The sequence below is a fragment of the Rousettus aegyptiacus genome, unplaced genomic scaffold (genome assembly GCF_014176215.1).
Source record: "Rousettus aegyptiacus isolate mRouAeg1 unplaced genomic scaffold, mRouAeg1.p scaffold_m13_p_2, whole genome shotgun sequence".
In the NCBI taxonomy this organism is placed as follows: Eukaryota; Metazoa; Chordata; class Mammalia; order Chiroptera; family Pteropodidae; genus Rousettus; species Rousettus aegyptiacus.
The window spans coordinates 58,436,314-58,580,492 of record NW_023416295.1 but is presented as its reverse complement, the minus strand read 5'-3'; the positions used below and the strand labels follow the sequence as shown (position 1 = coordinate 58,580,492).

The 144,179-nt window shown below is 35.1% G+C and overlaps 2 protein-coding genes across 2 annotated transcripts; one reads left to right on the top strand and one right to left on the bottom strand.

Annotated features, from left to right (window-relative positions):
- Nucleotides 1–50,606: 50,606 nt before the first annotated feature.
- GALNT5 (polypeptide N-acetylgalactosaminyltransferase 5) lies at nt 50,607–92,036 on the top strand. Its single transcript, XM_016150089.2, has 10 exons — nt 50,607–52,239; nt 67,071–67,237; nt 68,115–68,234; nt 74,600–74,735; nt 75,310–75,429; nt 77,599–77,716; nt 78,672–78,995; nt 83,672–83,752; nt 87,115–87,276; nt 89,565–92,036. Exons 1-10 carry the CDS (start codon nt 50,792–50,794, stop codon nt 89,703–89,705), a joined length of 2,817 nt encoding a protein of 938 aa, XP_016005575.2. The 5' UTR covers nt 50,607–50,791; the 3' UTR covers nt 89,706–92,036.
- Nucleotides 92,037–97,704: 5,668 nt separating this feature from the next.
- Nucleotides 97,705–103,531, bottom strand: ERMN (ermin). The gene is made up of 3 exons (XM_016150105.2): nt 103,105–103,531; nt 102,372–102,464; nt 97,705–99,478 (listed from the first exon to the last, which is right to left on the bottom strand). Exons 1-3 carry the CDS (start codon nt 103,343–103,345, stop codon nt 98,937–98,939), a joined length of 876 nt encoding a protein of 291 aa, XP_016005591.2. The 5' UTR covers nt 103,346–103,531; the 3' UTR covers nt 97,705–98,936.
- Between the last annotated feature and the right edge of the window lie 40,648 nt (nt 103,532–144,179).

Sequence of the window (144,179 nt, the reverse complement as noted above, 5' to 3'; positions counted from 1 at the left end):
AAGAATATAAACAGATATTTTATTTAAATTAAGAAATAAGATAAAAATGAAGATAAGAAAATATATCTTGGACTTCATTCATCAATGACTAAGTGACTATGTTGCTAATTTGGATAATCATTTTTGAAACACTAGAAAAATATATTCTCAATTTTTTGTGCTATTCACAGTTAGGAATGTGATATACTTTTAGATTTAATCTGCAATGTTAACATTCACCATCACTTTCTTAAAAGTAGAAATAAACAAAATAATAAATTAATCCCTGATTTATATGGGTGTCAATATGTGTAAAGTATTATTTATTATTTCTACCCTATACATATCATTGACATAAATAACCCAAAAGCATACATAATACTAAAATGTAACAAAATAATTAGGAAGTATTGAATTTTGAGTATATATTACCTTTGGTTTTAACATAATTTATTTAATTAAAAGTTTATATTATTCAATTTTCAATAGTGACAGTGTTTAGTAATCAGATTTCCAAATTCCCAAAAATTTAACAACTGCCTCTTGCAAGCCAATATGAGTAGGTTCCAACACACCTTTGATTAATCACATTTTATAGAAAAGGAAACTGAGTAATCCAAGTGGTTGATTTATCCTAAATTTTATTGAAAATGAAAGACGGGCCATAATTCAAACCGAACCCTCTTCAATTCCAGTTGGTACTCTTGTTCAGTTGCTGCACTACCTGCCTACACTGCCCATCCGTACAGTATTAGTGAGCTCTCACTTATATATTGCTTTAAAATATTTTCAACCATATTTATGTGTGAAGTTTTATTCTTCTCTTGTAATTTGAATTTTGTATCCTTTTTCTTCTGAAATCTCCCATAACATCTGATATATTTCTTAGCACAAGTAAATTCTCCATTTCCTTTTCTTACCTGACAAAAATAGATTACATTAAATTAAAGCTAGCTTGTGTCTAATTTCCAGCTGGCCTTTAAAAATTAACTTAAAATTAGCTTTAGGTCGAATACAGGAATAATGTGTGTGTGTGTGTGTGTGTGTGTGTGTGTGTGTGTGTGTGTGTTAATCCATTATAATTCTATAAATTTCTTTTAGACAGATGTATTAACTATTTTTCTAAACCAGCAGGAATTTTATGGACTGTAGAACAAAAGACATTTAGCAAAACAAAAGGTCTTATCATCACAAAACTCATCCCAGAAATAGGAGAGGTAGTAAATAAATGGTAAGAAAAATTTAAGATGAATGGAAAAACTGAGATTTTTTTCTCACTTACATCAGATGGAAAATATAAACTTTCTGAATAATAACAGTAAGTGTAAAATTTTGTCTTCACTTTTAACTTATTATGAAAAGTTGTATTCAGAAATATATTGTAAATTTAAATTTGAAAAATTAATGAGAAATATCTTTAAGGGAAATTAACCAAAAGTTATTCTTGCCAGTGTTAGATGTGTAGCAATAAGAACTAAATATTAGTATACCAATATAATCATCTGAATCATTTGAACCATTATTTGATTATTTCTAACACTTAAATTTAGAAATACTGAACAATATCTAAACACTAAAGTGGGTGGGATTAAAAGTGACCTTAAATATTACAAGATTAGGTACTATATGTAATATTAGGGGAGGAAAACTAAAAGTTTTCCCACCCACCATTTAAAAATATTCCAGGTCATCATCATTCTCTCAAGGCTGCCTAAATTTCCATATTACCTTTTCAGGAATTTCAAAAAGATGATACATTCAGACCACATTGTTACCATGCATTAACGTCTCAACAGAAATTACTTCATCTCATTAGCTAGTCACTTTGAAGAAACTACTCAGAAAATCAAGCTGTGAAGTAATTTGAGGAAAGAAAATGAAAATATATTAAGTTAGTTAGATATGTGGAAAATTGCCAGCATCTACAAAAGAATTTGAACACCCGAAAAGGTGTTCAAATAGAAACCGAGCAATACTGAAAATCATGCTAAAATGCTAAGATATATAAGTTTTGTAGAAATTTTGTTTTCCTGAGAAGAAAAAGATAATAAAAGGAAAGAAAAATTTATGTCTTTTATAGTTTGCATTTCATTCAACTTAAGCAAAATGCCGTTAGTTCATAACTCAATTGCTTTACGTTTTAACATTATTCATCTAGAGGCTATTTGTTTATTTTCCTTAAATATGGTTTAGTTAAACAAAACAATGCAATTGAGATTATAAAAAGATATTTAAAACATTCTACCTACTTTTTAAAGTACTAGAATAGGAATCAGTAATTAATTTTAGTTTCAGCTTTGCCATTAACTGTACTTTATCTCGATGGGTAAACTTCTTTGCCTCTCTGAGTTTGTCTTTTTATCAATGAAATGAAATTTTTAGACTAAATAAACTCTAAGATACTTTTCTATTTTTCTCACCTACTCTTCTGTTTTACTATAAGAAAATTCCAGAAATAATTGTATTTCATTTATAAATAATTCAACATACACCTCTGAAACACAAAGGCTCTTTTTTTATATATACCTAATCACAGTGCTATTGTCACAAAAGAAGTTGTGAATTTGCCTTACAAGAAATGATAAAAGAAAATCTTCAGAGAGAAGGAAAATGATATGGGTCAGAACCTCAGATCTACATACAGAAAAGAATAACACTGAAAAATGAATTAATGAAAGTAAAATAAGAGATTTAATTTGTGTTATTCTTAATTGATCTAACAGATAACAGTTTGTTCAAAACATTAGCAATGTATTTGAATATATTTATACACACATATGCTTATGTATAAGTGAAATAAATGATGAGAGCAATGATGCAAGCAATGTGAGGAAGGAATTAAGTATATTTTATAATTATGAGGTACTTGCACTACCTGTGAAGTGGTATAGTGTTATTTGAAAGTGGGTTCATTGTAATGTATATTGAAAACTCTAGGACAACCACTAAAAGACAAGTTAAAAGAGAAGTATGACTGATATGCTAAGAAAGGAAAAAAAGCAAATTATATAAAATGTACAATTAAAACCACAAAAGGGAAAAATAAGTAGGAGGCAAAAATGCAAAAAAAGAACAAGGGCAAAAAATAGATAATGGTAAAAAATATGGTAAATATTAATCCAAATATATAAATAATCACTTTAAATATTTATGGTCTAAATACACCAATTAAAAGACAGAGATCATCAGAGAGGACCAAAAATCAAGATTTCACTACATGCTGTCTATAAGAAACTCATATTAAAATAAAACAAATGTGGATTTTAAGTGAATCTTTAAATATTTAAAGATATATTATGGACAGAGAAAGATTTATTATGCTAACCTAATTAAAAGAAAGCAGGAATAGCTATATTAACTCCAGACATAGCAGAATTCAGAGCAAAGAAAGTTATCAGTAATAAAGAGGGATATTGCATAATGATAACGGAGTCAATACTCCAAGTATACATAATAATTCTTCATGTGTATGCACCTTATATTGCAACATCAAAATATATGAGGTAAAAACAAATAGAATTGCAAGGAGAAATTAATGAATTCACTATGTAGTTGAAGACATTAACAACCCTCTATCAGAAATGTACGGATGCAAATGCAGAAAATTAGTAAAGACATAATTGAACTCAACCACACCATTAATCAACTGAATATAATTTACATCTATAAACTGTTTCATTCAATAACGAATTACGGTAAGTCCTCACTTAATGTCATTGATAGCTTCTATGACTTTAAGACAGCCAAAGTATAACAAAATCAATTTACCATAGGCTAACTGATATAAACAATAGTTATGTATCTGTGGCATCTCATCAAAGTTATAAAGAAAAGATGCTGAACAAAGTCATGTTATCTGAGGCCCTGATGTACACATTCTTCTCAGGGTCACACAGAACATTCACCAAGATAGACCGTATTCTAGGCCATAAAACATACATTACACATCTTTAAAAACAGAAATCATGCAATGTTTATCCTCAGATCACAATATAATTAAACTAGAAATCAATAACAGAAAGCTATTAAATCACAAAATAGCCAGAAAATCCCCAAATACTTGGATATTAAATAACACACTTCTAAATAACAAATGAATTTTAAAAATGAAATTTTAAGAGAAATTATAAATACCAAAATAAATGAAAATAAAAATAGAACCTATCGAAAACTGTAGAATGCAGAGAAAGCAGTACTTATTAAGGGGAAAATCATAGCATTGAATGTATATATGAGAAAAGAAAAAAAGATCTAAAATCAATAATCTAAGCTTTCATGTTCAACAACTAGAGAAATAAGTGCAAACTAAATCTAAAGTAAACATAAGAAATAAATAATCCAAGTTAGAGAAGAATTTAATAAAATTTAAGACAGAAATCAATAAAGAAAAACCAACAAATCCAAAAACTACTTCTTTGAAAAGGTCAATAATATTGGTAAAACCCCAGCCAGCCAATCTAAGAAAAAAAAGAAAAGAAAGATGACACAAAATGCTAATTCTAGAAAAAAAAAGGGACATCAATACAGGTTTCATGTTTATTAAAAGGATAATATAGAAATACTGTAAGCAACTCTGTACTCACACATTTGTAACCTAGATGAAATAAACCAATTCCTTGAAAGACACACTTTACCAAAATTCACACAGAAAAAAGACAATTTTACAATCTATATCTATTAAAGAAATTGAATTAATAATTAATAACTTTACAAAACAGAAAGCACCAGGCCCAGATGGATTCTTTGGTGAATTCTACCAAACATTTAAGCAACAAAATATAACAATTTCTGCAATATAATCCAGGATATAGAAGTAGAGAAAATACTTTCTAACATTCAATGAGGCCAGCATTACCCCAATAACAAAATCAGACAGAGATATTACAAGAAAAAAAAAACTGCAAATCAATATTTCTCATAAACATTGATGCAAAAACCCTCGACAAAATATTAGGAAATCAAATTCAAAAATGTATAAAAGAAATTATACACCACAGGCAAATGAGATTTATCCTACATATTCATAGCTGGTTCAATAGTCAAAAATAAGTTAATGTAAGTCATCATATCAACAGGCTAAAGAAAAATCACATAATCAATCAATAGAGACAGCAAAAGTATTTGATAAATTCAACACCTATTCAGGATAAAAATTATCAACAAACTTAACTTGATAAAAAATATCTACAAAAACCTACAGTGAACAACATGTTTAATGATAAGAAACTTGAATCTTTCTTCTTAAAATCAGGAAAAGACAAGGACATCTCACCACTGCTTTTTAATATCGAGCTGGAAGTCCTAGCAAATGAAATAAGACAAGGAAAGTAAATAAAAGCTATACAAATTAGGAAGAAAGAAATCAAACTGTCTTTGTTCATAATCATCTATGTAAAAAATCTGAAAGAATCAATAAAAAAAACCCTGAAACTAATGAGCAATTAAAGCAAGATTGCAGAATATAGGCTAATGTATTCAATCACTTTTCTTTACACCAACAATGAACAATTAGAATTTGAAAAAATATATACCATTTATATCAGCATCCCCCAAAATACAACACTTAGGTATAAGTATTATTACGTATAAATCTAACAAAATACATAAAAGATCTATAGGAGAAAACTATAAAACTCTGATAAAAAGTATCAAAGAAGAAGTAAATTAACAGAGATAGTCCTTGTCCGTGAGTAGGAAGAGTCAATAATGTTAAAATAACGGTTCTTCCCAATTTGGTCTATAGATTTAATGCAGTCCCAATGAAAATACAATTGAAGAATTTTATGATATTAATGAACTAATTCTAAAGTCTATACACAGAGGGAGAAGACTTAGAACAACCAACTCAAAGGAGAGGAACAAAGTCAGAAGATTGGCAATATTTGGCTTCAAGACTTACTGTAAAGCTATAATAATCAAGATAGTACAGTATTGGTGAAAGAAAAGACAAATAGATCAATGAAACACAACAGAAAGCAAAAAAATAAACCCACATGAGTAGAGTCAACTGATTTTTGACAAAAGAGCAAAGGTAATACAACAAAGATAGTCTTTTCAACAAATTATTCTGCAACAAATGGACATCCACATGCAAAAAAAAAAAAAAAATGTAGACACATACCTTACATGCTTAACAAAACTTAACTCAAAATGAATTACAGACCTATATGCAAAATGTGAAACTATAAAACTCTTAGAAAATAACAGAATACAACCTAAATGACCTTGAGTTTGACAATGAGGTTTTAGATACAACACCAAAGGCATGATCCACGAAAGAAATAATTGATAGGCCAGACTTCATTAAAATTAAAAATTTCTGCTCTGTGAAAGACAATATCAAGAGAACGAGAAGATAAAAACAACAGAATGGTTGAAGATATTTGCAAAAGACACGTCTGATTAAAAAAAAAAAAACTTTATTCAAATTATACAAAGAACTCATAAACTCAATAAAAAAAATGAACAACCCAATTAAAAAAATGAGCAAGAGACCTGAACAGATACTTCACCAAAAATATCAAGCAAGCATATGAAAAGATTTTCAACATCATATGTCATTAAGGAAATGACAATTAAAATGCCAATTATACTGAGCGATCACTACATACCTATAATAATGGCCAAAATCCAAAACACTGACAACACCAAATGCTGACAAGGATATGGAGCAAGATGAACTCTCATTCATTGCTAGTGGGAATGCAAATGATACAGCCACTTTGGAAGACAGGTGGAGGTTTCTTTAAAACTAAACAAAGAGGAAGGAGGTAGGTGAGATAAAAGGGGTCAAATATGTGGTGACAGAATGAAATCTAACTATGGGCAGTGAACACACAATTCAATCTGTATGCCTTACTGTTGAATTGTACACCTGAAACACTGAATTTCATTAACCAATGCCACCATAATAAAATTTTTTAAAAATTTAAAAATAATTATTTTTTTAAATAATAAAAAGAAAACAAATTTGGAATGTAAGGAAACTTCCTTAACCTAATAGAAAGCATTTATGAAAATCCTAAATTAAATATCATATTTAATGATAAAATACTGAATGTTTTCTTCCTAACATCAAGAACAAGATAAGTATGTTCATCTTCATCATTTTTATTTAACACTGGAGGTTCTAGTCACTTACTAATGCAAGAAAAATAAATAAAAAGAATCTTAGTTGAAAAGAAAAAAAAACTAAACAAACATTTACCATATGATCCAGTAATTTCATTCCTTGGTATTTACCTAAAAAAGTTGAAAACTTATGTCCACACCATAACTTGCACATGGACATTTATAGTAGCTTTATTCATAATCATCAAGTTTTGGAAGCAGCCAGAATTTCCTTTAGCAAGTGAATGAATAAATAAACTGGAGTAACGCAGACAATGGATTAATCAGCGCTAAAAAAAAGAAAAGAAAAAGAAAAAGAAAAAAAAAAGAGCTATTAAGACATAAAAAGACATGAAGGAGCCATGAATACATATTAGTAAATGAAAGAAGCCATTTTGCAAAGGCTACATACTAAATGATTTCAATTATATGATATTCAAGAAAATGCAAAAAGATATAATATAGTCCATGTTCTTACTGTGCAACCAGGTACATAAAACTTTTTAAAACTCATAATTATCATTATTATTATATCTTTAGAAGAATTTATGTGTATGAAAAGCAGTTCATAGAAGGATGCAGTAGGATTAGAACACTTTTTAAGAGTCAAAACAACTGTGTTAAAAATGCTAGTGGCACTGCCTGGTCAAATAAATTTGAGACTGCATCTTAACCTCTCTTCACTTCACTTTTCCCATATCTAAATGGGTAACAATAATATCCTTATTATTATGAATAGTAAATATAATATATCTTAACTTTTTTTTTATTTAACAAAAAGATTATATTATCAAACAAGACTTTCATTTATGACACAAAATCATGAAACGATCTACTTCATTTCCCATGCCTCTGGAAGTACAGTTTTTAGAACAATCTAAAGAGGAAAATACTTATCTAATGCTCATGTATAGTCAAGATATTTAATAAGTTCTGAAAATCCTGATCAAGTTTAATACTTCTTAATTTGTAGGAAATAATTCTATTAATATATAGGCTAAATCTCATATACTTATGCTTTAAAGACAAGTAAATTATCAAACTGTAGCTAAGGGTTTTCCGAACTTGGCATTATTTAGGGGTCAATAATTATCTGTTGAGGCAGGCAATCCTGTGAATTGTAGGACGTTTAGCAGCATCCCTGGCCTCTACCTACTAGAGGCCAATAGCAAACCTCCCTATACAGTTGCAACACCAAAAGTATCCTCCTGACATTGCCAAATGTCCAAGAGTGAGGAGACTAGGCAAAGTTACTCCCAGCTGTAGAGAAATAGTGACCTTCAAAAATGTGAAAGATAAAATCACCTTGACCTATTTGTTCTAGAATAATTGTCATCATATATTTAACTTTTCCTGACAGAATTTGTTAACCAGAACTGTTTTTGTGGTCCTTTTCTGAACCTTTCCCATTTTTAATTATCCACAAATGCAAGAGATAAAAGGCTAGGTATTAAGTTATTTTGAACATTCACATTTAGTTTCCCCTTGTTCTACTGTTAGTGATTTGTTATAGTGGTAATAATACTAACTGTGTAGGATAATTATGTCCTAATCTGATTCTTTCTCCAAACATTGAATATAATCATTAAAAATTATAGTATGATGCAAAATCTTTCAAATATCACTTTAAAAAGAAAATTATAAAATTTTCATATCACATTTTGACAAGTTCTCAATGGATATTTTGAAGATCACAAAAATTGATCAGTTTCCCAAAAGACAACAACCAAAATGCAGTCTGCAAACAAGAACCTTCCAGGAAACCTCAAATAAATATACCTTCTTTTGGTCTAGTCTTACCTTTAAGAATCCATGAAGGCCTTTGACTATTGTCACCTCATATACCAAGAGTGACAAGCTTGGTCTGAATAAAACTTGTTTGGATTAAAGTTTCAGCAAGCTGTTCACCAGAATTTCTTAAAAATAAGACCTTCTGTTCACTTGTTAGAGACATAATCAACAAGGAGCCGAAATAAAATTGCTGTTATTTCATTAGGCTCTTTAAGTGAAGAAAAGAGAGATTGGGTAACTGATTTGACAAAGTATTCACCAATGTCTTAACACAGGACATATTTCAAAAAACAAAAACTTTTCTTCTCTAAAAGTCAATTTCTAATATCATGCTATGTGGTTATATATTTATATTAAAAATGTCCACCTATAGGTTGTTGTTCAGGGCTTTGTCATAACAAGAGAATGACACACACTTAAATTAGCATTGTCCATAATTCAGTTTATAAAACTATTAGTATTAACTCAATATAAATCAGTCATCATTGACTAAGTACAAGAAGGTATCAAAGAAATCTAAATCCATTCATTTCATAGACTTAAGAAAGTTGGGGAGAGGAAAAAAAAGCGATGGGGAGAAATGGATTTCGAATTCACTTAAACTCATTTTCCAGTTTCCATGCCACCCCATGACGATAAGTAAAAAAGACAAGAAAGAAATAAAAGGTATCTGAACTGGAAAGGAAGAAGCAAAACTCTGTTATCTGACGATTACATGATCTATATAGAGAGAACCCTAAAGATTCCACCAAAAATCTGTTAGAACTAATCAATGAATTCAGTAAAGTAACAGGTTACAAAATAAATATTCAGAAGTCAGTGGCATTTTTATACACCAATAATGAACTTTCAGAAAGAAAAATTAAGAAAACAATCCCATTTACAATTGCGTTGAAAACTATAAAATATCTGGGAATCAAATTAACCAAGAAGGCAGAAAACATGTTTTCAGAAAATTATAAGTCATTGAAAAAAGAAATTGAAGAAGATACAAAGAAATGGAAATATGTATCCTGTTCATGGGTAGGAAGAATAAACATTGTGAAAATGGCCATACTACCCAAAGCAATCTATAGATTCAATGCAATCCCTATCAAAATACTAATGGCATTTTTCAGAGAGCTAAAACAAATAATCCTAAAATTTATATGGAGTGATAAAAAAAACCCAAATAGCCATGGCAATCTTGAGAAAGAACAAATTTGGAGGTATCACACTACCTGATTTCAAACTATAAGGCGACAGTAATCAAAACAGCACGGTACTGGCATAAAAACATGGAACAGAATAGAAAGCCTAGAAATAAAACCATGCTTATGTGCTCACTTAATATACGACAAAGGAGGTAAGAATATACAATGGGGTAAAGACATCTCTTCAATAAATGGTATTGGGAAAATTGGACAGAAACATGCAAAAAAAAAAAAAAAAAGCTGGACCATCTTTTTATACCATATACAAGAATAGACTGAAAATGGATTAAAGATTTAAATGCAAGACTTGAAACCCTAAAACTTCTAGAAGAAAACATAGGCAGTAAACTCTCTGATATTACTGAAAGGAATTTCTTTTCAGATATATCTCCTCAGGCAAGGGAAACAAAAAGGAAAAATAAACAAATGGAACTACATCAAACTAAAAAGTTTTTGTACAGAAAAGGAAGCCATCAACAAAACAAAATAAACAACCAACTGGGAAAAAGTATTCACTAATGATACATCTGATAAGGGGTTAATATCCAAAAAAAGAACAGGTTTAATACTAAGTTCTAATACCATCTTTCTTTCTGATCTTTGTAGGAACTGTTTAAATACTTCTAAGCATGCCTTATTGAAAAGATAAGGCTTTACAAGCAAGAACATTCTTTAAGAGAATCATATTTGAGATATCATTGGTAATATTTCTGCTAATAAAAATAATTATTTCAAATAAATACTAATTTGAGCAGCTACTATATACTTTCCGTGTATAATCTTCACAATAAACATTACAGTGAGATTATTACCTCAGTTTATAGATAAGAAAAATGAAGGTCGTAAAGAGCAAGCAACTTTTTCAAAGTTCTATAGCCTGCATTATTGATTTGTTTTCTTTTTATGATTTATGTTTTGTGTTTATGTGTCCTAAGAAATCTCTGCCCAACTGGAGGTAATTTCATATGAATCTTACATTTAGGTCCATAATCCATTTCGAGCCCATTTTCTTACTATTGTTTGAGATAGGTGTTGAATTTCATTATTTTACATCTAGATCCCAATTGTTTCAATCTTATATGTTAAAAAGAATATTCATTCTCCAGTAAATTACTCTACCAACTTTATCAAAAACTAATTGATATTATATGTGTAGGACTATTTCTAATTTCAACTCTGTTCAAATGTTCAATGTGTCTGTCCTTAAATTGATACTACAGTTTTGTTTAGGATAATTGTATAGTAAGTTTTAAAATCAAGTAGTGTGAATCCTTCAAATTTTTGAATATTTTACATTGTTTTGGGTAATCCAGATCCCTTCGATTTCCCTTTATAAGTTTGGGCATCAGTTTATTAATTTTTACACAGACCGAAAAAAAAGCCTGCTGGGATTTGGATAAATTGATTAGGTGAAAAGTAACATTTTATTAATATTGAGTCTTCTGATTCACAAACACAGTGTTGCTCTTTAATTATTTACATCTTCCTTGATTTCTGTCAACCATGGTATATGGTTTCAGTATAATCTTGCATATACATTTTTAAAATTTTATTTTTAAGTATTTAATGAATTTTTATGCTGTTAAAAATAGTATTTTTTACTTCAATTTCCAGTTCGTGACTCAAATATGGAAATACAATTGATTTTTTTATTTTTTCCATATCATTAACATAATGTTATGATCATACGTTTTAGTCTTTTACCATAATAAAGTACATCAGTTACTGTTTAAAGGTTCAGCCAACCTTACATTCCTGGGATAAATCCAGGTTGGTAATTATGTACTTTATTTTCTATATTGCTAGATTAGATTTACTAACATTTTGTTAAGCATTTTTCTGTATATACCTATGAGAAATATTGGTCTATAGTTTCTTATCTTACAATGTCTTTGTAGAATTTTGGATCCAGGTAATAGTGATTTGATAAAATGAATTAGAAAGTCTATCTTCTCTTGTTTTTCTAAAGGAATTTGTAAAAGGTTAGTATCATTTCTTCCTTAGGTATTTAATAGCATTTATCAGTGAGATCAAGTGGGCTTGGAACGTTCTCTGTTGAAATATTTTAACAGTAAATACTACAAATTCACTATCTCTAACAGATATAGGAATATTCAGATTATATATTACTTCATGAGTGAGATTTGCTAGTTTTTATCTTTTAAGAAAACTTTCTCTTTTATCTAAGTTGTTAAATTTGTGATCATAAAATTATGCCTATTATTTTATCTTTAATGTCCATAGAGTCTGTAGTAATATAATCTTTTCATTCCTGATACTGGAAGTTTCAACCTTCTCTTCTTTTTGCTTAGTCAGTCTGTGTAAATGCTTATTAATTTTACTAATCTTTTCAAAGAACCAGCCTTTGGTTTCATTAATTTTCTCTATTAGATTTCTTTTTTCTATTATTGATTTTGCTCTTATATTTATTATTTCTTTCCTTATGTTTGTTTACATTTAATTTACTCCTGTTTTTATATAGTCATAAGCAGAAGTCGAAGTCATTGAATTTAACTTTTTTCTTTTTTTAAATTCAGCTTTATTGAGATATAATTGACATATGACATTGTATAAGTTTAAGGTGTACAATGTGATAAATTAACATGTATATATTACAAAATCCTTATCACAATAAGGTTTGTTAACACATTCTTTATCTCATATAATAAACATTTTGTTGTTATTATGGTGAGAACATTAAAGCCCTAATCTCCCAAAAACTTTAAAATATATAATACAGTATTATCTACTGTAGTCGCCATGATGTACATTACATCCCCTGAACTTATTTATCTTGTCACTGAAAGTTCGTATTCTTTGACCAACATCTCCCCATTACCCTTACCCCCTCTCACCTTGTAACCACTATTCTACTCTCTGCTTCCGTGAGCTTGGCTTTTTTAGATTCCACCTATAATGAGTTTACACAATATTTGTCATTCGCTGATTTATTTCACTTAGCACAATGCCCTCAAGGTCCAGCCATGCTGTCAGAAATGGAAGGATTTCCATCTTTTTTATAGTATATGTTTTTTCCATCACTTTACTTTAGATCTTTATATTTAGAGTGAGTTTATACAGACAATAGTTTTATTTTGCTCTTATTAACCCAATTTGACAATACCTAGCTTTTAACTGACATGTTTATACCATTTACATTTAGTATAATTACCAACATGGTTAAATTTAAATCTACCTTTTCACTGTTTTCTGAATGTGTTATATATTCTGTATTTTTTCTCTTTTTTCTGCTTTCCTTTTGTGTTAAAAGACTGTTTTTTAGATTCATCTTTATCACCACCATTGGCCTATTAGTTATAGTTTTTTGTTTTATATTTTAGTGTTTTCTCTAGGGTTTAAAATATACATAATTAACTTTTCACAACTTAATTTTCAAAAATATATCATTTGAATTTGTTGTAAGAACTGCACGTCATTTCCTTCCACTAATTTCTTCTGCTTTTGTTTTCATGTTTTACTCCTAACTTTGTTATAAATATCGCAATTCAGTGTTATAATTTTTGCTTTTGAAATTTAATTATTTTTCTCAATTTTATTGAGAAATAATCGACATACACCACCATATAAATTTAAGACATACTGTACAGATATTGTGAACAATTATCTTTTTGTTTTTAAAAAAGAAAAAAATATCAACTGGAGGGGTATGACAGGCTAAGTAAAAGCAGAGTTTGCCTCTTCCCAAGTCCGCATTGAAATTACAACCAAATTATAAAATAATCAATGTGGAGAATAACCTGAAATCCAGCTGATCACAACACCTACATCTGGTAATAGAAAGAAGGAGCCACATCGAAGCTGATAGGAGGGGCAAAGTCGCAAATTGGGCTGGACCTGCACCCATGAGTGATGGAGGATCTCCAGAAGGGAGAATGAGACTGCGGAGGCTCTCCTGAAGGAGAGAGGGTTCCTGGCCTCCCCAGCCCAGGGTCACAGTCCAGGAAAGAGGAGATTTCAATTACTCTCACTCATCTAGGTGAGAAGGAAAGAGACTGAAACCCTAGACGTCCCTTTGAAGGGCCCACACACAGGCTTTCTGACCTGCGGACACTCACCTGGGACACCAGAGGTGGGTCAGAGGTTTGTGCAGGATTCATACTGAGAAAGTCTGCGTTACCTGGTGCCAGAACGAGGACTGGAATGGGAGCCACCATTGTGCCTTAGTCCGCCATGCTATAGGGCAATCTACAGACCCCACCAGCTTGACTGTGCAGACCCCTCCCACAGGGCCATTAGGAAGCTACTGGCCTGTGGAGATCAGACCAACTCACCCAACCTGCAGATTGTCCTGGACTTTTGTTGTTGAATGGCTGCCACACCCTCTACCAGTGGAGGGCCTAGCATTTGCAGAGGTTGGCCAGCACTGTGAGTGTGCATTTCCAAGATAGGGTCAGGCAGATCACTGCTGCCAACATGAACTTGGGCATATCTTGGGGATCTGTGGGCCAGTCCCAGACGGCAGCTGGTCTTGCTGGGTTCTGGGACTTCTGTGGAAATGAATGAACGGTTACCAAAATTTCAGCAAGACTGAGGCTGTATTGATCTAACTGCCATTGTCCCCCTGAGAGCCCTCCCCACCCTCCCCACAAATTGCCCCAGGCAGCCCATTGACAATGAACTGCCTCCAACCAGCCCCATCCCTCCCCCCAGGGTCTCCGAATCCACACAAGCAACAAACTTTGACTAGCGCTGGGTGGGCACTGTGTGGAAATCAGAGGCAGGCAGACTTCTGCTGCCAACAAGAGTTGCAATATTGTGTCTGGAGAACACAGGGGTCTATGGGATCGCCCCAGACCACAGTTAGTCTCACTGTGATCTGTGACTATAGTGGGAATGCCCAGGCATAGAAGTTGCAGCAAAACTGAGGCTGTATAGGCCTCATGGCCCTTGTCTCCCTGAGATCCCATTTCACTCAAGCCACAAAGTGCCTGCAGCCCATTGAGAGGCAGCCTCCTGTGCCCTGCTTGGTTCTTGGGTTACGCAGTGAATGCATTTCAGAGAAAACAGTTGTGGGCAGCCTACTGCTGCCCGTACAAACTGTAATATCTCTTAAGGGGATCGCAGGGGTCTGTGGGGCTGCCCCAGACAGCAGCTTGTCTCCATGTGACCTGCAACTACTGCAGAAACGTGCAGACACAGAAATTGCAGAAAACCGAGACTACTGGCCTCACAGCCCTTGAATCTCTGAGCTCCCGCCCCAACCAATACACAAAGTGCCCTCCACACAGTAATAGGAAGCTGCCGCTCCCCTATTCAGGCCCAAGGTGGACAGCAGCTGACCTTGCTATGATTGGAAACTTGTTCGGGATGCCACAGAGACAGAGCTGGCATGTAAACTGACGCTGCAGTGGCAGGGGGAAATTTACTCAAAAGACCCAGGAAACTCCTGGGGTCCCTGTGCCATGCGACATACATATCACCCAGAGGCTCTTTCAGTTTCAGAGACTTATATGCAACTGACAGGCAGAGTCATACTTGGAGGAGCACTGGTCCCTCTGCTACACTGCCCTAGGTCATGGACGGGGGATAACCAGACTGCTGCCTATGGCATTGTCTCTTTCACTTATGTGTAGATCCAGCATAGGCAACAACAATCTGTGGCTCACTTTGTAGTTCCCACCACGTAGACCTGAGCAATTAAAAGCAGCAGCTGACCTTGACCTACTGGCAAGCCCCTCACAAGGGGCCACAGAACCAACATATCTGGAGGCTGGCACCAGACCACAACAGAGCAACTCCTGACTAGCCTCATTAGCAGTACACAGAAAGGGTGGTTGCAACAAGTACACAAGCCTGCTAGAACGAATCCCGCTCAGTGGGGTCAGCCCCCACACATCAACTCTTACTCCGTGGATGTAACCAATTCCCACAATTACTCAGCCTGAGCGTTAATCTCATCCACTGATGTACTAACAACAATAAAGGCTTGGTGACAACAGAAGATCTCAAAAAATTAAAAATGGATATACCAATTGACTCAGCAATTGCACTTCTGGGTATATATCCAAAGAAAAACAAAACAATGATTCATAAAGTTCTATGCAACCCAATATTCATGGCAGCACAATTTACAATAGCCAAGATATCAAAGCAACCTAAATGCCAGTCAACAGACTTTTGGATAAAGAAGTTATGGTTAAAATATACAATGGAATATTACTCAGCCATTAAAAAATTGAAATCCTACCATTTACAACAACATGGATGAGCCTAGAGGTTATAGGTTATTATGGTGAGTGAAAAAAGTCAGATAGAGAAAGATAAATACCATATGATTTTACTTATATGTGGAATCTAAGGAATGAAAAGAATAAACTAATCAAAAACAGACTCACAAATATAGCAGACAATTTGGTGATGGACAGAGAGGATGGGCATTGCGTGGCTGGGAGAATGGGGTGAAGGGTTAAAGAAGTACAAATTAGTAGTTGATAGATGGTCAAGGAGATGGGGAGCACAGCATAGGGAATGCAGTTAGCATTAATATATTGACTAGATGGAAAGCCAGAGGAGAGAAGTAATTGGGGGATCATTTTATAAACATATAAATGTCTAACCAATGTACTGTATACTTGAATTAATTTAAATAAATAAATAAATTTTAAAAAGAAATGTCTTATAGCTTCATATCATGCACAGTATTATATAACCTTATAAATCCTAATATTCAGCTGATAATATTTTCCTTCTTCCTGAAAAACTTCTTTTAACCTTTCTTATAATGCAGATTCACAATCAAAAGTTTTTCTCATCTTTTACTTGCTGAACAAGTCTTCTATTTACTTCCATTATTAAGAGTTACTTATGCTTGGTATAAAATTATGGATTAATAATTTTTTTCAGTACTTTAAAGATACTGATCCATTGTCTTCTGCATTGTTTAGTCTCTGATGAGAAGCCTGTTGTCATTCTTATCCTGTTATCTTTGGTCTTCTGTATGAAATGTTTCTTTTTCCTCTAGATGCTTTCAAAATTTTATCTTTGTATTTGGTTTTCAGAAGTTTGGCTATGATGTCCCTAAGTGTGTTTTTTCTTTAATTTATTATGTTTGAGATTCTCTACTTCTTTGATCTGCTGTTTGTTCTTTTTCATTCATTTTGGGAAAATTTGACCATTATCTCTTTGAAAATATATTGTGTGCTATAGTCTCTATCTTCTCATATAACTGTAATCATAAATGTCCAATTATTTTACATTACCCCATAACTATTGGATATTTTATTCTGTCCTTGTTTTATTTGCTTTTTTTTCTTTTATTTTGTTTCAGTTTGAATATTTCCATTGCTCTAACATAAAGTTTGCCAATTCTTTTTACTGCTATATCCAGACTACTGATAGCCCACCAAATCAAATTAGTACCTTTTTCCTTTCTTGCATTCTCATTAGATTATTTCATAATCCCCCTATGCCTACTGAAATTTCCCATATGTTCATCCATATCTTCGTCTTTTCAACTGTATCCTTTAGCATATTTAACATATGCTAATTTAACTCTAATGTTTCGTGGTCTGGGTCACATCTTAGTTTGATTCTGTTAACTGTGTAACTCTTGCAAATGAGTTATTTGTTGTTGTTGCTTTTTTGTGTATTGTATAATGTTTGATCTAATACCAACATTTTGTATAAAGTAAAAATATTGAAGTACATTTGCAACAGAAAATGGGCACTTTTTTTTTCTATCAGTCCATTAGTGTGGAGGTTGGGCCAATCTAAACAGTAGCTGAACTCAGTTGGATTTGATTGTTGCTCTAATTATCTTTAGTTCATCATAGACTTCAAATTTCTCCAATGGTGGATTGTTAGTACCTTGTGCTTAGTGTGAGTCCTGGAGTGCTGGAGGATTTTTATCAGTATTTCTGATTCATCCTCACCTTTCAGCAGACTCTGCATACTTGTGCCTCAGAGGGCACCTCTCCTCAGCATCTTTCCCTTCCTCCAGAGTACCTGCTTTAGCTTGTTATTAAGTGGAAGACTTACATGGATGCTGGGGATTTTTAGTATCTTGTTCTATCCTTAGTATTCCTCTTCTCATCATGGCAACCAAAATCATCCTTGTATCTTACACAAAACTGAATTCATGGCTCTGTGCTATAATAGAACTCTACCTGTTTTCAGTGCAAGATCCTGGGCTCAAGTAAGTTTCCTATTGCATTCCCTGGTGGCAGACAACTTTTTCCCCTACCCCTAGATCAGTGGTCACTAAACTTTACCTGGTTTCAGTGATGAGGCTATGGAGGGTCACCTAATCCTCTCACAATGACAGACACATATTTTCATGTAAGAAAGGGATTCAGAACAAGGCCAGACCTTGTACCTCTGTCAGAAACATCCAGTAACCATCCACATTCCTGTACCACCACAAAGTTTCTCTCAGATCTCCTACTATGTCTCCAATGCTACTCATGAGCACCTTCACAGGGCCCATGAACAAGTATTCATAAATGACTATAGTCTCATTTATAGGAGGCTTTCAAGAACTCTAACCTGTCATGTTGGCCCATATTTGACACTTAAAAATTTGTTAAATTTTATTTTGTAGTAGCCAGGGTTCTCCAGAAAATAGAACCAATAGGAAGTGTGTGTATGTGTGTGTTTAAAGAAATATATTATAAGGAACTGGCTCATATAATTATGGAGGCTGAGAAGTCCAGACCCAGAAGAGCTTATGGTATAGTTCTAATCAAGTATGAAAGCCCAAGAAGCCAGAGAGATGATCATTTAAGTTCCAGTCCAAATTCAAGTCTGAAGGCGGGGAGAAAACCAGTATCCAAGGTTGAAGACAGTCAGGCAGAGAGAAAAAATACTTCCTTACTCTAGCTTTTTTTTCTACTAAGAATTTTATGAATTGGATGAGGCTCGCCCACCTCAAAAAGGGCAGTCTGCTTTACTCGGTTTACTGATTCAAATGTTAATCTCATCCAGAAATATCCTCACAGGCGTATCCAATAATAATGTTAATGATAACAAAATCCAGTATTAATAAATAATGTTTGACCAAATATCTGAGCATCCCATGGCCCAGTCAAGTTGACACATAAAATTAACCACCACACTCTCATTTTCTTTTTACCTGATTTTTCGGCTGCTTCCTCTTGTTATTGTGTTCTATTAAAGGCAAATTTGTGTCATCTCCCTCTCCTTGGAGAGGCTTGTCATCCTTTAGAATTCAATAATCCTGTTTGCTTTGCAAACTTGACTCTCTGATGAGTACAAATAAGTTATGACTCTGTAGATTATCTCATATTTTTGTTGCTAGAGTAGGAGTGATCTATATACAGAGTAGAAACATCTTTGCCAAATACTTTTAATATTCAGAGCAAAAGGCTTATGAATTAAGACATGTTCTTTGAGCACCTGTCAGTTTGTCTTTTTCACAATGACTGAAAAGATGAGTAATTATGCCACGTTTCTACTCTTTCGGCATTATAACTCTACTGTGTAGTATAAGATGGATGTATAACAAATAACCCTAACAGTTTAGTGAGAATAATTTAATAATGATGTTCTTTAAGCTAATAGCATAGGTCACCAAACTATGTTATAATATATCAATATAGCTATGCTGACTCAAATTTGCTTAGAGCCAGTCCTATGTTGTTCAATATTAAAAATAGTACCATTAGGTGATTACTTAGTTTGTGTTATACTTTATCTGTAGATTTTCACATGCAGAGTATTAGTAATAGCATTGTCTAATACATGTTATCATTTGTAAGAATAAAATCAAGCTTCTTTATTTTTTGAATGATAATTCTAAAATTCCTAAACTTCACTTCTAAATTCTAACAAGCTAGCATCATGCTTATTACCTTCTTTTATGAAGAATATTAAAACTTAGGGATTAAACATGATAACCTTCAATGAGTGGGAAAGATGCACTTTATATTTTTTTCTGAATAATAGCATGGAAACAGAAAAGTAGTTTGATAGGGATTAATATTTTATTTTAAAGTTTTCCTCATAGCAAACATATCAAAAAATGGATTTATTTTCCACAATAATATTATTTATATATTACCATTTAACAGTTCAGTAGAATAGCAATTTAAAATACTACCATATTTTTTTCCAATATATGAACCATGTCTCCATCAAACCTGTATCATTTTTGACTATTTGTTGTTCATGCTTATGGGCATTAATGCCAGACTCAAATCTATAAGAATTAACCAAAGATAAGTACCTAAAAAATTGGTTCCCCAACTATTCTTCCCAATATAGCCAGTAATGGAACAAGCACAAAAATTATTAAAATTTTATGCCTTAAAAATTTTCTGAAATCTCACTGAAGATGAAACTGTTTCATAAAATTGTTATTTAAAAAATCTATTTCAACTCCTCTGAGAATAATTCACTAAGCAGTAAGAGCATTAAGAGAATTTTGTGGTCAATGGCCAAGTTCCACTTGCTCTTCTCCCTCTGTTTTCCTTGTTACAGGCAGTGAAAAGATGTCAGTGCAGCTGGTACTCGCTAATGGAGAAATTCCCCACTTACCTAAGCAGACTCAGTACAGAATAAACTAATGGTCATGGGTCAACACCCACAGTTCTTTGACGTTTGTCTTATTTTTTTAATGTGACATATGATGATTCTCCCCTGAATTTTAATTTTCAGAAGACAATATGACAAATTTATTTCAACTATTCTGATGTAGAAAGCTAATTAAGTAAACTAGTTCAGCAACTGCTCATGTTTCACTAATTTCAGCCATCTGTCTCAACATTTGTTTCTATGTGTACTAGCTTTCATAGCTTCTTTCCTCTAATAGCAATTAATGAAACTGTTAATAAGCTACATATATTATACTATGTTGTAACAATTTACCAAAGAATAACATTATGAGACAAATTATATTTAGTGATTATAGAAAAAATGACTGTCATTATCAAATGTTGTATGACTTCAACTAGTTTTCTTCTTAACCTACGCTTCTAAATTAATTCTTTAATTAATTTAGCATACATTTTATGCATAATTTGTAATTTTAAACTCTCGGTCAGATTTGCCATCTATTTTACATGCTGATTGCTTATATGAGACACAAATTGATGAAATACTAACTCTGTGCAAATTAGTTTTATTTTCATTTAGTTTTATTTTCATTTACATTCTGAAGTTCACTCTGCTTTTTATAAGAACTTTTTAAAATTGCTGTGGGATGCATAAAGAGGCAAACTGCATTATCACCCAGTTTTTGTGCTATATTCAGAAAAAGGTACATACACAAACACACATATATATCTCGATTTCAATTAAAAAATGAAATTAATTCGCAAATACCTTGAATAAAACAGGGCATGAAAAACAAAAGTCAAATGGATTTGATTTTTAAAGAGTCCTATTGAACTAATTTAATCTTCTATCATAACTTGATGGAACTAATAACACTCTTCAAAATTAAAAATATAAAATATCATTTGACTTTGCCAAAAATTTATGGTTTACTTTCATGACAATTCAAAAAAAAATGCATTAATACCTCTTTAATATATGCTTTCATAAAATATACACTTGATGCTAAAATTTTATCTTATCAATACTAAGTACCCCACTGTTTAACCACTACTCTCATACAAATATACATCTGTGCACATGCACTCATCCATATTCAAAGCTACAGTCTTCTCTATGATGACCACCACTTTCTGTTTCCATACCCATAATTAAAATACAGTTATACAGAAGGGAAAAAAAAACTGAATATTATAACATATCCAGGACATCTTTACAAAGCTACAAAATATAGATGACCCTACATATTCCTCCTCCAATAACTTATTTGGATAACATAGTTCTAAGTGAGGAATTTTCAAAATTTTTACTAATTCATAGTGTATGATATAAACAAGAAAATACACCTGAAGTAGTAGTACTAAAAATATAAATCAAGTTTCCTAACAAACTGAGTAAAAAGTCAACTGGGAATCTTAACAAATCATAAAATGCATACATATAGAATATTATTCAATTCCTACACTAAGCAATGCCCATTTTATGACTTAGGTTCATCAAGACTAAACATGATTGAAGAACTGATTAAGTAGACTTACCAAAGTTCTCTTTACAAGAAAGACATAAGCGTATTTTTAGAAGTAACTCATTCTAAAAGAAGAGAGAGAAAGAGAACCAATTTGGTTCAATTACAGAAGCTCAGCATTAGTGAGGTCAAGTAAATAGGGAATCCATCACTCAGGTTACCTCTAGTTCAATTCCATGATGTGTGTTTTACCTCATTTAACGCATGAGGCATTTGACATTTTTTAAAAATTGGGTTAACATCATAAAAGTCCAGGTATAACCATTAAGTTATACAGCAACTTGACTAGTGATATAACTAGTACAGTCTAGACCAAATTGACCAATCATTTATCAATACTTCCCTGCTCCTCACCCAACATAGATTATATTTGTCCTTCCCTGCCCACCCCCCCAAAATTTAAAACCAAAGTATTGAGAACACCTAGATACATGAAAAAATTATTTCTTAATTTTGCTTGATATTGGCATTAATCGAGATAAACAAATATACATTGATATTGTTAAGTTTGAAATGAGAGTTAAAAGAATACAGAATTAAATAACCCAGAAAAGGAGAAGAAAAATAATTAAAAATAAAAAAAATAGATTCATGGAATAATTCTGACAAGGAATTGGGAGCCATACTAAAAAGTTAAGCTCAAAATGATACTATAAACTAGACTGAATTTCTTTAAACGTGTCCATTTTTGTTATAAAATATCTTCTATTTTATTACAGATACTTCATGGCTTTATGAAAATGATCAAGTTGAAAATCCCCTAAACCAAAGAGGCAGTAGAACTAAGAAATATTGCTTTCTTCAACTTAGAGAATAATTCCACCCAGAATTCTATTTTAGAATTCACTAAAATTACTTCATCAGTAAATTACTTCATCATTGTGTCCATATTAATTTCACTTCTTAAATTAAAAAAAAATTAAAGTCATCATTTTTATCTTGCATTTCATCCTAAGCAAGATTCACTCTTTTTTAAAAATTAAGTTTATTAAGGGTAACATTGGTTAATACAATTATATAATTTTCAAGTGTATATTATAATTTGACATCTGTATATTCTATTGTGTGTTTACTACCTAAAGTCCAGTTTCCTTCAGTTACCATATATTTGATCCCCTTTACCCATTTCGCCCTCCCTCTACCTCCCTATATTTGACCCCCTTTAAATTGAGTGTCTAGATAATAAAAGGAAAGCACATTAATTAATCCTGCAATTTTTCAAAAACTCAGTGACAGAACTAAAATTATATATCATGCCCCAATGAAAGAGACTGTACATAGGTCTCCTTAGGCCAAGTGGCCCTCACTTAAAGTAGCTGGACTCAAAGCAACCGTTAAGATTCTGTCCAAGATGCAGCCTTCTGAATTCAGGAGCTCCAACAGAAGTGACTAAGTAAAGCGTTGTCCTGGGGTCAGAAAGTAAAAGAGGACACCATGACCCCAATTTCCTGGTAAAATCATCATGTGTTTTGGATGAGGGGCAGAGGACCATTTGCCAAAGGAGTTTAAAAATTTCAAATATTTAATATGAATTTCAGATGATGGATCATGACCAATTCTAAAATATGTCTGTAAAAAAAAATTCATGATGGCCTGTGCAAAAACACGTTTATGCTTAAAATAGTACCAAAAAATCATGTGCCGGAGCATTCTGAAGGCTCTGAAGGCTGTGCAGTGAAAAGAAAGAGGGAAATGTGAGTACAAAAGCCCTAAGTCATTTTTAACTTAATAAAATAGGACCTTGATTTCATGTTAGTAAGTGGAGACATTTAAAATAAAAACTTGGCCTTTTGAAAATAGATATTGAGGAGGGCTTCTGGAAAAGAGTATGGTTATCTTGGTAACACTCCCAAACTGATAGACTAGTACAACTAGAAGGCAAGGAACTAGCAGAAGTGATTACCCTCACTCATCCACTGACAGACTGTGAAAAGCTTGGGATTTATGCCAGGGTCAATCAAAATACTAAATGTGAATCTCTCCTTTAGTCCTCCTGATTTTATACAGTAGACCTACTGAATAAATGAAAAGATAATCCAAATCTAATATTTGTAACAAAAATTAAAACCAATACTTCTGAAGTTAAATTGGGATTCCGTTCCAAATCTAAAAACAGGAAGATAGAGATCAAAATGTACATTGTCTAGAAGAGGGAGAATGATTTTGAATTAAACAAGTGAATTGATCATGTAGCACAGTCTTTCATTATGAATCACATGCCTTCTGATACTTTCAAAATATACTGTTCCTTTACTGAACACAATTCTGCCAAGTTTAAATCCTCCTCAAATGTCACATTTTTGAGTTCTATGATCATCTTGTTTAGATACGAGTCACATCTTCTTGTTTTCAAAGTCTTATAGTTTATTTAAACTACTATGAATGACTTTTTGAAACAATATCCAAAATATCCAAATGAAAAAAAGTCTCCAAATAATATTGAAATTCACCCTAGATTCAACAGTTAGGGGAAATTAAAGGGAAACAACATAGGTCATATATTTGGAGTTTTTATTTTTGTTTAACTTAGGATTTAACTAAACCTAGGTTCTTTCCAAATCCCAAATGCAGGAAGTTTCCTGTTCTTCTGCCTGCTAAGAGAGAAGATTTTTAAAAATAAATTCTTTATTATTATAATATTCTCATTTTCTTTTCTCATATTTCTCATATGTCTACTAAGCCTCTAGAGCGTTGCTAAGTAATTAAAACATGTTTATATTTTCTGAATCCTAGAAGTCAGTTTTAAAATGTTTCAATATCAGAAACAAATATAAAATACATTTTTGGTTAATATAAAAGTGGAAGTAAATGCAATGTTTATAGATCCATGTTTCATTCAGGTACCTGTTGCCTTCCTGCCCTTATCGTTAGTTAGGTAACACTGGGTAAGCTTGATCCAGCTGTGGAAATGCGACAAGGCATGAGCAGTCTAAAATAAGCTGAAAAATATAAGGTTAACATGGTTTCTTTTCTCTTTTCTCCCAAGGTTTGGCAGGATGTACACAGAAGGAAGGGGTCGGGAGATAGCCCTAATAGCCTACTGTCTGTCCAAATCCTTTGTAACTAATGCACAATTGCTTTTCTACTATTGTGTCAAAATTACAAAGAAAAAACTAAACTAAAATAAAATAATAAAATAAAATGAAAAAATAAAATAAAATAATAAAATAAAATAATTAAAATAAAATAAAATAAAAGTTTGCCTCTATTAGGTACCACCTACATCTGCCTACAGATCTTTATGACGCAGATTTTGAGAACAACATGCGTGTGTGACTAGGTAGAGGGAGTTGGAGTTGATAGCATGAATCCTACTGGCAAGGATATATTTTAGTGGGTTGAATTACATCCATCTGATAAACAACATTTGGGTTCACCACAGGGAGGGCTTGGAAAGAGAGAGGCTGCTCATGAGGAGGTACTGACACTTCAGAAGAAAGCAGCAAAGAAATGTAGCAGAACGAAATCCCATTTAACTGTTGATGATGGTTTCTCCAGCATGAGATTTTGCTGGTCATTGCTACTTTAGAAGAAGTTACACAGATATTGATATCCCCAGAGCAAAAATTGGCTCATTTTTCAAATAACTTCTTTTACTTCAAGTTATTCTTTAAATAACTATTATATACCTGTAGTATTCTGCTACAAAACTATAAAAAACAAATCAGAGACTTTTAAAGACATTTGAGATAAAATCCTTCCACAGGTTCAGTTGATTTAAAACTAATTCCACTTCTGAGTCTATCTAAAATTTTACATTTGGCTAGGTGAATTAGCTAATACTTATCTTTGAAGTTTATTTCAGTTCCTACACTGCACAGTATATATGAATGCAATTGAAATTTTTTCAGTTGACCTCTTACACAGCAACCTTTCTAAATTAACTTTCAAATTCTCATAATTTATCTAGAGATGCCTCGTAATTTTTTATTCATGCAATCATATCATCTAGAATACAATGGCAACTGTATTTCTTCCTTCCCAGTTCTCATAGCTTCTTTTTCTTGACTTAATAGCATTGATTAGCCTTTTCAAGACTATTTGAAATGAGGTGAATATTCAGCCATATTTTTTCATTCTTCAAATGAAAAAAAAAAAAAACTTTCAGCATTTCCCATTAAGGATGGTATTTCTGGATTTTATTTTATAGAATTCTTTAACAATTTAAGAGTCCCTTATATTCATAGCTTGCTAAGACTTCTGGTCATAATAAGAATTAAAGTCTATCGTAGACTTTTTCTCCTTCTATTAAGAGGGCAATGTGATTGTTACCTTTGTTAATTTGTGAAATACACTGATTTTTTAATGATAAACCAATTTTGCATTCCTAGAATAAACCTAACTTAATCATAATGTATTCTTTTTTGGATATTGCTATATTGAGTTTGCTAATAATTTATATATATATATATATATACACATATATGTGTGTGTGTGTATGTGTGTGTATATATATATATATTCATGAGTAAGGTTGTGTGTGTGTGTGTGTGTGTGTGTGTGTATTCATAAGTAAGGTTGGCCTGAAAATTTCCTTACCCATAATACCCTTATGGGATTTTAGTGTCGAGGTTTCCTTGCCATATAAAACAAGTTAAGGAGTGCTCTTTCTTTATTTTCAGGTAGAATTGATCTAAATTGATGTATTTCTTTTTAAACTGTTGGATAGAATTCATAAAAAAATGACAAATGGGTTGAGAGCATTCTTCGTGGCAGATTGGATTTTGTTTGTTGGTCTGAGTTTATTTATCTTTTAAATTCAGAATTCAATATCTTCAATAGTCAAAGGATCATTCATATTTTTTTTTCTTGCATCAGTTTTGGTATTTTTAGGAATTTACCAATATAGCTTTTCATAATATCCTCTTGGTATTTTTAATTTCTGAAGGAATTATTTTAATGTTATTTTTTTTCCATTTTTTTATATTAGTTATCTGTGCCTTCTTCTTTTCTTAACTATTCTTAACAAACATTGAGTCTTTTCATAAAATTAACCTTTGGCTTTGTCACTCTCTATTTTATGACTTTTTATTACACTATTTTCTGCTTTTATTTTATTATTTACTACCTGTCATAACTAATTTTTTGAGATTGATGCTTACCTCGCTGATTTTATTCATTTTTCTTTTCTGATATGTGCATCACAATTTATTTATACATTTCCTATTTTTTATTGTTTGTTTTTCTTTTACCCATGTTATTTGGAAATGTGCTTCTTAACATCCAAATATGTGAGGATTTTCTGGTTATCTTTCCTACTGATTTCTAGCTCAATGCAATGTACTCTGGTAATATACTCTGTTTCATTCTTTTGCGATATTTGAGACTTCCTCTCTCTGAAATTAACAAATCCCCCCAAGGAAAAAATAATCTCTAAACCTTGACTCACTGCTCCCCTCCACCCCAGCCCTAGCCTCATTTTCATTTTTAACTTCTCCTGTCCAGATTTCTATTTTGTTAGAATTCTAAAGAATTCAAGTGAATGTGTCATGTTTACATTATTCAAATCTTTAATTTTTCTCAGCAGGCAATATATCTGATACATTTCATCCATTATCTAGTGCTTATAGTATGTAAAAGAATAATTAATGCACTCTGAGGCAATACATTTCTCAAAATTTAAGAAGACATGCATATTAGGGAAGTAGAAAGCCATCTAAATAGTATTTTTTTGGTTGTTACTCTTGGTTTCTTGGGATAGATACAATACCTACAACATGAAGAAGCAGAGGCAAAGACATTCGTTTTCCATAAAACTGAAATAAATAAACTTTGCCTTTAGTTCCTTTTTGGATTCTCTTCCCAAAGGCCCCAGTGACCTTTGTCAATTATGTCAGAAAAGAATAGAGGAGGTACCTTGGGTCTCAAACCAATGTTCTTTTCCCTCTATGTATAGGGATGTTAATAGATTAGAATATTAAACATAGGAAAAGGTTTTATATAGAGTTAATAATTTATTGAAACACAGTTATTAGAACTTTAAGATATAGACTTGTGAGAGAATTTTTTGATGTTTTCTTTAATTGCCCCTGAAATCACAACACCTAAGCAGTCCCCTAAGTTTATTCCTGAGCAGAAGAACCATCTTTTAGCAGCAGAAGCCAGATTACGATGATGTCAATCAGGAAATTATGGTAGCTCATAATTACTGAGTATTTACTATGTGACTAATGTGCTATATTATTTACATACATTATCTTATTTCTTCTTCACAAAAGCCCAATGACAACTTGCACGAAGTTACTCAATTGCAAAATGTCATAGTCAGGTTTTAAATCAAAATGAAATCATCTCACCTCAGGGTTCATGCTCTATATTTGGAACATAAGTGGTAAGAAAGTAACTATTTTTTAGAAGTACACAGTTTTTCCAGGCTTTAACTCCTCACTAGTACTCTACATTTCTTTCTGTAATTTAATTCATAAATTCAGTCAGCTCAATAGTTTTTAAATTAGATCTTGGTTAAACAAATGATAACTAGACCACCATATTCCATGTGCTAATGTCTGCCTAAGCTTTGGGCAATAGGTAGATGATAGAGGATGATGTATTGGAAGCCAGGATTCACAATGCCAGAGCAAAACTCTTGGGAACAGAGTAAGGTTATGCCTAAGGACAATTCACAATCAAAGATGATAAAGAAGCCCTTCATCAAAGAGTAAGCCAAAAGGTAAAGTCAAATTCAGATACAATCCACTTCTCCTTTCTTAGTGGTTCCACTGAACTCACTGATGCCCAGTTCCATTGATATTTATTTAGGTATTTTTAGATGTCGGTTTTACCTCACTATTAGAGAACTTCTGGGAAGCTGGGACAAAAACTTATTTCATTTTGATATCCCAAGCATTTAGCACCATATTATACACATGGATAATATGGATGAATAAATGTGAAATGCAAAAAAAGGACGATTCTCTAGATACTTAAGGATTATGATATGGCCTTCTGCTGTGACATTATTCTCTTTTTGAGTGGTGGTATACACAAGGACTAAAGGCTTAAAGTTGAGTTCAGGACAACATCTAGAATATCCTGATATTAAATAAGGTAGACTAAAATGAAATAAGAAGCTCTCTTTAAAAAGAAAGGAAAGAAAAATGTGCATTTCTGCCAATTATAAAGATCTCTAAATTAAATTTCTAAGAGCAGTTAGTTATGTCACAATCTTTTCATTTTTAAAATTATCATTTTTGAAAGAGATGGGGGAAGCTGGAGGGAGTTTTTTGAAAAAATGAAGCTTGTTATTTAACACAGTTCAGTTGAATAACTGATCATATAGTTTCTCACGAGGGGTCCCTAAGATAACTCTCTACACTTTTAAACTTTGCACTCTTGGTCTGAACCTTAAAAATTATTTCTATTAGCCAGGCCAAATTATTTTGTATTAGTTTCTCACTGCAAGCACTATAGACTAAGTTCCTCTATAAATACACACATATTTCTGGCTATTTGAACAGTATTTCCTCCCCTGAGAAAATAGTCACCTTTGGGTAGACAAAGCGATTATTAAAGTCCATACCTTTCTAACTTTAAAATAGCATAAAAGGCTATATCTTAAATACTTAAAGATGTGGCATTTCTCATTTAAGTACTGAGAGACTCTTCAAAGTCATGGCAATAGCAGAATAAGACAAATTATTCTGTGTGACTAGGAAGCTCCTCTAGCTCATGATTCAAAGGAAATCTAAATGGGAACCAATATTTTATGCAATACAAAGTGAATACAGAAAGAGAGATCAAGTTTCTCAATTTGAAGGACTTATAATCATTGTTAGTTATGTTGTTAAATTGTCTCTATAAATATCTGGGTATAAATTGTCTGACTACAAGGAGGGTCACTGTGTTCAAAAGATTTAAAAGGTAATATGGTAACTTTTAATCTACATGCAAAATTTACTTTTGCTACAAATGAAAGCATGTAATCAGGACAAAATTATGAAGGAACAAATTATCATCATGACACTCTGCACCCGTGCCATTCAACCCAGTGCTGAGACTGGCGATAAATCAAGAACAAGAACAAGAACAAGAACAAGATCTCATTTTATTCTAGTTAATATGAACAACATTACTGTGGTCTGTCAAATACAACTTGGAGCTGAACAAGGTGTATAAGGAGGTAGTGAAAAGCGCAGGTTAAGGAAGAATGGAGTAACAGTCAAGCCAAAGTCAAATACTGTGTGCTTATCTACCATGCAAAGCTGAAGCATTGCACCACTTTGAGGGCACCATTTTCACATAATAAAAGAATGGTACTTGTCAGAATCATACAATGCATTTCCTCACAGAACTTTGCCTGGTAAGAACATATGAAATCATAGTCAAGACAGTAAATGTTGCATCTGACAGGAGAAAGGATATGAATAGTGACAAAGTCAAGAGTTCAGTAATTATAGTGGCTGTTCAGTGCGTATTAGAATATTGTCAGACTGAAGTAGGGACTGCTGATTTTTTTGTGCAACTGTAGTGCTTAAGTAGACCACTAAAATTTATAGCAAGCTCTGAAATTGAAAAGAGTGAGAACCATTAAATTTCAGCAAGAAAACTCCTCACTGTAGTAAAATCATGACCTCCTTGGGTTGAATAATTTAAGGAGATGTCAAAGATCCCGCTACTCAAATATCACCCAAATCAGCCTACTATGATGCCATTCCACCCATGCAGACCTATTTTCAGTTTCAATATTAAAGGATCCTTTGATAATAAAGGTATTGCTTTTCCCCCATTCTTTATTTATATTTCATTATTTTTTGCTTAAAAAAATGAAAAGCAAAATTTTGAAAATTTTTTATCTACAGATTTTTATAGCTGCTTTATTCATAATTGCCAAAACTTGGAAGCAACAAAGATGCCCTTCAGTGCATGAATGAATAAACTGTGGTACATCCAGACAACGAAATATTATTCAGCACTATAAAATGAGCTATCAAGCCATGAAATGACATAAAGGAACCTTATATGCATATTACTAAGTGAAAGAAGCCAATCTGAAAAGGCTACATAATGTATGATTCCAACTGGATGACATTCTGGAAAAGGCAAAACTATAGAAACAGTAAAAATATAATGGTTGCCAGGGGATGGGTGAGAGGAAGGATGAACAGGCAGAGAACAGGGGATTTTTGGTGCAATAAAAATATGATATTGTAATATTATAATTCTGTATGATACCACAATGACAGATACATGTCATTATGTACCTGTCCAAATCCATATAATATACAATACCGAGAGTGAGCTATAATGTAAACTAGGGACTCTAGGCCATCATAACATGTCAGTGTAGGTTCATGGATCATAACCAATGTTCCACTCTGGTTGAAGATGTTGATAATGGAGGAGACTATGCGTGTGGGGACCAGGGCAGAGGGTATACAGGAAATCTCTTTACCTTCCTCTAAATTTTTCTGGGAACCTAAAACTGGCCTTTAAAAAAAATTATAAAAAAGCTGATTTTCAAATCACATGAAATTGCCGAACAGCATAAACAGAGTGCAGGCAAGAAAGGTGAGGCAATGGGAACATAATGGCAAAGACCTTAAGTATAAATTTCTTGGGCAAAGTAAAGCTATTGAGCCAGCATAAGCCATTAATGCCTGAGAGTAAATTAATTGGTCAGATGACCTAAGTAATCACTAGTATACAGGACAAGTTGGACTTGGAGTTGTCACAGAAGGTCGAGAGAGACTGAGGAAATCTAACATGTGGGACCCAATCCCACAAGAACAGTCTAAAATAAGAAATTACAGGAGGAGGGTCTTAAGACATAATAAAGGCTCTTAATTCCTCAAATGAATATAACAAATGGGAGGATCAAGCTAACTAACAAAGCAGAGACAAGGTTTTGTAGATGAGGAGGCTCCAGGATCGTTTTACAGAACAGGATCTTTTTCTTGTAAGCTCACCAACGGATTTTTTACCATATTACACAGTATCATTATAAGTTTCTTTGTCTTCTACCAAAAACTCCATGTGTAAGTACTCCTATGTCCTTCACATAAGGGACAAAAATGCTCTGTAGCATCAGTGATCAGTTTGACCGCAATATATGTTATTCCTGGGGAGCAGAATCAGGGCAGGGAAGAAGAACCTGCAAGAGAAAACCCGTAATAAAAGCCCAGAGAATGTAAGGCCCTGAAGAGCTTAACTCATTAACCCACAAAAGAAACAGAAATTTCTACCTGCCACTGTTGCTTGTTGGGTCTCTTCCATACAAACAATGTCATGATCTATTCCCTGCTTCCTCCTCCATCCTTGTTTTCTGCATTTTCCCTGGCCTACCACATATGCCTTGTGCTCCTTAAACCTCTGTGCCTTTGCACCCACTGTTCTTTAACTGGTATTACCCAATTCCTTTGTCGTTCTTGATAGCTGTTATTCAATATTTATTACTGATCTCTGCGGCTATTTCCCCTGACCTTTCCAATTTAACCAAATGTCTTTCTGTGTACATCTATTAGCTGTGGCATAAAATTCTCCATAGCATTTATCAATCGTCTGTGGTATAAATGCTAGTTTATTAGCCTAAGAAACTTGATTTTAAGGATTGACTATGTCTTATTAATTTCTACACTCTCACTCCCAGCACATAACACAATACCTATCCCATAACATTATGGAATGAATAGGTGATAAATAAATTCATAATGTCCTAGTTTATCATATATTTTATTATACTTTAGTCTGGCTCCTATTAATTATAATTTAAGATGTATGTATATATACAAATAGGTACACACACCTAAAGCTCATTGGTTACCTACATCCAAATCACAATCCAATATGGGTTACTTCTTGAAAACTCTTAAGCACATGCTAATCTCATGCATGCTAAAGAGTGTACATTTCAGTCACATGGGGTAGTATACTTTATCTCATTCCTAAAGTCTGTGGCCAATATTTTCTGGGGACGGTAGGCTTCTGCCTACTTTCTATATGGCAAATTGTTGAGCCTAGTCTCCAATATTTTTGTTGTTGTTGTTACTGGTGCAAGCACCAATCTACAGTGTCAAAATTGAAAACAAATAGCAATACCTTAATAAGATTCATTTATCAAAAATTTCAACATGAAGAAAATAATAGCAACTGCCATTAATTACTACTTTATCATTTAATAAGTATCTGCTATGTGCCAGACAAAAAAATCAAGTGTTTTTATCCTCCTCCTAATTCTTTTTATCTTTTACCCTCCTTCTCCAATTCTCACAATTTGGCATCAAAATCTACATCTTTCATGTGAGGAAATTGAAGCTCAATGAGGATACTGGGGTGACAGTCCCATCACAAGAAAATTGCATAGCTGAGATGAATTTAAGATTTGGTAACCTCAAATTCTGTCTGCTCTTTACTATGCTAGGTGTCTCCCTATAGAGAACTTATTTTTGTACATGGGGTTCTCTATTCAATGTTTCTGTTTCTTTGCTTAAATAAATAAATAAATAAATAAATAAATGGGTAAATAGCCATATTATTTTTAATGTAATTAAAACTTTAATGCACAAAAACACAAACAAACAGAATGACAAAGATTTTTTAAAAATGCAAATGATACCCAGATCATGGCTATATAAATGAGTGAACCAGCAGTACCCTAAGCAGACAAATCATACACAGACATGAGGATAACAGCTTGTTGGCTTTCCTTTCTAGGTAAGGCTTTCTCAGAGGCAGACAAACAGAAATCAGTAAATGAAATTCCTCATAAAGTCAAATTCTGGTAACCCAAGTGGAGTTGGAGGTAGAGATATATATGAGAGAAAAGAAGTAATTTAGTTCTCATCTTATGAATCTTGAGTTACCCTATTATTATTATTACTACTACTACTATTATTATCATTTTATAATCACAATCTTAATCCCAACAGTATTTTGAGCTCTTAAGAGACTTATTTTTTACAGCAGTTTTATTTCCATGGCAAAACTGAGCAGAAAGTACAAAGAGTTCCCATAGACCACACTCCTCATACTCCTTGCCCCCACGTGTGCACAACCTTCCCCACTATCAAGACCTTGCCACAGAGTGGTATATGGAGTACTCCTGTTTTAATAAATTATAAGATATCTCTATCATCTCCATAGGAATTGTTGCATATTGGTTCATCATGTTCCAGTCCTAAAAACTGGTTAAAGCTTACAAAGAATTTTCATATGCTCAGTATGTAAGATGAACCCAAATAGCTATTTCTCAACCATTTCAGAAAGATCAAAATTGTAACTGACACATATTAAATATGCTTTATTTTTCAGTGCTTTTCTAAGCACTTATAAGAAGTCATCTAACCCTTATAACAAGTAGAGAAAAAAATGGCTAAGTATGCATATTTTAATAAACTATAAAATATCTCCATTCTGTCCATGGAATTTAGGGCATCCAGCACATACAAGTTACCTGTGCAGAGGTAGAGCAACAAAAGTATCCAGGAAAGGCAGAAAAAGGTTTAACACCTCCCATTGTATATTCATAGTAAATACAATAGTCATATTATTGGGGCGGGGGGGGGGGGGTCATATGTTTAGTCTACATATTGTCATATGTACTTGTTTGTGTTCCCTCCAAATGAGCTGGTCAAAATGGGAAATTATTTAAACAGGACAAAATCGATTGGAAATATTATTAATCATACGAAAGTACACAGCATTATGAAGAATATAAACTCTGCTTTCATAAAATAGATTAAAATGAAAGGTAAACAAGCTAATGTCAGGGATTTTTTTTTCTAAAAGCAATTTCTATGGTATTATAATGTTTTAACAGATTCCACTGAATCTGAACCGACTTATGACAGAATTATTGTGAAAGTCCATGATTATGACCTTGAAATGTGGCAAATCTTGAAATGTGACAAATCTTGAAATGCTTTCTGAGTCAGTTTTTAAAAAAATAAAATGTTCTTCATTATTAGTGTAGGATTAAGAATTCTTAAGTTGCATGAATCACAAATTTTTCAGGCATAATGAATTAAAGAAGCAGCTTTTTAAAAATTACATAATCCCCATATATTGTAAATGTATTTTTGTATCCACTTATTTAGTAAACGCACACTGACAAAACTCCTGTATAAATAAATGTATATTTTATTAATTATGTGTGTGTATTTGTGTCTGTGTGCATGCATGCACATGTGTGTGCATGTGTGTATGTGTGTGTGTATGTATGTATGCTAGGGAAATAGTTGGGTACGTATTTACATATGTAAGGAGAAAGGTAGACTAATTTTATCTTGTCAGTGTTTATTGCACATGTATGTCCATGGTGATGTCATAGAAGACTGACAACTTCAAGAGATCTATAGACCACACTTTTGTGCATGTCGGTTCATTGTGTTTTGGTTCCCTAAATCTGGTTAAAGTATATAGACACTCTTATATATTCAACATGTAAAATGAATCCAAATACCCATTCCCAGTCATTTCATAAAAATAAAAAACATAGCTGACACTTGTTGAGTGTGTTTTATTATCTGCACTCTTCTAAGCACTTGATTTATTAATTCATTTAATCTTCCCAACAATACTGTGAGGCAGGTGCTCTTATTACCCTCCCTATTACAGAATAGAAAACAAAAGCCCAGAGAGGTTAAAGTATTTGTCGAAGATCACAGCTAAAAATGACAGAACCAAGATTCAAAGACTATTGGGTTTGAATCCTGGTTCTGTCATTTTTAGCTGTGATCTTCTAGCCTTCACCTAGTATTCCTCAATGTGGCTTAATTGTCATTTGGGGTGGCATGATACTTATTAGATGGGACCATTCCGAACATTGCAGGGCACTGAGGATTCTTTCCCTTCCCCCATTACATACCAGTAGCAGTCCTCAGGCACTGTGACAGTCAAATGTGGTTCCCTTCAACACTTAACTTTTCCAAACATTCATTTGGGAAAAGAATTGTCTTGTTTAAAAATACTACAAGATTTACTCTCTAGGTAACACCACACAGCTCACTGAGCGTCTACACACACACACATCCATACCACATTCTGGTATAGGTACACATATTCACATACTCATACACAGTCAGGATTTGAAGTAAAAATAAGTTAACTGAGTTAAACATTTTTCTTCCTCATTTTATTTTCTCAAAGAACATTACCTTAACTCCATCCCTTATGTCTAGAGAGCACGGGCGGAAAGGAAAAATGACAAGGAAAAGAGAACAGAAAACAAAGAAATTAAAAGATAGGAAAAGAATTGGGGAGAATAGAAATCAAATAGAAGAGAGAGAAAAACTGTTATCTCTACTACCTATTGAGATAGGAGTTAGCTGCTCATTAGTCACGGAATAAAATAGAAGAAACCAGAAAGCCAAAACCATTATCTGACTTGACTTCCCTCAAAAGATATTTATGTATTTGAGAGAAACACTGAATTTCAGAATGGAGATGGCACAACAAATGACTGTAGTCCAAACCCCACCAAATGGAAGAATGTTCTCTATTACTTTCATGACAGATGGCCATGCAGCCTCTGCCACATGTCATTTCCAAGAGCAGGCAGATCATTACCTACTTTTAGAAGGAATACATGTCTTCTTTGTACAGTGCCAATTATTAGAAAGTTCTCATTTAGAACAGAAATCCGCTTTGCCTCAGCCTCATTTCTGTCCTCTGGAACTATATGGAATGAGTTAAATCTTCATTCCACATGACATCCAAAATTTTGAAGCAGTTATTATGTTGCTTCTCAGCCTCCTCTTATCCAAAATAAAATATGCAAAACATATGTCCTCCAAAAAGCAGTATACCTGGTAGTGCTACCAATGTCCTTAAAAACCATATCATTTCTCTCTCAATAATAATCTTGTTCTTATATAGCTCAAAATCAGCGCATCTGGTGTGTATCTGTTTGGGTATACTCTGTGAACTCTGTACATATATATGTGTATAAATATGAATATGCATATACAAACATAAACCACACGTGGAGTTTATGTATTTGTATATAAATATATAGACATATATGTGTGCACATGTGTAAAATGTACACATGCTCATCTTTTTCTCCCAAGTGCTGCTTCTTTGCATGGCTGCAATCCAGCCCCAATTCATGGGGCAAATTTATCTATTTTCATGCTTATTTCATCCCTCTGGAAAGAATATGGAGGCTTTAAAGTTATATTTACATTTCTTAGCTCAACCATGAGTGGATATTCGCATGCTCTTGTCTACTGTGTGCCTAGCCTTGAGAAGTTAGTTAATCCTCAGCTCCCAAGGCTGAGGAAAACAGACACTACCCATCAGAAGAGCTGAATAACTCTGCGAATATGTGATAATGTAAACAATTTCAGATCCTATGATAACTGCAAGCCTGACATTAATCTGGCTTTTCTTCTTTTCCTCTTTTAGTTTCATTTCCAATTAGGTATTGCTTCCACCATTTTTCAGTTAGTTTATCACTTGTCCATTTCCTATTCTATTTTCAGAGAACAAAAATAAAAATTCTTCTTTGATATTGAAGGAAATGTCCAAAGGGCCCTGAGTTCAAATCGCTTTCATTTCTCACATTGTAATTTGAGTTTCACAGTTCAGTACTTTAGCAAGCCTCAAATGGAAGGGTTATCTCCAGGTTATGATAACATAATTCAATCCAAAGTTATTGTCATCGTTTCATCCCACAGAAAGTTATTTTGATCTTTCTCCTGGGGGCAGAAATCGAGTTGGTGGTGGTTGGGGGGAGATACGAAGCAGCATCTAGTTCTTTTTGAAAGGCTTTCATTTCATCCCACTTCATCACAGCACATGAAAAGTGCCCTCAAACGCCCTTCATAGCTCCTGTTGTCTGCCCCTCCCGTGACATTTCTTTTTCTACTCTCTCCTCTTCCTTCCTTTCTCTTTGCTAAAACACAGGTCATAAATAAAATAGGATGGTTTCAGAACAGAACAAATGAGAAGAGAAAGAGGAGTCAGGCCATGTTCTGTCATACCTGGAATACCACAGGGGGCCCAAGTTAGTCAGGTGAAGCTCCATGGAGGCCAGGGCAGAGGGTCGGGTACCAAACACTCATTTCACTTCATCTGACGAATTTGCTCTGACCAAGCCCTATAGAGACTCACCCAGGTCTTTGTTCTCTTAACTCAACCCTTATTTATGAGTCATTGAAACTCTTAACTGAGCGATATCAGAGAGCAGCTAAAGATTAATCCAGTTTCTGCCAAAAGAGATAGAGAAAAGATTTTTATATCATTAGTAATAGATTTTCAAAGGATAAAGCCCTGACATATCTGTGGTCATTAAAGAATGTCTCCCTCTACCACAAAAAAAAAAAAAAGAAAGAAAAGGAAAAGAAAAAAGAAAGAAAGAAAGAAAGAAAGAAAGAAAGAAAGAAAGAAAGAAAGGAAGGAAGGAAGGAAGGAAGGAAGGAAGGAAGGAAGGAAGGAAGGAAGGAAGGGAGAAAAGAAAGGAAGAAAGAAAGAAAGAAAGACAACTAAAACCCTTAGTACTTACTTCCTTGTCTAACCTACAGAAATTCTACTAATGCTTTGAGATCCAAAATTCTGTTTCCCACAAGAACTGTTTCTTAACATCCCACTCCCCATCAAGCTGGTCTGAAATCATCGCTGCACATCTGCTTCCCCATCACCCTTTGTCACTTTGCCTCATAAATGATGTGGGACTATCTAGATCTCCTTTCTGTCCATTGTCACTGTGTTTTACCCCCAGATTACAGGCATTGGTTTAAATGTCAACAGGACTCTCTCTCAAAGCATTCTGACAATCCTTACTCTCGTTCTGAGTTAGCAGTAGTTCTTCTCTTCATGAAAACTGATTCCAACCTTTGCCAAGAACATTGATCCCCTTCCCACCCATCCCACAAACCTTCAATGTTTGCCTTGTATTTATCAAAAACAACTGAGAACCGTAAGACACAAAGTCCCTGAACTTCCCTTTCTTGCATCTCCACTCATCCTTATCTGCCCTGGAACAGGTACAATTTCAAAATAAAATGTGCTCCTGGTTGTTTCTCAAATGAAATAAATACTTGCCTGTGTTCTTAAGCCTATTACCCGTCTCCCCTGGGACTTCACTTTAATCCCTTGAGGTCTTACTCACTCTTTATCTGCAATCTTATCGCCTCTATGCCTTAGTCTTCAAAAATATTCAGGTTTTCTCCATTCTCATAAGTTACTAATTTATCTCTTTGATTTCTCTGTAAGAAAATTATATAACAGCATTTCTTTATAAGAAAGGCATGATTTATTTATAAGAAATGTATCAATTTATTAATAAGAAAATTTTACTATGAATCGATGTGTTTATAATAAGTATTACAGTGCAGTGCGTGCATTGTTCTCAGTGAGGAAATGCTACCCTTGAGGGAACAAAAATTGGTTCCTGGGGAGGCAAGGGTCAAAATTCTAAAATATTACTGTGGTTTTTGGCCCTCCAAAGCTCAACTCTACTTAACAAAACAGTATTTCTTAGTATTTAATTCCCCTCTCTTTAGAGCTTTAATTTTTTTTCTCCGAGAGTGTCAGTTTGATGATGAAAAAGAGCTTGCAAAACACTGCTGGTGTGGATGCAGACTACCTGGGTTCACATCCCGGACTCAGGACTATTTGAGTGCCTGTGGGGCCTTTGGCAGGTTACTTAACCTCACTGTGTTTTAGTTTTCTTACCTATAAAATGAGGATATTAGCACCCACTTCATAAAGTTGATTTTAAGAAAAGACCACTTGAGGTAATACATATAATGCTATGAATGTTAGCCCACTCTTTCAACCAACGCAATCACATATAAATTAGCTATGAAATCTGGCCGCTGCCTACCTCTCCAAATTCGTCTCTTCCCACTCTCATTCTCACTCATAGTACTCCAGCTACACTCCCATTCCTACCAATCCCCAATTGTTTCCAATTTCAGGTCCTGGCTCTTTCTGTTTTCTCCATTTGCAACCTCTTCCGTTCCAGATTTTCTCATAACTCATTCCCTCACTTGATTTAGGTTTCTGCTGAGATATTTCCTCTTTAAAGAGGCTTCTCTGATTATATCTCCACTTTTCTTTCCCTATTCCCTTTTATTTCTTTCTACAACGCATCACCACCTAAAATTTCACGTTTTGTCTGTTTATTAAGTCATGTATCCCCCCTCTGGAATGTGAACTATAGGAGGATGGAACTTTCTCTGGTTTAATCACGTTTGTATTTCCGGGGCCTGGAACATTGTAAAAAGTAACATTGATTCAGTTCTAGGCTCTAAGAATACAATGGTGAATAAAATAAATGTAGTTTTTGCCTCTTTGGAACCTAACGTTTAGTGAGGGGTCAAATATTAAACAAGGAAACACACAATGTACAAGAGATAACCAAAATTTTTAAAAGGAAAGTTATATTCCTTCTGTTCAGTTTCTCACTCTTTTTATCCTCATAACTCTCTTTTTAAATGAGTCCTTTAATACCATATATAAAAATTAACACAAAATGGATTGGTGACCTAAATATAAAGGCTAAAATCATAAAATTCTAGAAAACATAGGATTAAGTATTAATGACCCTGCTTTTAGCAAAGGATGCTTAAATGTGACATTGAAACCACAGGAAACTGAAAAAAAAATAGATACATCATATTTTATCAAATTTAAAAATCTTATGTATAAAAGAACATTGTCAAGAAAGTGATCAGAGAAGATAACCTACAGAATGGGAGAAAATATGTATAAATCATATATCAATAACAGTCTAATATCCAGAATATAAAAAGAACTCTTGCAACTCAACAACAAAAAGACAAAAAACTTAGTTTTTAAAATAGACAAAGAACTCGAATAGACATTTTTTAAAGGTATGCAAATGACCAACAAACACATGAAAGAATGCTTAACATCATTAGTCATTACAGAAATCCAGTTCAAAACCACAATGAGATATAACTTCACACCCACAAGGATGGCTATAACAAAAAATTTTTAAGTGAAAAATAATAAGTGTTGGCAAGTATGTGGAGAAATACATTGCTGGTGGGAGTGTAAAATGGTTCAGCCACTGTGGAAAAAATTGGAAAGTTTCTCAAAAAGTTGAATAGAATTACCACATGACCAACAATTTCACTTCTAGGTATACACCAAAAAGAATTAAAAATGGGTATTCAAACAAATTTAAATGTACTTTCATAGCAGCTTTATTCCCAATAGTCAAAAAGTAGAAGCAACCCAAATGTCTAACAACAGATGAGTGAATTAACAAATTGGGGTATAAATAAACAATGGAATATTATTCAGGCATAAAAAGGAACAAAGTACTAATTTATGCTACAAAGTAAATGAGCCTTGAAAACACTATGCTGTGGGAAAGAAGCTAGACTCAAAATCGCACATATTATGATTTCATTTATATAAATATCCATGATAGGTAAATCCATAGATATAAAAAAGCAGATTGGGCTTCCAAGGACCGGGAAGAGGGAAACATGGGGATGGACTGTTGAATGAGCACGGGGGTTCCTTTTGGGGTGATGAAAAATTTTGAAACTGGTTAGAGGTGGTAGTTGTACAATATTGTGAATGTTTTAAAGGCCAATGAATTGTTTACTTTAAAATAATTAATTTTACAATATATGAATTTCACCTCAGTTAAAAAATAATAATTTAAAGGCCACCAATGAACTCAATTGGTAAATCTTTTTAGAATATGCGTTGCTTAACTTCTTAAAAACATCTGATCCTGTTGAACATCTTCCATTTTCTCCTCCCTGGAATTTTCTGACATTGTTCTTTACCATCTTCCTGCTCTCTCAAACTGTCCTTTTTCAGTTTTCAATTATATACTTCCTCTACTTTCTTTATACCAATTTCCTCACCCATTTTCTTGTCTTATGCTCTATGCAGTATCTGAGTCATCTTATGTAGGCGTATCAATTACATGCTTACAATTCCACAAAGGCCTCGAGCCCTGTGTTAAAATCCAAGCCAACTTTTTTTTTTTTTTTTTTTTTGGCAAAGGATAGCTCTAATCAAAATTCCACTGACAACTCAAACTCAATATGACACAATCAAAATCATCATTATCCTCTACAAACTTATTTCTCTTGTAGGTTCCTCATTCTCAGCAAAAGCCAATGTTTTTCAAAGTGTTGTCTTCAGACTAGCACTATTAGCCCCATTAGGAAACATGTTGTAAGTGCAAATTCTGGGACTCTTCCTCAGATCTGCTCAATCAGAAACTTTGGGGGTGGGATCCAGTAGTCCTTTGGGTGATTCTGGTACATGCTAAAGTTGGGGAATCACTGGATAAAAATATTCACACAGTAACCAAAACAGAAATCTTGAGTATGTTCTATACTTCCTGAATTTGTTCTGTATTCTCTGTCCCACTCACTGAGAAATTATGATTGAGCTCCAAACCCACCTAAGCATTGAGTTCCCCCCACCACACCTCATCCACTCTCACCCAAAGCCCTAACCATTGTTCTTGGAGAAGGTTTTCTTCATCGTCTCTACCCTGGGCCTGAGACCTGGAGTCCCCTTCCCACAATGACCCACAAATACATATACTACAGAGATTTTCTTCAAAAAAGACTGTGATTGAAGCCTATAGGACTTTGTTATAGATATTATACAACTCAATTTTAATTTAGATACAATGTTATGATTGAACACTAAGTTTGCAATTGGCTTCTCTTTATTAAAAGAATCAGTGGGTATGAAGAATTGAAAGTTCCTTGAGCTGGATCCATACAAAAAAGGACACAAGAGCCTGCTGTCTCAGACAGCCTTAGGCAAAACAACACAAATCAGAGATCCTGCACTGCCCTTGTTAAGACCACTGACAGGACTGCAGTTCCTTCTGAGCACCAGAGACCTAGGGATCCCCTCTTGGGGACCTCAGGTATAATAATGTCTCTACTTACCTTTTTTCTACCTGGAGTAGTAAGAAACTGTAACACTAAATTTATCTTCTTGTCCAGGAACAATCTGTATTCTCTCCTTAGTCTTAGAAAAGAAAAATGAAAAAAAAAAAAAAAAGGAAAGAAAAGGTTTATTGAGGTATAATGGACATGTAATGAACTGCATGTTTTTAAAGTGTACAGTTTGATTAATTTTGGCATTATGTATATACTTATGAAACCACCACCAGGATCAAGCTAATAGACATATACATCATCTCTAAAAGTCATTTGTGCCTCTAAATGATAAAAAAAACAGATCCATTTAAAAATGGGCAAAATGTTTGAATAAACCTTTCCTCAAAAAATATATGTAGAGAGCCAATAAGCACTTGAAAATTTGCTCAGAATCATTAGCCATTAGGGAAATGTAAATTTAAAACTACAAATAGATGCTACTATATATCCAAAGAATGACAAAAATTAAAAAGCCAAGTGTTAGTAAAGATATAGAGTAACTGAAACTCTCATACGCTGTTGCGGGAATATGAAATAGTACAAGTGCCTTTGAAAACATTTTGGCAGTTTCTTAAAAGTTAAACACAGTCTAGGTTTTTTAAAAAAGGAAGTGGCATTTATATTTGTACTTTATTTATATTTTAATCATTTTTATCTTTAATAAGGCCCATTCTTTTAGTAGAAATTATCTTGCTTTCAGTCTTACCTCTGGATCTGGAAAAATAACTCTCACATAGACTAATATAACAGCTACAGTTAAAGTTAGATTTTATTTCAGGTCTGATTACACTGATTGAAAGAAGGGCAATGAATAGGTAGCATTCATCCTATGTGGTCTCCTAGCCTGCATCTTGCCTACTACCAACCCAGTCTTCACAAGCCACCAGCTCTCTCCTTAAAAACATAAGTATCACACTTGAACTTTAAAAAGCTCCAATGGCTTCTAGTTTTTGAAAGATAAAAATCATAAATCCTAACGTGAACTATGGATCTATCACAACCCAGGCCCAATCTGTGCCTTATTGCTAGGCAATCTACTGTAAAATCTACTGATTCAAATTGCAGTTATTCATTCATGTCATTTTTATGTCTTCCTCCCTCTGCTTTGAGCCTTTCTTCCCTCTGCTATGACAATTTTCCTAAATTCTTCCTCCCTAGCCATAAGGTGAATTCACACTCAGTCACCACCACCAGGAAGCCCTCCTCTCATTTTAATATTAATATGTTTTCCTCTGCCACTGAACCAATGAGTTTCAAAGTGTGGTTACTAGTACATCTGTATCAGAATCATCTGATACTTTAGTAAAAAATCTAGATTCCTGGGCCCTTATATCCAACCTCAGACTCTCTAAAGGTAGAATATGGCAATCTATATTTTAATAATCCTTCCCCATGAGATTTTTAATGTATGAAAAAATTGAAAACAACATATTAAACTCTGTGTTTTAGCTTCCTTGTTTTCCCAGAGCCTAATACATGCTAATCAATATATATTTCAAGCCGAACATGTTTAAATCTGAACTGCTCTTTTATCTCTATCATTGTTCTCCCTACCTTTCCTGTCTGAGTTGGTGAAGCCATTACCAGAGTCTCTTTTCTCTTTTTATCTGCCAATTTATAATTAACTAATATCAATGGCTCTGTTAACTTTGAGTTACATGTGTTGGGCTCATTGACATCTTGTTTTTTAGGGACTCATTTTCTTCCTTCTGATAACTGGCATAGTTCTGTGTCCAAGGTAGATATTTAATTAATGTTTTGCTTTTAACTGTATTAAATTTTTTTTATGATCACAATAAAATGTTAAAAATCAAAACTGATATAACAAAATACCAGACTGGAGGGCTTCTACAATAGGAATTTATATTTTCACAGTTTTGAAGGCTGAAAGTCCAAGATGAAGGTGTCAGTATATGAATTCAAAGAGGATAAATTCAGCCCATAACAGTAGTCATCCAATTTTGATAGTAGAAACTACATATTCCCAAATTGCTGCATAATGTAGTGAAAGCTGACCCTAATTCTAAAGAAAACAGGGGTTGCAATGTTCAGGCATTTTTATAACTAAGAAAAAAATAAAGAGAACCACCACTTTTTTTTTTTGAACACAGAGCACATTTTACTTGTTTTTACGGTAAAATATGAATAGACAACAGGTTCCTACAGGAATCTCCAGGCTTCTTCTACATAGCAGAGAGACAAACAAACCAAGGATGGGAGGTATAAAAGAGTAGACACAACCTAAATAATTTACTTGAGACAATCAGTTCTATCTACGCTGCAACTACAGGGTTATCACAAAGTAAAACCACTGAATCATTATAAAATAACTTTAAATCAGAAACAACATGAATGCCCATCAACAACAGAATGGAAACACAGCTATGAAAGACAACAGATTACTGCTTCACACAACATAAATGATTCTCACAATTTTATGTTGAGCAAAAGAAGCCAGACCCAAACGAGAACATGTAATAAGATCTCATTTATATGAAATTCAGGAATAGGCAAAAGTAATTCATGCTGATAGAGATCATAATAGTGATAACTTTGGGTGGGTAACTGGCTGTCAAAGGGCAAGAGTAAGCATGCTGGGAGCTGGAACTATTCCAAATCTTGACCTAGGTGGTAGTTATATACAGTTGCATACACTTATAAAAAAAAAATCATCAAGCTGTTTGCTTAAGATTTATGTCTTTTACTACATGTAAGTATACATCAATTGAAATGTTTTTTAATGCTGCAGAATAAAGGAAATCGGTACATGAAAAAAAATTAAAATTGATCAGGGACCTATAAAGCACAACTGTTGGCTTGGCTCCACTCTTCAAATGTCAATGAAAACTGAGGTCTAAGCACAATATACTATATTTCAAGGGTAGGGGCCTTACTTTCTTTAAACTCAGGCTTAACTAATTATGATTTACCATCACTAATATGGGGAATCCTTTTCAGGAATAAACATCTAAGGGCAGATCTCAGCAGTCCTCATTCTCTGGGCCTTAGGCAGTAAGTCCATTTCTTAACCAGCTTCCAAAACTTATAAAAAGGAACATATTCACCGAAGCTTAAATAGCTGCCAGAATTCTATTTGTGCATCTTCACCGAAAGAACTGGTTAAAGTAAAATAAAATTTTCATTTGCATTTTTATGCTACCCGTGGATTTTGCAATAACTCCAGCCTTTAAAAATTATGATTTCAACCTTCTCTTTTTAGTGTGTGGATTTTGTTCACAGGATAATGTTATCTTTTTTAATACAATTTGTCTTTGCTTGGAAAAAATTTTTTGAAGGAAAAAAATAACCATGTTAAAGTAAGAAAGCAAAATGATATTTAATGTTTACTCAGTTTTCACATGCAAATTTTCTATATTGTCTTTAACTGGGATCCCCAAATTTGAATCTAAATTCAAATTCAGTTATGTATCATCTATAGATCATTATTTTCTGTAAAATATACATTTAATTATACTTTTCCTTTATATCCTTTACAATTAAGGTAAGTTGTTGAATAAATATTATAAAATAAAATAGTCATTAGTTACTTGGACTATACTCACATAGTCAGAAAACATTCAAATACTCCAAGAGGATAATTTTAGATATAGAGTCAGAGAACTGGAACCAATACTTCTAAGATTCTGTATTCCCATTGGGAAAATTCAAGGATAGAAATAAAAATGTGTTTATTGAACTCCCACTGATTAACAATGAGGATGATTCAGAGATAAGTGCCATGGAGGTAGAATAAAGGTGCAGATCCCGCTCTAATTATACATAGAGCTGTCTTGCTGAACAGTTTATGATCTAGCATGGAAGAATCTGGTGGCAGGCACTTAGTAAATTCTCAATAAATGATTGCTATTAATATGATTATTCTTTCAGAAACTAAGTAAAGTAGAAGGCATGTCCTCCTAATATACCTATTTTACAGAAGAAAAAACTAAAAATATATTTTTAACTTTTTACTACACAGCTAGAGTCAGAATAAAATTAGAATAACCCCTCCAAGAGTCTCCCAAGGATTACCTCATAACTAGATTTTTAAGCGGATATTCACTCTAACCAAGTGTGCACAGATTCTTCAGAAAATTGACTGGTCAAAGTTACCATTTAAGATGACCATTGGAAGTACCTAAAATAGCCAAACCACCTGTACATTTAATTTTCTGCTGGTAACATGGAAATCAATACAACTAAAATTTTAAAAAAACAGCAGGATTTACCATATTAAAGGTCATCTATTGGATAATGTGTATATTGACATCTATTAAAGGTAAAACTTCTTTATTTCTATGTTTCTATTCATTTTTATCCATACTTTATCATCGGTCTAAAAAACATGTGTCCAGACAGGAGGAAAAAAAGAGGAGAGATGTACAGCTGCTGGCCAAATCAGTACTTTACACCAGGTTTGACCATCAATCCACCCTCTTTTTGTACAGGACTTAGTCAGTGTTTCTTCCCTCTCATATGTACTCTTGTCTTACTCTGAATTTTGTATCAGCTAAAACAAAAGACTAAGTCAGAGTAAGTAACTTTACCCAAGGTGGATAACCCAAGACTCATCTTTAATTTTCTTAACATTTTTCTCTCCTGTTGCAAGTAATTTATGTTTTTATTAGTAAGGACAAACCAGAGAAGGACAAAAAATCATTTTTCTTAGATCAAATGAATATAGAAGACTCAGGATATTTTTCAAGCAGTATTTTAAAGATATCAAGCATAGTAAGGATGTAACAAGTGTTGACTATTCTAACAAAAGTTTGAGTAATTCCAGCTGCCATTTAGAGTGAGGATGTAGTATTAAATCATGTAGAGTAAAATATTTTTAAAGCATTCTATTTTCATATTTAAAACAATAATATAATACATACCACTTATACTTGATACTAAAAAAATAAATTCTCACTGTATTTCAGAAGGTGGATCTTAAATAGCTGTTATGATTTGTGTTATAACTGTTCCGTTAAGTCGAGTTTTAAGGTTATTAGGGGCAGAAACAACGTTAACTTACTGCCTGTTTTAGGCTTGTAGTTAGTTCTCAGTGAACAACTGTTCATTGATTGAAACTGTAAAAAAAGGAAATAGGAACAGCAAGAAAAAAAATTAAATATGCATACTTGCCCAATTGTCAAAATCATGTTAGTCATTAGTCTTATATTTGATTTTGAGAACAAGCTGGTATATTGTCTTCAACTTGCACCCCACACTCTTATCACAACAAAGTATCAGCAACAGTATGAGTGACAGCAACTAGAATGCATTCGATATAACAAAACCTTTAAATCCTGTTCTCTAATCTTCTCATTAACCCGAAAGGCAGAAATTATTTTCTTTTTTTATTACTAAGTAAAGACATAAAATTAAGTAACTTGCAACATCATATGGCTAGAGAAACAGTAATATTTGATATTTAAGCACAAGGACTGTAGCTTCCTACAGTTATTTATCTGAGGTTCTACTCCTCCAATCTCTACTGCAAGTTGCTTCACTTCTCTAAGCTTTTGTATTTTTATTATTAGAAAGTGATAGTTATAACTGTATCTTCCTCATTGGATCATTGTGAAGATTGAGTAAGATACTCAATGGAAAGAGCTTAGCAAAGTATTTGGGACCTACTGGGCACGTGCGCGCGCACACACACACACACACATGTGCACAAGCTAACACCATTGTCTGTATTTCCAATCATGCTTGTTCTCAGAAACTTGTGCTTCCTGTAAGATACTGTACTCTCTCTTCACTTCCATATTTTTGCTAATTTATCTGTTTTTCACCATCCTATATAGTTGAGATATTTCTTTTCTTGGACTACAATATAATCAGAGAAGGTTATGTTCTTATTCATCTCTCAAGCCAGAGGATAGATAGCTTCTTCAAAAATCATCCATGCATTCCAAAACTGAGCTACACCCCCATAGAATCCAGGATATTATTCTCTCATATTATTTATTGTGTATTAAATATATGGCTACCAGTCTGTGTTCATGAATAGACTGTGAGAGCTCAAAGAGAAGAGCTACAACACTTTGCTCAATATCCCTCAACATCCAACAAAGGACCTGAGACATGGAACACACTCAACAAATATTGGAAGGATGAATGACTCGAGGCAGGGATGCATAGAGCATATGGCTGAGCTACCGACACTGCCATCCAGGTGGCCATTCCAAACCAGAGCGAGCAGGCACTGAATAAAAAAGGAGAATCAGGGATTTAAGAAACAGGTTACCATAGCTACATTTATCTGGGTTCTCTCCCTTGGGGTAAAAGTACAAACTTAAAGGCCAAATGCTGCAGAAGGCAATGCATATGTATAAAGAATTCAGAATCTTTCTTTCCAACCCTTCCCATGCCTTTAGGAGATTAAGTTTATCTCAAAGCAGAAATGCTATTCCCCTCCTAACACAGGAGTGATAGGTGGGATCACTGTCTGCAGATCACCCAGACCTCCTCAGAGAACAGTGCTCTCCTGGGCAATGCTTCTCAAACTTTATGGACAAGATTTATCACAGGCAATGTTAAAATACAGTTTCTGATTGAGTAGTTCTTGAAATATACAATTTTTATTAAGTTTTACTCTGGGAAGGAATTTTACAAAAATAATGGGCAGCGATCAAAAACCAAAAATAAATAAATAATAGTGGGGCATTTCTTTCTATACCAGTGTTTTGCAACCTTGGCTGTACTTTAGAAAGTCTTGAGAAGCTTCTTAAAAACACAATACCAGACCAGTGGTCATCTTTGTCCTCCTTCTCCATCAATGAATCAAAAACTGGGGAAACTTGTTCAGAGTGATCCTAAGGTAAAACCTGTGTGGGAACCACTTTTTTTTATCAGTCTACGAGCCACTCAAAGACTGGGGCAAGTCGTGATCCAATCTGCAAACCAGTACAGGCTATGATGAGATAAGTACTAAAACTGACAGTGTTTAGCAATATGACAGGTAAGTTTATGCTTAATAAATCTAATAATGAAAATAGTTAGACTAGTTAAAAAAAAAAAAAACAGTTGACTTGCAAAGAAACATTTTAATAACCCCTCAAGGAAGGTTTCTAAATAATTATACATCCAGTTCTCATATTGAGGTTATGATTGGGCCCCTTCTTTAAGATACTACCTCTTAAAGTTGAAACATTAAAGTCAGTGATTAATTGCTCAGATAGATCATTCAGAGATCTGGGTACAATGGGGTTAATGAGCAGGAATGGGGTAGGTGGGGTTACAAACCAGGAGCACATGCCCTGCAAGTGAGATAGCTTTTTTTTCCCTTTAATTGCTCTGAAAACACACTCACTCTCACATAACACGGAAGGTGAGACTGAATGAAGTTTTCTGGGTAATGGCTTGAAATGTTTTCCTTATGAGAAATGGTGTTGAGTTACAGCCTGCAGACTGAGAACTGGGAGGAGAGAAGCAGCAGCCCCAGCCCAGCCCCCACCTTTTCCTGGACTTGTAGGAAGGTGGACATGGGCTCCGGGAGACAAGATGGGTGATATGTTTAACTGTCTGTTGGCTGCAGTCGACTGCTCCCAGAGTGACCTAAGGACAGTGTTTAGCAGGGTTGAGCCAGGGGCCAGCCGAGCCGGCACAGATGCTCTGCTGTAAAATGCCACGCAGGCAGAGACTGACAAGCAGTAGGAGCTGAGCTTTCCCCTTGGACCGCTGCTTCCTGCTGTGTTCAGGGGAGGGGGGCCCTTTCTGGCAACTCTGCTGCTGCTGCTGCTGCTGCTACTGCTACTACTACTACTTCAGCTCCCTCTCCACTCAAGGTAAGCAGGCTCAAAGGGAGGGCAGGCTGCAAGGAAAGACTTTGCACCATGAACAAGATCCGAAAGTTTTTCCGAGGAAGTGGGCGAGTCCTGGCATTTATATTCGTAGCTTCTGTCATTTGGTTGCTCTTTGACATGGCAGCTCTCCGCCTCTCATTCAGTGAGATCAACACCAGGGTCCTCAAGGAAGACATTGTCAGAAGGGAGCGAATAGGGTTCAGAGTTCAGCCAGACCAAATGAAGATCCTGTACAGCAGCATCAAAGAGATAAAGCCCCTACTGAGGGGACATGGGAAGGGCGTATGGGGCAAAGAGAACTTTAGAAAGACTGAGGAGAGTGTGCTCAAGGTTGGAGATAATTTGGACCAAACCCAGAGAGAAAGAAAAATGCAGAATGCCCTAGGAAGTGTCAAGGTTGCACCTTTGTGGCATCCTGTACATCTGCAGATTCTCCCAATGACATTTACCAAGCAGATGACAGAGGAGCGAGACATTAAACATGAAGCCTACTCTTACTCTATGACACCAAAGCGAAAAACAGCTCAGGGGACTCAAAAAAAACCATTCATAGCAGGAAAAGGAACTCCATCGCCCAAAATATCTGTACACACAGGACCTGCCTGGATAAACCAGGAGGCCCAGAAGAGTCATAGTCACAGCAGTGATACATCAAAACAAGCAGCCAAAAGGAACCTGAATGTGACCATTGGGCTTAATACTAACAGATCAAAGCAGCAATCACAGGCAATAGCAAATGAGAGGACACACCCTGCCAGCCCACCAGTGCCAAAATCTAGGGAAGCCATAGCCTTAAATAAAACTGAGACTCAGATCAAAGAATTAAATGCATATAAACACAAAGCCAATAAGAACCTTCCCTTTTCCAAGTTCATTGCCAACCAGAATCGCTTTAAAAAGCAATCTATTAATGAGACACAGTTAGGCTTGTCAAAGGACGACGGAGCCAAAGTGGATGGTGGAAAGAAACTCAATTTCTCTGAAAGCCATGTTGTGATTATCACCAAGGAGGAGCTAAAGATAGACACCAAAGAGGTCCTCAATCCTAAAATTGAAACTATATTTCCTATAGTGTTGGGTGAAAGCCAAGGGAAACACATTTCTAGGAATAGAAGTGAGGCATCTTTCACTTCACTTGCTCTAAAGAAAGCCACAGTGTCTCAAACCAATCAAGTCTTAGCTGGGGGACCAGAGCCAACAAGAATCAACTTAACTAACAAGGCCCAGCCTGAAGAACTCAACCAAAGTCATGCAAAAGCACTTTTACCTGAAGACCCCGAAATGCACCAGGTGTTAAGCATTGATATGACACTTTCGCCAAGGGACCCCAAAGCTCCAGGTCAGTTTGGACGTCCTGTAGTTGTTCCCCCTGGAAAGGAGAAAGAGGCAGAAAGAAGATGGAAAGAGGGAAACTTCAATGTCTACCTCAGTGATTTGATCCCAGTGGACAGAGCCATAGAAGACACAAGGCCTGCTGGGTAAGATCCATTTTTCTCTCCTTCCTCAACCCCAAGTATTTTGGCTCTAATGTAGAGAAGATTTATTTCTAGATCATTTTGTGCGATGTTTTTAGTCACCTAGAGAACTAAAGCAACATTAATCATTAGACACAGTCCAAAGAGGTTACCACTCACACGGAGAAAAATTCCAAAAACAGCATACCCACTGTGCTCTCTTTCTATACTTTTTCTCTGAGACTTTGGCCCTCACCCCTTTAGCTTATGTTTCATTTCCTTTCCTCCATTGAAAATTTATAAAAAATTATTATATGAAATCAATTCCTAATAAGGTATATGTGAATAATAGAGCTTAAAATATAATTCCATTAAAAGAGTGACAGTGAAGTCAATTTCCAATTTCAGAAATTTTCATTGTTAGCAAGTTTGTCAGGAATATATGTGGGGGAGAAGCACAGAGAAGAAGCCTTCTTGGCCTCCCTAAAACCATATGTTAGCCAAAAAACCTCTGCCTAATAACGAATAATGATCACCATAATAGTAAGTGAGGAAGTGACTTTACTCGTTAAAATTTAATATCCTTTGTTGGTAGTGATAGTAGACATTTCAGTTCAGTTATACAAGAATAACAATGTTGGAAAAAGTCAAACAGTCAATAACTAGCAAAAACCTATGCAAGGATATAATAACTGCTTGTATTTCTAGAATTGCACCAGTACAAAGAGCCTGCATGTATATCAAATGAATTTCACAAGAGCCCTAGGAAAGAGGTTACAGATATTATGGGTCCAAATTAACAGATGAGGCGATCAGAAGTTATATCACCTGCCAAAAGTAGCATAGCTCTAAAGTTGCTCAATAGACATCCATAAACCAGTGTTTCAAGGAATTAAATTCCTATGACTACATCACCAGAAAGTGAATCGTCACAATTATGTAATCTGATTCAAATACAGTTTGGTTCCCATCTCTTTGAAGCCCACTAATAAGTGAGGGTACTTTGTAGTCATATGTTCATTATCCATCAATTGATAATACAACTCCATGTATGCCTTGATATTCAATTCTCTGAGCCAAACAATGTTTGCCTGGAAGTTGGATTTAGGGAATGTCAAGATATCAACTTAGTACATGTAGCATGTAAACAATGGCTTTTTTTGGCCTCCATACAAAACTTTCTTTGTGATATAGGTAGTCAGTGTTACTACGAAGAAGGTGGATATTGATGAGCCTGTATTCAATTTAGTAAGAGGAGACTCTTCATTGTCATGTCAGCTACAAGGAGCTCATTTTCTTCTCTCTTAGCCATTGGCAGATGGCTGTCAGCCATGCCGTATCTGCCTGCTTAGACCAAGCACTGTGCCACCCATGTTCCTCCCCCTAGTGAAATTCACCAACCTTAGGAGAACATAGTTATACCCAACATAAAGATGAGAAAAGCAAGGTCCTGGAAATTAAATTGTCCGCGGTCATAGAGCTGATCATTATAGAGAAAGGATTATAATTCATGCTCAAAGTATGCTGTGCATTTATCTTCCATCTCTTACTGATTACCCTCCCCCCAAAAGTATCCTAAAAATTATGTCAAACAAGCTCTGATATGAAATTCTGTACATTACATACTATGTACATCATGTGATTTATATATATGCAAGCTTCGAACACAAATTGCAAGGGGATGAAGTAGTAGTTAAAATGGCTTTATCTTAACGTCCCTTCAGTATCCCCAACTAACAGCCATGAAGCCTGGGGAAGAGTCAAACACTGCACAGAAGCATGAGCTGCAGTTCCAAACCAGAGAAAGGGCAGTTGTGTGAGGGCCAAAAGCAAGTAATAATGGTGTGGTTAAAGCGTGTGATTTATTGAAGGCTTGATGACTCCCAGAACTTGTTAGTTTCCGAAATTTGGTCTACGAAGGATAAAATTTGCAGCCCAGGGAAGTTACTTTTACGGTCATGCTCTGTCTTATGAAGAGGCCTGTCCTGACTATAGGAGAAATTGACACGTGTACTTGAGAGGGTGAGTCATACAATATGCGTCCAGGCCCTCTTATCATACAACCCACCTTGGACAAACATAGCCACTCCCAGTATCTGCCTGCCTGTTGCTGTACTCCACCAAACGGTTGGAGGTAACAGTTAAGTCATCTATATATGGGATCCCCTGAAGTACTTACAACCCTTTTGTGCCATCTTCCTCTAAAGGATAAATCTTTTACTTTTCTTTTACTCAAACACTCTGACTACAAATATGTGCAAAATATGTATTCATATGGATAAAGGTTAGAAAAAATACAAATGAAAAACATTTGATTCGTCAGGTTGGCAGGATTTGGAGTAAAGTTTTCTAACTTTGATTTTATTTATTTTCAGCCTCATATGAGTTGGTTTACAATAATACACACACATTAAGATTTTTTAAGAGAATAAAATTTAAAAGTAAGCAACAGGGGAAAATTGTTCTTGAATATAATTTTTTAAAAAAAGTATGTGTGTGAGAGAAAGAGAGGACACAGGACGGCTGGCCTTAAAATTACCTACAGTAGCCTTAAATCTCGCTTTAAAAGGTCTGGGGAATCTCTCTTTTACTACCCTTCACATTTTTTCAAGTCCACCATTACAGATTGATTAACACAGTTACCAGTATGTATTGACTGCTTATTGAATATAGATTGAACCCAAAAAAAGATTAAAACCCATAGATTTGCTAGTATGTTCATTTAAATTCAATAAAGATAACTAGCTACTAATTAATATCTTCTTAAAGATGATTCAACTGACACGCTAGAAGGACATTGACATTGAGAAGGAAAGGAGACAGGCAAGACAACCTCACCTGCTCTAATTCTAAAATCAGACTCTTTTCCAAAACTGCTCTTCTCTCTTTTTCTCCTGAGTCCCGAAGAGTCATCGCGAGGATGTTGAGATGCAAAAAGTTTTCACAAAAGCACAAGAACTCCTTTCCGTCATCAACATTTTTCTCACTGTCCTTTCCAGTGCCACCCATGTTTCTGTCCCTTGAAGCACAGCTGTGGCTTCCTGCATGTAACAGTCTCTCCAATGTGGGCCTTTAGCATGAGAAAAGTTAGTCTCGTTGCCGTGGTAATATTATGCTCATTACCATCCACTGACATTTTTATTGACTAGACCCTTCCCACAGCCTCCCACCATTCTTACCTTGCATGGTCCACACCATTTTCCCCCACACGTCTTAATCTGATATTGCTCAAAATCCCACTATAGCTTACCTCCATCTGAACAATGATTTGACTATGGCCTCTGAATTCCAAGGATGCTGAATGCTTTGTGGTTACTAAAACACTCTTCATGTGCTCTCCACAAACTAGAACCTTGGGAATCTATTTTGCTTTCTCAGTGAAATTATAAGCTTCTGAAGAAAACTTTCACTTTCTTTGTCCTCCCTTAACATCAAGTCTAGTGTTATGCACTCAAAAGATACAAATTCACACAATACAGTTTTAAAAGACATGTTTCTGGGGGGTGGCTCCATAGTGTAGTGGTTAGCATGTCTGCTTTATACCCAGAAGGTCCTAGGTTCACACTCCAGGTGGAGTCATGGACTACCCCCCCCCATCCCCACCCCCTGAGTGCACCTAGTGAACCAGGGGGAAGGGCCCCGGGCCTCGAGTGCATGCCACAAACATGTGGGAGGAGATGCCCCACCTTCAGAGATCCAGTTCTTAAGGGGAAATGGCAACATCCATAGGTCGGGGTGGAATTAAAGAGGGGGAAAAAAAAAACATGTTTCTCTAAAATGATTTTTTAATTTATACTATTTTAAAAATTAAATGAGAGGTAGCTATTCAAATTAAACTTTCAGTGAGTCCTTTTATAAATTAATAATGACTCCCAAATTTTTCATTTTGAATGTATAGAATATTCTATTATCAATTTAAAGGTAAATACACCCTGCTCTAACATTATGATGTATTAATTGACCCATGTTTATCCTTTAACGCATATTTTTGTTGTTGTTTGGTTTTTAATTTTAATAATTTGACTGCCAGCAAAGAAAAATCTCCTTATTTGATTTACAAGAATGTTTCGTCAATAAGCAAAATACGATTTCATTTTTGCCTAGAATTTTTGCCTACCAAGTAAATGACAGTCATTTAGAAGTTCCATATTTCATCATTTCTTTATAAAAAGCTAATCCTTATCATTCTTGTTCTTAATTATTAAGTTCATTTCAGTCAGCAATAACCAGTACACACACAAGTGTTGTTAAAACATGGCCCTATCTACTGAAAATGCAGGGCAATTCTACTCGGAGAAGTCTGTCTTTTGGTTAAGATGAAACCCCAAAAATGAATTTATTTTAAGAGCGTGCTTCCTGAATCCGTATTTAGGAAAAAATGACTCAAGAACACTTGTGCTGCCAGCATATTGTTTTTAAAGTACAATGAGAATTGCAGCACACTCTCCTACTACTGTTGTGTCATCACGACTTGACTTGATTGCTTAATTTAATGCTTGCTTTTTCTACAGAACTCTGGCAAGCTTCTCACAATGATTAAAACTTGTTCTTTATTTTCTTAGCCCAGAGCTAGGACCATCAACCAATAATCTGATTCCTCTCTACATAGCTAAGACAGTTTTCTTTTGGCACAAATGAAAAGCAAAAGATAGCACCCTGCATTTGCCACAAACCAGTCTAAATTACTGAGGGGAAAGAAAAGCCTTTCTGGAACCTTACTTTCCATTTTTTCCACTCCCTTTCCAACCCTTGCGAGGTCAAAAACCATAACTAATGAATTACTACAGGAGGAGGAGGAAGAGATGCAGCTAGGAGAGAGAAAAAACTAGCCACGTATACTTCCAATCTTCAAGGTTCTAAACATTTATCAGTCTGGGAGAAAAAAAGAACTTTAAAGTTAAATGAAGTTCAAATTATTTTTACATGGGATGAATATTTTAACTGATGAGATGAGACTGCTTTTGCAACTAATAGTGACTGGAAAACATTATCTATAATTGACTAGAGAAGCTGCGAGATCTCCCTAAAAAAACAAAAAGGCAGAGGGGGGAAATCTCACAAGATGGTTTAAAAGGGTTATTTCAGCTTTCACCCCTATGTGTGAACACAATGCAGTGGTGTTTTTGAATTGTGTGTGTCTGTTTGTGTATGTATATCTTAGTGTGTGAACGTACCTGTGCACGTTTATGTGCATTTGTGTGTTTATGTGTGTTACAGCTGTGCTCCATTTTACTGAAAAGTTATATGTAAGAGAGCAAGAAATAAAAAGCGGAATTTGTTTAAAAGGTTCAAGCTAGAACATAACACAGCAGAGGCTAAATATGGCCAAAAGGTGATTACAGAGCCTTTTGATACTTCTGTCTAGCACACTTTTTCCATAACTAGGAGAATAATAAGTAAAAAGATGACCAAAGAGAGAGATGTAAAACACATTTCTGTTGCTAATTCAAAGAGCAGAAAATGGTTAAACAGTGCCTAATTAATGTAAAACTGAGAAACATTAAAGTAAATCAGTGACTTTTTCTCCTAAATACTGCCAAAGACCTAAAAATATTTCTGGGAGAGGGTAATTAGTAAATGTAGGAATCCGAACCTGTTTATGCTTCTTTTTTACACATTTAATCCAAGACCCAATTTAACCACCAGCCTAATTTTATCAGCTTCTTGCCATAATATTGCCATGGGTACTCTTGTCCCAGAAAGTAGCTTCTTGTTGGGCTGTTTTGACTGAACCATTCAGAGTAGAGCCCCTCGAAGAAACATTTTTTTGCTCAAGGGTCAGAAAATTCAGAAAAAAAAAAAATGGCAATGTTTAGAAACTCTGTTTTGTTGTTTGCTTTCAAAATTAAAGGAACTATGCTGAGTCCCCTCTGTTTTTTTCTTTTTTCTTCTTCTTTTTCTTTTTTTTTTTTTAGGGCTAAATTATCCTCTACATTGGCCCTGCTTCTAAAATGTTGGGATATAGACATGTGTGAGAAGTAACAATAAGGAGAAACAGTATTCATAAGATCCTTTATGACTTATCTTCTCATTTGATTCTTAAAACCACTCCTCAAGGCAGGTAATATTGTTCCAGCTTTATCTATAGAGAAACTAAGACTTAAAGAGGAAGCTGAGGTTTCAGATTGTGGCACATAATTCAGATGGTGGCAGTTTGTTTCATCTAATGGGCTATTTTCTCATTGGCTATCATGAGCTGGGCACACTATGCCAGGCAGCTGGGACCTTTCATCTTTCACTTATGTCACCTTGTTTAATCTCCACAATAGTCATGCCAGATTAATAAAGTATTGCCTCTCTTTATTAACAGATGAGGAGAAAAACCCAAGAAAAGGTAACTTGCCCAAGTGCCCACAATTTACTCGATGGCAGGGCTGGGAACCAACCCTTAGTCTTCTGATTCTTCCTCACTTAGAAATAATTCTGCTACACCAGCTGGTTCATTCCTAGAACCCAGCCACTCTTCCCTCATAGCAACCGTCATCACCTCCACCTCTCTTGGGTTTGCCAAGGCTCTCTGAATAAGGGGACCTCACCACAAAGGAGTGCTTATTTATGTTCCAGGTAACAATGTGTATGTGTATAGATTTTTACATATGTGTGTGTGTTTTCATTCTAACCAATCCTTACAGCAACACGATGAAAGACATACTATCTCTCATATGATTTAGAGGTGAGAAAAGTGAGTCCCTAAAAGACAAATGATATATCTGCTAACCTAGAAAGCCTATAACAGATCTGGTATTCAAAAGAAAATTTTCTGACTAATTTTAGTGGTTTTTTTCCATAGGATGCAGCTCTTCCTTCCTTTGTTTCTTTATAATCACATGACTTTGGCAGTAGTATATGAGGGAAATTAGTTTTGTATGTTAGGTACCTCATCAGAGAGCAAATTTATAGGAAGTCCTTTTCTATACAGCCCAACAACCACAGCTCAGCAGTGCACAAATATCTCTGAGCTCCTACTATGCAATCTAACATCTGAGCATATTCCTGCCTTCAAGAGAAAAATGTTATGCAGAACCATGGGGTACTGACTACTAGAGTAAGCAAGAGAAAGGCCAAACTTGACCTGAGGGAAGGCAGAAGTGTTTGAGTTATGACCTGAAGGGTAGCAAGTTAGAGAAGTGAGGAAAGGGGGTAAAAAGAATAATCCATCGAGAAAATGAGGAAAATCTGACATGGGATGAGGGTGAATGGGGGTGTGGGGGAGGGGGGGGTGTGGAAATGAATCCAGAGAAGTAAGTAGAGTCCACATTATTATCCTAAGGAGCAGTGGGAAAACGTCAAAAGATTTAAAGCCATAGAACAATTTAATTTACTTTTTCTCAGGGGTGTCATGACCCAGAGGGAATTATAGCCCTTATGAGTGAATGAGGCAAAAGCTGAATAGGGCACCACTGAATGTTAATACTAGATGGAGCTACAAAAGTAATTTATTCCAATCCATTCTGTTACAGATAAGTCTGAGGAGGGAAGTAACTTGCCCAAGATTGTACACTGCAGAAGAGACAGAACCACCCTCAAGGTGCCCTAACCTCCACCCAGAACTATTTCTGCCACATCACACCACCTCCTGCTCTTCACCCTCCCATCCCAATTTCACTCTGACAGCTGTCCACTATAAATAGACAATTGTTAAAGTATTGAATGTTGATGCTGGCAGTTTACATTTCTAAACCTAGTCCAGTAGCTTTGATGGATATATAGTTACCTCAGGAAGCACAGCTTTGGCTGGCTCAGGCCTTTGGAGTAGAGGTGGTACACATCACTAAAATCTTCTTAATTTGTAATCAGGTGATTCTACCCTAGAAATAAGAAGACATAAAAGTAAAATTTTAGTGTAACTATACCTTCTTATCAGTGAGAGGAAAAGAAGCCACAATAATTCTAAGGTCTTGAAGAAAATCACAGAATTTCAGAGAAAGCTCCTAAGACAGATGCTCAATTCTTCTGATTATCCTTAAGATACCAGAGCTTGGGGAGTGAAGGCCCCTAAAGGCTCACATTGAGGCAGCAGTTGAATTGCAAATAGAAATTGAGAAAATATTCTCTTCGACCTTCTGTTTAAACCTAAGAATACTGAGACTTGACCCACATAGTACATTTTTACTGTCTTGGGCCAAAATGAAAAATTCATAGAAGTGAGATAATGTTATCGTTCTCTCAATCTTCTGATTTGAGACCTTCCTTATTTGATAGACTACATTCAAATCAGGTTAGTGGCTGAGCATTCAGCACACACAAGCCAAGAAGGTGAAACACATCACTTTTCAAGTCTCTTGATAAATGATGAGCCATTGATAGATTTGGATTAAAGAACTGGCTTGGAAAAGGGCAGCATGTCCAGTCAAAGCGTATTTGCATTATAGAGAGTCATAGGTCCTCATACGAGATTTTTTTTACCATGGAGCTTACAAAGTATTTTTATATACATTATCAAATCTTCACAGACATTCTGTGATGAAGGCATTGAAACCTTCATCCTAAAAGTGAGGAAACTAAAGTTATGGCTAGTTATGTGATTTGCCCATGGTTATGCAGCCAAAAAACATCAGAAAGGACTCAACTCAGTCTCTCATCATCCTTCTCAAGTCTGGAGTCTTGCTGTTCCACCACAGTAGTGTATTAACTGTGGGCAGGACAGTGAAACCCCACATTAGCGTTTCCATTTGTTTTTAGTAGTTGAATTGTCTACAGTAACCTAAGTCTAGACTTCCCTCAAAACAAAATAAATTAGATTAATTTTTAAAGATATCATGGAGCCTAAAGACTCTAAGTACCTAATTTTTGTAATGAATGGGCATATAAAATAAAAATATGATTTCTTACTCTCAAAATAAATTATCAACCAGAAATATCTTGCATTTAATTAGTCCTAACTTTAGCTATGACTCCTCCCTCAGTATAGCAGAAAGCAAGGTTTCCAAATGGGTAAATTGAAAGAAAGGAAATTTACTTCAGTCAGGTCAATGTAGAAACTGGAAACAGTTTCTGCAACCTGTGAAAACTAGATGACTGTCAATATGTAAAAATGGTATAAGAGGTAATAATACTGAAAGCCTTTCTGGTGTGACCAACTATGCCTTTGAATAACATGGCATGCTGTTTTTTTCTAGACACCTGGAAACATGTTTAACCTGTTTGGTAATGCAGGAAAACAGTACCTGTTAATGTTAAAGTGGCTGGACATCTCAGGCTGAGGCACTCTCTGAAACTCTGTATTTGAAACCTCTCATATTACCTTCTGTACCCTTCTGTAATGCTGCTTCCTTTTCCAGGCACCAATATGAATTGTACAATGTAATTTTCCATAAGGTCTTCTTCAGCATCATTCCTTAAATACATCTACAATATGTTTGTCAATAATTAGCAGAGGTACTTATTTCCTGGGATATTAGCATCTAATGGAATCCTTCATAATCTATCCACGTTAATTTCTAATGGCTAAATTGAGGCACAACAAGAAGCGGGGGAATAGAGGGTCAGATATTTGATGAGAGGAGGTGCCCTTAGTAAATCTTTCAAATCTCTGACAGGCTTTGCTACCTCCAATTTCTGACTGGATAACACTACAACACCTCTTGAACTTCCTTCTAAAAGAGACCAGAAATCTACTGATTAATAATATAAGAAGATTCATCAGCATTAACTTGCTTGGTTAACTCTTCCCAAAGCATTTTCATTTGTAACTATAGGTTTCTAAAGTTAACCAAATTTCAACCATAAAGCAACTCTCAAGACTTTACAGCTAGGCTTGTTAGTTCAGATAGCTCATGCAGAATTTGTGCAGTTGACCTTTCCTTTTTAGAACTGATTTATTTTTCAGCAACAAATGTTGCAGAGAATATTTACATGTGAAACGTGCATTTCTCACTAATTTACATTATAAAATTAGAAAAGAGAAACTCATAGGAAGTCACCGATGTCTTCTATACCCTTCCTGTCACTCAGACTATTAAACTCCTCTTAGCTTTACTTCCTCTTTCCCAACCTAAAGGTCATGATTGAACATTTAACTATCCCCTACCACTTTTCTTTCTACTTCATTTGTTCTGATGACACCTAGACTTGGACTAATACAACAATTTGCTTTATCTCCTCCACCCAAGTTGCCAAACACTAGCAGAGCAAATCAAGCTTGTATTTTGACTACATTTGAGGATCTCCAAATTCAGCAAAGTGCTTAAAAATCTTTTTATGTGTAATTAGACAATACTGTCTTTCATTGGTCATACTGTCTGTCCCAAATATTCTCCATTTTCCTCAAGATCCTACCCTATTGCATTAGCAAATAACCTTTCCTCTAGTATGAACTACAAATTCTTTCAACTTCTTGTCCCAGGCACATAAATTTATCTGTATACATTACTACCTTTTTCCTTCATTTATCAAAGAAAAATATCTCTTTTTCCTTCACTTAAACTTCTGATTTAAGTGTGGTCGCGCGATCAATTCTAAGGCCCATGGAGCCAATTGAGATGAATTATGAGCCTTTATTAGCCACCTGGCAACTGATCCTACACCACACAGGGTCAAAGAATCAGCCCCCAGCTCCCAAAAGAGGCAGCTTATAAAGCCTAGAACCACATCAAACAAGCAAGCAGATTACAGAAGCAGAAGTTGGCTCACTTGAAAATTTTCCACGCTTAACATTAAGCTCCATTCCATCTGTATTCATTCATCCATTCGATACATATTTATTGAATATTTATTATGATTATCTATGCTAGAAACTCATTGCACTGTAGTAAGCAAGAGAGATTTGCCCTGCCCTCTGGAAATTCTGGATACAGACGATAAGAAAATAAAATTAATAAATAAATGATATGGAAGAAATACAGGTGACTATAAGAGAGAATAAATAAGAAGAGGGTAGCTAAATTTCAATTGAGTAGTCAGAGGCTTCTATGGAGTCAATATTTAAGCTAAGACCTAAATGAATGGAAGAAGCCAGCCAAAAAGGAATGAGGAGGGTGGAAGTAGTGCTAGAATTACCAAAAAAAAAAAAAAAAAAAAAAATCCAGGAGTTTAACATCTTTTAAGGAAGTAAAAGAAGGCCAGTGGGGCTATGTGAAGTGAGTGAGAGGATAGTGGAATGGCCCACAAACAGTTGGAGAGATGGCTGGGGGCCATATTTTGGGTCCTTTAAGCCAACAGTCCCCAACCTTTTGGCACCAAGGACCGGTGCTCCTATGAGAATCTAATGCCTGGTGATCTGAGGTGGAGCTGAGGTGTTGGTAGCTCTAGGGGGCGGCTGCAAATACAGATGAAGCTTCGCTCACTTGCTCGTCACTCATTTCTTACTGTGCCAACCAGTTCCTAACAGACCACAGATTGGTACCGGTCCACAGACCGGGGGCTCAGGACCCCTGCTCTAGGCTATGGTAAAGATTTTGAATTGTTTTTTCTTACCTTATAGTAATCATTGAAGGATTTTAAACAAGAGAATAGTGTGGATGGAGTGAAAAGTGGGAATAGAGTCCAGTTATGAGACTTCAGCAATAATCCCGAAGAAAGATGATGGAACCTCAAGAACTAGGGGTGGCAACTATGGAGATATAAAGTTGGAGCTGATATATATTTTGGCAATACAATGAGTAAAAATTGATGAGAGATGGGTTTTATTAATAGTTAGGAAGAGGGTGACTCTCAGATAATATTTATATTTCTGTGGTGAAGTAGGTGACGATGCTATTAACTAAGAGGGAAAATGCACAGGAACTGGTTAAGTGGGGTGAGGTGAAATCAACATTTCCACTTCACACAGTTAGGCGTAAGACGCCTGTGAGACATCCAGAGGAGATGTCAAGTAGCTGTTTGGATATACAAGTCTGAAACTGAAAGAAGAAATTTAACCAGAACATAAATTTGAAGATATAATATTAAAGCTGTGGACGCAGATAAGATCATATAGTGACACGGTAGATAGAAGAAACAAAAACTAGGACCCAGCGCTGAGAATCCTGTTTAGAGATTAAGAAGAAAAAGGAAAAGCTGAGAAGGAGACTGAAGGGGAAAAGCTGGTGAGTGATGGATGAAACCAGAGGTTGTAGTGTTTTCTGGGATAGAAAAATTTTTTTAAAAGAGTGACTCAAGGAGGCAAGACTGGTCGAATAAATCAACTGCTGCCACTCTAGGGTTGATTAGTGCCAGGAAAAGGGACTTTCCACCAATAATCCTATCAATCCACTGACTCTCAACTTTCAGCTCTATTTGTACCTTCCCTGAAACCCATAAATATGATTCTGTCCCTTCCTATCCAGGAGAGGGAGAAGAAATGGGGATGCCAAATTTTTCCTACATCCCACCCAGCTATCCTCTTTTCTTTCTAGGTTTCCTCCAAAAATAGTCTACAAAATCATCTCTACTCCCTCATTCGCCTTCTACTCTAAATTCATTATACTCTCTCTACCCCACCCATTTCCTGCTTGGGGAACTTTAGTCTCATCACCTCTGGTCTTTGCCAGTCACCACCAGAAATGCTGAGAATTAGGCATTCACATTAGAGATATTTTGCTTTGTGGAAAAAAACTCCAGAGTTTAAAGTTTGTCTAGTACCGAAATTATTTACAATTGCTGGAATTGTTGGTAGTTATGCAACTAAATACTATAATCTTTTACTTAATGCTTAGAAATCCCTCGTTTAATATTTTTTCCTCTTTTTCTAATTATTTTTCTTTTCTATGATTGAGTTTTAATATTAGAATTCATAATTTGATGTCACCAATTAACACTTTTATGGTCTTCAATGTGTAAATTTCTACTCTTTAAAGAAGCTCCAAATGTAGTAAAAAAAAAAAAAAAAAAAAAAGGATCCCCCTACTTTAATAATCTGTTAATTCAAAGTAAACCAACCTTTGTTGACAGAGGATGCTCACCCGTTCAGAGAAATAATAGTTGTGTCATTGCTCTCTCTCTCTCTCCCTCTCTCTCTCAATCTCTCTCTTAAAAAAAAAAAAAAAAAATACAATTGACCCTTGAAAGAGAAAGGTTTGAACTGCGAGGGTCCACTTACATCGCATTTTGTCCCCCGCCCCGCCCCTGCCCCTGCCCCTGCCCCTGCCCCTGCCCCTGCCCTTGCCCCAACTACATTCAGCCCTTCATATCCTTGTGCTTTGCATCTGCAGATTCAAACAACTGAGAATGGAAAACCGTATTTTCCCATTTCCAGCTGCAGATTCCCAACCGCATAGTCCCAGCCTCAGATAGGAAATACTATTTTTGTATCATGGTTGGTTTAATCTGTGATGTGAAGGGCAGACTGTAGAGTCAAAGTTATATGCAGACCTTCCACTGAGCTGGGGGTGTGCCCTACCCCTTGCAGTATTCAGGCCCAATTGTACGTTTTTTCTAGGTAAATAATGTTGGGTAAGTCGCTTTTCAAGATTCAGTTTTCTCTCTTTAAAGAAGAATATAATAATATGTATCTCAAGCAGTTGTTCTAAAGATTGACTTTAATCATGTACATAATGGTACTTTACCAACTGTGAAGGGATGTGAAAATGTGGTTTTGCTATGGTTTTTATTTATATCTATTTCTTATTTATGAACTAAAAAATATGTAACTGGCAGAAAGGCCTGCTCCCTACAAAATGCCAGCTGCTTTTATTCTTGCGGACTTAAGGCTTCCTAAATGTGTATTTCTGGAGATAGACTGGACCAGAGTTTGAGTCCCAATTCTGCCTTTTACTAACAGTATAATCATGGAGTAATCTCCCTAGGGTTTCAATTCTTCATCTACAAAAAGAAAAAGAGGTGCTATTGGTTTCGAGGTTTAAATTGAAATAATTCAGAGTGCCTATAATATTTACTTATGACCTTCATAATTTAATTATTACATTACTAATAGTAGTTGTGTTAAGGATTGCAAACATTCTTTGTAAGGTTCCACTGGGCACCATATTGTGAAGAGTAACAGTCAGGAGATAGGAAAATGCGAGCAATGAGGCAATATTTACTGCAGGGCATGGGAAAAAATTACAACCCACCTGAATACCAACTCCCATTGTAGCCTTCTTCTCATTTCTATGCCAGCAAAATGATTTCAACTGTGGCTACTCTGGGGCAGAGAGAGAAATTGAAGAGTTCAATTATTTGGTGTCTATATATATGTATATACACACACACATTATTTGGTGAAAAAATATATATATGTCAATGACTTGGTGAATATATATACATACATATATATACATATATATATATATTACCCATAAATATATTTACACGCAGAGTAAAAAAAAGAATATTTCTTTTGGCATTTGGCCAAAAGCCAGCTGGAGGGACAATCATAAATTATTTGGTAATATTAAATAATCAGAATGTTCTCATATGGTATATAACCTAATTAAGATAACGAAAGCTCCCATTTAGTCAATTCCTGTGCCAGGAACTATGCTAGATGTTTTATGTGCATTCTTACTAGGCTGTAAAACTCAATTGAATAGGAACTATTACCTCATTTTATAGATGAGAAAACTGAGGCACAGAGAGATAAAATAATGTATCAATGAATAAAGATCTGAGAAATATTGGTAACAAGATTACCTGGGAAGCCCATGTCCTTTCTACTACAGCGTGATGCCTCCACTGGAAGTTCTCATGTTTGCATTGCTAGTCCTTTTATAGCAGCAACTATTACTGACTATTCTTCCTCTACTCTTTTATTTTGCTTATACCCCTCCCAAGAAACAGTACATGATAAGATCATAATTAATATATATAGATAGATGGATAGATAGAGCGTATACACACACATACACATACACACACGATCACAGTCTATAATTTCTAAAATTATCTGGTGGATCTTGTTAGCACATAATTTTTGCTCTGCTTCTGTCTTGGCCCAGGTGTGCAAAACAGCTGGTTCACAACAATCTTCCAACCACCAGTGTCATCATGTGCTTTGTGGATGAGGTGTGGTCCACTCTCGTGAGGTCTGTTCACAGTGTCCTCAATCGCTCTCCTCCGCACCTCATCAAGGAAATTTTGCTGGTGGATGACTTTAGCACCAAAGGTAAAAAAACCACTCCTGCAAAATCAAAGTTGATATGAGGCCTTAGCAGTATGGATGGATGGCAAAATTACAGGGTAGTTTGATAAAGCATAAACATTTTATAAATGCCAAATCATCATTCCATGTGGTGCCTTAGAGACATAAGTCCATATATCTATGGAATACAGACAGTCAGCTCTATCATCCAGAGCCCTGTTCCTTTAACTACCTCAAACTTCCTTTCAGCTGTGACTTCTCTGCCATGTAGGAGTGATTTTCTAATTACACCTTTGGAGATGGGCACTTTGAAGTTCCAGAAACCAAAAGACGTTCTATACAGTTGCACAAACATATTTTTATGATTCTAATAGGCAAATACCCCCACAATTAATGGAATGCCTTTCTTACAACTAAAGTTGGAGTTAGGCTCTATGGAAAACAAAGAAATGGAAGGCCTAAAAAACAAAGCAAACAAACAAAACAGAAACAAAATCATAGATACAGAGAGCAAATCGATAGTTGCCAGATGGGAGAGGTGTTGGGGGTCTGGGTGAAAAAGGAGAAGATATTAAGAAGTATAAATTGACAGTTATAAAAACAGTCATGGAATGTAAAGTACAGCATACAACATATAGTCAATAATATTGTAATAACTTTATATAGTGCTAGATGGTTACTAGACTTATCAGGCGATCACTTTGTAAGTTATATAAATGTCTAATCAATATGTTGCACACCTGAAACTAATGTACTATTCTTTGTCAATCGTAATTAAAATTTTTTTTTTAATTTTTAAATCATAGTTTTTGGAGTTTGATGTCGAGGAGGCATTACTTCTGGTATTATTCAGATCTAGTTAATTAAGTATTTTCTTGTCTACTCTTAAACTCTGACATAGATTACTTGAAAGATAATTTGGATAAATACATGTCTCAGTTTCCAAAAGTTCGGATTCTTCGGCTCAGAGAGAGACACGGCTTAATAAGAGCCAGACTAGCAGGAGCACAAAATGCAACAGGTAAGTAGCTGCTAATTTTGTGTTTTGGTTACATTTTGTTTTAGTTCATTTTTTTCAAATGTGCATCAAATGTGAAATAATAGTACAGTGCATACCCATATATCTGTCATTTAATTCCACCAATTTTTAAATTTTTGCTATATGAGCTTGATCACACACTTACACAGACACATATTTATACGCACACATTTTTTTCTGAACTTTGAAAAGAAATTTGCACACCTCATGAAACTACACTCTGAAGAACCGAGACATTCTCTTATATAAGCACAACTTGCATATTAAATATCACCTAATATGTGCTGTTTTCAAATTTTCTCATTTGCTCCGAAAATATTTTTACAGCTTTTTTTTTTTTCCTTTTGAAATTTGAAATTTAATTAGGTTTTGTGCACTGTATTTGGTTGTTTGGTCTCTTTAGTCTCTTAGATTTCTTTTAAAGAGTAATTATCCACAAAAGATGACAAATTAGGATAGTCAAGAACTAATCCAAGAGGATAATGTTTGAGCTGAAGAACATTCCTAGAAAAGTGAACAAGAAGTACAAATGTCCTAATGCAGAAATACTCTCTGTGTATTCAATATAAAGAAAGAAGTTTATTATTGGTAATGGACGCTCATCACGGAAAAGTGGTCAGAGACCCATTTGGGGAGAAAGGCAAAAGCAGGCTTTCATAAAGTTTTATGCATCATTTAAGGAATATAGGCATTATTCTTGGTTTAATGTGAAGCCAATGAAGGACATTAAAGAAGAGAACAAAATTGTCTAGTCCACTTTTAAAAGCTCACTCCGGTTCCTTTGTAGAGAATGGATATTAAGGAGATGAAAGAGGAAATGGGGAGACCAATTAGAAGGCTATGTAGTTGTCCAGGCTCCAGGGAGATATCAAGGCAGATGGAGGGAGTGGTCAGACCTAGAATATAGTGTAGATATGGAGCTTACAGGACTTGGCATAAGATAAGGTGTGAAGATAATAATAAGTAAGAGGAGTCAGAAAAGAACCCTAGGATGGTGGGTGGTGGGGCCATAACCAGAGTAATAGGTTTGGATTGCAACTGAGCTGTGAGTTTGTCCGTGTAAATTTGAGATGAAAATTAGACATTCACATAAAGAGAGCTGATGAATACAGAGCCAAAAATGTACTGCTTATAAAAAAATTTCTCTCTGCTTAGAGAACAAAGCATGCTAGACATGATTTCCGCAATAGTCTAAACTGTTACATGACAAAGGAGGCTATAAATCCAAATATAAAAAACTAAATTTGTTTCTCAGTCATTATTAGTAGTACCCTGGAGAACATTAGCTCAGCTTTATCTTAGTAACTTAAACTATTTTGACCATGAACCATATTATGAAATAAATTTTACATCACAATGCAGTACATATATAGGTTGTACATATTACAGTAGACATTTCATGAAATAACATGTACAATGGATTCTGATATCTTTTCTATTTATTATTTTAGATTCTGGTTAATCCCATTAAATTGTTTCAATGACTCAGTAAGGAGTCACAGTTCTCAGTTTGAAAAACCCCAATTAAGTTCATCTTAATTGCTTGCTACTATGTAATAGAGAATTGTTTCTTAAACTATCATAGAAAGACTTTTGTTTCTTGTTTTCAGTTTTTTGTAGACCTACCTCTAGCAAATTATAACAAAGATAAATAACCTAAAAAAGAAATAGTAAAAGTGATATATACATAATTATGTATGCATATATATCTATATGTTATATAAGACATATGCATTTTATTATATATAATATATGTAATATATATGCATGTATTTATATATAACATAACAAATATAATACATGTTATATATATCCACATATATGTGAAATAGTCGATAGATGATAAATTAGTAAATTACTTTCGCAAACTACTATAAAGTTGCAAAACACTTGTTCTCAATTTCTGTTTCTATCCCCTATAGATGGCAGGGTCTATGGCCCACGTTTTGAGCAGATTAGTGAAAGGCTGATGCCTGAGTTTAGAAAGAAGCAGAGAGGTATGTCAGCATGGGGTTAATAACAACTTTGCCTGAGGGTATATCCTACTGCCCTAAGGTGCTCCTGACCCCTGTGGGAAATTCAAGAGGATTAAGGACCCTGCACCAGCATTAGCTGAGGATATAGTTCAGAGACCATTCAGGGACTGGCATTGAGTGGACCTGGCCACCCTTGTTAAGTCCTTCCAACATACCTCAATCCCCACCCCACCCACATCTCCCAGCTCTCACAAGTAGAGAATAGGCAGGAGACTTCTCTAGGTCTGAAGAGTTTCTGTAATCAGAGATCAGCAAAGATACCAGAGCAAAAATTTTCTCTGGAATGTTTTAGCCAAACAAAGAGATCAATGAAAAGAACCTGAATCCAGACTGTCAGGCCTTGACAGCTACTGTTCCATGAAGATTTACATTTCAGGATTCAGATAAAAGGGAAGGGAAGCCATGGGGAAAGATAAGATTGGAGATTCAAGGACTTCAGGAACAGAAGTAAAGTGGCTCTATTTTGGCATGAGATATTATCAGTCTCTCTGAAAGCCTGAAAGAGTCTTTTATAAAATAAGGGCAAAACAGAGACTCTCTGACTACTGCCAATGCCCACTACCCATTTGGGTTCTAAGACATGATAGTTCTCCATCTGAATCCGATTCAGGCAAAAAGATCAGGTTTCATCAGTTATTTACTGGGAATGAGGAGTTAGAGAGGGCAAGGAGGATTTCAAAATGTGAAGGGTAGGCCATGGCAATGAATCTTTAGGGAGAGTCCCCTACATGAAAGTGATAGAAATTAGGAGAGTTGCAATAATTGAGGTACAAGGGAATAAGCTGCCCACCTGGATCTTGTGCTGGTATTGAACGGACCCAGTAAATTATTTCCCTGCCAAGAGGAGCCTGCAGTCAGGTGCAGTAGTATACTCTAGGGAGTCTGAGTAGAGATCAGATTCTCATTTCCTTCATGACATGGCCTTTAGCAAAATACTTGACATTGCTGTTTGCATTCCAAAGAATCAGTTAGCTAACTTTAAGTATGTGGTGAAGAAGTGATATCTAACTCCTGGCCAACTCTGAGGTCTCCTGAAGAGCAACAGTTCTGAAAATTTCTACAACTTGTTTCTTCTACCGCAGTTAAAACAGGTAGTATCCTTAGCATCACTTATAAATTATTATGCAAAGTTAAGTGACAAGTCAAGTCCACATTCCTCAAGGAACCCTAAGCACTCGACCACTAGTTGGTGCTGGTAGCACTATCCCACGCTGGTTAGTGAAATATAAGTGGGGGAGTCAGTGCTTAAAAAGGAGCCAAAGCTATTTGGCACATTGAGCAGCTCTGGGTTAGCCAATACATACATACATACATACATACATACATACATACATACATACATACATACATAAATAGATAAATAACAAACAGTGAAATTCATCTGCAAACAATGCTAGCATTACTGGAACTTACTCTTAGGAAGCAGAGAAACCTACCAGAAGGCAATTAAGGTTGTTAATTACTCTGAGAGGTAGCTTAAACACTAAAAAAGAACAGAAAATAATACTCACAATTTATTAAGAATTTAGGTATTAGGTATTAGCCCCATAAGTAAAGCTCAAAGAAGTTAAAAGTAGCTTACTCAATGTGACTAAGAGCGGCAGAGCTGGGATGAAGGCGGTTCTGTGTGATGTCATTCCTATGTTCGTTTTACCATGCCTTTAAGCCTCTCAGAGTCAGGAACTGTGTAAAATGTCCACAGATAAGATCCAGAACAATTAGAAATACCACCCAGAGTCAGCCACACAGCTCCTTGTTCTGATTCTCAAGATCTTGTTTAAAACTAAAATGTCTGAATGTGGAGCAATGACATTCATGTATGGGAGAATTATCTTCTCTCCTAAAATAAAACAATATAGAATTCCATGCTATGTTTTGGGCAGATGCTACTTCCCTCGGGTTTTGGCAACAAGTAAATGAGAAGCTTTGTGGAGATCTGGGCCAGATGAAAATTAAATGCAAGTTTGGAGATCCATTCTGCTGCCACTGGGGACTGAGGAATTCCATCCAGGCCCCTTTGACCCTGCAGTGAGGATAGGGACAGGGTCTAGCAGAGACTCCTCTAAAAACTCTGAGTCCGAATGGACCAGGAGTAGGAATGGTGAGAGGAAGGAGACTGTCGTTTGCACATTCTATACGACCAGTCAAGTGGGACCTTAGCAGACCATGCTTACATACTCTACACACCTCGGTGACCCCTGCAAACCTTCCCACAATAGGGGGAGGGCCATGCAAGAGGACATCCTTAGGAAAGAATGACCTTTCATTATCAAACAAGCTATAATTCCTTGAAAATAAGACTCTCCCAGCATGATCAGGAGATATAACTGCTGTCTCCAAGAGCGAAGGACTTGATGGGGGATGCAGGGCTCCTGCCTAAGACAGCCTAAGTCCATCTAGTCTTCTCAAGAACACACCCCACCAAGGCCTTGGCTAAGATCAGTTCTTTACCTTCATGAGAAACATCCCATGTTGATCAGTATCAGGTAATAAGATACTGAACTTCCTTAATTGAGTCTTAGTTTACAGATTTCAGTGGATAAAGATCCATCATTTAGATATCTATTTTCACCTTGTTCTTTGTATTCTGCTGTTTTCTGCTTTTACTTTAAGCTTTCCCATACACAAAGTTTGCATCTTTCTGGTATTTTTAAAGAACTCATGCTATGGAATGAACTATTTTCTAATATCAAGATGCCACTTAGCTGTGCAGCCATAAAAAAAATTACCTAAGTTCTTTGTTCCTCAGTTTCTTCACTTCTTAAAGGAGAATAAAAAATAGACTCATACTTTAAGTTTATTGTAAGGATTAAATAGACAACCACATAAAATGTTTAGAACAGTGTCTAGCACTTAATAGGTGATAAATGATATTATTATAGGTTTTCCAAGAGCTGAGGGGAGCAGCCAGGTGTCAGAGTGATCAGTTAAAACAATAAGCCAAAATGAAAGTACATTCAAGTCTTTAATCATGTACTGCAAGAGTATAAGTAAAGAAGCTAAAAAGAAGAAAGTGGGGCTCCCCCAGGGCTCCATTTTTTTTCCTGTGGAATGGCACTGAGCTGGTGGATCAGAAATATGAATTTCACTGTGGAAGGAGTCCAGAATAAAACACTCTTGTTTTATGATCCCAGGAGCAGGGCGAAAGAGAAGGCAAGGGCTAGGAGTGGGAAAGTACTAAATACTGAGTCGGAGTGCAGAAAAATGTCGTCAGGATCTACTCACTTCCCATAAGGTGAGGCAGAGGTCTTGCTTGGCCTGAGAGGGAGGCCTACAAATGGAAGGACCAGAGCTAGGAACCCAGAAAATATAACAGCACGTCCAGCTAAGGGGGAAGGAAGGCCTGAGTCCTTGACTGCAACTTTCTTCAGAGACCACAGTGCACTGTCTCTGCACCGAGTCTGGCATGGGGAGGACAGAGCCTTTGTAATTGCCTATGGTCAAGCCTGAAAGATTACACCTAGGATTTTGGCCAGGGGTCAAATTTCTCTGTTATTAATCACACACAGGTGCATGCGTGCACACACGCACACACGCATGCACACAAACACAAAATCCATTTGGAACAATGTAGATGCTACTGAGATTTTCACCGAGAAGAGAGTGTTACTTCACACAATTAATAAATATTTCTGGCCTCCAACTTGTCCTTTTCTTTTTTTCTGCCTTTTGCAACTCTTTTTTATCGCAATAAAATGTACATAAAATTTACCGTCTTAACCATTTTTAAGTATGCAGTTCAGTACTGTCAAGTATTTTCACACTGTATATTTACAATCCATCTCTAGAACTCTTTTCATCTTGCAAAAAATCTCTATACCCATTAAACAAATTCCCATTTTCCCCTGCCCCACCCCATAACCCTTTTAACACTACCTCCTAGTCTTGCTGGTTTATCCATTTTAATTTCTTTTCATTCCTATTAAGTGGAGACATTTTTTCTCTTCATTATTTCTAAGGCCAAACTTGGAATTTCAAACTCCTCCTGGTTCTGCTGAACAAAGTCCCAGTCCTCCACCCCTAGAGTTAATGGGACCTACCTCCATAGAAGGCACACAGCAACCGCTTCTAATTCTAAATATTCCCTTCAGAATCTTAGCTACCATATAAGTGGCTTGTCAGTTTTTTTTCCAAATGGTTGCCCTACGCAACCGTTACAAACAAAATTTCTTTTAATTCATTTTAAAGTGAAATTATAGGGATAAGGGATTCAGTGAAAAGAAAAGACTATTGCTTTGCAACCACAATTCTGTAGCAATCCCTAAGACCTTATATTGCATTTGCAAATGATTTTTCTTTCTGGCTCTCTAGGTGATGTGTTGACATTCTTAGATTCTCATGTGGAATGTAACATCGGTTGGTTGGAACCTCTTCTGGAAAGAGTTTATTTAAGTAGAAAGAAAGTAGCTTGTCCAGTAATTGAAGTCATCAATGATAAGGATATGAGGTAATATCATATTCCACAAGATACTTCTAAGTGAGTCTTTAAGCAGCAGCAGGAGAAAGTACTGGTCATACTCCTAATACGTACATTTTTGCAAACCTAAGAAATAACATAGTTTATCCATTTAAATAAATGGAAATGCATGACAGATATCTTGAAATCAGAGCAGGTCAATCTGTTTATTTGATCATCACAAATTCTAACCCCTTAATACCAATAAATTCTAAAACTCATTGTGCAGTTTTTTCCTCTTTCTATTCAGCCGAAACCCAAAATATTTTTCTTAAGATTAGTTGTTCTTTTTGTGGGAAACATATATGCTTATAAGGTTTTTTTTCCAAAATGGCCAGAATATTTTTCAAATAAAAGTATAAATTAAAATAAGCAATAAGGCCAATTAGTCACTAATGCAAGTTGTACTCATAAATTTTCTTGAAATGTTATTTAAAAGTTTGTGATGATATACAATCATGTGCATAAGCACTTGTTTTATTTATTTGAATGAGACATGGCATTGAGTTGATTAAGAATACGTGTATGATCTCCGGTAACACTTTTGGTTTTTTTCCTGGATTAGTTATATGACAGTGGACAACTTTCAAAGAGGCATCTTTGTGTGGCCCATGAACTTTGGTTGGAGAACAATTCCTCCAGATGTTGTTGCAAAAAACAGGATTAAAGAAACTGATATAATAAGGTAAGTGTGTGAAATTTAAGGTTAAGTAGTCATGTATCTTTTTATAAAGGCATAGGAAGCAATTTCACAAAACAAGTATATCTTGTCACTTGATAGAACATCAAGAATTACAGTTTAGCCAAGAGATGACTGAAAGCAAACAAAGTTTTCCTGAGAAATTAGTTTCCCACTACATGGTCGTTGCATCTACTCAGCCCTGAATGTAGAGAAATTCACTAACACAATTTCTGTTCTCTGGGATTTATAACCTAGAAAACAATAAGCTAGTTGAATGTGCTGCATAGATGCTATATAAACACATTATATCAAAGTCAACATGAATAAAAATTAAGAGAGTAAATAACAGTAACAGAAGTATCATTATAATAATAATAGCTACTATTAGGGTTTTCTTTTTGAATCTAGTCTTACCCCTTCCATGGGAGGGTGCCAACTTCTATGAATAAATTAATAAATAGACACAGAAGCTGGAAATGCATTAAAATCGGGGCTTTATTGCTGGGGAAGCCAGACTGAAGAACATGGCTTAGCCCTAAGCAGAAGTGGAGGCTTCTGACACTTCCCCCAGAATAAGACCTGCAGGACAAGCAGGCAGCCAGCCTCAGCCAGAACAGCAGGAGTCCTGAGCTTCCATGTTGGAGAGAGAACTTAGGAAGACTCAAGCCATCAAATTCCGAGAGAAAGCCCTAGCCCTGTGCATTGCAGCTGCTTTCTATGAACTTACCCCTCAATAAAGCTGCCTCCTCCCTTGCAGGAGTGATGCTTTCAGAATTGAGACTGCTAGCTGGTGAACTGGGATTACTGTCATTTATTAAGCACTACATGTTTAACCCTCTCTATAACCGGAGGAGAAAAGTGGTAGTATTCCCATTATAAAGATGAGAAAATTGAGGCTTAAAAGATTTAAGGAATTTTCCTAGGGAGATCAGCTGGTAAAAAAAGAAATTGGGATTCAAACCCAGGTCTGCCTGAAGTTAACACTCTTGCTCTGATCCTGCACCTAAAGATACTCTTTGCCTTTTTCAGACTCCCATTTTGAAGGTCATTGTAGTAATTGAGTTCAGATTATATTCAATGTAAATTTAGAAAGAGAATGAATTCTAGATAGTCTGGGAAGAACATTTGGGGAAAAAATAGAATTTGTACATAAATAGTGGGGGAAGGGAGGTGGGCGTGGGACAGGAATTACTTCATCCTTAAGATTGTTATAGACCCTATAGAGAAGACAGGTTCCCTACAAGAACCACTTTCAGCTGGCTCAGTGGTGACCACCATGAGGAGTGGTTACTGCCTAGTCTAATCAAATGCAGTTTCCTTCCCCCAGGTTCAATAACAATAGTGAAGTCTCTAGAGTCAGACTCTGGGTTTAATCTCAATTCCGCTACTTACAAGTGGTGTGAGCTTCAAAAACTACTTAGCCTCTGAGTCCGTTTTCTTATTTTTACAGTAAGACTAATAAAAGTAGCTAATTCTTAGATCGTTTTGAGAATAAATCAGATAATTATATATATACAATGTACTTTATTTTTTATTAAATTTATCAGGGTGACATTCATTAACAAAATTATATAGGCTTTAAGTATACTATTCAATAATAATCATCCGTATATTGCATTGTGTGTTCACATATCTATAAAGTGCTTTAAAAAGTGTTTGCCATGTAACAAGCTGTAAGTAAATTTGCCAACACTTGAGTCAGTATAGTGGAATGAGAGATCACAGAATCGAGCCAGAACACCTAGATATGAACCCCAGATGTGACCCTGGAAAAGTTTCTTACCTTTGTGTTGTAGTTTCTTGATGGTACACACTCAGGATTTTCGCAAAATCTGAGTTAATACAGATGTAATACTTACAACAGCAACTAGTAGTCCATTAGCACTAAATAAGTATTTGCTAAAAATAACATCTCTGGAGAGTCTATGTCAGGGATTAGAGGACAAATGAGAATCCTAGTTCCAGGCTCCACCTTTCCTGACCTTAATCAAGCCTTGCCACCATGAAACGGGGAACTCATTACGTAAGTGCTATTTTGACTCCACTCCAAGGCCTCTGGGCACTTGCTAGCTACTCCGAAATGCTTCCTAAGCCCATCACAACTGTGCACGCCCTCCAAAAGTTGCCCTCCCATGACATACAAGAGTTAAAAACAATCTTTTGTTTTTGTAGGTGCCCCGTCATGGCAGGTGGATTATTCTCAATTGATAAAAATTACTTTTTTGAACTTGGAACTTATGACCCTGGGCTTGATGTTTGGGGTGGAGAAAATATGGAGCTGTCATTCAAGGTATTACCAAGTGTTTCTCAAGTTCTATTTACAATTAACAGCATCATTTTAAATGGTTTCATTTACTAATACAATCACATATGTGACTGCCTCTGGGAGCAAGTGCCATAGGAATTTTAGGGCCTCCGGATTAATGTTTTCATATCCAAGACTGAATTTGGAAGAATCAATAGTGCTCATGAAATTTATTAAAGTTCTCTAATATTTTACAGCACTGTTTCTGCATCTGAATGTGGGGGAAATAATTGTCTGCTATTCGGTGTAAATGCTGCGCGATTTACATTTGATATAAAATAACTCTTCTGGAACATTTTCCTAATATACTGAAAGTAATGAATCATTCCATTCAGTTATGGGTCATCTTGGAGAGCATAAGTGACAAGTATAAAATGTGACTCTATGGTAGGCCACCAACAGGCCATAGTGCAGCAACTTTGGACATAGCAAACAACTCTGGGTATATATATAATCATCAATTAATATCTAAGAAGGCTACGGCGCTAGCCATAGTGGAAAACATCCAATAAGCAACTGCTTTCCTATGGAATGGGGTGATATATAGTAGAAAGGGTATTACTTTGAGCTCCTGATCAAAAAAGAATGATTTATGAGTTGTGCTAGAAGAAATGGATATATATACTCCTTTCCTGATTCAACTAGAGCAAGATCTCATTTTACGTATTGGGATTCAGTAAAGATTTCTTTCAAAATATTTACACTACAGGGGAGGGGAGAAAAAAATATAGTTTACTAATTCTAAAATGGTCCACAGCAATACACAAAACTAAATAAACCCATTGAGTTTAATTTGCGATTGAGAAAGATTTTGGAAGTTGAGAGCACTACTTCAGATGGGGAGCTGGGAGAGTTGTCATGTGGTTTCTTGTCATTGTTAATTGCCTGTGATTGATGAACAGTCATTTGAGAGTTGATGCTTACCATCGAACTGTTCCAGGTGTGGATGTGCGGTGGCGAAATCGAGATCATTCCCTGTTCCCGAGTGGGCCACATATTCAGAAACGACAACCCATATTCCTTCCCTAAGGACCGGATGAAGACGGTGGAGAGGAACTTGGTGCGGGTTGCCGAGGTCTGGCTGGATGAGTACAAGGAGCTGTTCTATGGCCACGGGGATCACCTAATAGATCAAGGCTTAGATGTTGGAAACCTCACCCAACAACGGGAACTTCGAAAAAAGCTAAAATGCAAAAGTTTCAAATGGTATTTGGAGAATGTTTTCCCTGACCTGAAGGCTCCCATTGTGAGGGCTAGTGGTGTGGTAAGTGAAACAGCAATTTAACATCTGACTCCACAAAAATAAAATGCCAAAAGAGTTTTGAAAACGTGTGGGAAAGAATGAATTATGACATAATTAATAAATGCCAAGTATGAGTGCAGATGAGATAAAGCATAGTTAAGGATTAAATATGGTAAACTTGAGGAAGGCTTCTAGGTAGCCATGTTCAATGATTAATTCAGCAAACACCTACCGAGTATTAATAAACTGGGCAGTATTTCAGAAGTGAATTGATCCTTTCTTTGTGGAGCTTAAAGCTGAGTAAAGTAGAAAGATAATAAATAAATAAGTAAAATGTAAATAAAAATTATAGTAGCTCTCATGTAGGGAACTGGCCACCACTGCTGAAGTCTTCTAAGTTAGAGTAGTCAACGCTCAGGAGACTTTGAAGGCTAGGCCTAAAAGGTAAAATGTCAGCCAAACTCTAAAGAAGAGAGCCCTTGGCAGAGGACACCCTTGTGCAAAAACTCTACAATGGGCAACCATCTGAGGAATTCAAGAACTCGAAAAAAGATGAATGTTGTCAGGGTGTGAAAGAGGGAAGGATGGCACCAGATGAAGTCGAAGTGAGAGGAAAGTCAGAGCACACATGTCCTTGTAGGCAAAGGTGAAAGTTTGCTATTTCTTTCTCTTTCTTTCTTTCTTTTTTCCTTCCTCCCTCCCTCCTTTTCTCCCTCTTTTCCTCCTTTCCTCCCTCCCTCCCTCTCTCCCTTCTTTCATTCCTTCTCCCTCTTTCTTTTCTTTTCTTGTCTTTCTTTCTTTTCCTACCTTTCTTATGAATGTAATGGTAAGTTATTGAGGAGGGTTAAACCATAGGATGACATGATTTAATTAGAGTTTTATAGATTTCAGAGAGGGAAAATGACATAAATTGTTAGACAACACCAGAGAAAATTCCAAGGCACAAGGCAATGGTCCAAAAGGAAAGAAGTCAAGCTAAGTAGGTTGGATAAAGTGCAAAGGTAGGGGAAAAAATCAAGAAAGAGGAGATCCTGTATGAAAGCTATTTCAAACCCATTCCAGGAATGAGGGTTAATCTGAAGAGAGTGGCAAGAACATGAGGACATTTACTATAGAACAGGTTTAGAGATGGTTAATCAAGTCTTGACCTAGCGCTCTTCCCTAGTCATTCATATTTTTAATTTCTCTTATTGTTTTATGTCTTATTTAATTTTTACTTATAAATATTCCCAGTATTTTTTTTTTCAGTTTCTTTTTTCTTCATGCAAGAGGTTCCCAGACTTGATAATCAGTAAGCCTAATCTTTTAAGCAAACTTAATCAGCCTCCCTAGAAAGTAGATTGTACAGACCAACCACTCTCTGCCTAGCAAATCTGATGACAAGGACTTGGTAAAGCCATTCTCTTTGATGGTATGGGGAAATCCTGGGAGAGTGTGAAAAAGAGAAAACTAGTCTAAAATCTTGTCTGTTTTTATAAAATTCAACTGGTAAGTAAGTATATGTGACCTATTTTTATGTAACATAATGTATTATCAAATTGTTCTCTTCATAGGTCAAAATAGAATAGTAGGTACTTCAGGGGGTTCAATCCTAGATTTTATCCTAGGTAACTTATTAGGAAGAATACCCTGAATTTATACACTGTACAAAAATTATGTCTGTAAAAATAAATCTACATTCTTAAATTCTATCTGTTGAGCAGGAAAAGAAAAGAAATTCTCACCATAATAAATTTTTGTTTTAACACAAAATCTCAGCAAGAGCATTACTGAACTTTAACCACCAGAGGGAACTAAAAAACTGTCTTTTGCCTTCTCTGCAAAGAGAACTTGTTCGAACTATCATGAAATTTTTGAAGAGCTCTTAATGGAAACAGCCTTCAGCTGATGCCTAAGCTATAATATATCAAAATGCAAAAATATATTTTTAAATAATTTAAACAAATTCTGTCCTTCTACTTTTCTATTTTTTGCCTTCCTTACACAACTTTTAATTAAGATATCATTTGCTACCTTCTGAAGCGAGTGGTACAGAGCATTATTACCATTAAAAAAAAAAATTGGAATCTTTCTCCAGACACTCTAAACTAAAATTAATCAGATCGTTATTTTGTATAGACAATCTTGAAAATTTCCAAGAAAATTAACTATAATTTTTTGTTACTTGCTGCACGTTTTCTCTTCTTTCAACCTCCATACTTAGGAATTTAAATCTAGTAAAGTTTTTTATTTTAATGAAAACAAACCATTTCTTATTGAATCAAAAATATTTGGAATAATATTATAAAAATAACCTCAACAGTAATGTGTATTTATATAGGATTAAACTATTAGCAAACAGCTTATATAGCCTAAGGTTTAAGAATTCTTTGATAAACTGTGGTGATTCCTGGCTCCTAAATTGGAAAATAAAGCAATTCAAAATGAATAATTTAAAATTGATATACTACCTGATCTTTAAAAAAAAAAAAAGATTAAAATTGTTTACAGTAAAAGCATGGATAAAATTCTTTAAAAATAAAATGAATCTATTTTGAAAACCATTCATAATGAGATAAAGAATAAAAGTTCCTTAGCACTTCAGAGACCATTTCTTGATTAAGAAAATCAACTAATCTCATAAATTTCTTCAGTAATCTTTGATAAAAAGGAATGGAAATAAATCTCCAGATGAAGTAGGGGAGGCAAGGCTAGAAAAGTTGTTTTTTTCTTCTTATTATTCCTTTCAATTCTTGGAAAAAAGGATTGTGCAAAATAAATACAAAGGAATTGGTTGACTCCAGGAATCCCAAATACTGTTCTGGGCAATGTTATTAGTTGTGCTGTCAAGAATAGGAGTCCATATTCAATCAAATATATCTGGCAAACACTCGTACTACACTCCCTCTTGGGGCAGCAAGCTAAACATTAACATATTAAAGGTCCTGAGAGGTTCTGGGAGCAGGGCGACCTCTTCAGCTTTGTTGAAGCCTGTTTTGCAAACCCATTTGAAAATAAGAGTATTTTCTAAATAATACACAAATACAAGAGTTCCTGTATATCTCTATTAAGATTAAGAGAACAGTTGAGGCACCACTTCCTTTCTTTAATCTCCAAGATTATTCTACCTTATTGCATCTGTTAACCCTCTTCTCAGAAATTCATGGTGGTCCATTCCTTTGGTGAGTTCTGCTTGTTTCCATTTACTAATGCTGGATGGTCTCTTTCCATGTGTGTCATTTTAAGTTTTAAATAGAGCTTTCTTTGAGGATTCCTGACAGAGGTTCTGTCCTTCTAGAATTGTTTTTACGTTCCAGCCACCCCAGAAGTAACCAACATGGTACTATTTTTATGTTGTTTTGTGCCTTGAGGATCTGTCAGGGTTCCTATTCAATGCAAGGAAGTGTATGTAAATTTGTATCTCAAGCCCAAATGATGGTCGACCACAAGGTTGCAGATCGGGAGAATCTAGCTTCCCTGTAATCGGTCTCTCTGCGCTTAATGGGTAAATTGTTTTTCCAAGGACACCATTCCTCTGAGGATCTAATTCTAGTTTTCATCTTTATGTGAAAGACAGCATTTCCACCTCTCTTGCTGTCCATGCCCCAGTTTTTCTCTTGTCCTCAAAATATTTGTCCTTTGCATACCAATATTTGCAGTTTTACCGCTTACTTTTAAGGTTTCTTTTTTTCCTGCATTTTCTGGTCCCTGAAGAAGCCCCTTACCGCCAGCTAAGCTATGTATGTAAATATGAGGACCAGCCCACTGAGCACCATTTTACGAAGGCTGGCAACTCTGTGAGCTACACACCCCATTGTCATAGGTACTCCAGAGTTAGAGCTCTGTGTTAGGCACCATGCAACGGGAAGGGGCACTAGTAGTGTCCCTGGAAACTAAGACCTCATGCGGCCTCCCAGCTCAGGAAGCTTCCCCAAGTGTAGACTTGGCTCTGCACAGCTCTTTCAGAAATCAGAGAAGTCTAAATTGTACTATTAACCCACCATCTCGTTAGCCCTGCCCAGGATGTCAAAGAGTGCAAGGGAATCAACATTTTACTGCATTAAACGGTGACTTATAGAGAGCTGCCTCCATGTTTGACCCTGCAAATCCATTAAAAACATGGGGACCTGCCAGAAAGTGCCTTTAAGCTTGGCTCTGTGTTAGCTTTCGTGACTTTCCTGTAATGAATTGTAGCTTGCCTGAGTCATTAGAAAGATTCTGACAGGGAATCAGCTGGAATCTGCTGTTCTTGAAGGACTCAATTTATCTATGATTCAGTGCCTAAGCAGTCAAATAGCTTGGAGGGGTCAGCCAGGCAACAGAGCCTGTAACCGTTGGTTTGATTAAATTGCAAATATGTGCATTGACTTTTAATATATGCATCAGACAAACTTGAGCCAAGAAAATAACTACTTTTCATGCCACCTTTTGCTCGTTCCCCATTCAACATTTCAGGCAAGGGTTAATTAAAAGCTTCTGTTTGTTGGCTCAATGGCTGAATCACAGGCCTAAATTGACAGATTGAAGCTGTACTTGAGCAAGATTACATTATGTCTCTGTTAGAGATAGCAACCAATAAAATAATATAGTGCTAAGTACTGCTAAGCTATTAACTCTCGTTTAACCTTATTGTGGTTTTATATTCTGTGCTTTCTGAATGTCTCGTTCTACTTTAAAATATTTGTTTTTTAAAGTATGTTTTCTATTTTGCTTCCTAGCTTATTAACGTGGCCTTGGGTAAATGCATATCCATTGAAAACACCACAGCCATTCTGCAAGACTGTGACGGGAGCAGCAAGGTATGAGGAGCTAGGGTTTTCTCTCTCATAGTAGGTGCAGTTGACAGTACAGGTATAGTTGATAGGTGCAGGGTATGACACATTTATCATTCACTTGTGAAATTTATTTTTTCCTATACAAACAATAATTAATTTCTAAATTCCTACATAATCATAGGTTGGTGAAAGAAGGTCCGTCACTAAATCTATAGACAGTGACTGAGGGAGAAAAGATGTGGATACTGAAGTCAGCTTATCAAGGACACAGTTATGGTTCCATCACTTGCAAAAGTGTGTTAACTTTGTAAGTTCCTTAACCCTTAGGTAAAAGGCAATGCTAATAGTGCCTACCCTAAAGGTGCTTGTGAAGATCAAATTAGGTAATACATATGAAGCATGTAGAGCAATACCTAACGCATGCTCCATAAATGTTCGCTGCTATGATAATAAAGACAACAAATGAAAATAACACATTATATGTAAAGATAAAATAATAAAGATAAAAGACAGAATATATTTTTAAATAATTAATCTCAGGGAGCAATTTTATTCTCTGATTCTATTCCCCACCCCCATTCTTCTACATTTTAAGAGAGTAATACAAATTACATGATCCATAATCCATGGTGGAAAACCCCAAGGCAAAACTCCCACAGACTCGGAGCACAGGTGGTTAGGGAGAACAGAGTAAGGGTCTCTGCAGTGCTCGAGGTGAGCTCTGGATGATGGCACCTCCATCTCCAACACATGGGTTTTACCCATTTTCTTTCTGTGGGGACAGATACCAGTTTAGGTACCAACGAGGACTCCCAGGAACATTGATTTGTGAGTATAATTCAGTCCTCTAAAGTTGTAAATCACTCTTTGGTAGACAAATTATTTTTAGATGATAATACAAGCTTGCCAAAACTTACTTCTTTGCTTCGACTTAGAGATATTGCTTATATTTTCAAGCACATCCCATCATTACCTTCAAAACTGCTACTAGAATAAAAAACATTTTTGTCACATCTGTTGCTATCATTCAGCTGTGGATTATAAACTTGAAGCTAAAAAACTTTTTCTTAATTAGAAAAGAGAAGATAGAAGAAAGGAAAGTGTCAAAAATGAATCGAAAGAACTTGCATGTATTAACAATTCAAAGAGGAAAGTCATAAATTGTACAACAAAACCATAATTAGTACAAAATATATGAAAGTAAAATATTAATGTAATCCTTCAAGACTCATCATTTAGTGACTTTCTGTGTCTGATTAACTAGTATTCTATCTGAAAATCCAAGTTTTGGTCTTGATAACTATTGAGTCTCTCTAGGGGATGCTAGGAGGGAAAGGTATAAATTATGCAGCCCTGGCCTTCCACAAATGCCCTTTTCCCCTTTTGTCTTGTTACTCTTTTTTAGCTTCTGCTTCTTGCGGTTTGTTTGTCTAATAAAAAGTAAAAGAACATGGAGGAGGTTACCTTATTTTTGCCAGAATTAATGAGACTTTATCAAGCCAACGACTATAACATTTATCAAAAAAAGAAAGAAAAAAAATTCAAAAGGAATAAAATGTTAGGGTTGAAACATCAAGCCCTACTTTTCACCTTACCTAAAAATTCTTTTTAGTTACCTTTTCAACTAGTGCAATGTCCATTTGCAAGATAATATCTATTTCTCTTAGTAGCTACATAGCTTCCTGCTACTATGACGCGTACATCATCTTGTTGATGTAAGAAATGTTCAAAACTATAGAGAATTTTTATGAGTTTATTTGAGCCAAACTGATGACATATACGGCAGAGTTAGATCTCAGATGCTCCAGAGAATGATGGTTTTACAATTTCTTTTATGCTTTTGAAATAAGGAGAGAATGTGAGGAAGATTACATGAAGGGAGGAGAAAGCAAGGTGGGGATTGGATTACAGGATCCTTAACGGGACTGCGCTCTCCTGCTTTAGGAGGAGTCTGAATGGGGGCATTTCAAAAACGTGTCAGTCTAGATGCACAGAAACAATGGACAGGGCTTGCTTAAGGCAAAGATGAGCCTTTTGCTAAAGAAGTTATATGCCTGGGGCATGAATACCCACCATGACCTGCCCAGTTGGAAATTTACAATGACATCACTCTGCAGAGGTTACTTTCTATAGAACCCTTTTTCTTTCACATTCTCAAATTGCAATGTGCACACAAATCAGCTGGAGAGTTTGTTACAATGCAGGTTGTGGCTCAGTAGGTCCACGGGGCAGAGACATTGTTTCCAACTAGCTCCTAGGCCATGCTGTGATGGTCCAGGGAGGACTCTTCCAGTGCAGAGGTCTAACGCAATGACTTACTTGTCAATTTAAATTAAATCGCAGTTACATTACAGATGATTCATTAGATAAAAGTATTTAGATAGATCTTACCAGCATTCTGTTCCCCCCGCCCCAATATGTTTATATTGGTGCAAAATAACAAATTTCCCACAGACTTAGAGCCTTAGAATAAATTGGCCAAGCAGATAGTGCAAGGTTGTAAATAACTAGAGGAAATATTTATAAAAGTTGAAAACGTGCTTCCGTTATGTGAATCAGTATTTATCCTAGACACTGGGAACTCCCCAAAACTGACTTCTCCAAGAACAGTTCCTCTGAACTGGGTGATGACCACACAAACGCAACCTGACTATCCCTAGTGCTATCAGCAAAGAAAGACTTTTAACCTTTTCTACAATGAAACAAAATTTTCAGAAGCCAAACTGCCTAGACAGTCTGAAAAAAGAAGCATTATCATTTCCAGCTAGGTAATTTAAGGCTGACTAGGACCTCCCTGTAGTCCCAATGGCTCTGGGCGGTAATGTTGTAGAGGTCTGAATGTTCCAGTGCTCCAAGCACCAGGAAGGATGGTCTGGAATTCAGAACACCTGAAATGACATCCATTTACAGATATATATTAACTGTACAAAATAATTTGTATTATTGCAGCTAACATTTATTGAAGGCTAACTGTGTGCTAGATACTTAACAGTCATTACACATCCTTCTGAGATAGACACTATTGCTATATCACTTTAAAAATGAGATTAGACAGGATAAATAATATGCCATATTGATGCAGAACAGGGCAAATTCCCCAAGTTGCAGGGAGCTCAAGACCTGCACTGGAGGAAGGATTCTTGACTGAACATAGAAAAGAATTCAAACTCATGCCAGAGTTAGAGTTAAAAAGAAAATTTATTAGAGAAGGACACGGAAAAGACCAAGACAGAAAAACCAAAGACAAGTGGCAGTACCAGGATTTGAATATAAAACATCTGACTAGAATGCCTATATTCTTAAACTTTGCTTACACAAATGTTTGACAAAGCCCTTACTTGTATTTACTGCTTGAAGTGACCTTTTCCTCTTCATTTCTTCCACAGCTTCAGCAGTTTAATTACACCTGGTTAAGACTTATTAAACATGGAGAATGGTGCTTGGCTCCCGTTCCTGATAGTGGAGCACTGAGACTGTACCCTTGTGATAACAGAAACAAAAGGCTAAAATGGCTGCATAAATCAACATCGGTCTTTCATTCAGAACTGGTAAGCAAAATATTTGTACCTCTTTACCACAAATTTGACTTTGAATTAAATGGGACATAACACCCTCCTTGTCAGCTTCCTCAATCAGAAGCTTTAAGTGCCTTCGTGACTATACAGGCAGTGTAAAAGGTCATACATAGAGATAAACATGTTTTTGTAAATTGTCAAGTCCTTTTTTTATATGTATAGAAGTCACCAGGTTATATATATATAAATAGAAGTCACCAGGTTCTCTTGGTTATATTGTTATCATCACCTATGTTTCGAAAAGTCATTTGCTTCGGTCAGTTAATGCCCAAAGTTGGACTTACAGGCTAGAATTCGTTCTCACTGGTTGCCAGAAAAGCTTACAGAAAAGAATATGGGGAAAGGAAGAAGCAGTGTGCTTCCTACAAGCTCTGCCCTTTATTGTGAATCCGGTTCTACATTCTACCTTTTTTCCATACAAAGAGGCTTTTTTTTTTTTTTTTTTTTTTTTCCATATCCTTGGGTTTCCAGAGACCTGAGCTTTCTGGGGGTGCTTTCTTACAGGAGCTGGTTGTGTTCAGCTCTTGGAAACCTCACATTCAGTTATACTGCTTTGGTAACTCGAAACCAGCCACGATGGGAATATTTACATTCATGCTACAAATCAAGGGGTATTTTTCCAGAGGTCCTGTGGTTAAATTAATATTTATCAAAACACCCCTGCTCTACCTTATTCACTCAAATTCCTCTCAGTTTTTCCCGATTCTATTTTAACAGGGTACACAGTCAAAGTGTTGGTATAAGATCTTGGGGTGGCAGGAATAATGTCAGGACTGCCTTCTCAAATGTTCTGCCTCACCAGGAGGTAGCCATCAAATCCACTAAGTAAACTGAGTGTATAGAGACCATCGTTTTGCTTAGGGATGGCTCTAAAGTAAACATACTTTTTTTTTTTTTTTCTTGGAGTGCTTCCATCCTTTTGATGTCAGCCAGTAACTATTCTCTTCAGGATATTTTTCTTCCTGCCCAGGGTCAAAATCGGGGCCTGAGCCACGTATTCTCCCATCTTTCTCCCTTTAGATTTTCTCTGCTGTTTTTCAATTCCATCTGGATGGGTTTTTTTCTCTCTTTAGTTAGAATGATTATTATTGAGTTATTCAAAAAACTTAGAAATTACTAGTATATAAGTTGCTAATTTTAGGTTGTATAGTATTGTAGAAATCCATAAATGTCTATCAAATAAATTACATCTTGCCTTCTACTTCCTTAACCCTATGTGAAAGGAGGGAGGGAGCATGAGAAAGAGAGAGAGCGAGAGAAAAAGAGAAGAAAAAAAGAGAGAGAATATGAGAACAAAAACACAGTCCTTATCTCCAGAAGTGAATCTGAGACTAAAAATGATATTAGGCTGGTGAGAAAATATTCAGGAGCAGGCAGTCCTAAAATCACATAGGGCTTATAACAAACTGGGTTAGCCGTATTGAGAACTTAAGACTCCATTAGCTGATTTTTATATACATCTAATGTTGGCCTCCCTAAATGATAAGCTAATTTGTAAAGAAGCGATTTGATTAAGATGAAAAAATTAGAAAAAGAAGAAAGAAAATTGTCAAGATATTCACCTCCATGACGCTTAGCAACATGAAGCGAGGAGCTCAAGGCCGAAGGCAGCCGTGTAACACGTTCCCCTACTTTGTAAAGCTATGCTCCCCTACTGTGTTTGTGCTAGTGACTTTGTAACACATTACGTACTTGAGAATAAAGCCATGAGCAAGTAGAGTATCAATGATTTCTAGGACAGCAATAAACATTAGGGAATAATAGAACCCTCTAAAATACTTTTGACTTTTTTCCTAATTATATCTGTGTTTTCTGGACATCAGGAATTATGTATTCAGCTATTATAGTAGGAAGCTCATAAATAAAATATATCATTTTTAGCACTTTGTATTCCAAATTTGCATTCGAAGGCATGGACTTAATTAAGAAATTAGCTCATTATTTGTGATGGTGTGTGTTTTTTCTTTACCACCATAAGTGAGGGAGCCATCATCTATCAAATACAGTAAATGCCATCTGGAATTATTTTCTTAAATAATATCTTAATCAGCTATATGATCAGAAAATTCATCTTTGAGGTATGAGAACTTAGTCTCAGATAGAGACAACTTAATATTATCCAAGACCTGTGTTCATGTTATTAATTTAGTTTGGGATAATTCCTAAAGAATCTAAAATATCTATCTTTTTTTAATTAGTTTCGATTTCCTTAGTTGTCACGATCATTGTGTGGCTCATTCTCAGATCCCCTTTCTCTCCAGGTGAATCACATTGTTTTTGGAAACTATCATCAGTTATTATGCTTGGAAGGAAATTTTTCTCAGAAGACCCTGAAAGTTGCTGCTTGTGACCCAAAGAAGCCATATCAAAAGTGGAAATTTGAAAAGTATTTTGAAGACTGAAGAGGAACTGATGTTTTTATCTAGTAAACCCATTAGACACTGTGAAAATAATAGTGGCCTTGGTGACTGTATTTCCCCATGGTAATTTAAACTTTTAAAATTAATAACATTTGAGTGGAAGATTTAAAAGTCACGATATTTGAGATACCAAAAGTTAACTCAGGGAAACAGTCCAACATTTAATTGGAGACCTTCTTCAGCACTCGGTGGCCCTTTGAATCACCTACTTCCTGCCCTGTACTAAAAATCAGCTTGTAAATTTCTCTGTGCAATCTATCAGGTACCAGGAAATGAAGACAGAAGTACTTGGGGAAGTATGACGATACTCATGATCACTATATTTGACAATATCATCTGTTTTGGCCCACAAGGAGGTTAAAATCAGTGTCAATAGTGTCCTTTATTTACTATTTTTTATCAAAAAAAAAAAAAAAAGCCTTGAGTCCCTATGGCTGAAAGGCTTCATAAATTCACAGCTATCACCCTATAGACTATATACGTGTTTACTTTAAAGTTTGAAATAGTATTTAATATAATACTCCTTGATGGCAGGGTTTTTTAATCTGAATTACTACATAATGGTTTTTACCAATCTAAGTCAGTGGAAAATTTTTTTTAAGTGAGGAAGTCAAATGTTTATTTAGTTCTAGTCATGGACATTGTTTCAGTTCATTTTGTGCTTTTAAAACTACACTGAAAAATATGGTCATACTAGTAACTTCCTAGACTTATGTAGATGTTAAAAAAGAAACAAAAAAAGACAAAGTAAAAGGGACTGATCCCAATACACTGTAGTAACCCAGAATACATTTAATCATTGAACATACTCTAATGCAAGACTAAATGAAGGGAGTTGAAAGGAAAAAAGCAGAAATAGAGCACTGAAAAATATTAAGATTCTTTATTATAAAATACTACCTTAGATTTAATAACATTCATAGGGATGAAGTATGTTAAAAATGGGCTCTAAAGATTTCAAAGTAGAAATAAAATGAAGGAAATATAATGAAATGGAAATGGGATTAGGTAAGCAACCCTCTGGAAGAGAGGCAAGAAAAGATTGCCCTAGATTTGGCCCAAAAGGAAAGAGGATCCTGCACCTCTATGAGGGAGGAATAATAAAGCCCTAGATGTGGACCTGATGATAACACAGATAAATTTGGGGAGAAGTTCAATATTTCTTTGATCTAAATTGAGCCCCTAATCTTCGGTATGCCACTACTTAGGCATATCAGAGAAGATCTTAGAAATCTTGATATACTTTACATTTATTTTGGTAAGAAAATTGACACATTACCTGTCTAGAAATCCCAGGCTAGTTAATGAGAGGATCAGGATTAGAAAATGCATCTCCAGAGACAAGTCTCATTCAATTGCCCCAGGCCACTGGTCTAAACAAATCTGCTCCACAGCATTTTTTTGAAAGAGATACATAAACCTTTTTGCTAGGATTGGGCCTCCAATGGATAACCATGAAATATGCTTGTCAATATTTAAAAAAAGAAAAAGAAAAAAAACTGTTCAGCTGAGCTGATGATAAAACTGGGAGTCTTTAGTTCTGGCTTCCTATTTAAAATTTATTTTCACTCCCAATTAAATACGCAAAAGCAGAGATAACTAAGAATCCAAAAGGGGTAACAGTTTTGCATATTTGCATTATATTTAAAGTTCCCCCCTCCCTAAATAATTGACATTGAAGATGAGATAAGAGAATGAATAGAAAATGAGGTAATTCTTTTCAAAACAAAACTATGAAGGGGATAAAATACAAATCAGTTGCCAAATGCCTAATTGAATTTCTTACCAAAGTGAATAAGCTGGGTGCCTCATGCAGTTCTTCAAGTAATTAAAAGATGTTGAAAGGTTATTTTCCCCCAGTCTAAAGACTCTATTTTTATTCAAAAAGTTTCTACCAAAAACTTTAACTCTATTTAGAAAATAATGAATTATGTTTTGGATACACTTAACTTCAGGTATACCAGCAGAAGAAATTTGAATGAATTTCACAAAAAAACCTTCTACAATCTGTTCAGTGCATGCTCTTCCCGATGTTACCTTGACATACTTATTATATAAGCTATACTTAAACCTCTGTTATCCATAAAACAAAGGGTTGTTCTCATACATCACATGTTAGTTCTTGGGTAGATAAAAACAGCTCTTAATATGTATTTACTTAATTACTCTAAAACAAGGAACTAATTTTTAGTTGGGAATCTTATAAGCCTAACCTTAACAGTACTAATTGTGAAACCTATTACCAACATTTTTTTAAGCATTGCCCTCTAAATTTGTTTTCAGAAGACTGTAATAAAGCTATAAATGCTACAAGGTCTTCTGGTATTTCTAATAAGAAACACTTGGATGGGACAAATTAAGGTCCTTATCATTTTCGATAGGGGGCTGTGTGTTGGGAATTTCAGAGTTTTCTCTGGATTTCCTTGAGTTGTTGCCTTTCTTTAAAAAATGGCCATGCATCTTGTTACCTAAAACACAAGCATAGCTTTGACAATATATTACAAGACTTATTTGATCAAAAACTAACTTGCCAAATCCATCTGAGTGCTTCTGAGCCTTTCGGTTAGCACTTTTTTTTTTTCAACAGTTATCCAGCGCTTCCATCCTACTCTCCACAAAGGATGACGCAGCTGTTGTTGGTACAACCATGTTTTATCACCAGCATCAAATTTGCTCAATTCTGCTTGTTGACATTTAATCAGCTGTCACTCCAGGCCAAAAACCACAATGTGCCGTGATCACAATGTGCTGTTAGCTTCTAGACACTAATTTGAAAATATTCTCTTAGACATTAAAACACCTTGCTTCCAGTATGGCCTTACGGATTGTAGGATACCAATCATAGTGTAGAAATACAATTTCCCCAGTCAACCTTGATTTCATGAATGGCTTAAAACAACGGTCCCCAACCCCCAGGGCCTCTGATAGGGACTGGTCTGTGGCCTATTAGGAACCTAGCTGCACAGTAGGAGGTGAGTGGCAGGCAAGAAGTGAAGCTTTATTTGTATCCAGCGCTAGCATCACTGCCTCATCTCCACCTCAGATCATCAGGCATTGGATTCTCATAGACTTCTCATAGTCCCTGGTGCCAAAAAAATATTGGGGACCACTGGCTTAGAATGATTTTCAAGGGGCTCTCATGCAAGAGAAGGGGGTTGAGGTGCACCAGATGGTATCATATTTATTTGTCTTAATATCTCTAATTTAACTTTTACATTCAAATTCAGGAAAGAAATTATACCTCAGATGAAGGCCCTAATATCTTGGATAAAAACAAGGAAATTACAAGGAGTAATCAGAAAAAAAGATAGGAACTAACTATCTTTTAGTACCTACTATGTGTTAGGCACTATTTGCTTCCCATCTCATTGTTTCACACAACTCTGTGAGGTGAGACTCATTCTCCTCAGTAAGCAGACAAGAGGATGGCTAAGAGGAATCGTCTAACCTCATCCCACTAAGAGACAAAACCCAGTTTCCAATTTGTGTCGAAAGGAAAGGAAAGGAAAGGAAAGGAAAGGAAAGGAAAAAGGAAAGGAAAAAGGAAAGGAAAGGAAAGGAACAGAACGGAAAGGAAAGGAAAGGAAGGAAAGAGGAAAGAAAGGAATGACAGGAAGGAAAGAAAGGACGGAAACAATTACGGAAATACCCCATGCCGCCTTCCCGGCCCTTCCACTTCCCTCCTTCCACTTCCCGCACGTCCCTTCCCTTCCCTTCCATTCCCTTCCCCCTTCACTTCCCGTCCCTTCCCCCTTCCCTTCCCCCTCCCTTCCCTTCCCTTCCTTCCCTTCCCTTCCCTTCCCTCCCTTCCCTTCCCTTCCTTCCCCCTTCCCTTCCCTTCCCTTCCCTTCCCCTTCCCTTCCCTTCCTTCCCTTCCCTTCCCTTCCCTTCCCTTCCCTTCCCTCCCTTCCCTGCCCTTCCCTTCCCTTCCCTTCCCTTCCCCCTCCCCTTCCCTTCCCTTCCAGGCAAGGGAAAAGGGTCTTTCATCTCACTACACCATGCTACTATGATTTTTAGGGGGTTTTTTTGTTTGTTTTTAAGAAGGGCAATCATCTCAGGTGAGCTCAGTTAAAATCTCTTGGTTGTGGAGTCAATCCTCTTCGGTTTCTTTCTCGAATGTGGTATATACAGGAAATAGAAGCTGCATCCCTCTCTGTTGAACAACTAAGTGTAGATTTAAGGATAGCTATCCTCACATGCTTTGCACCGGTCTAGCTCCTTGACTTAATGCCACATTCTTCTCCATTTCCTGAAACAATATGAGAGCGAGAAGTGGATATATAGAGAGACTGCCTCTCAGTGAATAATATTACAAACTCTTTCTTTCCCCAATCAAAGCTGATAGATTTCTTAATTTGAATAGAGGTGGGAAGTGAAAAATTGAGAAGGCCTTTAAAACAAACCAAGACTTGTAACTTTCATTTCATTGTATAGATTGTCACCGTAGTACTTTTATAACAACTTGCATAGGTCACTCAACAACTGCTATAAACCAAAATGTCTTCAATGAGAAGAGCAACACTAACCAAAGCTAATGTAGAAGATACTTATTTTTGGTAAGTAGCCACCTCATGGACAGATTTGAATAAGCCACATAAAGTATTATATACTCTTGATAAGGTTTAATGAATGGTATTTCAGTTTTGGTGATGCTTATGTCTATAAAAAGGAAAAGAAAATCCATCACACTAAGCGGATTTAATGCCTCTGTTTTCAGCCTAATAGGTTGACTAATAGTTACCACTCTAATTAGGGTCTTTTTGTAAGTTTATGTGAGTCTTCGCTTTGCAAAAATTCTCACTGTTTAGCAAATAGAGCACTTTCTATTATGCTGAGTTCCTAATGATGGCAGTTGCCATCGAATAAGTAACATAGTTGTTTCTTGGAAAACAAGAGTTTTTCTATTTTATTATCAATTGATAAACGTTTGCTCATTTAAGAAAATTGGTCACAAATATATATATGAATAAAACCTTTACATTAGATTTTAAAATTAGAATTTTTGATAGCATAAATACATTGTCTCTACTTGACTATTCAAAAATACATCAATCATTGCAAATATGTGTGTATATACACATATATTCATATGTATTTATATGTGTACATATATAGACATATATACACATATATTCATTTATATGTATACATGTACATATGAGTCTATATTTTATGTTTTGAATTGGGAGAAAATAAAACCAAGAGTTTTTACTTACAAATAAAGAAAATTAAGACATGTTTTTGGATATTTTTAACTTAAATACAAAGCTTTGTCTGCATCTGGCCTTCTGAACAAAAGTGTCTCAGGTGAACTTTCACTCTGGGTATCGTTTTCCATGCTTGAAAGGAGTAACCAAACTCTAAATTACCAAAATGCTTGTTATTCAGGTTAGGATTATGCACATGACTTAATTCTTCTTTAAACAGCTGCCTGAATGTTGTCACTTTTATAGATATTAGCTATACAAGGAGGACATAAAACAGAAGGTAAAGGTCACATTAGTGAATTTTGTTTTTGATGACCTGAAAACACTTGTTAATGGGAGAACTAGTTAAAACTATGGAGTATAAAGGAATTTGGAGTTAATTTGAACAGTTTTAAGTACCTAATGTTTCTGCCTCTGATCAACTAAAGCTATTATAAAGAAGAAATCAAACACGTAACATTTGGTCTTTAAGTTTCTAAGTTAAAATTCAAATTACTTTCCAAATTCATTTCCAAAAATTCTATAAGCTACCAGTTAATTATGAAACATCATCAAACAATTTTATAGTTTGCCATGTATCTGAGTGATTTTTGCTGCTGATTTCTGCCTGTGTCATTGTGTTTATGTTGATTGTATGGCCTAGTTACTTCGTGTTCTTCATGAGTTGTATGCATGTTTTGGTATTCATATTTATTATATTGCTGTCTGATTTTTTAATATTGATGCATATTTGCTATAATTTTTTACCTTACCTTTTATAGTCCTTTTGTTTTTATAGAGCAATGAAAGTTCAGGCTTTAAAAGAAATCATGGCCTTTCTCATGTGGCCAAACATATTTCTTACTTGTTATACTCTGGTGCTTCATCCTTTTTCATAATTATCTATTATTACTTATTTTAAACATTTTTCTTATTACTTTGAAAAACAACTGTTCATTCTCCATTCGAAAATGTGCAAAAGTACTACCCCATATAAATATGCAGAAACAATTACTATAAAAGTGTCAGCATAGTTTAAATGTATTACGCTGATGATTGACTACGAAGATATATACGTTTTTCAAGTTTTGGAGTCAAGATGCATCTAATAAAATAGCTCAGTTCCTATAAACGCAATAAAAATTTTTCTGAACATTACACATCTATCCACCAGAAATTCTTTTTGCAACTTCATATACAATCACTTTAAGGCCTTTTTGAAATAAATAATGCAAACAAGTTAAAATAATGTGTTTTCTTGATTTCTGAAGCAGCATTTATATATGTTCTTCTTAACAGCTGCTGATATGCAAGATTTCTTTCTCAATTTTAAAGGGCAGCTAAAGAAAATAAAATCTAGACACCAAAAACAAGGACACAAACTTTTATTGAAAGCAAGTCAGACACAGCATTTCTTTAATTAATTTGTAGATGATAGGTAGATAGATAGATAGATAGATAGATAGATAATAGACAGATTCTAACATATTTTGTGTCTTCAAAAGTAGTATTATATGAAAGGTAAGTTTTATGTTGACAGAGAAATAGAGCTATTATTAATTCCTGTTCATCCAGAAACGAAGGAAAATAAAAAAGCATATAAGAGATATCACCATTCTCACAATAAATCAATTCTCCCTCCTACCAGGTACCAGAGCCCTTCTTTTATCCCTAAACCTCAAATCATAAAAGCAGTAAACTTTTCCATGTAATTACCAGTTTATGTTCTAACATGTCCCATATGACTTTTAAATACGAAAAAAAAAAAAAAAAAAAACCCTCATGCAATGTGAACCATGCCTTTGTCTTCTTTAGATTACAAAGAATCAAGCAGCCACCCACCACCATTATGTTGCTGATGGTCACTCAATTCTATGGCCTTAATGTAAGAAGGCTGCAAAAGGCAATGGACACCGATGCCAAAGCATCGTTTCAGTCCTCTTTTTGCAACTACATTGCCTCATCCATGAGTATTAAACATTTACTCATTGAATATACACTGGAAAATTCTTTGTTGGCAAAATCTGTGATGACTGGTTAATCACGTGGTAAGAGCATAAAGCTAAAAAGGCCAATATTACTATATATTGTCACCCCAAAAGAGCTAGTTGCTTAGTCATGTAACATGGCCATAGACCACCCATCTTACTCAAGTTCCTCAGGAATTCAACATCACCTTTGCAAAATAATTCAAAATATACCCTGTTGATGGTAGGTTAACAATATGGCCCTGTTCCATGATGGAAAACAAAATTTTGTGCTTTGAAGTTAAGTAGAAAATTGTAAGGGTCATCAGTAATCCAGAAAAGAAAATAGGTTGTCCAGATGGAAAGATTTAGATGATCTAATTAAATGGCAAAGTGTCCTAGTACATCAAATCTCTGCCTAAGCTTATTGATAAAGACCTGATTTCTCTGACTTTATTCTGGAAACGTTCATTGTCAAGAATGAAATCTATAGGTTATGTAGATTAAGGATGGCAGGAATTTTATATGGTCAGGTTGCAAAGTATCTGTTTGAAAAAATAAAGAAGCACTTTAATCTTGAATTGAAAATTGAGTCTCCTAAACACACAATAATAGTATATACTACTATGGAAATATAAGACCATAGAGAACTAAAGAAATTAACATTAAAATGTGTGGGATTTGTTACACATAAATAAGCAATAATCTAAGAAGGGATAACCCAGGGTTTTTTACAAAATGGAAAAAAAATAAACAAAGGGTTGACTAGTACAATGAAGACTGTATTACACTGAAACAATAAGGAATTGTCTTTTCATACACAGGCCAAAATATATTTTTCTCCATAGCAACAGAAAGTTCAGGATAATATGTAAGGAAGCATGAAATAAAAATTATGGAACTATCTAAGAAGTCTACATAAATATAGACTTTTCCTTTTTATAAATATTCAGTACATTATTTGACACATTGGTTTGAATGAAACTCCACAAGCACAATTTTAAGCATCTTGATTTGGGCTGAGGTCCAGTAAATTATATATTCCCTACAACTATCAGAGTTTTCTCACTAAAAATACATGCTCATATTCTACTTTGAAATATTCTAAGATAATTATTTCTATTTTCATAGTAACCAGTACAGTTATGTCTAGAGTTTTTTCAGATTTCTAAGGAAAGAAAATTATTCTGAGATATTGTTAATAAGAAATAGTGTGGTCATAGAGAGCAGGTATTTTCTTAAAAGTTGTGCTAAAGCTATCATTTTCATTTTTAATGATTTTAACCGTGCTAGACAAGGTTTTAAGTCACAGAAATAAAACTATCCAATATGACTCTTTAGTCTATTGCCCACCAACCAATCTTTTAGCTCCTCCCTGTATCAACCTCACAATGGATTTAATTCATCTTTTTTTTAACCAACATTTAGTAAACAGAATTCTCCTGATTGACAATTGCTCAGCCCCTGGAGCAAGAAAATTCAGTCACTCTAACATTAAGGAAGTAGGCCTACACAGAATTTTCACTCTGTAATGCCAAGGAAAATCATTGAAAAAAAAATTTTTTTGAAGATAATAAGAAAAACAAAGCAGTTTGAAAAATCTGCTTTTCAGGGTCTATAAAATCACGTTTAAAAGTAAGAAAAGTTTAACAATGAACTTCCTATCACCCTCAAGGTAGAGGAACTAAGACTCCAAAAGAAATACAGAAATAATTTCAAATAGGTCTTTTTCATGTGATGTCTATATTTCCCAGCACTGTTCCTTCTAAAGCTAAGTCACACCAGTTTCCCCAGAGGTTCTGGCCGTTTAGTGCTTATCATATAATGCTAAATTAGTGAAGTTTTAAAAAAACAAATGTATACAATGAACCTAAAATTTTTGATTTGAGATTACTAGGCTGGATTTTGTCTAGGGTTATTTTCACATTATTCTACAGTGAAACAGAGAGTAAGCATCCACATTTTTAAGGGGATAACTCAAGGCATACAGAGATGCATCTCAGGAAAACAGAATTAGTTTTTGCTTTAGTGGGCATGAGAACTTGTCAGATTCAGTTAGTTTATAAATGCATCATAGACTCAAATTCATCAATTCTTTGCTTGGTATTCCCCTTCCTGATTTTCCGATAAGATATTGTATTGTATCTTGAATAAGCATTTCTTGAGATATCGTTCTTCTTCCCAAAGGCTGGCTGCTCATCAGGTGTCACAGGCTGGGAACTGGGACTGCTCAGTGGGGAGTCCTCACTTGCATCACCTTCCTCTTTTAAGTGAGAACTCTCTTCATATTTTTTCTTAAATTCAATCACTCGAACTTCATCTTCATCATTACAGACATCATCATCATCATCATCATCATCATCATCATCACCGTTGTTAATTTCTTCATCCCAAACTTCTTGCTCCTCATCATGTTTAGAATGCAACACATCAACTTGGCTAGGTTTTTGAAATCCCAACCATTCAATTTCAGTTGCCTGGTGAGCTTTGTTCTTTCTACCTTCATCTCCCCTTTCTTCTAGAGGTTGTTCAGCAATCCTTTCTTTTTTTCTACTTATTTCCTGGTTACTGCTGCTCAGGGGAATCTTCTCCCACTGACGCCCTGTAGCAAAATCAATTGGTAGTTGAGATGTGCAGAGGTTCCCAAAAAGTCAGATGTTATTTTTCAAATTATTGTTCTGGGCAATCAGTTCCCCACATATGTTTTATGGGATATTATTCTGTGGTTATTAATATGTTTTAACAATAAAATGGGCTACACCATCAAATTAGTTTGGAAAACATTGCATTAAACACAGTTAAGTAAGTTTCTGCAGAATTTATCTAAGCCTTTAAAATGCTAATGAATATTTTAAATCACCTAGAAAGTCAGCAACTCAACCTCATTTAACTATGGATTTTTCTGTTGTTGCGGACTAATGTATCTAGTGAGATTGCTATTCCCTGAGATATACATCTAAAAATCTTGTCTAGCCTGTTATGACTGGATATGTGAATATATAAAATAAATATCTGGACCTATGTCTTAAACACACACATACACACACACATGCATACACTCCTCAAGAAAAATTATAAAAATATTTCACAGGGAAAAAAGCTTTATTCCAATAGTAAAAGCAATGACTGCTCATGTCTGGTCAAGGTCAGAGTAACACATTTAGTATTTGCTGCCATACTTCTCAGAGTTGTCATAACATACAAGTGTAGGAGGAGGAGTAGGGGACTACAAATGGTCAGGAGTCATGTACTCGGCTAACTAAAGCACCAAGGCCACCAAAGCACACAAAATATAGTCTAATATCTGCCACTAATTCCTAGAGACCCAAGATTTAAAAATAATGTTGAGATCATATCTACAAAGTGCTAGATTAGCCTACCATTTTAGATATATCCTTAATGATAACTAATTAACTCAAGTTTGGTACCACGTAATGACTTTTAGAAGGCTTAATTCATTGCAAATTTTACTTTTCAAGCAGATCATATCAGCATATCTTCAACAATATTGACTGAGCATGCTAAATAGAACTAATTATAAGAAAGTAGAGGTTGTTCTCTAGACTTTCACCTCTAGAGCACTACTGTGGGAAGCTTCAGATGTAGTGCACATGATTCAGAAATATCATTTGTGTTGTGTCCCTTGTCAGGCCTACGTTCATTACTCCCTTTCAACACCATAAGAGTCTTTAACTAAAGTAAGAGGTAACATTCCTTCTTACCCTTCCCTTTCATAATTTTCTACTTCGCTGAAAGATGTCCACAAGTTCATTTCCATCAAAGATTTTTCATTCTCTTTTTATTTTTTATTTTTTTCACAACTATAGGAATCATATTGTAAACTTAGAAAAAGAAAGAGAATTGAAGATGGATTATCACTTCCAACTAGTTGTACACGGTTCCTATCAGGTCATTGGTTCCCAGTCAATGTTCTTTACATTATAAATAAATACGCATTAGAATGTTTGCTATCATCTTGAGCTTTGTTTTATTTAATTTTTTTCTACAAGAACCAAAGAAACTGATCTTTTCGCTCATATTTATGACTCAGGCATGAAGTTGTCATGCATGAACTTACTTCTTGACTGTAAATTATATTTTTTTTCCTCAATATTTTTATCATCTTCCTATTTTTCAACCCAGGAGTATTCTCTTTGGAGACTTAATAGCTGTTTGTCATTGTGAAAATAAAAGACAACAAAATATGGTGGACCTCTAGCCTATAGGAAAAACATACATTCCTCCAAACACAAAAGGATTCATTCAGAGAAAAATTCATTCTGAGACCATCTGCTTTAAAAATCCAGACCGCTTTTGTTCTCTATTTGATAAAAATAAAAGATTCTAGAAAACTGTTGTTTCCATTGGATTTCCTGATTAGAAACTAGAAAAGGATTCTTGATGAAAGATTGAGATCCCCGCCTCTGAGAGCTTATTACATTAGCAGAAAGACTAGGGCAAAGAGGTGATTTAGTTCATTTCACAAGGGCTTAAGTCTTACAAATTATCTGCGATAACATAAGAAGTTTGACAATGTTCGTTGCTTACCACCTTCTTCCTTAAATATCTGTACAGTGGACCACCACATGTGGTCAGCAGATGGCCTGAGTGGTGTCCAGGCCAAGCAGACAAACCCAGGAAATTGTCAATTAAATTCATGTCTTTCTTGGCATCTACTATTTTATGCTATGTTATAACATTTCAATCAATAACCCCTTCAATATTTTGCCTGTTAAGATCCTAACTAAACTCGATTGCTTAAGTCTAAAAAGCCGGCTTCTGTTTCAAGATAAGATGTTAATGACTGCAAGAAAGGAAATAAAAAATTAATAAATTTTTATTTTTCACTTTATTTGGGAATTGCTTAAATGTTGTTTTCTTAGAGAAGTCTAAAAGACTGTGTATCTTTTAGTCTCGAGTTTATTTGGAAATACAATACAGTCATTTAGAAATCGATATTCTTTTTATTCTCCAAGTTTTTGAAAGAACATAATTAAAATTAACTTCATCACCTGGGAGATTTCTTTGACAAGAATTAGATAACCATTTTGTGCTTACATCAGGGGGCTAGAATTTTCCTACAGATCAAGTAAATTTATAAGATTATTTTAAACTGCATGGAAATAGCAAACATTTAGGATAAACTTATTTTTGAAATATTTACATATCACAGTGTGTGACAGATTTTGACATAATAAATTAAAAAGAAAGGTTGATTCAGTGGACTAACTTATTAAAAGACAGATATATTGCCAAGTCAAAACATTGTCAGTCAGTTATACCAATCCATGTAGTCTGTCCTGAAGCTTCTAGAATACTTTCTAAAGTGAAACCCACAGATAATCAAGACCTCTTACCTGCCTATAGCAGCTTCAAGCTTTTTAAGTCATGCCTGGATTGCTTTTTCAACACCACACACAAGCAACATCCCATGCAAACACTGTCATCCATACCCAGTCAAACAATTTCTGTGTACAAATGGAGGTTCCTCTTACCTTCTCTGAATGTCATTTCATCAACACTTGTTTCTTGGAGAGTGAGATCAGTGATCGCCTTATGAACAATAAAGAGATTCTCTTCTGGTTTTTCTGGAGAGGGGGAACTCAGAAGATTAATATTTTAATATTTAAATAGTTCAAAGTTAACTAATTCCCAGTTTAGACTCTAAGTAGATTCTTTGATTTTTAATTGTGATCACTAAAAATAACTATGTCACTCTTACAGCTCATTTTTTCGTTGGTTCCTTTTATTATAAACATAATGATAACTCTCCTTTAATGTCTATATAAGGTATAGGACTATGAATTCAGATACTTTCAGGTATATTTAAAAAGAAAAATTGAAATTTTGAATTCCCTTTGCTCAAATAATAATGGAGCTGTTTATAACAATAATAACATAGCAAGCATTTAACCAATTTAGTAATCCTCACAACAACTTTACAAATTTTGATGCTATTATTCTGTCTTTTATGAGAAAACTAAGTCTTCAGGAGTCTAAGAACATTGCTAGGGTCACAGAGCTATCAAATACAGAAGCCGGGGTTTGACTTGAGGCAGAGGCTTAGTCCTCGTGCTATGCAGCTTCAATAGAATAAGGAGCCACATTTGGGCAGGGACAGGGATGGAAGAGTGTACAGCTCATTCCTGTCATAACACTTTATCAAAAGAATCCTAGGTGAGTTCATAAATCAAATGAAGCAAATTAAAGAGAAGGAAAATGTCTTACCTTTTAGAATCTTCTCATCCATGGACCAGTTGAGCAGCATATTCCCTTGTAATTTTTCGTTTTTTTCCTCATTTCTTTCTGTGGGTAAATCTTCAGGACTAGGTTCTATCCTGTAGAATGATGGGCTGCCAACAACATCACTGACTTCCTCATTGGTTTTAGTGATTGGTTGTTGACCATTTTCAGGTGGTGTATTCCCATTACACTCAACTTGACTGAATGTCACTGGAACGTCTGTCATGATGTACAGTTGAATCCAATTTAGAGAGAGCTTTGGGGAAACTGAGTAAAAATCCTCGATAAAATATGTTCTCTTGCCTTCAAGTCCTATAGTTCCAACTCCTGCTCTAAAAATACAAATTATTTACTTTTGTACATAATGATGAGCTTCTTTTCCTAAAGGTGCCCAGATAGAGCTTAGAACAAAAGCAAGAGGATTTGTCAGAATTGCCACCAGCCCTTGAGCAAAAATCTGGCCAATCACCACCTTCTTTGTTGCTTAGCAGTCCCACTTGCAGAATTAATGGCAGCCTTTTGATTTACATAAACAATCTGAGGCAATCAGGCTTTTGTGTTGGCATGTAGAAGGGGACTTTCAGCTTGTCAGTCCCCCTCTGGGAACAGAGATTTTTGTCCCTTTTTATAATGGCTCTTTGTCATTTTCCTTGTAACAGGAGCCACAATTGTTCCACAGCTTTAATCCAGAGAGAATGACCACCTTGAGGCCTATTAGTTCTGCATAACCAGTTTAACATTTCAAAACAGATTTTGTTCAAGTAAAACCTCAGCTATTTTATAGGGGACAATGGCATCATTTCTTATTAAAGAATAAAAACAGCTTATCAAAAACCTGTAAACAGGACAACTTTATCGTAAGTGGTTCTGGCAGCAGATTCTACGGTATGTTTTCAGGAGCTCAGAGAAGAAACCTAAGAGAAAACAAACAAAAAATTCTGCCATCTTACTAATACCATAAAAAGTTACAATTTTAGAGAAATGTTTTTGTTCTATAGTTTCTTATCTTCTTGTTTATTTATGTCTATAGAAGCCCAAACCATCCTTTAAAACCCTAATATAATTCTATCCGTGAAATTTTGCCTCCCTAGTTAGAGCTATTCTCTATATTTCCTATGGCTATTGTATGATGCTGGCAAAATTATATAGCACCAACACAGTCTGTATTGGGGGAAAACAGGTGATTATGTAAAACATCTGTGACCTACCACACCTTCTTTTTTTTAAAGAAGCAACCATTCTTTTTTTGTTGTTTTTTTGTTTTTTGGATCTCACATAGTGAAAAATGATCCCAGAGCTTTTGCCCATGCTGCTCCCCTGCTTGGAATGCCTTTTCTTCCTCAAGGCCAAACCCGTGGCCTAACCAAGTCCTCTAAGTTCTCAGCTCTGAGGCTGAAATATCACTTCTTTAATGACACATTCCCTGACCTGCAGGATTAAGACAGGACTCCTGATACACATTATCTTTGCCCTTTAGAGTACTCTTCACAGTTATGATTAAGCAAGTAATTGCACAATTGTCAGTGTAATGTCTTTTTCATCAGCTAGAATCTGAGCTTTACCTGCATAAGGATCATGTTTAATTTTCTTACATGTGTCCCCACCATGTAGCATCTGCTTTGAACTACATAGGTTCTCTCTCTCTCTCTCTCTACACACACACACACACACACACACACACACACACACACACACACACAGTTAAATAAATAAATAAATCTTACTCACAAGAGAATATATTTCAAATATTTTCTAAAGAGGAGAAGAGAGGCTGGCTAGTAATTGTAAATTTATCACCTTTAAAATTGTATGTAAGGCTGGGCTCATTAAAGTCTATGCCAAGAATGACAAATACATGACACTGGTTTCATCCTTCTCCCAAGCACTTGGAAAGCATCTCTAATAAAGACTAAATTTTCTTCCCTTGTCATCACTACTTCTTCTCTAACCAATACACTAATTATTTCTTTGTGTAGGAGAGGAAAAATAATTTCACTCTATCTTTCTGACTTCTTGGCTGAGAACCTGTAACGAAAGACAGATTGGCAAAATAAAAAGGAACAGAAGTTTGTCAACACGTGTGCCTTATGTATACATGGCAGGGAAACTGAGTAACTCCCTGAGATGGACCAATCTACCAACTTAAATAGCACCTTCAGTTAAAGACGAAAGTAAAAAAGGTGTATTTGGGGGTGTGAAGGGGGAGGCAATTTATGAGAAGTTATGAAGAAAAGCACATTAAAGAAAAGTAAGTTCTGTTATGCAGATTCGAGTGGGTACCTTCTCCATATATAAGATTCCCTTATGATTTAGAGTCATCCTTCTCTTCCTGGTATAGAGAGGAAGACACATTTATAAATGTAGATTATCTTTATAAATGTCAGTTTCCCCTACAAAAGGGAAATTCCCCTACATCCTCTACTCTGTTTTCAGAGCTTCTCCGGTGCCTGCTTTTTCTCAAAAAAGCAGTAATCCTTCTGCTAAAGAGACTTGTTTTGGGGTAACATATTCTTTTGTTCTTAATTTCTTTAACACTTATACACTTAAACACTTATACAGCGCTTATCTGCCACGTAATGACCACATTGCTTCACAAATAGTAACACATTTGACCTTCATAATAGTCCTGTAAAGTATGTGCTATTATTATCCCCTTTTCATAGACTAGAAAAGTGAAGCACAAAGAGATTAAAGAACTTGTTCAAGGTCACACAGCCAGTAAGCCTGCTAATGAGAGTCTGCATCATAGATCAAGCAGAATTTCATCCCTGTCTGGGGTGCTGATGTTTCCTTTGGCCGTAGGTCCCACTGGGTTCCAGCCCGATGAATTAAGCACTTTCTCAGCAAGGTGTATAAGAAACAGTTGTAGCCAGGAAAGGGCAGCAGAGTACCTGAGGTGGAATCTAGGCCTTCCCAAAACAGACACCCCATTTGCTGCGGACACTATTGGGAGGGCTAGGGAGTTTCTTCCACCAGTCATAAAAGGGTTAACTGCTTAATTAAAAATTCAAATCTGGAGCCACATAAGTCCACCTCACTAACTTGCAGTGAGAACAGCCCAGGAACTACAGCAAGAAGAATACATTGCCTGGAATCAGATGGGAGAATGCAGAAACCAAGGCCAAGGTAGGCGCACCTGGGGACAAAGTACATTGTCAGGCCCTTAAGAGCAGGAAGTGGCACTAGATCTACTGAATGCCCAGGGATAAACATACAAAGATAGAAATGATCACGTTAGGTTTCAAGATCTGTCTTCAATCAGTTTTCGTTACCTTCAGACTGCCAAGCACTTCGATTCAGGGACACAGCAGAGTTTAGAGAATTTAGTCTATTTTTCTTACTCTTAGATTTCTGACTCTACAGCAACTGCAATTTATACCACTGGTTTAGTTTTTATAAGAGTATAATTTTTTTTATTATCTTCTTTCTCATGCCATGCTTTGACATTTTTTCCAGGCATTAGAATTATTTTAGATTTTAAAAGATAGAAAAAAAATGACCTAGACTTCTGTCAGCATTAGTATTCTTACCCTTATGAAAAGCAGTATTTTTATGCTGTCCTACAGAATAATGGAGGTCAGGTAAATGGTTTGTAACACACATTATTTTTTCTACAAGTAGGAAATACTCATAGGAGATACATTTAGCACCAAGATGAGTCTATCCAACTAAAAAATAGAACATAGACTACTTTATCCATAAAGAGGTAAGTCGCCACCCTTGTTTGCAACAACTTATTCCTTTTAATGTTAGAATTTGCCCTAATGATCCTTAATTCAAATACTATTGCATAATCTCCACTCCATGAAATACGACTTCCTTTAGATGATTTATTGGATTAGTTGTTTTTTCCCTTATTTCTTTTTTAATAGTAAAAGACATGTAAAAAATGTAACCATTATCAACTCTGTAACAAAATATGATAATGATAGAATCTCACTTGGGAATGTAAAGTAGCAAAACAAAAGTATGCAAATATCCACATTCCATTTGTCAAATGCCCAATAATTAATGTTAAGGCAATATTATGTCTAGAACAATGATTTGGGGAAAAGTCATAAGCCCTTGACCTTTAATAATACATGAAAAACGCCAAGCCACAAGTTAATGCTATAACCCATACAGCAAATGAGCACTGAATAAGAACAAGAAATAAATGTAAAAGATCAGTTTTTGATCCTGGAAACTTGGAGCCAATGTGTAAACACAGATTTTTATAGCTGTGACAGGGGTATTGTATGAATCAGTGTTGAAACAGAAAGAGAATCACTAAGAGGTATATCGATCGATTGATCTATTGCAATAGGGATTTGACCTTACACAATTGTGGGTGTTGCTTAAACTGTCTGTTGTCAAGTCTGATGCTAAAGCTTGAAGAATCAATCAGGGCAGGAAATTGGAAGGGAAAATGAATGTATAGGGCAAGAACAAAGTGGAGACATAAGAACAAGCTAAAACACACGAGGACAAACTGAAACCCATGTTAGTTTTCACTGCCTCTGACCTTAGTGGCATAAGTGTCTTCCAGGAGAGCTAGTTCCTTTGTCAAGACCCAGGAATCAGAGAAGCTGAAAGAAGATCCAGGAGAAGGTAGAGTACTTGCTGACCCAGTGCTGCCCCTCCACGGTTAAACTAGCGGAGCAGCAATGGTGTGTGTGAACCACAAAATAGTGCTGCTTTGCTTCTGCCCTACAAGTCTCACCCAGGAATATCTCTTTTAGCCTACTTTTCTTTTTCTGGAAAAACTAAAGACAGGGAATTCTGAGAAACGTAGTTAAGACAAGTCAGGCTGACATAACCTCACCACTCTGGACTTTCAGCAGCTCTCTGGACCAGTGTGGTACCCTATGCAAACTTTCAGCTCAAAATCCCACAGATAACCTTAGAGAATCTTTTGTAGGGAATAGAGTAATGCCTCAAAGGGGTGCAAATCCTTTAATGACCCTGAGGAGACAGAATAATCTGAAATGGTTCACCTAAGGGATGAACATCCCAAATTGAAAGGACAGCCCAGTGAAAGTGAATTGTTACAGAAATATAAAATGTCATAACAGTAAAATCAATCAATATCCATATATTTTACCTACTTAAAAAAAAAGCAAGTAGATTAAGTTAATTACCTTGTACCATCTTAGTACCTTGTGTTTAAATTTATGCCTAGAATGAAACAATAGCTGTCACTTTGGCAATATAAGATCTCAAAGTAAAGGGTGGTTTCTCCCAGACAATAGTAAAGTCTATAGGTAGCACATAAGTTTTAAGAATTTAATGGAACAGAATTTGAAAATTCAACTGCACTTGACATGAAGCTGGCTTTCTACCTAACCTTGGAGGTGAGTTGAGGATGGAGAATTGGGCTTATCCATTGTCTCGCTAAAGACAAAGACATTCTTATACCGCCAGGAAAAGATATTTTTTGTGGTTCAAGAATCTGGGGCCTGACCTCCCAGAGAGTCACTGTATACCATTTTAAAAGTAGGAAGTTCACAGGGAGTAGTAGGAGATGTGACATGACAGCAAGAGGTTGAAGTGATACAAGGAGCAGGTCATGAGTGAAGAAACATAACACCCTATAAAAGTTGAAAAAGACATGGAAACAAATTCTTACCTGAAGCTTCTGAACGGAATACAGTCTTGTCAATACCTTGATTTTAGAATTTGAAGCTCCAGAACTGAAAGAATAGATTTTTATTGTTTCAGATCACTAAATTTGTGGTCATTTGTCACAGCAGTAATGGGAATATAATGCATTGAATTTCTTGCTTCTTTGCCTTCATTTTTATTGGCTGGCTAGGAGCAGAAAATTCAGTGGTTTCAGCCATTTTGGGGATATATATTTTTGAATCTCAACTATCTTGGATTACTTCTTACTGGCGAAAAAACCTTTCATAATAAGGTTGTATTTTTTTCTCTCTTATCTTTCTGTCAGTACAAGTTTGACTGAAACTTGTAACAGTTTTTAATAAAATTATAAACACTCCAGCATCCTGATAGTTTTCTATCAAGTCTTCCAAAATTCAGTTTTTGGTAGGAAGTGTTCTGAATCAAAATTCAAGGGGACAATTTATGGCAATGACAGTCAGCCTCACAATAAGAGATAAACATATTTTCATTGTGATTACTCCTCAGTGATCCAATTCCATGTTTTAAAGTCTATGATTTGCACCTCACTTTTGGTGTTTATTTCTTTGGTATAAAATGTTTCACTGGTTGAAAGTGAAAGAGATTCCATCAAAACAAATTCCACAGAAATGAGAATTATCTGGCTTTCAGAAAGTTTCCTCTCTATCTATCATCTATCTATCTATCTATCTATCTATCTATCTATCTATCTATCTATCTATCATCTATCTATCATCTATCTATCTATCTTCTATTTTCCTCTTTTGGCATAGCAAATATTATTCTGCCAACTTTAATCTTGTATTATCGACATAATCAGTGATATAAAAGAAGGAAGCATTTCTTTCCTATTAATTCCAGACAAAGCCCCTAGGATGGCCCTCATTGGGCAAGTTTGGGATAGGGGTAAATTCTTGAGCCAGTTGCTTTGATCGGGGGGATAGAATCCTCCAATTGTCCCAGTCTGGGACAAGTGTCCACTCCTGTGGAAAAAGTAGAGGGAATATATGGCAAACAAACAAAAAACAAAAGATAGCAGATGCCTTCCACACAGAGACTTAGATCCCTCATCTATAACAGGTAGATTCTAACACGATATTCCTCTTAGAATTTTCAAAAACTAAATGAGTTCATCCATGGAAATTGTTTAATACAGTGTAATTTATAAAGTAGGTATTCATTTATATTTTTTGCATTGTCTTAGTGCCTGTTAGTTATATTACTATTATTATTACTACTAACCATGTCACTTTGGAAAAGTCTCTTAACTTACTTGAGCCACATTTCTTCACCTATTAATATGAATGGTGGCACATCCTTTGACACATGACATTGAAAAGCAAATCAATGTGTACAAGGTACCTAGCACAGGGCTGGCATGTGGTAGAGACCCATGAGGGGTAGATATTAAACATTTTTTTTGTTGTTGTTATTTGAGAAGGAAAGTCTCCTCAAGGAGCAGGGCACAGATATCTCATCTACATATGCATAGATTTTTTTTCAAGCCAAACTCTGAAATTTGACTTCTGAGACTGGCAGTTAGATCACTGAAAGTCTTTTTTTACTCAGTTGGAGGCAACATGGGTGCTGCTACATGCATACTCCTAAGACTGGCATACATACATGGAGTTCACATCTAATGCGGCTTCAGTCTTGTCCCTTCTGTCTTGGAGGAAACCTTCAGTTGTTAACACTCTTTAGAATGACTTGTTGTAGGTGTCATTGAAAACAATGGCAGGATCTGCTCCATCTAATAACATATATCTGGGTGAGTACCATGGCTCCATACTCCTTACCTTGGACTGGGATTAGTGAGCATCAGCCTATGCCCTACAAACACCCCAGTGCATTAACTTGATGGAAACTGATCCTAAAAGAGTATAGAATAACTGGATAACTCTGTAGCCCTTGCCCTGTAGAACTATCTCACATATGAATCCATGCAATAGAGAATGAATTATGTATGAGACCATTGCAGAGCAATGACACAGGTTGGGAAGGGGGAAGCCCCGCGAAATAAAATTATTTCACTCTCTTGGCCATCATTTTAAGAATATACTATTCAGATGAAAAAGGGAGTGTCCCCAGTGGGCTGGGTTCTCTAGAGATTTTAGCCCAGCAATTATAATCCTGTCTTACAGTGGGAATTTTTCTTAATATATTTTAATAGAAGAAAAGGTTTCTCTGTTCACAGAGACTCAGTAAGTGTTAGCCAGATAGAAATGGAACTTGTGCAGGTGTTTATAAAACCAGAGAAAGAGAATTTTGAACTGTATATGTATACACATTCTTTTGTAGTTTGAAAGCATTTTATAATCCTCTTGGGGAAGGAGAGCTGCATGAAAGTAATATCATTGTCGGAAGCCTCCCTCCCAAACTATTTTGAATGTCACTAGGAGTTTAAGGCAACATGTTGTTTTTCTGAAGACAAAGGCAACATAATAATTAAACACATTTTTCCTTAAGGAAAAAAAAGAGAAAAAGTCATCTGATTTTGTAAGAAAGTGAGAGTGATGTGACCGCCAAAAATACAATTTCTCCTAAGACACTTCTGATAATTTAACTCAGTAAACTTTGTCTCAGGGAAAGCAGGAAAAATTCACATACTCTCAATGAATGAAATGTATCTGCAGATATATTAGAATCTCTTGTAAAGCTTTAATGTGGAATCCAAGAAAGGAATATTGAACAGCTGTATTCCTGACCTTTAGATGAGGAGAGCAATAACTTTAAAGGTTCTGATTATTGATTACCTTACTCACCTCCAAGAACTTGAAGCCAGACAGGAAATGTATTTCAGGAATCATGCAACTCAGAGAAATGTGGGGAGCAGGGCAGCACACTCACTCAGTGAAGTCTACACAATTGAGTAAATTTAGGCTCTCAGAATTGTTCTTGTGTGGACCACTGTAATAGTCTTCAAACCAGTCCCCCACCTCCAGTCTCTAATCCTCTGTCCCCTCACCTTTAAATTGAGAGAAGATTGTAAATCTCATAGTATATTACCTGGTTAATAGTAAATGCTCAATACAAAATAAATTTTTAAAGATTCTCTATTTGCCATAATCTCTTTTTCTTGCCCCCATCTCTTCTCCTCTCTCTCTCTCTCTCTCTCCCTCTCTCTCTCTCTCTCTCTCACACACACACACACACACACACACACACACACACACTCACACGCACAAAGTAAGCTTTTGCCCATTGCTCCATTGTTGTCATTTGAGCACAAATTTTTTATAACACAGTCCAGGTACTTTTCTGATTTATCACCCCAAAATGGCTATTTTTTTAAACTTGTGCCACAGAGAGCTATTCCATATTACCAAACACGATTTCACAATGTCCATGTCTTGGCTTATTTTTTCCCCTATGTCTGGAATACTTGCCCCTCACATTACTTAACATCCTCCTCACACTCTCCACAAAAGCCAGAACCATGTTTCAAGGCCCATCTCAAACATTACATCAACTACAAAGTATCTTATGACATTTTTAGCCAAAGGCTCTACTTTTCCCTTTCTTTTAGCCCCCTCAGCAATTTACCTCATTATTCTGCCTTGCTCTCTTATTTGTACAACTGTTTTATCTCACTACCAGATAAGCTTATATTATAATCGAAAGACTTAAGTTTAGATCTCAGTTCTGCCACTGAATAGCTATATAAACTTGGGAAAATTACTTACTTTGTAGAACTTCAGGGCATCTGGAGAATGCCTTCCTCATGAAGGTTTTGAAAAGATTAAATTTGCCAGCCGAAATATATGTGGATTACCTGGTACAGTGCCCGACACATAGTAAGAGGTGAGTAATGGTAATAATGCTATTTAGTAATATATTTTCATGTGCTCGCAAACATTGTGTGATTCATTTTTTTTTGTTGTTGTTTTTTTTTACTTCCATAGGGGCATGCATAGCACCTGATTCATAGTCTATGTTATATACATGTGCTTTGGGTTGGCAATAGAGATTTCTAGCATTAGAATATGACAGTAAAATTCATTTGAACATATCCCATTTTCCATCCTTCCTTTATGTCTGTTTTTATCTGTTCAAAGTAAATATTAGGGATTCAGTATCTGAGGGTTGGATTTTCTAGAGTGAAACTGTGGTATGAATTAAGAAGACGCCACCTACTGGCAGATAGGCAGAGTTTAAATTAGAATATTAAATGAACTCAGCTCTGTGGCCCCATAGAAGACTGTCCTCAAAGTGTTCTGACCCTCACCCATCCTCCTGACTGGACAGATTCTATGAGTAGAATATATACTTGCTATTACACTCTTAATGTAGAGGGGTTTCTACATCAGCCCTAACTAATTTGGAGCTGAATGGAAGCCCTCAGCAGAGGAGGAGCATGTGCTCACATAGAATGTAACTTGTTCGACCTTCTTATGAACACCAGATTCTGGCCAGGTGGACTGTATCACATTCTTCAGTGTGTCCCTCACCTGCAGATCTTGGGCAAATCACTGAACCCATGAAACCACAATTCTTGACCTCACAAACTGAAATCTTGATAGAAACTGCTCCCAGAGGCCTCTTCTGAGGATTAGATAAGAGTTTATCCAGAAAACTTGGTGACTGGTGTCCAACATACTCTCTAGAAATGAACCTGTTGCTATAATTAGGCAAAAGCAGGCTATGCTTGCGTTACTCAGTTGTCTTCAAACTTTACTTGGCTTTGAATCTTCTGGGCATCTAATTTAAAACACAGGTTTCTAGATCAAGCTCCCTGATTTGGTCGAGGTTTAGCATATACATTATGAACAAGATCCTGGGCGATTCTGGTATACATTCTCATAAGCAATACTACAGTTCCTAACCTCCAGCACATGCCTAAACAAGGGAAAATAAAGGGCAGCAACTCTCTTGGGGAACAAAATTTTTTTTTTCATTATTCATATTACTTAAGAACTTAAAGCCTTGGGACAAATAAACTTCTAGGAATAACAGTAATAATAAAAAATAATAGTAATAATAATAATAACTAACATAATCTAGCACTCATTATGCACCAAGATTGGTCAAAGAGTTTCAATTTCACAACAGCCCTTTGAGATATGTGCTCTTGTTATCATCATTTTACAAATAAGAAAACTGAGGCACAGAAGTTTAAGTAATTTGCCAACGTCACCTATCTAGTGAAGGATAGAGCAAGAGCCAGGATATGAACCAAGGATCTGGCTTTAGAGTTGATGCTCTTAAACAAAATCCATCCTTTATTAAAAACACAATGATAATCACTACCAAAACCATAACATGGACTAAACAGTTGTTCTTGAAAATAAGAGTCAAGTTTCCTGTATAGCTTTTCTTTTTAATGAAGACCCCAGGAAACAGGTGGCTAATATTGCCATCACAGGCCACCTTTTAATGCATACAATTACCTTATTTTTTTAAGTTTATTCTAAATAGGTTGGTCCCCACTTTTGCTTTTCAATATCCCAGTGTTCAATTTCACACATTGTTAACATTCTTTAGTCTGGTGTTCATAGATAAACTTGTAACAATCTTTACACTTGTTTGCATTTTTAATTTAGAAAATGAACTGTCTGATAAAACCAACCCGTCCTTACTAAAAGTCAGTGTTCACAGAGACTGAAGGGGTGCGGAAGTCCTAGTTACCTCCATCAAAGGCTAATTTTGAGGGAAAGAGCTTATGTGCATCAAAAAGCCTAAAGGTTATATCTAGATTTTTACCATCTATGCCAAGAGAAATAATTTAATAGGTAGCATCTCTCAGGCTATGTTCTCATGAGATTCTATGGCTGATAATAAAATTTATGCACAGGGTTGACTTTTGCAACCAGTTTTAAGGTATAACTTGCCACTTCTTTTGTCCAAAATCCTGAGGGAGACAAAGAAAATGAGTAAGAAATGACAGGAATGAGAACTCACAATCATCCTTAAAGGGAAACTGGTGGCAATTCAATAGTGATTTGTTTCCTTTCTCATTTCTAACCCCTCATCCTCTGCACGCAGGTTTTTGGATAATAATAATAATATATAGATAGATGGAGCATTCCAGTGTTCACAGTCTTTCATAACCATTTGATGATTGAAATAAATTATTTCAGACTGAGTCTAGTTATGAGCTTTCAAAGGCAATGCCCAGCAGCTTGGGATCACAGACATTTTGTCACTGACTTGACATGAGCTTAGATGACCCAGAGTAAGCAAGAGCCCGCCTCTTTGCATCACACACAGAACGAGCATAATGCCTGGCAATAAGCATGAATTTCATAAATGTTTGTTGAATGAATAAATAAAATATCTTACTTAGGTCCTTTTTTTATAGATGAAAAATATGAACGTCATAGAAGTGGAAAAGTTTATGAATCAGAAGTTAAAGCATAAGAGAGGCAAAGGAGCCAGGAAATAAAATAGAAGTTAATTTTTCTGCTAATTACCCTCATTTTTTTCTAGCTTACCCTCTTCCTTTCTCGGTATGTTTCTGAATCTTTAATCTCTCTTGATTCCTTGTTCACTAAATTAACTGGAATTAATAGAATATGTCATTTATGTATTGAGTTAAGGAAAATTGGAACATTTAAACATGCTTATTAAAAACTAAACTAACCTCAGTTAGGTTTGAGTTGTTCTGAATGTCTGTGTGATAGTGAGCTGTTTTTATTTGTCCTTCATTGGATAAGTAGCCCTCAGGGGAGAAGAGGTTCTCGACTTACAGCCTAACTTGCCTAATTCTCTCATTTTGTTTTGGGGGGCTAAAAAAATAATAAACATGACAAGATGTATAAATAGTTTATGGAAATTCCAGAATTACTACTAAGAAATCCTGCCTCTTGGTTGTAGAATGAAAGATGCTCAAGGATGAAGGGACCTTTGAGTTGAGTCTATAAAATTTACTGTCCGATAGTAAATCTATAGCATCCACTCTAGACATTCGACTATTCTGTTTTCAAATATCTTTGAATAATGGCAAACTCAGCACTTTATGGGGGCAGCCAAGCTCGGACTGCCCTGAGTTCTGAAAACTTAACCTTGTGTGGAACTGAACTTTCATGACTTAAAGCTTTCACATATTGATTGTTATTCTGTGTTAAGTAATGCAAATTTATTCTCTTAACATTTCTTGAAAACAGTAGTCCAAAACAAGCGTTAGGGGACTCAAATCAAGACATTGGCAGGGCTGCATTCCTTCTAAAGGCTCTAGGGGAAAACCTTAATTCCTTGCCTTCTCCAGCTTCTAGAAGCTGCCTGTATTCCTTAGCACATGCCCCCTTCTCCATCTTCAAAGCCAGAAACTTAGCATCTTCTCTCTCTCTCTCTCTCTCTCTCTCTCTCTCTCTCTCTCTCTCTCTCTCTCTCTCTCTCTCTCTCTCTCTCTTTTCTTAAAGGACTCCTGTGATTGTACCAGGCACACTTTGATAAGCCAGAATACTCTTCCCACCTCAGGATCCTTTTTTAAATTCACTTCTGCAAAGTCCTTTTTGCCTTGTAAAGTAATAGATTCACAGGTTCAGAGGATTAGGACACAAACATCTTTGGGAGCCATTATTCAGCCCATTATGGATAGAAAGCAGAGAGCAGCTTCTCAAAGATTCATTTTCTATTTTTTCCCCAGGTTCATTGAGACATAATTGACACACATCATTATATAAGTTTAAGGTGTACAGTATAACAATCTGTCTTCCATATGACAATCTTTCAGATATTCGAAGACAGCTTTCAAACCCACCTCTTTTCCCCAAGTCTTCCCTTTTCTGGAATAGACAACTCTGGTTCCTTTAGCTCTTCCTCATATAACATTATAGTAGGTATCTTTACACTGTTAAACATTCTTCTCTGTACATATTCCCATTTGCCTATATAGAGGGTTCACAGTGGACAGATATATACTACTATAAATACATTGTGTATTAAAATATTGAAATAGTTTTGTTATTATTGCTAAAAAAGCCATGGTTTTAAGGCCTTCTCTGAGTGTTTACCATTGCTCTTGCCCATCACCTGGGACCCTCTTGATATTTCTATGACCAATAACCAAGGGTTGGTCTTAGACCAACATCTCGTTGATTGGTAAATTATTAATTCATATCAGTTGCTGAATATTTTAAATATGAGCTATTCTAAGTATCTTTTTAAAGTTAATGCCAGGAAATAGAAAAATGAACTTTGAAAAAATCTAACATTTTCTCAGAACTTCATGCCTAGCACTATGGCAAGTATTTTCAAACATTATTCTCACTGAATTGTGACAGCATGACTATGAAGTAGTCATCATTATTCCTAGTCTATGAAAAAGTAAACTAAGATCCTCAGAGGTTACATATCTTGCCCATTGTTTCACAAATATTAAATGCCAGAGCTAGAATTAAATATATATATATATATATATATATATATATACACACACACACATATATATATATATGTATGTGTGTGTATACACACACACACACACACACATATCAATGAAAAATTATGGTGAACTTGAACACATTAAAGATACTGAGATGTGTTTTAATAAATAAAATGGTTCAAGCCAATATATTTGAAGTTAAATGCTTTTCTTGTTTAATATTCACAAATGCTTTGGCCAATCAATGTTTTCATTATTTTGTAAGCTGATCCTCACTGTTGACTCGTGGTAATCTAAAGCATGACTCAGAGCCTCACATATTTTTCATGAATGTGATTATTAAAAATCAGCTCCCCTTTTATATCCTTGAAAAATGTGTTTTGAACCCAAAGGCAGGAACTTAATTTTATCTCTTTTATATTACCTTTGGTTAAATTCATGCCATTGCTCCAGCTTGTCAATATCACAAATCTGCTATTCTATGTAATCTCTTGGCTTAATTTCTCTTTGGACTGGCTAACCATATCTTCTACATCTTCACCTAGACTGAAAATTATAAATGTTAAACAGAAGAATTGAAGACTTCTAGTTTCAGCTTCAACATGTAATGAGATGTTGGAAGTCATTGCTTCTCTCCTTATGATTAAAAATTACAATAAACTGAAAATCAATAACTTTTCTTGGACCCATCAGAAAACTGAGGTTTCACAGTAAAATGTTACCTCCAAATCTGGAGAGATAGATCCATCCTGAGAGAAAACAGCTGATATCTGTTTACTTAGAGCATAAGGTGCCTGGACCACAAAATGTTAAAAACACTTACACAGTAATTTTGACAAATTACTAGAGGCTGAGTGAGGACTAGTGTGAGAGAGAAAAATCCTGGGGGCCTCAGTCTTAGAGGTGGCCTCACACACTTGTGGAATTTACCTCCAGGAACTTAGCCATGTTCTCATGGTGAAGATCTGAAAAAGATCCCCTACTGGCTCTGGCAGGAAATAGGGAAGAATAATCTTTATGATATATCCCAGAGAGTCTACTCCATAAGACTATCTCTGAGCCTTATTCCTGTTAGTGGAGGTCATTCTCCCACTCCGGCCCTCTTTAGCCTTCCTGTCTCACTTAAGGAAAAATTTTAAAGTGATGTCACTGGAGAAATTTGTGAAGATGACAACCCAGAAACAGAGCCCCCTCCCCTGCCATAAGACTGAGATTTAATCATAAAATTATTGAATGCTTGTCATCCCCCATACCTTCTCACCACAGCAATGGGGCTCTTGTATAATAACAGTTGATTACAGATGAGGGAGTTGCAAGGCACAGATTTTTTTCTGAAGAAAAGTATATAAGGAACTCCCAAATCAGGATTGGTGACAAAATAAAGAAAAATTTGAAGTCTCTGGCACCTAAGGTTATAGCTAATATTAAATACAACCCAACTGCTAGCCAGAATAGCATAAATCCTTACACTAAAAGCTTATCATCTATGTACTTGACTTACTTTCAAAAAAATTACAAAGCATACCAAAAGGTATTGAATGAACAAAGATCTTATTATTGATATTGAAATGAATAAAAATATTGAACAAAAATTTTATAATACAATATTCAGCATGAATGTTAAGGATTTTAATGGAAAAAGTATGCAACATGCAAAAAGAGATGAGTAGTGTGAGCAGAGAAATGAAAACTCTTAAAAAATCAAAAGACAATTTTCAAAATAAAGGAAAAAATCTCTAAGAAAAATCAAGAATACCTTTGATAGGCTCTTTAAAAGACACAATACAGCCGAGGAAAGAATTAACAAGCTGAAAGATATGTCAACAACTTTCAAAACAAATGCGAAGAGGAAAATACAATGAGAAAAGAATAACACAGCATCTATGGATGGTGGAACAATTTCAAAAGTCATAAAATATGTTATTGGAATACTAGGAGAAAAAAGAGAGAATTAAGAAACAGATAAAATATTTGAAGTAACAATAGCCAAAAATTTTCCAGAATTAATAATGATAGACATCAAAACCACAGATCCAGCAAGTTCAGAAAATACCATACAGGATAAACAAGAAAAATACAACAAAAACCTGGTCATACCATATTTAAACTGCAGAAAACACAAAAAGAGAAAATCATGAAAGAAGTCAGAGGGAAAAAAAAAAAACCTTACTTATAGAGGAATAAGCATAAAAGTTACAGCAGACTTTTCATCATAAACCACAAAAAGGAAGGAGACCAACCTAAAACTGTCTTTGAGATATTGATTTTAAGATGGTTATTAAGAAATTTTGCCAACCTAAAACTGTCTTTGAGATATTGATTTTAAGATGGTTATTAAGAAACAAAAGACTCAGGAAGACATTTGACCCTTCCCCTTTCCCTGCCTAAGAGATTCAGATGGAAAGACCTGCTCCAGGAAGGAAATCTTAGCATATTCATCCTAGCCTAATTGAATTCAGTATGTTAGATAGAAAGACTCCAAGCAGGGGCATATTGACCAAATGTCCCATTGTTTTCTGAGTTGCCTAAGAGGAGCTTGTTTGCCCTCTCTTGGTTACCTATAAATTGCCCATTTTCACTTTTGAAATCTAAGATTTCATTTCCCCCTTTTCTCTTGTCCAAAATTACATATATATCCAATTTTGCCCCATTGATTTTGGAATTTTCATGCCTGTGTCAATCCCTCGGGCACACATATTAAAATTTGATTTTCCACTGTTAATCTGTTATATGCCATTTGAATTATCAGCCAAGACAGAACTTAGAAGGTGGGAGGAAAAGTTTTGTTTTCTTTTTTTGGCCCCAATCTAAGCAAGAAGAGAGCAGAGTAATATATTAAGGTAGTTGAAAGAAAAAAATTCCACCAACCTAGAATTCTATATCCTGTGGAATTATCCTTCAAAAGTGAAGATAAAATACTTTTCTCAGACAAACAAAACCTGAGAGACTTTGTCACCAGCAGATCTCTCCTGCAAGAGAGGTTAAACATGAAAGAATCCTGTGAAACAATGTCCTTTTTGGATGACGTCATTCTATTAAGTAGTCTTTGTTCAGATACCTGTTAACCATCTTGCAGTAAGGTACTTATCACCACATTAAATCCATTCTTCTCCATTCTTTGCTCAGAAACTTTATGGAAGAAATACTAAAATGCCTATCAGACGTACTCATAGAACAGACAGTATCTCTTGTTAGAGAATGAAATGTTATTCTTTCATAAACTGATCACAGCAAACTTGCTAAATCCCCTTCTAGCATTTTATGAATCATCTCTTTAATAATTCATTCTGGAACTTTGCCCAACATTAATTTAGAGTTCACTAACCTGGAATGACAGAATATTCTCTCTCTCTTTTTTTGTTCCTCTTTTTAAGATGTGAATCTACATTTGCATTTTCCTATCTTCTATTTTCTCTTTATCCTTCAAATTTCTTCACATATCACTGTCCTCATTTACACCCAAGGATATTGCACACTAGGGTTTGATTTGCCCACAGCAAGAAACTCAAACTCATTTTTAGCAGCAAGATTATCTCTTATACTATTTCATTTATCTTCATTTGTTATTCTTCTTTACCCATGTTTATTCTGTACAGTTTAGAAGTCAGTCTCTTTCAAAGAAAAGACAAAAGCAAAATAGGAATTCTACTCTCCTATGTCAGTCATCGGCTTTACACCCTAATTGTGAAATAGCTCCTTATTCCTGAGCCTGTTCTTTTGATGAGCATATTCTTGTCCTAAATGTGACTAAGATATTTTGGTCATCCTTGGTTTTATCATAATTTGCAACCCATTTTGGACCTTAGCCTTTCTATATCTGATCTTCAGATCTTTGCTTCTCCCTCTGTTGTCACCTCACATTTTTTGACATCAGGAGTCTTTATTTCCACTGCTCTAGAACTGAACTCATTGAAGAGTCCATCATACTTTCTATACTGCCACCAAGCTCAAATCTCTTTTTTTTCTCCCTACATCTATTAAATCATATAAAAATGCAGTTAAGTAAAATTTACTTACTAATCTAAATCCTTCTTTACCTAAATCACTAGTGGAGGCTGAATATCTGTCTACTTAATGAAATGCCAATCGTGGCGATATTAAAATGAGGAAAATCAGTTCCCTGTTTCTCGATGAAAAAAAAAAGATAATTTATATTGTTACTTACGTTTTGATATTATTAATAAAAGAGTTTAGAGAAATAAGTCAGACAGAGAAAAACAAATACTTAAAAAGCCGAATGCAGAAACAGAGAATATAGTGGTGAGAGATGGGAGTGGGGAAAGTGGGAAGATGTCGGTCAAAGAGTTCAAACTTCCAGTTGTAAAATAAACAAGTTCTGGGGATCTAATGTACACATGATAATTACACTTAATAATATTGTACTATATACTTGAAAGTCGATGAAAGTAAATCTTAAATGTTCTTATCATACACACACACACACAAATAAATGGTAATTATGTAATGTGATACAGTGTTAGCTAATGCTATGGTGGTAATCATTTTGTGATATATGAATGTATCAAATTAACATATTGACACTTTAAAGTTACACAATATTAAGGTCAATTATATTTCAATAAAGCTGAGGGGAGATCTTGAAATAATAGTTGTATAATATATAATACAATCATAATATACAATAATGATTGTATAAAGGAAAAAGAATTTGTTTTCCAAAACTCTGGGTTTGTGTCTGTATCTAACGCTGAACACAGGGAGAGTCTTTTAATGTCTTTGTGATTTTGCTTCCACATTTGTAAAACTGAGTTAAAAAATGAACATGCTGTTAATGCCAACCTCATAATGTTCTTATAAGGACAAATGAAATATAATACATGAACTTGATCTTGCAACCTCAAGTTGATGAACCCCCAGATATGCAATGTGATGTTTTATTTTTATAAATTTACTTTTATTATTAAATTTATTGGGGTGACATTGGTTAATAAAATTGTATAAGTTTCAAGTGTACAATTCTATTATACATCATATGTATATCGCATTGTGTGTTGACCACCCAAAGTTAAATTTCATTCCATGACCATATATTTGACCCCTTTACCCTTTTCTACCTCCTTCCCCATCCCCACTTCTCTCTGGTAATCACTGTGTCTGAGTTTTTGTTTGTTTGTTTTGTTTATTTGTTGCTCTCAGTTTTATATGATGATGATTTTAAATGGCTATTGGACATGTATTAAATAACATTAAATCACATAGTAAAAAAATTATTTCAATTCTTTTTTAATCCTTCTAATTATGTAAAAAAGAAAATCTTGGTTTGGTGCTAGAATGGTTTTGAACCTTTCTAGCACTTGTTATCAAAAGGGAGAATAGGTCAAAGGCTTCTCTACAGCAGGCAACCGCATTTCTCTAGAATTTAATTACATTACTTTGTTTTAATTGTACTTATTTTTTTTGATTACCTTCTATTTATAACAAGCAACATTTGTTTTCAACTTTCCTTTTATTTTTCAAATAAACTAATTTAAATTTTAAAAAAATTGATTTATGTTAAATAACAAGTAAAAACTAGTAAGATAGGTTGAGGTTTGGCAAATTTATAACTTTGTATATATATGACAGAAAAATATTCTATAATGCAAAATATACATTTTAATATATTATACTGGTATTATCAATGAAGTTATATTTGTACTAGTTATTACTAAGAAAAAATCATTCTTTGAAGAATTGGTGCATGGTAAAGTTTTCTAAGTCTGTTTCCCAAAACTTTTTAAACATAATTTTAAAAGGATTCATCAATAAATAATAAAGATGCAACTTGCATTTTATATCTGCTTTTACCTCTTTTAAGTTAGGGATAATATTCTATCTCCTGTGATTGTCCTATAGTAACTATCAGAATGTTGAATGCACAGTTGTTGCTAAGTAAATATTTATGAACTTTGTGTTTAATTGACATATAAGTGTATCGGAACATTTGCATTTAAGATATCAGTGCCTCCCCAACTCTTCTCAAAACACTTCCAGATGTTAACTACCAGGACAATTTCCATACCTAACTCCTACTCTCAGATTTGAAGTTATAGCTCAGATAATGTAGAGACAAATGAAATCGTCTGGCTCACAGAATCTTTCTTTAGCTTTTCGTTGTTCTCATAATGCCTGCCAGTAAGTACCCTGTAAATAGGCTGTGTGATGCCCAAAACTAGATCAAAGGAGTATACGTTTCTCAAGAGTTTATATATAATAAACCCTTTTACCACAGTATAATGTTTTCTCTAATTCCTTCCCAAATCAGTTCCTGCTCCCCATCACCATGACAACGCATATCTTATAAAGAGAGCCTTTGTCAACAGTCAGAAGGTGAGACCTTTTTGATGTTTCTCTTCATGGATCTCATCCACAGCCTTATTCTCTACTTGTGGGTTCCTGACATTTTAATGTCTGAAATACTTAAATCTTATATAACAAATAGGAAAAAGAAAATAAAGCCTTTACATTCCAATTACAAAGAAGATTTCTCAAAGTTCTAAGCCAAAAGGAATACAAATGTTTCCAGGAACATAATCCTGGAAGATGTCTCAATATTCATGAGAAATGTTATTTACTATTAAAATATCTAAAAAGGAAAATGCAAGGCTGCAGAGAAAGGCCAGCCAAAGGTAAATTAAAAATCTTTTGCCCTTGAAGCTGCATTAGAAGAGCTCACACCAGTTTCATTTGATTAACTTCTTTAAGCCTATGTAATCCCCTCAACTAGTACTGTTTTCCTTTATTTCTGACTCTTGGTCTTCAGGCCCTTAATTTAAAAAGCAACATGGATGACTACTAAAATAACACAAAAATTGGCTAAAATATAAAATTCTGACATTTGTCTAGCCTACTAGGTTGTTCATGAAGGTCTAGATTTCTAAATCTTTTGAACTCTAGCTGGCTGATGCTAGTCACTAATGACATTTCACCAGTCTTCCATTTGACATCAAGAAAGAATCAAGCTCCATTTTGTTATGCATATATGATTTCTTCTATCATTGTGCCAACAACCAATGAGGTAGTCGTGCTATCTGCATTACATAGAGAAGGGAATCTGAGCTTAGAAAGTTAAGTAAGTTACTCAAGTTTAGAACTTGTGATGGTGGAGCAAGGTTAAAATCCAGACCTGTCTGACTACAAAACCCATTGCCTTTCTATTCCACCAGTCAGCTTCATAGTTGTGTTATTCATAATGTCAATTTTAAGAATATTTTAAAATATTGAAAGAAGTATTTCAGTCGATTTACATCCAATATTAGCTTATCACTTGCCTTAAGAAGCACATACTACTTCATAAGTCCAATAAGAAATTTAACTCAACAGATATTTAGTAGTTTTCAGGCAAATTTTGATAGTAAAACGGCTCCTCTGTTCAAATGGTATTACTGTTACTTCATATATATGTGGTTAGAATAAAATATGGCTACAGTGCCCTTGTCCCCATTCTAGAAAACAGAAAATAAGTGGACTCTTGCATTATCCTAATGCTTGTAATTGGTCCATCATCCAGGCTTCCAAATTTCTGTTTACATTCTGTTTTTCTAGCTACCTCCTGTGTTTCTTTTTTCTTTTTTACCACTAATAACTTTGAATTTGCTTTTTTGTTAAGTTCAAGAAAGTCATTCCTTCTGGAGTACATTAACTGCACTTCCTACAGCACTTGGAAATGTAATAAGCAGGGCAGTCTGCGAAGACTGCTCCTCCTGTGTATGGATAGACAAGCTTCGGGGAAATATTCTGTAATCCTTTTAGCTTTCTCAAAGAAGATGAGTTTTCATCTAGAGGAAAAAAAAAACAAAACTTGGGACAATTGGCTACCTGCTGAAATCTTGCATATGGAAATCTGTGATTCCCAAATTTTCTGACCAGTAATGTGGCATCTGTTTATTGCATGTAGAGGCAGCCCGGGGGTATACAAATTTTATATCCAGATGATTTTTTTCATGTTCCTAAATAGTGTTTTCTTCCTTTACCATATCTTTAAGTAAAAACTTCTTAATTACTCTTTCCAGAACATACTTTCTTCTACATTTGTGCCACCCTCCCCTAAATTCTTTAAATAAACCAATTGTTAGAAGAGACTCCAAACAGAATTTTCTACCCCAACAATGTTTTTATGACGTTCTCAATATCTTTTACTATAGTTTTCAGAAATATGAACAAAATAATAAAGATTAAAAAAGCCCACTATTACTATTATTTAGTAGAACAACTTATTACCTTTATTCTTCAGTTCTTATAGAGGACAGACTTCCACATCTCTCTTAAGAGACAGAGGTGTGTTCTAGGTCCACTAAGTCCCCCATAGTGGCTTCTATTTTCCTGGTTGAACCCTGGCCAATATAATGATATAGTTTAATAAGGAGTGATATTGAGAACCTGGCTTTAACCTCCATGCTGTTTCTACCGAGAAATAAGTGGCACACTTGTGAAGATAAGGAAATTTCCATCACCTTGAATACATATACTACCCTTAGCTAACTAAAGTTAAGGTTAGTACTGTATAGCATCTTAGAAGTCATTCTAATCTAATGACCTCATTTTACAAATGAGAAAACTGAGGCCCAGAATTAAGAGAATTATTAAGAGACTTGCCAGAATCACTAAAATGGAAAATGAAATAGTGATAACATGAATACAAATATTCTGAGTCATTTACAAAGAAATGTATTTGATTAACCCATTAACTACCAAGTCATCACACAGAAAGAAAGAGTCCTGGGACTAAATGAAGAAGGGAACAGGTTTGGGTCTTGCTAATAAGGGGAGGACAAATCTGGATGAGCTTGCACTTTACGGAGGAAATTAGAAGTAGAAGGAGTGCTAGAGATTAATGCTGTCTCCTCCAAATTTTGCCAAGATAATTCACACACACACACACACACACACACACACACACTCACTCACTCACTCACATACCTATTATTTATCAAAACCATGTCTATTTATATGATTGAAATTATGATTCTAGCACAGCTTCCTTCTTTAGAGTTGAAGAAATAAGTCTGCTTTGAAGTGGTAAAGGAAACTGTGAGGCATAAAAAGGTGGGGATACTAATTCCCCATCTATGCTTGAGTAAGACCTATACCATCTGCATTCACTACCTGGCAGGTGAAAGGCTGATGGGTGTTGTGTACAAATGAAATTCTTCAGAACAGTTACACCCAGGATGGGGATTACGGATTCCCGAAGGAGAGAAAATGGTAGACTCAGAGTGATTTCAAGAGTTTTGCCAATACACATTAGTTATTAACATAGCACTTTCCATGGACTAATTATTATCAGAGAGAGGCAATCAAAAAATTAAGTGAAATGAATTCTAATAGTCCAAATAATTAAGAGTTATTTTAAAACAACTGTGCTGGCTCAGCCACATTGTCTCTTTAAACTGGCTCCCTTCCCTATACCATCTTGCTCTTATCTGGGTCACTGCATATCAAAGCTGAATGAGGCAGCTGGGGCATCCTCTGGGACTGCCCCAGACATCACTGGGGCTGTCCCAGACACCTGCGTGGGGAAACACAGGGAAGGCATTGCTACTTCTACGTGCAGAGAAGATGCACCAAAACAGAAAAGTTGCAAATATGGTCCTAATCCTTCTCTCATTTTCATTAATGTCTTTAATTCTTTCTTCAATCTCTACCACAGACAAAATAGAAATGAATCAGAAAAAAAAAAACTGAAAAAGCTTTGCAAATATCAGCCAAAATCACTTCAAAATCTAGTCCTTTATTGAAATAATTAATTTATTGCAAACAGCTACTCATTGCAGTAGGAAAGAGCTGTGTGCCTGATTTAGAGATTGGGTTGAGAGAGTCAAAGAAAATCTGAAATCCTTAGACACAGCATGATGTCATTCGGAGAAGGGAGAAAAGGGAGGGAGAAACGGGATAATGACTCATGGTCATAACAAAGAAGTACAGGGTTGGCAAGAAGTCCCAAGAAATAGCCATTGAATTAAACTTATAACTAAGAAAATGGAGTTTCAATTTGATATTTGAATAAAAGACTAAAATAATTCTAGGAAAAAGTGCATACTGTGAAGAATAGAGAAAGAATCATAGAAGAGAAGATATCTGGTAATTCCATTGAAAAATTAAATACAAACATAAGCACTTTTGTGGGTTTAGATGACCAAACAAAACAATATATCGAAGAAAGTTATGAACAGTGAATTAAAAACCTTAACAAAAGACAATAAAAAAGAGACTACATTGCACCTTTTCTATGGGTCAAATACATCACTCTTTTTACAAGTCATAATAACCTTTCGAGATAAATATAGTTATCTACACTTTATGGATTAGGAGACCATAATTCCAGAAGATTCATAATGGCCCTGAGGTCACAAAGATACTTGTGTTCCTGAAAATGTTGATGGATATTTTATAAAAAAAAATCCATGATAAATAATTTTTGAAAAACAGCTTATACTATTTCTCTCTTCCAGAGATTAGGCTTTAAGATCTTGTGCAGAGATAAATATTTTATCTTCTCTTTAATACAAAATTTCTCAAATATTATGGGAAATGCGTGTGTGTGTGTGTGTGTGTGTGTGCGCGTGTGTGTGTCTGTTCTTACTACTTTCATTAACACATGAATGTTCCACAGAAAGCACTTTGGAAAGGACAGCAAAAAGCTACAAAAAGCTACAACTAAGTTTAACAGAGATAAATTTAAATCTGGTATTGGATATTTTTAAAGTTTGGTTATACAAGAACAAAATTTAGTTCAACAGTGTCTTTTAAAATGCCCATGAGAAGGGCTACCATAAGTCAAAATATGATGACAAAAGTAAAAGTTAATAAAATTCTAGGCCACATTAATAGAAGCATACTGCTATATCAAGGGAGATTAATGTATATGTCTGGCTCTAGATGAGACTTTGAAATAGAATGTTGACAAGTTAAAGGAGAATCAGATTTTGACAATAAAGTTAGAAGTCAGGGACTATGTCATGTGACATTATTGGGGGATTTGGGAATATTTTATTTGATGTGATTATTTGAATGGAGGTTTGGGGTTGTTAAAATGTAATTATCTTGAATGGTTCCTTTTCTCCTCTCCCTGCCAGAAGCATGAGGGGATTTTCCTCCTACATTTACTGTAAGAGCCTACATTAGCTCCAGAGTTAAAACTAGCAAAAATGTGGGGTCCCTTCTATGACTGGGGCCTCTGGAGTTTTTAGCTCTCAGATTGATCCACTCTGTGCCAAGAGCAAGTCATAAATTACAGTGGTTTTCTGCCTCATTGCTGGTTCCCATGGAGGTTGCAGCTCCTAAGCTTCCACTGTGCTTGACAAATATTAACAATTCTGTTGCGGGTTTGGAGAAACATGGCAGAGTGAGAGACGTCCCCAGATCTCTCTCCTTGAAACAACAATAAGCTGAATATTAAGACTCAATTGAAAAAAAAAAAAGAAAGAAACACCCAAACTGCGCACCAGCACATCTGAGCATGGGATCTGCACATAAGAGCTACCACAGGTCAGAAATCCCTGTGTCAAGTGGTAGATTAGGAGAAATAAAGAAGCTACCTCTTGCAGCTGCAGGAACTACCTGTAGGAGGAGGGGCTAGGGAGAAGGTACAGCAAGGTCCCTGAACAGCCCTGCCTGGAAGAGTTTGTGAGTTCCATGCAGCCGGTGGAGGGGCCTAGTCATCAGTTCAGAAAGCAGAGAAGTGGGACAGGATGGCAGAGAAACGACAGTTGATTTTTACCGGCAAAACCAAGGCTGAGCTGCAGCCCTCAATTCCCAACCCAGAGGGCCTCTCCTTCCCATATACTCCAAAACTGATCACCGCGGAGCACCAGATGAAACTGTGCAAACACTAACAAAACTGTCGCTAACACTGACAGGGACTGAAACTGAGAGTAGTGAGCATGATTAAATATCTACAAGAAAATAAAAAAGCATTCTTAAGGTATTATATAAAGCAGGGATACCGGAGGCTTGGAAACCAAAAGAAAAGCGCCTTCTTTGCAGCTGGCTAAAGGGAGATCTTTATGTAATTAATCTTCTTTCTGAAAAAAATAGCAAAATCCAATTCCATTAATGCCCATGCAGAGAAATAGTCCATTAAACACCATAAACAACCAAGGTGACGAAGCATCTCAGAAAGAAATAGAAAAATCTCCAGAAAATAAGCTTACAGGCACAGAAATATGCAACTTAAATGACAAAGAATTCAGGATGTTAATTCTGAAAAAACTTAGTGAGTTCCTAAATGAGTCATATCAATAATTTCAGGAATTTAAAAAAAAGCCTAGATGAGCAGAGCAAGGAGATTGAAACTCTCAAAAAGAACAGAATAAATCTTCTGGAGATTAAAAACAAACAAACAAACAAACAAACAAACTGCAAGAGTTTAAAAATGAAATAGCAAGCTAGGAAATAAAGTCAACCAAATGCAAGAAAGGATCAGTGATATCGAAGAGAGAAATCTAAAATTAAATCAGAAATAAGAAAAAACCTAAGAACAAAAAATAATGAAAGAGAAATACAAGAACTAGCTGATGATTTTCTCTGTAATTTACCTTAAAATTTCCTAGGAGATCATCTAGTTGGTTTAGCCTATCAACACCCAGTACAATGCATCACTGTTCGATTTCTCTCACAAAGCTTCTTACAAAGATTACTTTCTCCAGAAAGCTGCCTTTGGGACAGCTACCCAGCTACAATCTACTCAGCTGTGACCAGAGTGATAGTCTCATGATAGCAAACACTGCAATCTGTATGAAAGAAGTTCTTAAGAGGGGATATAAATGGCAGACACTTTAAATGGCATATCCAATACCATCATTTCATCGGAATGCTTTATAAGGCATTTCTGTTTTACATGAGTGGTTACATAAGATCTTCTCGATAGTTCTTTCCAATACTAGTATTCTGTTACATTAGAGTATAACTTTAAGCCATTATTTTTTCTTCGTATTGATAAACTAAATGTTAAGTCTTTTGAAAGTAATAGGTCAATTGGCACCATATTTAATACAGAGCATAGTTGAACATAATATTACTTTTTCCAACAGAAGCCTTGAACCCAAATAATTTTTTAACAAGTGAGACAAAAAAGAGAAATGAGAATAAGATGTATACATATACAGACACAAGAATCTATTTTATGTGTTTCACCATGGCGCCTACTTGCTGAATTTAAGCAGATCTCAATCTCTCTGTGACTCAGTTTTCTCATTTGAATAATGGAGAGACTATCACCTAAATTTCAGGATGCAGAAATCAAATTTTATAACATAAGCATGATAATTCTTTATAAATTGCAAAAATTTCTATAATACCTTTAACCAATTATCCAGAAATGAATAAAATCACAGACCCTCAGTATCTCCAGTTAGCAAAGTAGTTTCTGTCATGCAATCGTAGAGTGAGTACCTGTTCTGTGCACAGAGGAAAATTGGATATTTGGAATTTTCAAAGGGGCAAAACATTCAGGCATTCTTCTAGATGACAAATTTACTACCAGACAGCTTGTTGCCTTGATTCTCACCTTTCCCTTTCCCACATTTCTACTATTTGATTTCTCTTAATGATTCATAAGTATAGAACCACCAATTCCGTATTTTGCATTTTTCTCTGCAAGTCAAATTGAGTTACAACTTAGACAATAGATCCAAGGGGAAATACCCAAGAGATTATCATGAGCTATTTTCATGCATAAGCAGAGACAATAATTAAGATTATGTGATATATCACTAAAAATAGATTTCCTGTGTTATTTTTGTCATACACTCATCTAAGCTTTTTTTAAAAAATGTTTATTTTAATGTACTACATATTTAGCCTCTGGGAATCATTTCTCTGAGTAGCTGGAAAGCTGTAGTAAATTCTTGGTTACTAAAATGACAAGTGGATGAGTTGTTTAAATAACTTTATGTTCATAGCAATAAATTTGAGATCAATCTTCCTGTTGTGGTTAACTCATAAAGAACTTATGATCTAAGTAGGAGATGTCATGCTTTTTTTTTTTTTCTCAATGCATGACTCTCTGTCTAGATAATCACTCATTCATTCAATATTTTTGGGGGCATCTACAATATGCTAGGCACTGTTCTGTTCCCACAACTGAGGATATCACAGTCAACAAAATAAATGAGTATCCTGCTCAAATAACTCACAATTTTGTTGAGAAAGGCAGAAAATATTCAAAACAATAAATTAATAGATAATTGTAGATGGAGGTTAAGTGTTGCAAAGAAAAGAAACTGACTAAAACAATACAGAAATGCAAAGAGACAGGGGCAAGGAAGAGCTTATTTAGCTTGGATGATTATGGCAGGCTCTGAGGAGTGAAGAACTGAGTGTCAAGAACCTTGCTACTTTAACAATGGAAGGAAAAAGGTTAAATTGGAGGGAACCACAATGGTAAGCAACAACCAGTGTGGATGAAACATGGAAACAAGAATGTGGTCAGAGATGTGGTCAGGATAGACAAGAGCCAGATTCTATAGGACATGTGCACTGTGATGAGGTGTTTGCATTTAACTGAAGTTCTATGGGAAGCAATTGGAAAGTTTTCAGTGATGGAATGTTTGGATCTTTTACTTTTTAAAGAGCTTACCTTAGTTATTTGGTGGATAGATGTGGAAGTAGGGAAATTATTTAGGCTTTTGAAATATTCAGTAATACAAACAACAATTAAAAACGCTGAATGGCTTTGACTATTGTTGCAGGCCGCTAGGGAGAAGAAATGGTGACTGTGAGAGGTGGTCAGATTCAGGATTTATTTTGGAGGTAAAGTCAATGGGTTTTTTGATTGGCATGACATGTAAAATAAAAATAGAAAATCAAAGCAACAGTTTCTGTATTTTATTCCTCAGTTCATTTTATATCTGTCCCTATATTGCATGGTAGGAGTCCAAAGTTAATATTAAAAATAAAGAGTGCCCATGTAGAAGCAGGTTTGAGAATGAGGAAGTGTCCACTTGATTAGAGAGAATTATAGAAAAATGCTTTGGGAGACCTCTGTAAAAACAAAAGTTAATACTGTATCTGGTTCTGTGATCTTCATGGGAAGACCCAAGATTCTAGGTTTGTAGAATTTTCCAAATCTCCCTTCTATTACAACAGGTTATCCTACATCTGTCTTTACATTTTACACAAAGTTTCATTAAGCACCACAATCCTATTACCTAATTTGAATTAAATTTGGTCAGCATAGATGTAGACAATGAAAAAGGAAAACAAAATAAAAGTGAAAAAAATGTAAATATAAAGAAGATGAAAGAAATAGAGGAGAAAAGCCTGGAACATGCTTGGAAAATACAAAGAAAGTTCATTTTTAATTATCAGCTCCTGTGTACTTTTGAACTGAGGAAGTTTTGAACGAAGTGAGTTCAAAAGGTGGCCAAGGCTGATAAAGTGTCTTTGTTAATAGAAAAATTTAAACTCAGTCTACTTGAGGGTGGCATATTTAGAAGTCCTCTAATGAGCTTCTCAGTGGAAAAAAAAAAAATCTTAACCTAATTTTTTGGTTCAATAAGTTAGTTCTCCTAGTGAAAGAGGAATCTTGTGAACCAACTTTTTGAAATGCTGAAATTAAAACTCTGCAGAGAATCCAGCTTCCAAACCACTACTGCATTTCAGGCCTTTCCCCTCTATTTGTTTTATCTTCTTTGTTGGCTAATATAGGAACCGTGCATCAGGCTGCCAGGCAATGCAATGCCTGAATTCTTTGTGACGGGAATATGAAATAATTACATTATGTCTGTCAAAGCTTTGTATTTGTGGAGGTGAAAAATCAAGAGAAAAAGTCTGCAACCTGTATTTTTATTATAGAGAAAATGTCCAGGACCCTTTGTACTTAGTGGAAGAATAGCACGGGATCTCAGGCTAAGTCTTTGAAGTACAAATATGATTACATGAGGCTTCCCATGAAAGCTTCTGCCTTGAACTTCATGGCCCTTGGTATTTTGGTAAACTTAGTTTCATTGCCTTATAAATGATGCAAGGGGATTTCAATAAGAACATCATGAAAGCAGACTTGGGTTGCAGAAAATTTTATAAAGCTTTACTTCTATAAGTCTCAAGGTAATTGTAAGCATCCAACTCTACTGGGTCATTATATCTGGGAAATAGCTCTTTTTAGCCATAGAATAAAGAGCAAAAGAAATTTAAAGGTTCAAAGCTCTATATTCTTTCAATCCATATTTTAAACAGTTACAGAAGATATTTTCTCAAAATAAAAAAATAAAACAAAGTGGTACTTGTGTTAAAATTTGGAGGTATTGCCTCACTATTTATATGAAACTTTCAACAGTAAAATGGCCAAGGTAAATTGGATAATGGGGCTGGAAGAAGGAACTCATTGTTTTTTTGTGATATGAAAGTAGAGAACAAATTGTCTTTTTTTTATTGGTAATCAGCAAGTACCAGCAAGCTTATCTAGAAACAATATATTCTATCAGTGGAGGAAAAAATAACTAATATATATGGATGGTTAGGGAAAAAATGTCAAAAGCAAAATTATGCATTATAGCTTAATTTATATATTTAGACTACTTTATTAGAAAGCTATGTGGTATTGCAAAAAAAGAAAAAGAAAAACAGAGTATCTTAGTGAAAAAAACATATTTGTAGCCGTAATCCATCACTTACCAGCCAGGTGATCTTGAGCCAGTTACGTTACCTTTCTGAGCCTCAAGGTCTTTAACTACAAAGTTAAGATTCAAAAATTAATCTCATGGAGCTGATGGAAGGTATAAATGAGATATCACCTTAGAAGTACCTGACCCATGGTAGGTAATACTGAGAAGACCTTCACATCTAATTCACAGTGTCCTCACTAGTATAGGTAGGAAACTTTTATTAATTTGTATTTAAAAGAAATAAGCATTTGTTCAAGAAGTAAAAGAACTAAAAGACTTACACATTCTCATTTCCCTTTAAAATATGCATCCTCTGTAATTACACTGAGGCATTTCATTAGTGGTAATGAATTAACCACATCTTTACACAAGTGCACTTCTTGTTGCTTAGAAGCTCAAGTCAGAAGATAATGGAAAACTTACCCTTTTTTACAAACTTAGTAATAAAGGGGAAAAGTTAAAGTAAGAGGCTAAAAAAATGGGTAATTTCTTCTCTCTCAGAGACATTTTTAGAGAAGGGATCAGAGTTTCTAGAGAAGAGTAGCAAACAAAATATTAGTAATATAATAATGTATGCCAACTGTAGTTGAAAATTTTTTTAATGATAAAGAATAATGTAGTTACAGGAACTCAAGTACACTTATAAATAAAGAAAAATTTTAGAACCAAGAAAATAAGTTTTTAACTTTTACCCTCTTAAAATAATTAAAAAGACAGATGACAAAGTGTAGCAGTTTTAAACAAAATTAACATTTATTGAATCTTTATTATGGACTAAGTGCTATCCTGAGGGTTTACGTTAAGGATCTCATTTCATCATCCAACAACTCTTTGAGTTATGTAACATATTGATCTCCAATTTAAAGATAAGGAAATAAGCAGAGATCATACAACTATTAGAGAACTCCATCATCAATTCCAAAATCTAAGCTCTCAACTACTTCACTCTACTCAGTGACAACAATGGTAAATCTCATGAGCTTCTGTTCCAACATTTCCACTTGCCAATCACAGCCTCTTGATGTTTAGCCATTCTTTATGAGACTGAATTTTTCAAAAGTAGCAATATGATATGGGATGCAGTCTGACAATTTATTGTCATTTTCTTAACGAGACCATGATAGTCTCTATTTGAACTTCGTATTATTTTTAAGTAAATTTATTAACAAAACTACTCCATTTTCTTTCTCTCTTACAAATGTCACTAGGTATGAATTTCGATAACTAATTGTTCGATTGATTTTCAGGAAATTTTTTTCTCTGATGTAACCTCTTGCTTTCAATAAAAATATAAATTATTTACTTTTTCAGCTAGCATTTGTTGAGCACGTACCACGTGCCAAGCATTATGCTAAGCTCTATACCTAACGTACCCATTTAATCCTCGTGACTCTTTACAGGTAGATGCTACTATCACCTCCATAATATGGCTGAAGAAACTGAAGCTCAGTGAAGTCTAGTGTCTTGCACATTCCAAAGTCAGAAAAAAGTAGAAACAGGATTTTATTCCAGACCTATGTGACTATAAATCCAAGCTCTTAATCATTGTAAAATTAGATTGATGTCACTATTTACTAGCGATTTGTATTTTTGGCAACAAATATAACCTCCATGAGCCAGTTTTCTGATATGAAAACAGGAGTAATAATATAATTGGCTCTAGATAAATAGATAAGTTTTTATGAGATAGAGTTAGATAAATAGATATGAGATAATATATGTGTAAAAGTTTGAAGAGTGCTAGAGCATACATAGTAAACATTAAATAAATGCTAGCTAAAGTTTTAATTCTACCCACCAGTGTTCTTTGAATAGAAGTGATCAATTCTATATAAACATTGTTAGGTGTATCTTATGAAAAACCAAGGAATAACTACAGGACAGAGAAGCTTCCTGATTGCATGCTGTTAAAAGTCTACAGTTGGTGGTAGATAATGTTGTTTGAATTTGCCCATTGGCTCAAACCCCACTCTCCATTTGAACTATTGTCTGAGTAATATGGACAGTGGAGGCTATATGTGAAAGCTCACATAGTGTTTTTGTACCCCAAAATATCAATAAGACTTTGTTGAATAGAATCAGGAATGCAAGGTGTCACAGCTTTATGATCAAAGTAACATGGGGAAAAAAAAGATTCTCTTAAAAATGTTTTTTTTTTTTTTTTTTTTTTGGGAAGAAGTTAATAGTATATACACTCTTCCTTTTGTTTTGCTGTTTGGGTTGGCCCTCTTGGATGACATCTCTTATATCATACCACTTAAAGGACTATCCTGGAGGCTTACATTGAAAAAGAAACAGGCCTTGCATTTAGCCCTATTTTAAAATTATTTGGTTTGGAATTTCAGAAAAATATGTCAGATTAAAGGCATATAATGTAATACTTTTCCTTAGAATACGTCAAAAGTTTTTATTTGTTTTGAATAGGGAAAAACATTACATCTACAAGTTAAAAAAAGAGCTACAAAATAAACAAAAAATCATAAAGGCACACTCCCACAAAGTCTACCAATTCAGTATTCTGTAGACCAAAATGAGACAGAAAGCTGTAAACTTATACATCTCAAAGTAAGCCAAAGGATCCTTAAAGACTCTTCCAATGACATTTTATATAAAATAAGAAGGAATAAGAACATAGAAATCCACAAAAGCTTAGGGTGTAGCCCTAAAAAAGTCAAAGCCAATGCTATGTAAATAGCATAGGAGGAAATGCTACTGAGGCTAGAATATTTGACTTCAAAAAACTATCTGGAGGTAACACGAGGAGGAAAAAAATAAAATGGGAACAAAGTACAGGTTTGCAATTAAAAATGAATGCAACTGAATAGAAATAAATCCAGAATGATCACTTAAAACCACAGTAAGCCAAGAAGCTCTACTGAAACCCAATATGACCTCTGATAAGTTCACCTGCTCATCCTGAAAGGAAACCTGCTGAGAGGTCAGACAACGATGTTGAGATGATGAGGACTTGTGAGGCAACATTCCTGATCCAAAGCTGTCCATAGTCCCAGCTCCACCCAGTGGTGTTGTCTACACAGACTTTAACAGTGCAGGTGCTTATTAATTTTCTCATTCAAGAGAAATAGTAAACATAACAATGCCAAGATGAGACCCTCAACCAGAAGCTACAAATTTTTAAAAAATGAACAAAAGGACAAGAACAAGCAAAAAGTCAAATTAAATAGTACACTAAGAAAAAGAAGAAAATTAAGTTATAAAAAATTCTAAGTTCTTATGTAATTAATGGGATTATGAACTCTGAAAAAGGACTCAATGAAGGGCTACAAGTAATCAAAAACACAGCAAGGAAACAAGTCAACCTGGGAAAGTCACAAGAAATAACAAATTGTGTCTTAAGATCTTGGTACTGTAAGATAAAGAATATAAAATAGTCGTGTACTAGGTATTTTTTAAAATAGAAGGTTAATATTTTTTTTGTGATGAGTAAGAAACAAAAGAGTACTAAGTAATGATCAAAATCTTTTAAAAAATCAAGTAGAACATTTGTAAAATAAGTAATCATAATGCAAAATTTTAAATATTTAGAACTAAATAATAATTTTAAATATACATATCAATATTTTTCAAAACCTGTGGGATTCATCTAAACTAGTAATTAGAAAGAATTCTATAGAGTTAAATGATTACTTCGGAAAATACAAATCTATCATAAGAAATTAAAAATATTACAGTACACTAAATTTGAAAAAAGTGGGAGGGAGGAAGGAGAAAATTTTAAAAAGACAGAAATTTATAAAATCAGACAACATATAATAAATTCAACAAAAATAAGTTTGTTTTTTAATAAAATAGACAAGCCTCTGCCAAGATTAAAGAAAAATGAAGAGACAAATAATATTAGAATTTTTAAGTTAACATAACTAAAAATGTAGCAGAGATTAAAAAAATAAAATGACACTATAAAGAGTACTATGTTAAAGCTCTGAAAACTTACGCAACGTGAACAAAGTCTTAGAAATACATAAACTGTTAAAAATATCTCCACAACAAACACAACTACTGAATAATCCTATAGTTAGTAGAGAAAATAAGATAAAAATTTTAAAGTTTTTCTGCAAAGTAAATAGCAGACCCAGGTGATTTTACATTTGAGCTCTACCAAGCCTTCAAGGAACACATCCTGTCAATCTTTCAAAACTTTCCAGAACAGAAAAAAACAGTGAACACTTCTCAGTTCAATCCTATGAATAATATTACCCTGATTGTCCTCAGGATTACCATGAGGAAAATGAAGATGATTCAGATAAGAGTAAGGACCATCACCAGTACAGGAGAGCCTGCATAACCTTAAACCTCAAATAGGATAGGGGTAGGGCGATTGGCTATCTGCAAGTAAAATAGGCAAGGAATGAGAAAGTCAGTAAATCATAAGCAGGTGCAAAGACAATCAAAATGAACAGGGACTCTCATAAAGATCAAGTTAATGTGTTAATTAGAAGAAAATATTAAATATAATAAGTAATTTCAAGGTGATATAATTACATTTTTAAGTTATAAGATATTAAAAACTTGATTCTGAATTTTGCAAAAATAAGTAAATTGCTGAATAGAAAAATAGACCTCGAGGTGTAAAGGAACACCTTTATAAACAAAGCAAAAATGAAGGAAAAGATGGAAATCAGGAGTAAAAAGAAAAAAGACTTGGAAAAGAAAATACTCAGATTCTTAATCTAGAAAAAGTAGGAATATAAGAAAAAGAGAAAAAAGAAGTAGAGCAGAGGCAATAAGCACAGAAAAAAATAGAAGAAAACCATCACTGAGATTAAAAAATAAGAATTTTTTAAGATTGAAAGATCTAGACAAGATTAATAAAAACACCGCTCATAATTCTAGTCTGATTTATAGACAAAAAATTTAATTTCAAGAATAAGTATTTCAAAAAACACTACACAAGAGAAACAAACTTATTTTGGGTTGTTTATCTGCAAAACTAGAAGACAAAAGAAAAATTATTTATTACCGTCATGAGAAAAGTAGAGCCTAAAATGCACTATCCTACCAGTACACTATTCACCTGAGAGAGCACAGATATTTTCATATATCAACAGCTCAGAAAATATATCTCTGATGAAATTTAAAACATCAAGTTGCAGAGCATTATATCTGGTATAATTCAGTTTATATAAATATATTAAATATTTGGGTTTTTAGATATTAATACTACCATGAAATATATAAATATAAATATTTTTAAGGTATACATAAATATATAAATGACCAGGTAACTGTCTATAAGAAAACTCACTAAAGTGTTAACAACAATACCTTTGAGAGAGTAAGAGTTAACAGAGAACATTTTTAATTTGACTTAATGAAAACAAAAATTGTTTTGTCACTGCCATGCCCATGAACACTCTCATTTAAGGACATACAGTAATCCATGCTTTACTCCTATTAAGCACTTTCCCTTATGGGCACCTCACAAGAAGATTCTGCTCTTCTAAACCTAACATTTTCTAATTCTTCTTTGTTTCCAGAATAAGCTCAAAGGACACACATATTTCTGTTGCTTTCTAAAATGACAGCCAAATTTTTGTCTCCTCCATGCTTACTGATGCATACACAGCACTTTAATAATTATTTTTAGGGGAAAAATGTCATTAAATATCTTTTGGACCATTTTGAATGTGAAATTCTTCCCCCTAAAATAGCAACAATCAAAAACCTCCAATTACACAGAAGTAAAGCACATGGACTTTTTTTTTTTATAATCCCTCAAATTGTAAAATCAGTTAGATAATGCAAACATGATCACACATTAAAATCCAAAGATTTTGCTCAAATCAATGAACTCCAACTCAGCACTAGCCTGACAATATACCATTTCTAAATTCAGTGTATCTTTTTTTTTTCAAACATTGGTTCATGTGCCATCTCCGATGACAGACGGAAGAAACTCATTTATTATACTGGCCTGCAAATTATAAAAGAAATTCTAAGTCTTTTGAGTATAATACAGTAAGTCCTCACTTAACACATTGATAGATTCTTGGAAACTTTGACATTAAGCAAAATGATGTATAACAAAACCAATTTTACCATAGGCGAATTGATAACAAACAAGAGCTAAGCTCCTATGGTATATTTCTAGCTAGAAAAACATCACCAAACTTCTAAATAAAGACCTAAAACATTTCCGATATGAAATATTGAAATAAATGTGAGCCATCTACACACTTAAGAAAGATTGATAAAAACAAGTAAAATAATGATTTTCAAGCTTGCTTATTCTAGTTCAGGGTTGTGGTGGCCAGAGCCCATCATGGCAGCTCAGAGTACTAGGCAGAACCCCACCCTGAACCGACAATGCTCTTCTGTCACGGGGCCACTCACACATACCCACACTCACTCAGACTGAGACAATAAGACATGCCCATTCACTCTACATGCACAGCTTCCAGATGAGAGAGGAAAAGAGAGAATCTGGAGAAAACATATGCGGATGGAAAGACTATGTACACTCCACACAGACAGGGCCCCAGCTGGGAATCAGTTTTTTTAAATCAATGTTATAACCAAACGATGTTTAAGGAAATAATGTTATTTCAAGGACTTGCTGTATTTAAATACAAACTATTCAAAAACCTTTGATTCCCTACAGGTTTGGCCACCCGTTTGGGCACCCAGATGAATCTGTCAGTCAGCATTATTTAATATTCAGTGAGAGGAGAGAAAAGAGTTTGGGGCACAAGAAATCAAATGGGTCTCAATACTTCCCACGTGCAGGTACAGTGCTAGGTACTGTGGAAAACCTAGAAATGAAGTAAACAAATCTACCTTCAAAGAATGTAGCATTTTTAGAGGCATAAGGTAAGAACATAAATGACTATTACAACATAACAATAAGGAACATGATCAGTACTAATAGGAAAGAGAAACATAAAGACCAATGATGGGTAAAGGATGGAGAGTTCACATCGAGATGGAGAAATCAAGAGGAAAATTCTGGGTGTGGGTATGGCTGTGTATGCACATATATATTTACACATGTGCAGGTGATGGGGAAAGTAGTGTTTGAGCCAGTTTATTAATAATGGATTAAATTTCAGGAAATTAGAAATGAGAAGGGGACCTGTTGATATAACAACAATATCGAGAAAATGTGGGGGTGGAATGATGCTGCAAAATATTAAATATAACCCAAAATAATTTTGATATGAAGTTGATCAACCTACAGTCTATTAAAGCAGGTAATCTTAAAATGGTATATACCTGAAAACATTTAATTTTAACTTAAAATATACAGGTGTAAATTCACCAACATTTTGACATAAGGCCAAGTACTTTTCTATGATTATTGGCCTACTAATTGGAATTCCAATGTCATCATTCTTGTATAAAATGTTACCCAGAATATCTAGTCTCCATTTCTTTGAAAAGACCCCATGGAGCAATCAAAGTGGAGAATTTTGGATTTCTACTATTTCCCCCCAAACATTTATATTGTCCTTCCCAATTTAAGCAATAATTTTTAAGTAACAAGTACAACTGGAAACAAAAAGAACCAAAACTTGAATAGATTACCACCTCATCTAGAGTGAGCAGAAGTGCATGAGCACATCAAATGTGAATTAACAAGGGAATGGAGAGCTCGAGTTATTCTGGTGAGGCAGAAAAGCAACGGTCTGTTAAGAAAGCCTCTACTGCAGCCCAGAGACATGAAATACATGTAGGGAAGCGGGGAAAAATAAGGCTGGGGAGGAAAATTGTGATTACAATGAAGAGAGCATTTAAGGTTTTATGCTCAATTTGATCAACAGTAGAATATATTAAGGTTTTATGCTCAATTCGATCAACAGTAGAATATATTACTTAGGAAATGACGTGATCTATAGTCCACTTTAGCCTTAGAAAGACTAATCTGGTGACTGGTGAGTGGGAGTAAGCAGTGTCTGGAGGAAGAGTATGGATTGTATAGGAAGTGTCTTTAAAAATTGTAAGTCAGAAGTCGCAAACTGTTATAGGGCTAATATGGGTGACAAATACATTTTCTTTGACCTGCGCTATGTTTTCTAAAATTTAAAATTTAGTTGTCTACATAGAAGACTATGTACAACTCAATTAAAAACAAAAAATAAAAACAGGAAACCCGAAAAGCAATTCATTGGAGCTGAATAGCAGTTGGCTTTCCGGCCATCAGTTTTTCAGCGCCATCTTTCATTGTTGTCCTTACACTGAGATTGAGTGTTTGTCACAAAGTGCTTTGTTTTTTAAGTGAACCACACAGCTCATTTATGTATTCTCCTTAATCCTTGTAGTCATAAAGACAGAAAAGTTTTTTCATTCAAACAAATTGAAGTACAGCCTATGTAGGGGAGACACGGAGAGATAGGATCAGAAAGTTAGATTAGGAGCAAGGAATTCAGGTCTGGGAAAACAGTAGAGGTACACAGATGTAATATTTGAAGTTCTGACAGAAGATGGGAATCCCAAAGAAAAGAGTAGAGGGAAGGAAAAGTAGAGAGCACAGGACAGAAATTAGGAATGGCCCCATGCGGGTGGCTGAAAGACAAATTTAGAAAAGGAATTAGCAAGAATGCAGGAGTATAATATTTCAATAAAAGAAAGTCTTGTCACAGATATCGAATGTTACAAAGAGGCTAAGGAAGACATGGTTTAATAAAAATCATTGTTTTTTATAAGGTTGTTAAATGGTAAGAATGTTTTATATTTGACTGATGGGAAATAAAATAGGTTATAGAGGGTGAATTGACTAGTAATTAGATTAGAAAAAATGCAGAAAGTGAATGGATGGACCAGTTTTCCAAGAAGATTGGTTGTTAAGAAAAGGAAAAAGATACAGTAGCAGATTCAAGGGGAAATCAGTGAAGGGAAGAAGCATATATACAGATGTGTATATACATATATATCTGTAGATATATATGTGTATTAGAGGCATGTCAAATTATGACAAACTTCTCTAAATCTAGAGTAGAGACTGCAAGTCATCTTTGAGTATGATTTCATTGTTAAGGGAAGAATCACTAAAGTAGTTCTTCAATTAGCTAAATGTAACACATTATAACCTGCTGTCCTAGATGTAAAAATATAACAGGTCCTTTCATCAGCTAATAACAGCTCATAGTGGTATGCAAAACTGGACATGATTGGAGTAGAGTCAAGAAGCCAGGAATGAAACACTGATCCTTCTCTTTAGATTTTAAAATGAGCTATTTAAGACCTCTGATGAATTGAGATTGTCCTTAATGAAGTCCACTAACAAAAAAAGGTAAAAAAGGAGATTTCGCCACAAGGGAAGTAGTCTCGCCTGGTTGTCTTTGCTCACTACCATACCTTGCTAAGCATTCAAAGAGGGGTTGTTCCAGCATGAAAATTAGACCACAGCTCCTTCCAATTCAGCCATCCAATCACCAAAGGGGTCTTGAGGACAAAAGACAGAGAATGTGAATGAAAACTTAAAAAACTGCCATCTTGGGAGCTCATATTCTCTTGGCTGAATTAAATACCAGATGACCTAGACTGGTTTCTTTTCCCCCTAAGAAATACCAAGATTTTCAAGACTTGGGACCAAGAACCATGTTGGTACCCTAAAGAATTCTGCAGGGCAGGATTTTAGTCATGACATTCTGTGACAGTAAAGAAGCAACAGTAAATAAACCTGGACATACTAGTGGCTTCTCAAATCCTTCATTTCTCTTTTCGGGAAGTTTGGAAACAATCAAATAAGGCCCCAAAGTTCAAATAGGATCCATGAATGATAGTCTTCTCCTTCTTAAGTTGAGCAAATCAGAGGCTCATGAAATTAATTTAAATATTGAAAAAATATAATCTTCTTTTTACATTATGCTGGTAAAGCAGATCTAACTGGTTAAAGTCAGAATTAAAAAAAAAAAAAAGGAAAACATTTATAGGTCTGGCGGATGAAATCTGTGGGTAAGTAAAAAAGATATCAGAGATGTGAAATATGTGGATTTACTGCAGTCAGTAACTTTTCTTGGAAGCAGGGCAGAAGGAAAAAAAGACAGAAATTATTAGGGGTAAGGGAATGAAGGAAACTCCTTTCAGATGGCTTCCACTTCAGGAGAGGAGGAGTCGGGGTTATTTGCTGAAAATAAGTGGGTATTTAAGGTTGGATAGACTCAAGATTTCACACAGCCATGATGAAAAATCTGATAGGTAGCTTTCTTCTAAGGACACTTAATATTTTTGACATGTCTCAATTTTTCTTATTCTTTTTTTTTTTCTTATCACTCAGAGTTCAACCCTTTACTAATACAGAAGCTAGCAGAGAAATAGTGAATTTCTAGGGCGGTGTTTCTCAAAGTGTGGTTCCTTGGCTATCTGTGTGAGGACTTCTTGGGGAGCTTGTTTAGAAGGAAGATTCCTGAACCCTTCCCAGATCTATTCAACAGACTCTTTGGGATCCAATGCTTGGGATTGCATTTTAATAAGTTTCTTAGGTGATTCTTTTGCAGCAAGCCGACAGTCTGAAGACTGTTATTGCAGAACCACTATCTTAGCTCATGTCT

Bases quoted from the DNA above. Each gene is read 5' to 3' on its own strand.
- GALNT5 (XM_016150089.2), top strand. From the start codon at position 50,792: ATGAACAAGATCCGAAAGTTTTTCCGAGGAAGTGGGCGAGTCCTGGCA. The intron at 75,430-77,598 runs GTAAGTGTGTGA...TTGTTTTTGTAG, and splicing joins AAAGAAACTGATATAATAAG to GTGCCCCGTCATGGCAGGTG. The intron at 77,717-78,671 runs GTATTACCAAGT...GAACTGTTCCAG, and splicing joins ATATGGAGCTGTCATTCAAG to GTGTGGATGTGCGGTGGCGA.
- ERMN (XM_016150105.2), bottom strand. From the start codon at position 103,345: ATGACAGACGTTCCAGTGACATTCAGTCAAGTTGAGTGTAATGGGAAT. The intron at 102,465-103,104 runs GTAAGACATTTT...CCCCCTCTCCAG, and splicing joins GGATGAGAAGATTCTAAAAG to AAAAACCAGAAGAGAATCTC. The intron at 99,479-102,371 runs GTAAGAGGAACC...ATTTTGCTACAG, and splicing joins TGAAATGACATTCAGAGAAG to GGCGTCAGTGGGAGAAGATT.